Source organism: Nycticebus coucang, chromosome 9, assembly GCF_027406575.1.
Source record: "Nycticebus coucang isolate mNycCou1 chromosome 9, mNycCou1.pri, whole genome shotgun sequence".
Classification (NCBI taxonomy): Eukaryota; Metazoa; Chordata; class Mammalia; order Primates; family Lorisidae; genus Nycticebus; species Nycticebus coucang.
In genome coordinates, this window is record NC_069788.1 from 133,831,549 (window position 1) to 133,975,727 (window position 144,179).

The following is a 144,179-nucleotide window of genomic DNA, read 5'->3' on the forward strand; positions in this document are numbered from 1 at the left end:
CATTAGTGATAATTATTTTTCTTTTTTCTTTCTTTCTTTTTTTTTTTTTTTTTTGCAGTTTTTGGCCAGGGCTGGGTTTGAACCCATCACCTCTGGCAAATGGCGCCGGCGCCCTACTCCTTTGAGCCACAGGCGCCGCTTTTTCAATGTACTAACTTAAATTTGGACTTAGAAAAGAAAAAGAATAATGTACCTGCATATGATTTGTGTCAATGAATTTTTTTTTTAGATGCACGATCATCAGTAATGTCAATGAATTTTAAACATATTGCAAAATTAAAAATGAATTATAAAGGGTGGCGCTTGTGGCTCAGTGGGTAGGGTGCCAGCCACATATACCGAGGGTGGCAGGTTTGAACCCGGCCCCGGCCAAACTGCAACAAAAAACAGCGGGGCGTTGTGGCAGGCGCCTGTAGCCCCAGCTACTTGAGAGGTTAAGTCAAGAGAATCGCCTAAGCCCAGGAGTTGGAGGTTGCTGTGAGCTGTGACACCACTGCACTCTACCGAGGGTGATAAAGTGAGACTCTTGTCTCTAATAAAAACAAAAAAATAAGATTGAAAATAATAATAATAAATAAATGAATAGGGCGGCGCCTGTGGCTCAAAGGGGTGGGACACTGGCCCCATGTGCCAAAGGTGGCGGGTTTAAACCCAGTCCCGGCCAAAAACTGCAAGAAAAAAAATAAATAAAATACATGAATTATAAATATGTTAAAGATATGCTATCCTGAGCAATGTAGAAAAACCCTATCTCTAAACAAAAAATTCAAACATTAGCCAAGCATAGTGGCCTGGCCTATAGTCCTAGGTACTTGGGAATTTGAGAGGGGAGGATCCCTTGAGCCCAGTAGGTCCCACTTGGGCAATAAAGTGAAACTGTCTCAATAAATAAATGAGTTGAAGATACTAATTTAAAACTGAATCATAAACACTGTTAACCATTTCATTTTATTCATTTATTTATTTATTTATGTGGGGCCGGTGCCCTGCTCCTTTGAGCCACAGGTATTGTCCCAACCATTTCAAGGTTATATAATTCTGAAGCCAAAGTAAGTTTAGAAGGAGAAACAAAAATGTCAACTCTTAGGGTTGATGTAAAAACTGCTTTGAAACTGATGGCTCATCAGCAACTCTTAGGCTTAAGCGATTCTCTTGCCTCAGCCTCCCAAGTAGCTGGGGCTATAGGCACCAGCCACAACACCCAGTTATTTTTTTGTTGCAGTTGTTTAGCTGGCCTGGGCTGTATTCGAACCCGCCACCCTCTGTGTTTGTGGCTGGTGCCGTAACCACTGTGTTATAGGTGCCAAGCCATTTTTCATCTTTTCTTTTTGAGGCAGGGTCTTGTTCTGTCACCCAAGCTGATGTGCAGTGTGTGACATCATAGTTTACTGTAGCCCTAAACTCTCGAGCTCAAGGGATAATCCTCCCATCTTAGCCTCCCTAGTAACTGGCATGAGCCACTGCTCCCAGCTCAATTTTTTATTAAAAGAACACTGGCTGGTTGCAGTGGCTCACACCTATAATCTCAGCACACTGGGAGGCTGAGGCAGGTAGATTGCTAGAGCTCAGGAGTTGGAGACCAGCCTGAGCAAGAGTGAGACCCCTATCTTAAATAAAAAAGAAAAAAAAAAAGAACACTGAAAAATCAATGTCCTTGGTCAGTTACACCAATATGAAATCATACAATTATTGATCTACAAGATGAGGTTCTTAGACCTTCCCCTCCCTTGCACATGCAGGGCTGGCAGAGGCAAGGCTGCCACTTGCAGCCTCATGCCCATAGCACAGAGTGACTAGTAGAGACATGCCCGGACCAAACCAGTCTGCAGAGAAAACAGAGAGGGCCTGAGCGAGCACATGTCCTGCAGAGTCGACTCTGTGACATAGAGCAGTCTGTTTCCTGATACTGGGTTCATCACATGAAGAAGTTACATTATTATTATTTTTTGTGTGTGTGTGTGTAGAGACAAGAGTCTTACTTTGTCACCCTCAGTAGAGTATCGTGGTGTCACACAGCTCACGGCAACCTCCAACTCCTTGGGCTTAGGCAATTCTCTTCTTGCCTCAGCCTCCCGAGTAGCTGAGACTACAGATGTCTGCCACAACAACCAGCTATTTTTTTGTTGCAGTTTGGTTGGGGCCGGGTTTGAACCTGCCACTCTCGGTATATGGGGCCAGTGCCCTACCCACTGAGCCACAGGTGCTGCCGGAAGAAGCTACATTTTAATTACTTATTTTTTTGAGAGAGAGTCTCACTATGTTGCCCTCAGTAGAGTGCTGTAATTTCTTATTTTTAAAATTTTTTTTAGAAACAAAATCTCACTTTGTCACCCTCAGTAGAGTGCTATGGCGTCACAGCTCATTGCAACCTTGGGCTCTTGGGCTTAAGCGATTCTCTTGCCTCAGCCTTCCGAGTAGCTGGGACTACAGATGCCCGCCACAATGTCTGGCTATTTTTTTTTGTTGTTGCAGTTTGGCCAGGGCCAGGTTTGAACCCACCACCCTCGGTAAATAGGGCCGGCACCCTACCCACTGAGGTACAGGCGCCGCCTTTTAAAAATTTTTTTTGAGACAGGGTCTCACTCTATCACCCTGTGTAGAGTACTCTGGCATCATAGCTCACAGCAACCTCAAACTCTTGGGCTCAAGCAATCCTTTTGCCTCAGCCACTCTAGTAGCTGGGACTACAGGTGCCAGTCATAACGTCCAGCTTGTTTTTCTATTTTCGGTAGAGATGGGGCTCACACTTGCTTGTGCTGGTCTTGAACTCCCGAGTTTAAGGGATCCACCCTCCTGGGCATCCCAGAGTGTTGGGATTACAGGCGTGAGCCACCAGATCGGGCCCTACATTTTAACCTTAAGGTAAAGACCTTAAAATCATCACAAAGCTGAAAAAGAGAGCTTGGCAGGAGAAGCATGCTTTCTAGATGAAGGGATCTTTTTAAGGGATCTGGTTATTGTGAAATACAATATAATATGTAATGAAGAAATGTAATAATGTACAAATAAACTGTTAGAAAAAAGAGAAGGAATTTTGCAAGGCAGGTGTTTCAAATGGGCAGTGAGCCCAAATCCAACAAAACAGTATGTTCCTCTCAGGCAAATATGTCAACATTTACTGTACACAGTGTGACAGTTTAGGAATCGGCTCTGGGAGCCATAGACCTCTGAGTTTGAGCCATAGAGAGTTGAGGGGATGACGTCCTCTCATTTATGGTTACTGCTGACTTCATAAGGAATTATTAAAGCCTCCAAGGTCAAAAAATGATCTTTTCTCCTGCTCAGAGGTTTTTTTTTTTTTTTTACCAGACCACAGCTGACCAGTCTGGTCCAAATTACACTTTAGTCAGCCCTAACCATTTAGTTAACCATTGCCTAACCAGTGTTTGGCATTGGAGAATCTAGGTCAGTCTGACCAAATGGAATTAGTACCTTAGTAACTATGTGGTTTATTTAACGAGAAAGTACTATTACAATACAACAACTTGAGTGCATTATCTGAGTGACCCAACACATTGCTTTGTCTTGGCCCCCCCATTTTTTTTTTTTTTAGAGACAGTTTCATTTTATTGCCCTCAGTAGAGTGCTGTGATGTCACAGCTCACAGCAACCTCCAACTCGTGGGCTTAGGCGATTCTTTTGCCTCAGCCTCCTGAGTAGCTGGGACTACGGGCGCTTGCCACAATGCTTATTTTTTTATTGCAGTTTGGCCCGGGCCGGGTTTGAACCTGCCACCCTCAGTATATGGGGCTGGCGCCCTACCCACTGAGCCACAGGCGCTGCCCCTTTTTTATTTTATTTTTTTGGAGACAGAGTCCCACTATGTTGCCATTGGTAGAGTACCATAGCGTCACAGTTCACAGCAACCTCAAACTCCTGGGCTTAAGCGATTTTCTTGCTTCAGCCTCCCAAGTAGCTGGGACTACACTGGCCCCCAATTTTTGATTCACTAAATCTGAGGTGGGTCCTGGGAATATGTATTTCCATCAAGTTCCGAGATGACACTGATGGTGTGGGTACTTGTGCTATTTCCCTTAACGTGATTTCCTAACATTTTCTTTTTGTTGTTTGAAAAATATGAGATAAAACCTAATTAATGACACTGAAATTTATTACTGTAAGATCAGGTGCTACACTCATTTGGTGAATATTGTTTGCTTTAGATTTTATATTCTTCCTGATTCAGATATAGTCTAATCTTAGATTTAATGTGGACTTAAAAAAATACTGTATGTAATAGTATCAGTCCTAGTATGAACTACATGGCAATTTCATAAATCTATAAATCTCAGAAATGCATTTACTATGCCCGTCAATTTATGTAAGCGGATAAAGGAAAGGTGATACACATATATCCACACCATGGGATACATCTCATCCAGGAAAGGGAATGAAATAATGTCATTTGCAGCAACATGTAGGGGACTGGAGACCATTATCTGAACTGAAGTATTAATATTTCAGGAATGAAAAACCAAACACCTTATGTTCTCAATAAGTAGGTGCTAACAAATGGGTACAAACGTGTGCCCACATAGATGGGCACAAGTGATATCAAGGACATAAGAAACCAAGGAAAGGGGGAGGGTAAGAGTGGGTGTGTGATTAAAAAAACAATTTCCCACAGCTCAGTGTCTGTAGCACAGTGGTTACGGCGCCAGCCACTTACACTGAGGGTGGCGGGATCGAACCCGGCCCAGGCCAGCTAAACAACAATGACAACTGCAACAAAAAATAGCTGGGCGTTGTGGAGGGCCCCTGTGGCTCAAAGGAGTAGGGTGCCAGCCCCATATGCCGGAGGTGGCGGGTTCAAACCCAGCCCCGGCAAAAAACAAAAAACAAACAAACAAAAATAGCCCGGTATTGGGGCAGGCGCCTGTAGCCCTGGCTACTTGGGAGGCTGAGGCAAGAGAATCACTTAAGCCCAGAGTTTGTGGTTGCTGTGAGCTAGGATGCTAGAGCACTCTACCCAGTGTGACAAAGTGAGACTCTGTGTCAAAAACAAAACAAAAACAACTTACCTGTTGGGTCCAGTGAACACTATTCTGATCATGGGCTTGTGAAAAGCTGACTTAAGTATTATGCAAGATATCTATGCAAGAAAAACACCTGTATCCTCTTTTTTTTTTTTGAGGCAGAGTCTCACTTTATCACCCTTGGTAGAGTGCAGCTTACAGCAACCTCCAACTCCTGGGCTTAGGTGATTCTCTTGCTTCAGCCTCCTGAGTAGCTGGGACTGCAGGTGCCTGCCACAACCCCTGGCTACTTTTTGTTGCAGTTTGGCCGGGGCTGGGTTTGAACCTGCCACCCTCGGTATATGGGGCCCGTGCCCTACCCACTGAGCCACAGGCGCTGCCCCACCTATTTCTTCTTAATTAATATATTCTTTTTTTTTTTTTTTTTGAGACAGAGTCTCAAGCTGTCAGCCTGGGTAGAGTGTGTGACGTCACAGCTCACAACCTTGAACTCTTGGGCTTAAACGTTTCTCTTGCTTCAGCCTTCCAAGTAGCTGGGACTACAGGCACCCACCACAACACCTGGCTATTTTTTTGTTACTGTTGTTGTTGCAGTTGTCATTGTTGTTTTAGCTGGCCTGGGCCGGGTTCGAACCCACCAGCCTCGGTGTATGTGGCCAGTGCCCTACCCACTGAGATACGGGCGCTGCCCAATTAATATTTTCAAATAAAAAAAGAAATGTACTTACTGCCTCATTGTCCAATTCCTTTTCCCTCCCTTAACTCATTACAATCTGACTGTTGCCCCTACCACATATGCTATTGAATTTGCTCTCCTCATTGAGGTAAACAAAACCTGAGTCTTCCACCAGTGTTTGACATCATCATCTCCTGGAAACTGTCCTCCCCGTCAGTCTGTGTTGTACAGCCTTTTTCACTGGCTCCTTATCTTCTACCTCCTCTCCTGTTTCCCCTGGGCAGACATCATTCATAGCACTCCTAGTAACACAATTTAAATAAATCTTAAGATAGCCCTTCAGGAAAGCACTTTTTTTTTTTTTTTTTTGGTGACAGCGTCTCATTCTGTTACCCGGGCTAGAGTCCCCTGGCATCAGCCTAGCTCATGGCAATCTCAAACTCCTGGGCTCAAGTGATCCTCCTGCCTCAGCCTCCTAAGTAGCTGAGACTATAGGTTCCCACCACAACACCTGCCTAATTTTTCTATTTTAGTAGAGACAGGGTCTTGCTTTTGTTCAGGCTGGTCTGAACTCCTGAGCTCAAGCAATCCTCCCTCGGCCTTTCAGAATGCTATGATTATCAGTGTGAGCCATCACACCCCACCTATATATTTTTCTTGATTTATTTTAATGTATAACAGTTTTTAAGTTAAAAATTAACACAGGGCGGCGTCTGTGCCTCAAGGAGTAGGGCGCTAGCCCCATATAGCGGAGGGTGGCGAGTTCAAACCTGGCCCCGGCCAAAACTTCAAAAAAAAGAAATTAACACAATAGCACTAATAATAAGTAGGTGCTTATTATAAACCATAAACATAATAGTTACAAAATGTTCAGCATAGGGCTTTCTAACCTTTTAGTAGAAGCTGCTGGGGATACTTATAGGCAAGGAACCAATGGAAGTAAATACTCCAATGAGATAAGGAGAGAGCATAATAAAATCAAATTATTTGCATAGACAATTTTAGGGGTCTTGTTCTACTTAAAATCCCAAGGAAATTTCTGAGACATGAGAGAATTTTAAATCTAACTGGATTAGAACAGAGAATACCTTCTTGATAATAAAGCAACAACTGTTTTCTTTGGATCTGAGGTATAAAAAAATTGCTTTATGTTTAAACTTAGTATATGATAGCTCCTTAAATCTCTGGAGGAAAAGGAAACGGAAATGATGTCAAGGACGAGGACAGGATATGGTCTGATTTATTCATTTCTGGTTGGCTCTCTACCTGAACGTAGTCACATGCAATTACAAAAAGATACACAAGGCTCTTCAGGGTAGCACTGTAATGGCAAAAAATTGGCAGCAATCTGAAAGTTCATTAATAAAGTAGTGGTTAATTAAATGGTGATAGATTATGTAATTGTAATGTAACAGTATAAAATAATAAGGCAGAATCATTCAGTCATTCATAGAAGAAATATTTTTCAAGTACCTACTAATTTTAGGTGCGGAGAATAAAGTAGAGAACATGATGTGCACAGTCCTGGGAATAAATGATATCAGGACAATTGGCAATAAAGAAAAAATAGTGCTGTATTTTATACCATACACAAAAGATAAAATCCAGATGGCGTAACTATGTGCAAATTAAAAAGACAAGTGAAAAATTTTAAATTTTTATCTTTTTTTAGAGACAGAGTCTCACTTTATTGCCCTCAGTAGAGTGCTGTGGCATCACAGCTCACAGCAACCTCCAACTCCTGGGCTTAAGCAATTCTCTTGCCTCAGCTTCCTGGGTAGCTTAGGACTATAGGCACCTGCCAGAAAGCCTGGCTATTTTTTTGTTGCAGTTTGGCCAGGGCCAGGTTCGAACCTACAACCTTTGGTATATGGGGCCAGCACCCTACCCAGTGAGCCATAGGCACCACCCAAGACAGTTCAACTTTTATAAATAACTAGAAGAAAATATGAGGAAATATCTTTATGACTGCGAAGTAGGGAAGGGTCTGATAAATAAAACTTAAAAAGCATAAGTCTTAATGCAAAAGATTAATAAATCTATAAAATAGAATAAAGCATTCATTACTGAAAAAAGATATGACGAGCTAAAAAACAAGAAAGAGAGAAGATATTTGCAATTTATGTGGATAAGGAATGAAGAACTGCAAATCAACTGAAAGCAAAGATAATCCAGCCTTGGCAATATAGTGAGACCCCATCTCTTAAAAAAAAAAAAAGCATTATCTGGGCGTGATGGTGTGCACCAATAGTCCTAACTACTGGGCAGGCTGAGGAAGAAGGATCAGTTCAGCACAGGAGTCTCTAAAACAAACAAAACAAAACATGACAATAGACAATCCAATAATTAGAAAAATGGGCAAAATACATGAACAGGAAACTCAAAAGGCTAAAGAAGGAAAAGTGTCCTACTGCATTAGGGAATAGAGAAACACAAATAAGAACAATGAGATACCACCTTATATTTGTACGATTGTCAAAAACTAAAAAGCATAAAAATGAGATGTGTTGGCAACAACGTGAAGCGAAAAGTGCTGTTATTGGGAGTGTAAGTCAGTACAATTGCTTTGGAGAGCAATTTGGTTGTATCAACAAAAATTATAAATGTGTATAACCCACAACTCAATAATGCTTTTTCTTTTTTTGAGACAATCTCACTATGTCATCCTCAGTAGAGTGCTGATGTGTCACAGCTCACAGCAACCTCAAACTCTTGGGCTTACGTGATTCTCTTGCCTCAGCCTCCCAAGTAGCTGGAACTACAGGCACCCATCATAACACCAGGCTATTTTTTGTTGCAGTTGTCATTGTTGTTTAGCTGGCCTGGGCCGGGTTCGAACTCGCCACCCTTGGTGTATATGGCTGATGCTTTAACCACTGTGCTATGGGTGCTGAGCCAACTCAATAATTCTATTTTGGTTATGTACCCCAGAGAAACTCTTGCATTGGTCTACTTGTATAAAGGTGTTCATAGATTTTTTTTTAGTTCTTAAAACTAAAATCAGCAATTGTTAGTATGTTTATAAAGTTGTGCAACCATCACCACAATCTAATTCTACAACTTATTTTTTTATTTTTTTGCAGTTTTTGGCTGGGGCTGGGTTTGAACCTGCCAGCTCTGGCATATGGGCCAGTGCCCTACTCCTTTGAGCCACAGGCGCCGCCCAACTTATTTATTTATTTATTTTTGAGACAGAGTCTCAAGCTGTTGCCTTGGATAGAGTGTTGTGGTGTCACAGCTCACAGCAACCTCAAACTCTTAGGCTTAAGCGATTCTCTTGCTTCAGCCTCCCAAGTAGCTGGGACTGCAGGCGCCCGCCACAATGCCTGGCTATTTTTTGGTTGCAGTTGTCATTGTTGCTTAGCAGGCCTAGGCCAGTTCAAACCCACCACCCTAGGTGTATTTGGCCTGTGCCCTGCTGACTGAGCTATGGGCATGGCAATAATTCTACAACATTTTTATCACCCCCAAAAGAAAACTCTATACCCATTAACAGTTATTCCCCATTCCCCCCTCCCTCCCAGTTTCTGGCATAACTGATCTATTTTTTGCTTTTATAGATTTGCCTTTTATGAACATTTCATATAAATGGATTTAAACAGTATGTGGTCTTTGGTATCTGGCTTCATTCACTTAGCATATTTTCAAAGTTCATCCATTTTGTAGGACATACCAGTATTTCATTCATTTTTATGTTTGAATTATTTTTCATTGTATGAATATCATACATTTTGGTTTATCCATTGATCATTTGATGAACATTTGGATTTTTTTTCACTTTTGGACTATCATGAATAATGCTACTACAAAAATTCATGTACCAGTTTTTGTTTGGATACGTGTTTCCTCCCTTCCTACCTCCCTCCCGCCTCCTTCTCTCCCTCCTTTCTTTCTTACTTTTTCTTTCTTTTTTTTTTTTTTTTTTTGAGACCGAGCCTCAAGCTGTCCCACTGGGTGGAGTGCTGTAGCATCACAGCTCACAGCAACCTCCAACTCTTGGGCTCAAGTGATTCTTCTGCCTTCGTCTCCCAAGTAGCTGGGATCACAGGCTCCTGCCACAACCATTTTTTGGTTGCAGCCGTCATTGTTGTTTGGTGGGCCCAGGCTGGATTCAAACCTGCCAGCTCAGGTGTATATGGCCGGTACCTTAGCTGCTTGAGCCACAGGCACTGAGCCGCTTTCTTTTTTTTTATTTTTTATTTTTATTTTTGTAGAGACAGAGTCTCACTGTACCGCCCTCAGTAGAGTGCCATGACGTCACACAGCTCACAGCAACCTCTAACTCTTGGGCTTAAGCGATTCTCCTGCCTTAGCCTCCCAAGCAGCTGGGACTACAGGCGCCCGCCACAACGCCCGGCTATTTTTCTGTTGCAGTTTGGCCGGGGCTGGGTTTGAACCCACCACCCTCGGCATATGGGGCCGGCGCCCTACTCACTGAGCCACAGGCGCCGCCTGAGCCTTTTTCTTTTTTTGAGACACAGTCTCACTTTCTTGCCCCAGGCTAGAGTGTATCATAGCTGACAGTAACCTCAAATTCTTGGGCTCAAGTGATCCTACCATAGCCTCCGGAGTAGTTTGGCCTGCAGGTGCCCATTATGACGCCTGACTAGCTTTTCTACTTTTAGTAGAGATGGGGTCTTCCTCTTGCTCAGGCTGGTCGCCAACTCCTGAGCTCATTCAGTTCACCTGCCTCAGCCACCCAGAGTGCTAGGATTACAGGTGTGAGCCACTGCACCCAGCCTGGATACATGTTTTCAATTCTTTGGGGTAAAAACTTAGGAGTGGAACTGTGGGGTCATATGACTATGCTGACATACGAGCACCCCAAACTGCTTTCCAACCTGATCTCACCATTGTACAGTCTCACCAGCAAAGTATGGGGATCCCAATTTCTATGCATCCTGGCCAATAATTACATATTTCAACTTATGTAAATATATAAACACAGGGTGGGGGCTAAAGGGAGAGAAAAAAAGAGAGAATGAATATATATACTCCAAATTAGTAACAGTGGTATTGTTAGGAGGCGAATCCGATTATTATAGTGGGCAAAAGGAGACTTTTTGTCCCCAAGTATACGACGCATCGTTATTAACTACAGTCATCATGATTTACAATAGCTCTCTTGAACTTTTTCATATGAAATTTTCTAATCTGTGACCAACATCTGTGTAAGCCCCTATTCCCCAGCCTCTGGGAACCACCATTCTACTCTGCTTGTACAAGTTCAACTTTTTTAGATTCTTTTTTTTTTTTTTCTTTTGAGACAGAGCCTCAAGCTGTCGCCCTGGTAGAGTGCTGTGGCATCACAGTAGCTGGGACTACAGGTGCCCGCCACAATGCCCAGCTATTTTTTAATATTTTAATTTTTTAAAGTGCCATTCAACAGCACATTTTCTTTATCCATTCATTCACTGATGGACAAATAGGGTGATTCCATATCTTGGCTACTGAGAATAGTGCGGCAGTGAACATGTGGGTACACGTACCTCTTCAATGTGGTGGTTTCAAGTCCTTAGAATATATACCCAGGGGTGGCGCCTGTGGCTCAGCGGGTAGGGTGCCAGCCCCATATACTGAGGGTGGCAGGTTCAAACCCGGCCCCGGCCAAACTGCAACAAAATAGCCGGGTGTCGTGGTGGGCGCCTGTAGTCCCCGCTACTTGGGAGGCTGAGACAAGAGAATCGCCTAAGCCCAAGAGTTTGAGATTGTTGTGAGCTGTGACTCCATGGCACTCTACCCAGGGCCACATAGTGAGAGTGTCTCAAAAAAACAAAACAACAAAAAAACTCCCCAGCAATTTGTATCTGTATGTATCTTGTGTAATTTTTCATTTCTGTGAAATATTTTCTCTATATATTATTAAAAAGCAACTGACATTCAAAATTAACCTGTTTTCTAGCAGAACTTCTTGGAAAATGAATAAAACATGCCTTTCTGCAATAAGTACTGTTACATTCTAGAAATGTTCTAATAAAAAAAGGTAGTGACTTTTTTCTTTTGGTAGAGACAGAGTCTCACTATGTCACCCTTGGTAGAGTGCTGTGGCGTCACAGCTCACAGTCTCACTATGTCACCTGGGTAGAGTGTTGTGGCATCACAGCTCACAGCAACCTCAAACTCTTGGGTTTAAGTGATTCTCTTACCTCAGCCTCCTGAGTAGCTGGAACTACAGATGCCCGCCACAACACCCAGCTATTTTTTGGTTGCAGTTGTCATTGTTGTTTAGTAGGCCCAGGCTGGGTTCGAACTCACCACCCTTGGTGTATTTGGCTGGTTCCCTGCTGACTAAGCTACGGGCACTGTCCAAAAGGTAGTGAATTTTTGTTATGCCTATTTTTTTTTTTTTTTTTGAGACAGAATCTCACTTTGTCATCGTGGTAGAGTGCCATAGCAACATAGCTCACAGCAACCTCAGACTCTTGGGCTCAAGTGATTCTCTTGCCTCAGCCTCCCAAGTAGCTGGGACTGTAAGGCGCCCACCACAACGCCCTGCTCTTTTTTTTAGAGACGGGGTCTCACTCTTGCTCAGACTATGTTATGCTTAATTTTAAAAAAACTTTATGAACTCAGGCTCATATGACCCTGAGGCTGGAGGACCACTTCAGGACAGGAGTTTGAGACCAGCCTAGACAGCATAGTGAGACCCTGTGTATACAAATAAAACAAACACAAATTTTGAATTATGAATTACTAATATACTTTGTTCTTCACAATTTTAAAATGTCTTGAATTTACTACAAGGATCTTACTTTATAAAATATAAAATGATTCTGGCTCGGCACCTGTGGCTCAAGCGGCTAAGGCGCCAGCCACATACACCTGAGCTGGCAGATTCGAATCCAGCCTGGGCCCGCCAAACAACAATGACGGCTACAACCAAAAAATAGCCTGGCATTGTGGCGGGCGCCTGTAGTCCCAGCTACTTGGGAGGCGGAGGCAGGAGACTCGCCTGAGCCCAGGAGTTGGAGGTTGCAGTGAGCTGTGATTCCACAGCACTCTACCCAGGATGACAGCCTCAAGCTCGAAAAAAAAAAAAAATGTGTGTGTATATATATATATATATATAAAAAATGATTCTTTAAGGTTCATTAAAGCTTGTAATGAAGTAGTTTTACACTCTTATACAGCATTCTCCAGGATTTTTTTTTTTTGTTAATTAAATTAATTAATTAATTAATTATTTTGCAGTTTTTTTGGCTGGGGTCAGGTTTGAACCCGCCACTTCCACAGGCACCGCCCTGTTTTGTTTTGAGACAAAGTCTCACTCTATTGCCCAGGCTAGCCTTGGTGTCAGCCTAACACACAGCAACCTCAAAACTCCTGGGTTCAAGCAATCCTCCTGCCTCAGCCTCCCAAGTACCTGGGACTATAGGCACCCACCACTACACCTGGCTATTTTTAGGGATGGGGTCTCACTCTGGTCAGAGCTGGTCTCCAACTCGTGAGCTCTGGTGATCTGCCCACCTTGGCCTCCCAGAGTGCTGGGATTACAGGAGTGAGCCATCCCGCTGGTCTTCAGAGGTTTTCTTCTTTCTTCTTCATATCCATCTCTGTAGCTAGCAAGATTTGTTGAATGAATTTTAGAATTACTGAGGTTGTCTAACCTTCCTGTCCCCCCGTCCTCCCTTTTTTTAAACAAAGAATTATCTGTTTAGGGCTATTTCAAATGCTCACAACTATTTGGATAGTAGGTTAATTTAGATAACACCTAGCAGTCATTTAAACCTTGTGATTCAAACAAGCTATGACTCCAAGACTTGCAATGTTATGACCTTTCTGAAGCAATTACCTCATTGCTTCTCTTTGGTGAGTAATTTTCTTAGAGGGATGTATCCAAACTGTTTACAGACAAGAAAAGACAGGAAGGTTGCTTTGAGGACAAGACGTGCTCTCTCAACTCTATTTATTCCCTCAGTGAAAGTGGGTTAAACTTCCTTTTATTAAATTTTGGAATCCTAATAAAAACAACAGAAATATTCTGTTTCCTCCTGCACACTTGGTCTAATAGAGTTTATTAAATTTTAATGTTGAGGAGAACACCAAGTCCTGCCTTTCCATTCTGTATGTGGGGAGCTCGTATGTTAGGAAGTGGAGCTAGGGCCTCATTGTAGTCAAAGACAAAAAGTTAAAATAAACACCTTTGTCCTCTGACTTCATCCGTAACATAGGCCTCAATATACTTCTTTAATTCAGCATATCTATTTTGTAACTGTACTTAGTGAAGAAAAAAGACACAGAATGGGAACATGAAAGTTTAATATCGTTTGGCACCAGCATCTTCATGCAGAATTCATACATAAAAATTTTCACTAGAATGAACAAAAGAAATCTGTAATGAGGTAAAGTCAGGGTTTGGGAAAAGCCACTATGTACAAACTTGGAATCTGAAGCCAACTTTATGACCTCCAAGGGCAACATATGGTGTAATGTGTAATAATGTGGAACAGCTTAAAGTCCCCCAAACACAGAAGTCTCCAATCTTTACTTGTAACTTATGAAGCCATCTCATGGAAAAACACACGTGTTTTCCATCTCATTCATACACGTGGAATGGCTATCTTTACAGATCTGTCATGGCTAGTAAATTGTTTATGGGCTAAGTAGAAGGCAGATTTAACACAGTGTGGCCATCATGCCCTTTTTTTTATAGTAAAGAGGCAACCAACCTTTCTGCATAACCAAGTGCCTTTCTGCATAATATTGAATCCAAATAAAATAGGTGGTCATGGGTGTATTGTGGATAATTTCACATATACAGAACATATTTGTGGTTTGTCTGTGATTCTGCCAGCAAACATCCTTTCTACCCCCATGCTACAATCTTCATGCCTCTAGCACCTGGGATTAGCCAGATGCATGGTGTATTCCCATCTCAATCCGCAGAGGAAATTTCACGGTCTCTGAAGTACAGTGGGATAAAAAATAAGTTCAAGAACGCTCTTCTGTGGTGAGCAGGTATATGCAAACCTATCCCCAAAGGCCAAGGGAGCTGAGAGGCGAAAGAAAGAGGTTGACAAATCCAGTTTTTCAGAAGGAGAATATTTAACAGAGACTTAAGACCAGGAACAATGTCTCAGGCAGCTGCAAGATGGTGGATCCCAGCATCCGCCCTTCAGAAAGTACCCTTTATACAGCAAGCTTTCCGGGTACAGACATACACAGTTGGTCATGTGGCAGATTTCCATGCCGCTAGGGAGGTTAGAGAAGCATCTTTATGAGGTGTCATCTACACTACAAGCATTGTTTGAAGACCATGCTGCATAACACCTCAGCAAGCAGGAGTTACACACCAGTTATTAGGCTGGTTTCACTTTAAGGTGGCATCACTCTTGGCAGGCAACAGGCTATTTTCCTACAAACATCAACTTTATTCCCAGATCGTGTCAGAGTCAGAGTCAGTCTCTTGGAAGCTAGTCCTCCTTTGTGGAGCTCACTGTCAACATCTGGTCTGTTAAAATATTAGCTGGTCTGTGGACTCTTCCTTACCCTCATGACGTGATTCCTCACGGTCCTTAAATTTCTGGGTATGTCATTTGTGATACAACCTTCTTGTGAGGGTTTGAAAGATGGGGGGTGGGGGGTGTAATTTCACATTCAGTGTTCTCCTAACTCCCTGGGGATTCTTCTTCTAAGTAACTGCAATTTAAACAGCTATGACACCGTGTCGCCAAACCCAGGGCCTCTTTTTTTTTTTTTTTTATAAAAATCCAGGATCAATATATAAAATTGCCCTATTTATCCTCTTAATAAGCAAACAAGACTTAAAATACACAATTCTCTTCCTTTATTGCAGATTTAAAAAAACAAAAAACATACAGTGTAATTAAATCATCAAACAATAGTTTTATTTCCCATGAGCTAAGTGAACAATAAATAATGCTGCCCTTTGGTAAAGAAAGGTAACAAACACCTGCTGCTTACTGGACATTTCAAGAAGCTTTTCAGCTTGATACCCTCCTACTCCCTTTCATGAACTTTGATGCTCCCGACAAACTGCCCATTTGTTTGCCAAAAGTGTCTAAATTCCATTTCCATGCTTTTGGTTTATCCTATTTCTTCCTCCTAAAATTTATCCTCTGCCCCACCATCGTTCTCTTACCCCACCGAAGTCTTATTTCATTTAAAACTGTTCAACAGGGTGGTGCCTGTGGCTCAGTGAGTAGGGCGCCGGCCTCATATACCAAGGGTGGTGGGTTCGAACCCTGCCCTGACCAAACTGCAACAAAAAATAGCCGGGCGTTGTGGCAGGCACCTGTAGTCCCAGCTACTCGGGAGGCTGAGGCAAGAGAATCGCCTAAGCCCGAGAGCTGGAGGTTGCTCTGAGCTGTGACACCACAGCACTCTACCGAGGGTGACCAAGTAAGACTGTCTCTAAAAAAAAAAAAAAAAAAATAGAACTGTTCAACAAGGAAATAGAGTGCCTCATAAAGTTACAGTTGACTTGGCTGAGTATTTAAGTAGTTAGGAAGATTCCACATGATTATTTGCTAGTATTATTTTAGAAGAGATTTATGAATTGGGTAAGAAATTGCCATATATGAGCTCTAAGATCCCAGATATTATTTTTAGAAAAGGTTGGGCGGCGCCTGTGGCTCAGTGAGTAGGGTGCTGGCCCCATATGCCGAGGGTGGCGGGTTCAAACCCAGCCCCAGCCAAACTGCAACAAAAAAATAGCCGGGCGTTGTGGCGGGCGCCTGTAGTCCCAGCTACTCGGGAGGCTGAGGCAAGAGAATCGCGTAAGCCCAAGAGAGGTTGCTGTGAGCCATGTAACGCCACGGCACTCTACCGAGGGCGGTACAGTGAAATTCTGTCTCTACAAAAAAAAAAAAAGAAAAGGTAGAAAATATTTTAGATGTAAATGCCATCTCTGGGTTTATAATCAGTTAATGATATTTATAAATCAGTTTATATGTTATTTGAAACATTCATACCCTGTGTTCATAAATAACTTAAATAAGATTTTGAGAATATACTGCCAAGAAAACAATTTTTTTTGAATTCCCATTTGTAAAACTATTTGAAACATTTTGCAGCAAAAATTGTTGCAGAATTATTACTATTTCTTTCCTTTTGCTATTTTAACATTGTTGTCACAGCATTTCAGTCAGAAACCAGCAAAACATCACTGTCCATTGAAATGAGTTTGGTGAATTTCCCCCCTTATATCAACCCAGATAAAAGAGAGGAAAATCTCTTTAAATCGTAGGGGAGTCCGTTTTTTGTCACCAACCCCAGTTGAGTCCCATACATTTGGGCCTGGAGATCTTTGGAAACCAGGGCAGCATTTTAACTTTGCTTACGCCAGAATAATAATGCATGATATTTAAGCCCTGGATATATGTTATCTAAATTTTAATTATAAATAGATCACTTCAAATTTTAAATGAAGTAGCCATTTATATGAAATATTAAAAGGCAACTATACAAAATAGTCTCAAGAATGCATTTATGGGCTCGGCACCTGTGGCTCAAGTGGCTAAGGCGCCAGCCGTATACACTGGAGCTGATGGGTTCGAATCCAGCCTGGGCCCGCCAAACAACGATGACAGCTGCAACCAAAAAAAATAGCCGGGCATTGTGGTGGGTGCCTATAGTCCCAGCTACTTGGGAGGTGGAGGCAGGAGAATCGCTTGAGCCCAGGAATTGGAGGTTCCTGTGAGCTGTGATGCCACAGGACTCTACCCAGGGTGACAGCTTGAGGCGCTGTCTCAAAAAAAAAAAGAAAAGAATGCATTTATATAGTTCATTACTAGAAACTTAAAAATCATAACCCTATATTTACAGAATATTTTCATATTTGATTTTAATTCTAAACAAGGTAATATCTTAAAACTACTTTGAGGGCGGTGCCTATGGCTCAAAGGAGTAGGGTCTGGGCCCCATATGCCAGAGGTGGCAGGTTCAAACCCAGCCCCAGTCAAAAACTGCAAAAAACAACCCCCCCAAAAAAAAAAATTTGAATAAAAATCACATTATGTATATATATATATATTTTTTTGAGACAGCATCTCACTTTGTCACCCTCGTTAGAGTGTGTCACAGCTCACAGAAACCTCGAACTCTTGGGCTCTAGTGATTCTCTTGCCTCAGCTTCCCCAGTAGCTGGGACAACAGGCGCCTGCCACAACACCCAGCTATTTTTATTTATATTTATTTATTTATTTTGGGACAGAAAAAGATTCTGTCTTAGAGACAGAATCTCACTTTATTGCCCTTGGTAGAGTGCCATAGCGTCACACAGCTCACAGCAACCTGCCAGCCCTGGTGTATGTGGCTGGCACCTTAGCCACTTGAGCTACAGGCGCCAAACCATCTCAAAACTTTTGTAGTGACCTACATATAATAATAGCATGTTTTTGTTTTTTTTTTTGTACAGAGTCTCACTTTGTCGCTCTCGGTAGAGTGCAGTGGTATCACAGCTCACAGCAACCTCTAACTCCTGGGCTTAGGCAATTCTCTTCTCTCAGCACCTGAAGTAGCTGGGACTACAGGTGACCATCACAACGCCCAGCTATTTTTTTTTTGTTGTTGTTGCAGTTCAGCCCGGGCTGGGTTTGAACCCACCACCCTTGGTATATGGGGCCCGCGCCCTACCCACTTGAGCCACAGGCGCCGCCCAATAATAGCACATTGTTGACTGGTCACGGGTTAGCGCATGTTTGCACTTGCATTAGCTATTGCCATTTTTGAAACACAAGGAAAAGGCTCAGCGCCTGTGGCTCAGTGGCTAGTTTGCCGGCCACATACACTGGAGCTGACGGGTTCGAATCCAGCCTGGGTCCGCCAAACAACGACTACAACCAAAAAATAGCTAGTGGTGGGTGCCTGTAGTCCCAGCTCCTCGGGAGGCTGAGGTAAGAGAACTGTTTGAGCCCAGGAGTTTGAGGTTGCTGTGAGCTGTGATGCCACAGCACTCTACCCAGGGTGACAGCTTGAGACTGTTTAAAAAATAAACAACAACAAAAACACAGGGTAATGTATGATATTGTAAAAGCTTTTTTTTTTGAGACAGAGTCTCACTTTGTTGCCCTCAATAGAGTACCATGGTGTCATAGCTCATAGCAACCTCAAACTCTTGGGCTCAAGTGATACTCTTGCCTCAATTTTTCTATTTTTTAGTAGAGATGGGGTCTCACTTTTGCTGAGATTGTTCTCAAACTTGTGAGCTCAAGCAATCCACCTGCCTTGGCCTCCCACAGTGCTAGGCTTACAGGCAGGAGCCACGACGCCCAGACACTAGTATTGCAAAATTTCAACCACTGACCATGACAGTGAAGAATTTTTCAATGAATTATACGCAGATGCTTTATCTGATTGTGTGGTTTTGAAATATATTTTGTAATGATCTGGAAAATAACAGTCTATTGGAAAACAGTTACGAATGTGATATTAGGCCACCAAAACAGCAAAAAAGAAATGTAGTGGAAAAAAAAAAAAAAAGAAATGTAATGAAATCTGATAGTGAAAATTATTTTGTTTTTGTTTTTTTTACAGAGTTTCACTTTGTCGCCCTTGGTAGAGTGCTGTAGCATCACAGCCCACGGAAACCTCCAGCTCTTGGGCTTAGGGGATTCTCTTGCCTCAGCCTCCCGAGTAGCTGGGACCACAGGCGCCCGCCACAATGCCTAGCTACTTTTTTGTTGCAATTTGGCTGGGGCCGGGTTTGAACCCGCCACCCTCGGTATATGGGGCCCGGCACCCTACTCACTGAGCCACAGGCACTGCCCAAGGGGATAGGTTTTAGATATTGGTGGAAAATGCACCAGGACTAAAAATGATGAAAGGAAAAGGGAAAATGGCCTCTTAGGGGTTCTCTGGAGCAATGACAAACATCTGGTTTCCATATTTACAGACAAGAGACCTTTCATGTTCATTAAGAATTTTTAGGATGAACAGTCAGCAGAGTAGTTATTAAAGAACATTTCATTCTGCTCCTAGGTAACTGCTATCAGATGTAGAAGTCCATATTTGGAGGACAAAGGTGGTAGGAGAAGGACGAATTAGGAAAAGGCAGCAAAAGTTGAGGTTTAAAAATTGTTTATTTCCTCAGACATTTTACCAGGTTGATTTTTTTTCTTTTTAACTTATGTATGTATACTTTGAGAGGTAATGGAAGAACATGACTCAAATTTGACCAAATATCCACCATAGTAACATCCACTATGTTCAATTACTTTTGTTGTTACTCCTTCCCTTTTGCAAAAAAAATCAGCAACAAAATCCCCTTCCAAAAAATCTAATGCAACTACATGCTTAACTTTAAAAACCGGGCCTTAATGATACCTAAACATGTTGGTTTATTATATCTAGAATAAACTTTCTGTTAACAAGAATAAAATTGTTTTGGCAATAAAAAGTCTTTGTCATAAAAAACTGTGATTATGGGCAGTGCCTGTGGTTTAGTGGGTAGGGAGCCTGCCCCATATATCAAGGGTGGTGGGTTCCAACCCAGCCCCAGCCAAACTACAACAAAAAAATAGCCGGGCGTTGTGGCAGGCGCCTGTGGTCCCAGCTACTCAGGAGGCTGAGGCAAGAGAATAGCCTAAGCCCAGGAGTTAGGGGTTGCTGTGAGCTGTGACGCCATGGCACTCTGAGGGCAATAAAGTGAGACTCTGTCTCTAAAAAAACAAAACAAAACTGTGATTATATATTAAAAATAAAAACATTTTAGTATTTACTCATTTTATTGAATGTTTTGTAAAAATTTGCCTTTACGGGGCTAGCAGAGAGGATGAGGGAAAGAATTGCCTTTAAATTCTATTCATTTCACTGAACAATTTTTTTTTTTGAGACAAGTCTTATTATGTTGCTCTTGGTAGAGTGCTGTGGAGTCACAGCTCACAGCAACCTGAAACTCTTGGGCTTAAGTGATTCTCTTGCCTCAGCCTCCGAAGTAGGTGGGACTACAGGCACCTGCCATAATGCCTGGCTAATCACTGAATAATTTTTTTTATATTGTCTTGATCTCCATATGTTTTTAATCTGCTTGGTTGAAAAAGTACTTGTTTCTAGTCTTATTAATTCCTGACATTCATGGAATGGCAGTAAACCATCTATGATGTTCTTAATCCCAGATTTTACTGAAACATTTTTTAGCTGTAATTTCTTTTTTTTCTTTTTTTGTGTGGTTTTTTTTTTGGCCGGGGCTGGGTTTGAACCCTTCACCTCCGGCATATGGGACCGGCGCCCTACTCCTTGAGCTACAGGCGCCGCCCTAGCTGTAATTTCTTAAAAAAGAAATATTATGAAACCTTTCCCTAAAAGCACAATATTAGAGGTAATCATAAGTGGAGCCAAAAGTCAATTTGAAACTTAAAAAATTTCTTCAGTGTCCTCTATTGCCAAAAAGGATTTTGTCTTTGAACAATGTGGTTGAGGGGAAAAGTCTGCTAGAATGAAAATCCTAGACTTTTTTTTTTTTTTTTTTTTTTTACAACAGAGAAAGGATTTATTCCACAATGTGCTAAGCGGGAGATAGGAGCAATCTCTCAAATCCACCTTCCTGGGAATTGGGGGGACAAGTTTTTATTTATTTGTCTTTTGAAACACAGTCTTACTATGTTGCCCTTGGTAGAGTGCCATGGTGTCACAGCAACCTCAAATTCTTGGGCTTAAGTGATTCTCTTTGCCTCAGCCTCCCAAGTAGCTGGGACTACAGGCGCCTGCCACAATACCTGGCTATTTTTTGGTTGCAGTTGTCATTGTTTAGCAGACCTGGGCTGAGCTCGAATCCAGCAGCTTCAGTGTATATGGTTGGCGCCCTACTCACCGAGATACTGGCACTGAGCCAAGGGAGGACAGGTTGTTTTTTTGAAACAGAATCTCACTCTGGAGTCCTGACTAGAGTGCAGTGACATTATATCTCACAGCAACCTCAAGTTCTTGGGTTTAAATAATTCTCTTGCCTCAGTTTTTCTATTTTTATAGTAGAGACAGGGTCTCCCTCTTGCTCAGGCTCGTTTGAACTGAACTCAGGCAACCCACCCACCTCAGCCTCGCAGAGTGCTAGGATAACAGATGTAAGCCACTGTGCCTACAGGGGGATAGGGTTTTTAAAGACAGTTTGATGGGCAGAGGGTTAGGCAATCAGGGTCTGCCTGATCAAAATCTCCATCATCCAGATTCAAGATTATTTTTTGTTGAGAAAAACAAATGAATGAACAAACAAAATCTCCACTAGATAAAACAGATAATTGCCTGGAAGGCAAACAAAACAAAACTCTCTGTAATCTTGAATTTGGCTTTTATTTTAAAATATATTTAGCATAGAACTGTCATAGGTCAGAAAATAACAAAATACAAAGAAATGGAATATTTTCAAATACCTTTTAAGCTAGACAAAAATTAATGGGATAGCACAGACTCAAATTCTGGGCAACTGTCCCTAAAATTTTCAGTAAATACACATTTTGAAAGAAAAGCCTGTTTCACATTTTCCAATGTACCGATATGTTCCTAAATGGTTTCCTTTTAACTAATAGGTAAAGGTAAATTTAGTTTTTTTATTTAAAATTATCAGATTCAGTTTGTTAAAGATTACCATGCCCCTAAATTTTCAATCAGAATTATAAAAATATGAGCTCAAATAATTACACTGTCCAAAATAGAAACATCTTAAGTGATACTTCTGGATAATTGTATAGATATTGCACTAAAATCAATAATTCCATACTTGATGTTCATTTGTATGGAAAGTTAATTTTCTTCTTTATGAAAAACTTTCTACAAATAAACTTGATGTTACCCTAATTACAATCACATTTCAAAATATAAAGAAATAAGAATAGTTTAATACTATACCCAAATGTGAAAATAATAAAAAGTTAAAAAAAATAGGATTTAAAATACTGATACTAATTTTAGAATTTATAATTTACCGTAAATAGCTAATGGATATTAAAAGTTAACAGTGCTAAATCCAATCCTTCGCAAATAATTTAGAAAATGCTTTGTTTACATAAGAAGCAAGTGCATTGTCCCAGCTATAAATTTCAACTATGTTCCCACTCACTGTAAATATCTACCCGCAGTATAAACAATCCAGACAATGTAAAAAACATATACCTTGTTCCTGTAACTTACAATGCACAGAAAAATACCTATAAAACAGGGAAATGTTTATCCATTTCACTTTCTAACTTATTGGAAAGTTTTAGCTCATTCTACATTTCTTTCAAATAAAAGCTAAAGAGTTAAAGGTGGTTTAACTCTATACCTATTAACATAACATATAATTTTTAAATAGTTGCCTGATTATATGTAACTTAAAGTTAGCGACTTATTTTTATATCACAGTAAACATGGCATTTCTTAATTTAGCAACAGAAAGGCACAATCAGCAAGCAATAAAATTCAGTACCTGAATTATTAAACAGATGTCCAAAACAGCTGCAAATAAAGTACATTCAAAACAGTGTATAGAACTTAAAAAAAAAGTATCTCAAAACTAATTTTTCTGAAAATTTGGTCCATTGAAAATGCCTCTTATGTTCAATATCCTGGGTAATATGAAGGTTGATGGCAGTGTAAGAAGAGGCAGTAAATCAATGTGTGGGAGCATATGCATTCTGTTCTAGTATTATGCAACTCGATTAGGAAATGGCTTCCATAGCAAATAAACATTAAATATATTTGTTAATAATAACATACCTGTATTTAGTCCAAAGACACAGGCACAAGTGTTTGCATATTGATTTTATAATACACCCCCACAATTAAAAAAAACTTAGGTATATTATTGTATATATAACATATATTAGATATATAACTGCACGTTATGTACCTTCATATATATTATACATAACTTGAATCCCTAACAGCACAAAACTCTCAAAACATTACATGAACATTCTAAATGGATACTTATCATTTTCTCAGTATTGAAACAGCTCAGCTCACTTAAAACAATATCTGGGTGTGCAATGACAAAATGCACTGACTCTTATGAATTTACTTAATTATTTAAGTTAAATTCTTGTAAAAGCCTAACTCTGATCTGGCTTTTACCTAGAATATATTTTTTAAATATCAGTAACTGATACTTTCCTTTCTTTTCATAAACAGTATTTATCCATCAAGAGATACCGATAAAGAAAAATATGTAAGGAACCAAAAACGTGATGGAGAAACCAACCATTCCATAGGTAATATACCGGTAAGGAAGTTCAACTTCCATGTGCTGTCTTGCTTTTCGAATATCATCACACGGTATACTGAAGATTTTACAGGCTAAAGGAATGGTGATCTTTTTCATTATATCTCTGACTATTAGTATAAACACCATCCCTAAGAAGATCCGCAGTATGGCTTTTCCAAACAGAGTCATAGTAATAGGTGGCCAAGCTAAAGGTAATATGTCTAGAGAAGGATCCAGCATTAGACCCAGGTTGTAAGTAACATGAGATCCACATGCAATTCCAGCACCACTTCCTAGGATCTCAGCAGTGTCTCCTCGGGATGTGCTCCAGGTGTCCAGAGTAAAAGAAAAGATCCCCAAAGCTAAATGAAGCCCAATGATGATTAATGGAGCGTATTTGTGAGTTTGGTTGAAGTTGTCAATCAGGTCCACAAACGGATAGAAGACGGCTAAGATTAAAATGGTATATAGGAATCCAGCAATGATATCCTGGGAAAAGATAAAAGTATAGTTGTTTTATACTAAACATTTTTGGCATTTAAAACACGATGTATATTTTAAAATAACGTATATTTGACATTTCAGATATTCAATAGATCTAAAATTTTAAAAGCTGTCAAATTCTCAAAGGATACATACAAATGTATATCCAAATCCTGAACAATAATCTATGCTTAAATTGTAAAGTTTTGATTTCTGGGAAAAAGATTGTAATTATTGTTAAAGAAATGCTCTTGGGCAGTGCCTGTGGCTCAAAGGGGTAGGGCGCCGGCCCCATATGCTGGAGGTGGTGGGTTCAAACCCAGCCCCAGCCAAAAACTGCAAAAAAAAAAAAAAAAAAAGTTCTTCATTTTCATGCATTTAAATATGTAATTATTTTCACCATCAAGGAGGATACGAACCCTAACTTGTTTCCTTCTCTCATTCACTGAACCAACCCTTCCTGAGTATGTCTATGGTTGGCACTATTTTAGGGGTTGAGTATACATTGCTTAAAAAAGACAAGATTAGGGAGGTGTCTGTGGCTCAAAGGAGTAGGGCGCCGGCCCCATAAGCCAGAGGTGGCGGATTCAAACCCAGCCCCGGCCAAAAAATGCAAAAAAAAAAAGACAAGATTACTGCTGTCACAGAGCTCACATTTTAGTGGGGAAGACTGACAACAGCCATATAAGAAAGTGGAGAAATATTATAATTTCAGACAGTCATGAATGTCATGAAATAATTAAAATTAGACAATAGGATACTATGATGAAGGTCACTATTACTGTGATTATGTTTTTTGTTTGAGACAGTCTCACTATGTCACCCTTGGTAGAGTACTGTGGCGTCACAGTTCATAGCAACCCCTAACTCTGGGCTTAAGTGATCCTCTCAGCCTTGTGAGTAGCTGGGACTACAGGCGCCCACCACAATGCCCAGCTATTTTTTTGTTGCAGTTGCCATTGTTGTTTTAGCAGGCATGGACCAGGTACAAACCCGCCAGCCTTGGTGTATATTGCTGGTGCCCTAACCACTGAGCTACAGGCACTGAGCCTACTAGTGTGATTATGGAAACCTGTCTGAGGAGGTGACCTTCAAGTACAAATCTAGTTGTAAAAAGGAGCCAGTCTGATCTTCAGAGCCAGAGGAAAAGCAGTCCAGGTAAAGGCAATACCAATTGCAAGGGCCTTGAGGCAGAGAAGAACTTGGTGAGTCTAAGGAACTGAAAGAAATCCAGGGGGCCTCAAAGGGTCAGCAAAGGGAAGAGGGACATGATGTGAGGTCCAAGAGACAGGCAGAGGCCAAATCATGGAGAGTCCTTGTAGACTAGGTAAAGAGTTCAGATTTTATTTCAAAAGTGAAAGATATCAAAGTAGGAGCATAATATAATCTGATATTTGTAAAGAGCACTCTCATTGTTTTGTAGAGGTGGCTTACAGGGGAAAGTGTAGAGGACAGACCCCTGAAGACAGTAGCAGAAGCCTTGCACAGCGGCTCCCTCTGAACACGGTCCACAGTAACGTGAAGAGAAGGACACAGATGAATTAACATTTTTTCTTTTTCTTTTTGGCAACAGATCTCATTATGTCGCCCTCAGTAGAGTGCTATGGTGTCACAGCAACCTCCAATTCTTGGGCTTAAGCGATTCTCTTGCCTTAGCCTCCCAAGTAGCTGGGACTACAGGCGCCTACAACAACACCCAGCTATTTTTTGGTTGCAGTTGTCATTGTTGTTTAGCAGGCCTGGGCCGGGCTTGAACCCAGCGTTGGTGTATGTGGCCAGCGCCCTACCCACTGAGCAATGGGCACCGAGCCTGAATTAATATATTTTAAAACTTTAAATTGGGGGCGGTGCCTGTGGCTCAGTCGGTAAGGTGCCGGCCCCATATACCAAGGGCGGCGGGTTCAAACCCGGCCCCGGCCAAACTGTAACCAAAAAGTAGCTGGGCGTTGTGGCGGGCGCCTGAAGTCCCAGCTACTCTGGAGGCTGAGGCAAGAGAATCGCTTAAGCCCAGGAGTTGGAGGTTGCTGTGAGCTGTGTGAGGCCACGGCACTCTACCGAGGGCCATAAAGTGAGACCCTGTCTCTACAAAAAAAAAAAAAAAAAAAACAAAACAGAACTTTAAATTGGTGATGGATTGAATGTGAAAAAGAAGCAAAAGAGGTGTGATCAAAGATGCTCCTAGTTTGGGGCAAAAGTTAAAAGATGGTTTACTGAAGGAAATGATAAAGTTAATGAAAATAACTTTACTTTCTGAATTATCTCTGACAATATACAAAATGTTACCTAATTTCTGCCTTAAAACAAAACAGGACCAAGTGTGCTGGTTCACTTGGTAACTCTACCACTCTGGGAAACGGAGGGAGGTAGATCTCTTGAGCTCAGGAATTCAAGATAGCCTGAGCAAGAGGGAGACCCCATCTTTACTAAAAATAGAAAAATTAGCTCAGTGTTTTGGCATACACCTATAGTCCCAGGTACTAGGAGGCTGAGGAAGAAGGATGGGTTGAGCTCAGGAGTTTGAGGTTGCTGTGAGCTAGGCTGACACCAGAACACTCTAGCCTAGGGCAACAGAGACTCTGTCTTAAAAAAAAAAAAAAAAAAAAAAAAAAAAAAAAAAACCCTGGAGTCTATTCTCTATGACAAAATTTGTTTTTCTTTTTTTAGACAGAGCCTTATTCTATTGCCCCAGGCTAGAATGCTGTGGTGTCATAGCTCAGAGCAACCTCAAACTCTCGGGCTCAAGAGATTCTCTTGCCTCAGTTTCTCTTTTACTTTTTCTTTTTTTTTGAGACAGAGTCTCACTATGTCGCCCTCAGTATAGTACCATGGTGTCACAGCTCACAGCAACCTCCAACTTTTGGGCTTAAGCTATTCCCTTGCCTCAGCCTCCCAAGTAGCTGGGACTAAAGGCACCTGCCATAACGCCCAGCTATTTTTTTTTTTATTTTGCAGTTGTTTAGTTGGCCCAGGCTAGGTTCAAACCCGCCACTTTCCGTGTATGTGGCTGGCGCTGTAACCACTGTGCCACAGGCGCTGAGCCCAGTTTTTCTATTTTTAGTATAGATGGGATCTCATTCTTGCTCAGGCTGTTCTTGAACTTCTGAGCTCAGGTGATCCACTAGCCTCTACCTCCCAGAGGGCTGGGATTACTTTCCAGCAAGCTATGATGCCACCGGCACTCTACCAAGGGTAGAGTCTGTCTCAAAAACAAAAAACAGGCTGGGCTAGGTGGCTCATGCCTGTAATCCCTGCACTCTGGGAGAACCAGGCGGTGGATTACCTGAGCTCACAGGTTCGAGACCAGCCTGAGGAAGAGCAAGACCGCGTCTCTAAAAATAGCTGGGCATTGTGGTGAGCATCAGCGACTTGGGAGGCTGAGGCAAGTGGATCACTTGAGCCCAAGAGTTTGAGGTTGCTGAGAGCTATGATGCCGTGGCATTCTACCAAAGATACAAAGTGAGATCTGTTTTAAAAAAAAAAAAACGAATACTTTCATTTGGGCAGCGCCTGTGGCTCAGTGAGTAGGGCGCCGGCCCCATATACCGAAGGTGGCGGGTTCAAACCCAGCCCCGGCCAAACTGCAACAAAAAAATAGCCGGGTGTTGTGGCAGGCGCCTGTAGTCCCAGCTGCTCGGGAGGCTGAGGCAAGAGAATCACATAAGCCCAAGAGCTGGAGGTTGCTGTGAGCCGTGTGATACCACAGCACTCTACCGAGGGCAATAAAGTGAGACTCTGTCTCTACAAAAAAAAGAAAAAAACAAAAAACAAACAAACAAAAAAAAGATTCACTTATCCTATGTATTTACTTTCACAATTGTGTAATATTTTCCTGTGTGATTATATAATTTACTCATTTTCCCAGTGATGGTCATTTAGATTGTTTTCAGGTTTTGGATTAGTTAATTGCTTATAGTTGAACTTGAATGCTTAGTTGTTATTCTTTTTTTTTTGGAGACAAGAGTCTCACTATGTTGCCCTCAGTAGAGTGCTATTACATCATAGCTCACAGCAATCTCAAACTCTTGGGCTTAAGCGATTCTCTTGCCTCAGCCTCCCAAGTAGCTGGGACTACAGTTGCCTACCACAAGTCCTGGCTATCTTTTTGTGGCAGTTGTCATTGTTTAGCTGGCCCGGGCTGGGTTCGAGCCCACTAGCCTGGGTGTATGTGGCTAGTGCTATAACCACAGTGCTAGGAGCGCCAAGCCAATTTTCAAAGATAATTCTAGATGATTCTTATAGGACCAACCTGAGCCAGAGTGAGACCTCATCTCTCTTTTATTTTTTTTGCAGTTTTGGCTGGGGCCAGGCTTGAACCTGCCACCCCCAGCATATGGGACTGGCTCCCTAATCCTTGAGCCACAGGCGCTGCCTGAGACCTCATCTCTAAAAATAGCCAGGTGTTGTGGTAGGCACCTGTAGTCTCAGCTACTTGAGGGGCAAAGGCAAGCGAATCCCTTGACCCCAAGCGTTTGAGGTTGCTGTGCGCTATGATGCCACAGCCTTCTCTAACAAAGGTGACAAAGTGAGACTGTCTCAAAAAAAAATTAAATGTTTATAGAAATTTACATTCCATCAGCTGTTGGATGTAAAGTGGCAGTTCATTGATACTTAATTTGAAATTTCTTGATTACAAAATTAAGTATCTTTTCATGAGTTCATGAGCTATGCAATGTATATTTGTATCTTGTGAGCAATTGTTCTTTTGAATTTTTTTCTTTTTCTTTTCTTTTCTTTGGAAACAGACTGTCACTCTGTTGTCCAAGCACAAATGCCATGGCATCAATTTAGCTCACAGCAACCTCAAACTACAGGGTTCAAGTGATCCTCCTACCTCAGCCTCCTGAGTAACTGGGACTACAGGCACCCATCATAACGCCTGGCTACTTTTTCTAGTTTTAGTAGAAACGAGGGTTTCACTTTTACTTGGGATCTCTCAAACTCCAGAGCTAACGGGTCCTCCTGCCTCAGCCTCCCAGAGTTCTAAGATTATAGGCATAAGATACCATGCCAGGCCTGAATTTTCTTTTTCTTCATTTGGATTCCCCCCCCTAATTTACAGGACTTACTTATATATTCCACATACAAATCTTTTATCAATGTGTACTATAAACATTTTTCCCCAAGTTTGCGGCTTATCTTTTAACTTTCTTTATGACATTAAGTTCTAAATTTTTTTTCTAGGCATCTGGTTAGAGTTAAGTTCTAAAAATTTTTTTGTGAGGCAGTGTCTCACTATTTCACCCTTGGTAGAGTGCCACGGTGTCACAGCTTACAGCAACCTCCAATTCTGGGGCTTAAGTGATTTCTTGCCTCAGCCTCCCAAGTAGCTGGGACTACAGATGCCCACCACAACATCCTGCTATTTTTTTTGTTGTTGCAGTTGTCATTGTTGTTTAGCTGGCCTGGGCCAGGTTTGAACCCGCCAGCCTGAGTGTATGTGGCCAGTCGCCTACCCACTGAGTTACGGGCACCACCAAGTTCTAAATTTTAATAGTGATTTTGTGATTCTAATGTGCATCCGTGGTTCAAAACTACCACATTCACATTATTATATTACATAATACATATGTAGACAGTTACTACTCAAGGATAAAGACTATCTTATTTATACATATATTTCTAGCATATGGCGCATTCATAAGCAGGAAATAAATATTTGGCTACTCAAATTAAGATAAAGTAATTCTTTACCTTTATCACATTGACTATATAATCCTGCTAGACAAGAATTCTCTAAGAGAAAGAGATGATACCTAATTTCTTGATCCTGGCCTTAAGGGATTTTCAGGAATAGTACCTTCCCTCTCTCTTTTTTTTTTTTTTTTTTGAGACAGAGTCTCACTCTGTGCCCTGGGTAGAGTGCTGTGGCCTCCTGATGCACAGCAACTTTAAACGCTTGGGCTCCAGCGAGCCCTTTGCCTCAGTCTCCCGAGTAGCTGGGACTACAGGTGCCCACCACAAAGCCTGGATAGTTTTTTTATTTATAGTAGAGAACATCTCTCTTGCTCAGGCTGGTCTTGAACTCCTGAGTTCAAGTGATCTACCTGCCTCAGCCTCCCAGAGTGGTAGGATTACATGTGTGAGCCACCATGACTGGCCAGTAACTATCATGTTTGAACAGAATATTCAGGGTCACATTTATGGCAGAAGATATCAAATAACCATACATTCAATAAAGATTTGTTATTAGTAAGCCTGGAATTTTTTCCTTGTCATTTATCCTGATCAGAAAACAGACCTAGAGAGGCTAGTGATTTGCTTAAGATCGGAATTCAGATCTCCTGTCTCCTGGTGGGTTTTTGTTTTTGCTATATGCAGGTGCCCTAGTTTTAACTTTAATATGCCAGTGATGCCAAGAGGGCATCTGACCACAAAATGCATTGTTGTCATGTATTGCCTTTGACTACAAAAGCATTATTAAAAATGGCTTTTGAACTTTCTATATTCTTTAATTAAAAAACAAATTTAACACATGCTTACTGTAGAAAAACTAAAAAATACAGATAAACAATGACAAGCAATTTTACCCAGCAATAACCACTGTTAAAACGTTGGTGTTCACTGTTACATACTTTGCTTGATAACATGTTTGGTTTGTTGGTTTAATTTGATTTTTATTTATTGTTATAAAAATGAGTTTGAGAGGTATATACTTTATCTCAAAATACCCTTCTAAAATACTTTCTACACATACATATAAATATTTATACTTATATACATAAATATTTAGCGCAATTTTGGTACATATAATTACAACATCCAAATTTTACTAATATGGAAACAAAATAATTTGACAAGTTCTCAACTTAGTAACTTAAAATGGCTTATTTATTTAATTATTATTATTATTTTTTGCAGTTTTTGGCGGGGGCTGGGTTTGAACCCACCACCTCTAGTATATGGGGCTGGCGCCCTACTCCTTTGAGCCACAGGCGCCACCCTATTTATTTATTTTTTGGGGGGCGGAGACAGAGTCTCACTATGTCACCTTTGGTAGAGTGCCATGGTGTCACAGCTCACAACAACCTCAAACTCTTGGGCTTCAGCAATTCTTTTGCCTCAGCCTCCCAAGTAGCCGGGACTACAGGCATCCGCCAGAACACCTGGCTAGTTTTGGTTGCAGTTGTCATTGTTGTTTAGCTGGCCTGGGCTGGGTTTGAATCCGCCAGCTTTGGTGTATGTGGCTGGAGCTGTAATCACTGTGCTACAGGCACTGAGCCTGGCTTATTAGTTATTTTAAGAAACTAAATTTTGAGAGCTGGGATTGATAATAAATGAAGAAAATGGGTAATCTTTTTTATTTATTTGGAGATAAAAAAACCAACTTAGGAAATTAGACAGATGTTAAAAATAAGCTAACCTGTTGCTCTTTGTATTGATACAATCACAGTAAAGCCTTTGGCAAATACTGAATGAAATAGTCATTAAGAATTATAGGCCAGGTGTGGTGGCTCACTCCTGTAATCCCAGCGCTCTGGGAGGCTGAGGCAGGTGGATTGCCTGAGCTCACAGGTTTGAGACCAGCCAGAGCAAGAGCAAGACCCTGTCTCTTAAGGAAAAAGAAAAATAGCTGGGCATTGTGGTGGGCACTTGTAGTCCCAGCTACTCGCTTCAGCTCAAGAGTTTGAGGCTGCTGCAAGCTATGATGCCATGGCACTCTACCAAGGACAACATAATGAGACTGTCTCAAAAAAAAAAAAAAAAAAAAAAAAAGAAAAAAAAATATATATATACACACACACAGAGATGTATATATATGATACTTATTCTGATCATAAAATGAGCAAAGATTAGTCTGAAAGGACTATATGAAAATCCGTAATTTGTATTAAATATAGATGATTATAAAGCTAAACATAAATGATTTATTTATTAAAATCACGTTTGGAAATTTACTAATGAAGGGGCAAGTATTGGAGGCAAGACATTTAAGGAAGAGAAATCAATATTTTCACAGCTGTGAAATAAGATAATGAGATAGTATGCGTAGAAAATTCTGAAAATGTTAATTTGTTGTTAAGGACATGAAATAATGGACATAACCTATTAGAAATTTTAGGATTCCATAAATTAGTTCGTATTTCTCTACCCTTTTTTCTGATCCTTTACTGACTTGATAATACATAATACATCCATAGATGCATTCAGAGATACCACCTCAGAAGCTGAGGATAAAATACCGTTACTCTTCTCAAGGGACTTACATGTCATCTAGTGAGGGTAGGAGACAAGGAAAAAGCAACTGTAATTTAGCATACGCGGGAGAAGGGTTGCCTCATCAGTCCTGAGAAAGGAAAGATGGGGAGGTAATGAGGCTTTCAAGGGCTAAGAACATGTATGTATAGTGAGTCTCTTTTTTATTTTGCAGTTTTTGGCCGGGGCTGGGTTTGAACCCGCCATCTCCGGCATACGGGGCTGGCACCCTACTCCGTTGAGCCACAGGTGCCGCCCGTATAGTGAGTCTTGAAGAACAAATCAGATGGTGAAGGCAAAGACAGGAAGAAGGGCATTCCAGACAGAGGTTATAGTGTCTTTAAAGTTTATGGAGGTAAGAAACACCCTTTGCAGTTTGGTAAGCATAAGTAATTCAGTATGGCATCATATTTGTGTTTTGGAAAGTCTACTAAACAGGAGATTGAATACTGAATGAGGCAGTGTCAAACCAGATGCAGGGCTACTACATAAGAAGCTATTCCAATAATCTGGTCAAGATAAGAAGCAATGTAGAAGCTTGGCGTCTGTAGCTCAGCAGCCAGGGCGGCAGCCACATACACCGAGGCTGGCAGGTTCAAGCCGGGCCAGCGCCTGCCAAACAATGACAACTACAACAAAAAAAAATAGTTGGACGTTGTGGTGGGCACCTGTAGTCCCAGCTACTTGGGAGGCTGAGGCAAGAGAATCTCTTGAGCCCAAGAGTTTGAGGTTGCTGTGAGCTGTGATGCTACGGCACTCTACCGAGGGCAAAATAGTGAGACTCTGTCTCAAAAAAAAAAAAAAAAAAAAAAAAAAAAAAAAAAAAGAAGCAATATAGAGTTTAACATGTCAATAACAATGCCATCAAAATAGTTTAAATTCACGTAGTGACAAGTCATTAGGTCTTCAATGATACTTAAGAGCTTTCCTTGGTTTCTGCACTCACATTGCTGGTTTTGACTCAATGACAGGAGAGGAATAGTAGAGATTGTAAAGGAAAATAAAGCTGAGACTGGAAGGAGGAAGAAGTGTTACCCTGAGTATATGATGCTGGTGATTGTGGCTGCTGGCAACTGTCTCTGTGAAAACATGATTATTACATTAACACTTCATAAAGTATCATGTTGATATTTTTGCCAAACGAAGACTTACAGTAACTTTTTCTCATTTAGGTGGCACATAAACTTGTAGATGATTGAAAATTACAAATTCGCCTATGTCGTAAACAATAAAGAATTAAGAACACAATGTTTTCCTTACCAGAATGGAGTGCATTCCCATGTAAATTCTACTTAGGCAAACTAGAGAACACCAGCAGGGAATAAGAATCAGTCCATATAAAAGAGGATACTAAAGGGGGGAAAAATAAAATCAGTTAAACAAATAAGATATCAATGAGCAAATAAAAACTAAATCACTCTACTATAAACTCTGTGAAAACAAGAACTATGCATTTTTATTCCCCATTATATTCCCAGCCCCTAACTCTGAGCATGGCACACAGCAGACATTCAAGAAATACTTTTGTACAAATAAACGAACGAAATCTCATGTCCCTATGCTCTTTATTGGGGGAATAGGCTGTCTCTGCATCTGTAGTGAAGGTTACTGGCGCTACAGAGGGAAGACGGGTGAGAGACCTACGAGACCTACAAGAGCCTCAGGAACCACACCTGGGTCTGGCCCTGTAACTGCTCTGACCTCTCTGGGGAGGAGGTTAGTTAACTCCCTCTTGCTTCTATCAGTGATGCCATTTGCAATTTGTGTTGACGTTCCCCCTCCTGTATTCAACATTCAACACCTTGTACTTAGCTCTCCACTTTGATCCCATCTGCATCTCCCTCCTTAGAGGAGGAGGTGGCTTTAAATGCTTTGAGATTGCAGGGAAGCAGGTAAGGAAAGAAGGGTGTGGTCGTATGTCTGATGGGAGGGAGGGCACATTTGGGACAGTTTGTGCCTGATGACTTCAAGTTTCTCAATGAAACTGAAGCCAAAGCGGTTGGAGAAGTGGGGTTGAAAGAAGGGAGTTAGGCACTTAAGTAAGATGATAAAAATAGTAGTAAATATTTAGTACACAGGTTTTTTTTTTTTTTTTTTTTTTTTTTGTAGAGACAGAGTCTCACTTTATGGCCCTCGGCAGAGTGCCGTGGCCTCACACAGCTCACAGCAACCTCCAACTCCTGGGCTTAAGCGATTCTCCTGCCTCAGCCTCCCGAGTAGCTGGGACTACAGGCGCCCGCCACAACGCCCGGCTATTTTTTGGTTGCAGTTTGGCCGGGGCCGGGTTTGAACCCGCCACCCTCGGTATATGGGGCCGGCGCCCTACCGACTGAGCCACAGGCGCCGCCCATAGTACACAGGTTTTTGTGTTTTTTTTTTTTAAGAGACAGAGTTCACTACTCTGTTGCCCAGGCTGGGATCAGTGGCTCTCACAGGTGTGATAATAGCACACTGCAGCCTTGAACTCCTGGGCTCAAGCCACCTCCTGCCTCAGCTTCCTGAGTGGCTGGGCCTACAGGCAGAGTCTGTTTTGATTTGACTTCTTAAACTTTATTTATTTATTTATTTTTTTTTTTTTGTAGAGACAGAGTCTCACTTTATCGCCCTTGGTAGAGTGTCATGGCATCACAGCTCACAACAACCTACAGCTCTTAGGCTTAGGCGATTCTCTTGCCTTAGCCTTGGGGCCAGGTTTGAACCTGCCACCCTTGGTATATGGGGCCAGCACCCTACTCACTGAGCCACAGGCGCTGCCCACTTAAACTTTATTTTTATTTATTTTTTTTGTTGTTGTTGCAATTTGGCTGGCGCCCTACCCACTGAGCCGCAGGCACCGCCCAACTTCTTTAAACTTTAAATACCCTTGATAGTCACGGCTTCACACTCTTGGGTCCTCTTTCACCATTTATTTTTTTTCTCTTGTTTCTCACATAAGAGCATATCTTTCTCTTCTTGTTCTTATACATTACTATAGAGAAGGATTCTGTCTGTAGTAGTTATTGACAGTCATACCCTTTCTGACTTGTAAACCCAGGCATGCGGAAGACCTACCCACTTCCCTGGGTCTAAGAGCCACGTATCCAGCTCCAACACATGTCCACCTTGGGGTCTCTGTGGAGCTAAACCCACTATACCTCAATTAAGCATATCAGCTTATTGCCCAAACTTGCTTCTCCTCTCATATTCTCTATTTCATTTGGAAGCATCATAAACCACGAAGTCCAAATAAGAAGCATGGATTATCCTTGAGTCTTTCCTTATCCCTTATATTCAACCAATAACCAAGTCTAATTTTTATCTGCTAAATAGTCCTTGACCTGTCATCTCTTCCCCCTCCCTATTTATGCTGCTCTTGCTTACACCCTCATAGTTTCTGTTCTAGGTTCTACCTCCTTTTTTTTTTTTTTTTTTCTTAAGGCAGTCTCAAACTGTCACCCTGGGTAGAGTGCCATGGCATTACAGCTCACAGCAACCTCAAACTCTTGGGCTCAAGCGATTTTCTTGCCTTAGCCTCCCAAGTAGCTGGGATGACAGGTGCCTGCCACAAAGCCTGGCTATTTTTTGGTTGTAGTTGTCATTATTGTTTGGTAGGCCTGGGCTGGATTTGAACCTGCCAGCTCCGGTGTATGTGGCTAGTGCCCTCGCCTCTGGGCTACAGGCACTGAGCCAGCTCTACCTATTTCTCCACCCACTTTTCTTTTCTTTATTATTTTTTTAGAGACAGAGTCTCACTTTATCACCCTTGGTAGAGTGTTGTGGCGTCACAGCTCACAGCAACCTCCAACTCCTGGGCTTGGGCGATTCTTTTACCTTAGCCTCCTGAGTAGCTGGAACCACAGGCTCCTGCCACAACGCCTGGCTATTTTTTTTTTTTTTTTTTGAGACAAGGTCTCTCTCTGGCTCAGACTGGTTTCGAAACTGTGAGCTCAGACAATCCACCGACCTCGGCCACCCAAGTGCTAGGATTACAGGCGTGAACCACCACACCTGGCTCTCTAGCCCCTTTTCCACAAGCATGAGGAACTTGGCTCAATGGGGCAGATAGACATGTAACCATATCACGAGGTAAGTGGTGTGATAGGATTATACTAAGCCTTCAGAAGGAGATAGGGAATAAGCGTTTAACTTCACTTAGGGATGCTAACAAGGCTTCCTAGATAAAGTAGGATTTAAGTACCTTGAAATATGAGTATGATTTCATCAGAGAAAAGGAGTAAGGACAGGGCAAAGAAGATGGGGAATGTTACAAAGAACAGCAATAGCATGAACAAAGGCTTGTGTGCAAGAAATTATAAGTACTCACATGAATTAATACACACCCACACAAGAGAAACATGCAATTCAATTCAAGTGGGGGGAGGGGAGGAAAGGGAAGTGGTGTGCTCCTATCTAATGGGCACAACGTCAGGGTATATGGCGCACATCCTAGATGCAGGACACAAGTAAACAGGGACTTTACCTAACAAATGCAAATACTGTAACCTAATAGTCTGTACTCTTGTATTAATCTGAAATGGTAAGGATTAAATTTTCTGGAAGAAATACTACATAGTAAGCACAAAAACATGCAAATTATATAACATCTAAGCATATATAAGTTATATGATAAAATCTGATTAGTATGGAGAAAATAAAGAGAATGGTGTCGAAAAACAGTAATGCTCATGAATATCTGCTGTGCTGCTCCTACATTTTCAGGTTGGCTTGCAGTAAGATCAGGGTCATGTGGCTAGTTTTGGCCAATGAGCTGGGGGAGAAGGTCACTTCTACCACTTCCGATTATTCCTTGAACTCTCTCTTTCCTGATGTATGTGAGCCTGAGAAACCACGTGTTGAGATGCATCACAAGACAGGCAAACTTTCATCAGCCTGTGTCCCTGAGGTTCTCATAGCAACAGAGCTGTTTGCTACCTTGCAATGGACAGCTACATGACATAAATGAGATACAAGCTTTGTTGTGTTAAGTCACTGAGAGTTGAGGGTTAGGTTATTATCAGAGCATAACCAAGCCCATCTTAATTAAAACAGAAACAGAAAGCGGGGTCAGGAGTTTCAAAGTGTAAGTGAGCAGGTCACAGTATTACCCAGAAGACCGTCTGTGCAGGGCTGAGGGCGAGGGTGGGGGTGGGTATCAGCCAGGAAGACGTCTGAGGGAGGAGTGCACCTCCAGCAGGGAACTCAGCCAGAGCAAAATCTCTAATGGCTTAGAGACAAGCTGGAGAGGTCAGGGAGGGAATGGGGAAGAAATCTGACTTCTATTGTGAATTAAATGGGGATCCAGTGCAGGGTTCTGAATAGAGCAGTGCATGACAGCTGCTAGTGGGAGGTTAAATTATAAGGGAGCCAGGGTGAGCACAGGGAGACCACTGGGAAGCTGCTGGTGAGAGATGACAGTGGCTTCTGTCTATGGCAGAAACCCAAGCCTTCTCAATTTTACTGTAGTCCAGGTGGGCAACACATTGAGACCCTTGGCTCTAAAAATAAATAAATAAATAAATAAATAACAAATAATATATAAGTAAGGGTCAGGCACAGTGGCTCACGCTTGGACTCCCAGCACTCTGGGAGGCCAAGGTGGATGTACTGCTTGAGTTCAGGAGTTCAAGACCAGCCTGAGCAAGAGTGAGACCCTGTCTGTAATAAAAAACAGAAAAATGAAAATAAGAGAATTGCTTGAACCCAGGAGTTTGAGGTTGTTGTGAGGTATGATGCCATGGGACTCTACCGAGGACAACAAAGTGAGACTCTGTCTCAGGGGAAAAAAATAAAAATAAAAAGAATATATATATATATATATGTGTGTGTGTGTGCGTATATATAAATTGTTCTGTTAATTTTTTTTTTTTTTCTTGGCAGTTTTTGGCCAGAGCTGGGTTTGAACCTACCACCTCTGGCATATGGGGTCAGCGCCCTACTCCTTTGAGCCATAGGCGCTGCCCCTATTTTGTTAATTTTTAAAGGCTGCTAATAGCCAGAAAGAGAGCCAAAGAAGTAAAAAACCAACAAAATCCAACAAAAAATCCTCTGAAGCCTTCCTCTTTTTTGTTTAGACCCCATAAAGAAGTAAAAACATACAGAATTACTGATGGGAGTTCATACACAATAGATTGAAGAAAAAAATCATTTATAGAATCTCAGAAGCAAACAGATTTATGTGGAATTATCCTTCGCCAAGAAATGACAGAATTCACTACAAATATATAAAATATATATAAACCACTCTTGCAATGAAAAAAAATATATATATAAACCACTCTTTTTAGTCATTGTTAGTTCTCCCTTTTTTTGTCTTTCTTCATGACTCCTTGGCGTGTCCCAAGACTTTTTTCTTCTTCTTTTTTTCTACAGTAGCCATTTATTTATTTTTATTTATTTATTTATTTTTTCCATATTTTATAAAAAAAAAATATATATATATATATTTTTTATTGTTGGGGATTCATTGAGGGTACAATAAGCCAGGTTACACTGATTGCAATTGTTAGGTAAAGTCCCTCTTGCAATCTTATTTATTTTTTTGAGACAGAGTCTCACTTTGTTGCCCTTGGTAGAGTGCCGTGGCATCACAGTTCACAGCAACCTCAAACTCTTGGGCTTATGTGATTCTTGCCTCAGCGTCCCAAGTAGCTGTAACTACAGGAGCCCGCTACAATGCTTGGCTATTTTTAGAGACGGGGTCTCTCTCTTGCTCAGGCTGGTCTTGAACTCGTGAGCTCAGGTGATCCACCCACTTCGCTCTCCCAAAGTGCTGGAAATATAGGCGTGAGCCACTGTGTCCAGCCTAACCTTTTATTTTTAATACATATTATGCCATGAATTCATAGGGAAATGGTTCCAGCAGCTTGGGGGGGGGGTACTTTTCCATTGAATGTGACAAAGCTTGCTATGCCATATACCTATATGCCATGAATTCACGGGGAATAGGTCCCAGCACCTTATGCTCCTGTTCCACTGGTTCTCTTGGTTCTCCTGTGTGCGATGCTGTACACTTGTTAGGCCATGAATTCATGGCAAATAGGTTCCAGGAGCTCAGGCTCCTTTCTTTTGGTCTTCACAAAGGTATTTCTCCGGGTGGAGCAGCCTGGCGCTTCAGTTGAACCCAGGTATCTTTCTCTTTGGTCTCCTTTTTCTGATCATTTCCCTTACCCATTTTAGGAAGCTATCTCGGCTCTTGTGGCTCTTAAAGTGCTTAATATGCTCTATACGAACATCAATCCTCTTGGCAAGAATCTTGCCCTTAACCTGTTTGTTTATAACAATGCCAAAAGCATGCTGGGTAACAAGGTAGACTCTTCTGGTTTTGCATGGTAACATCTGTGTGGCATGCCTTTCCCTTCATGTCTCCAATATCTCCTTTCTTACAGATTCACATGTATGTGGCTAAAGGACAACTCCATGTTTTCTAAAAGGCCTAGAGAACACGTACCGGGAGTCTCTCCTCTCTCCCTTTGTGTCTGTCATTTTGGTGAATTACTGGAATATGGCATCTCTGGCCCAAAGGCCCAGGGCTTATTTCTAAGGATATTTCATTTCTCAATCTACATTCACTCCCTGATGAACTCAACCAGTCTAAGCGATGTATATATAATCTGTATGCTCATGAATAAATCTGTCTCTAGTCTGGACCTCTCTTCTGAATCCCAGACTTGTGTGTTAACTGTCCACTGGACACACCCAGCTCATGGTTTAATAGGCAGCTCAAACTCCGTGTGCTCAAAACTGCACCCCTGACTTCTCTCCATAGCCCCATCCCACGAACTCTCCCAGCAGTCTTCTCCTTCCCAACAAATCGCTCCTCTAGTATTCCAGTCCTCAGGCCAAACATCTTGTTGCTATTCTTGGCTTGCTTTCTCACATCCACCATCTAATCCATTAACAACATGAGGTATATCTTCAAAATACAAAATATGCTAATCCCCATGGCAACTACCAAAATGGAAGTATCTTAAAAGCATACACAAAAGAAAAAAAGGGGCATCTAATAGTATGCTACAAATAAACCAATAAACACAAAATAAGATAATGGGTTTTGCTTGTTTGTTTTTTAGAGACCGGGATTTTGCTCTGTGGCCAGGGCAAGGCCAAGGCCACATAGCACAGTGACGCAATCACATCTCACTATAACCTTGAACTCCTGGGCCCAAGCCTCAGCTGGGACTATGGTTATGCACCACCACACCCAGCTAAATTTTTCATTTTCATTTTATTTATTTAGTTTTGAGACTAGGTCTCAAACTGTCACCCTGTGTAGAGTGCTGTGGTGTCACAGCTCACAGCAACCTCACACTCTTGGGCTTACATTATTCTCTTGCTTCAGCCTTCCAAGTAGCTGGGAGTACAGGTGACTAAAGGCTATTTTTGTTGTTGTTGCAGTTGTCACTGTTGTTGTAGCTGGCCCAAGCTGGGTTCGCAGCTGCCAGCTTTGGTGTATGTGGCTGGTGCCCTACGCACTGAACTATGGGCACCACCCTTTCATTTTCTTTTTTTCCCTTGAGACAGAGTCTTAAGCTGTCACCCTGGGTAGAGTGCGGTAGCATCATAGCTCACAGCAACCTCCAACTCTTGGGCTCAAGTGATCTTTTGTCTCAGTTCTTCTATTTTCAGTAGAGATGGGGTCTTGCTGTTTGCTCAGGCTGGTCTTGAACTCATAAGATCAAGCTATCCACCTGCCTTGGCCTCGCAGAGTGCTAGGATCACAGGTATGAGCCACCATGCCTGGCCCATTGAAAATTTTTTTTAGAAACAGGGTCCACTATGTTGCCCAGGCTAGTCTCAAATTCCTGGACTCTAGTAATCCTCCCGCCTCAGCCTCTCGAGTCACTGAAATTACAGGACTAAGCCAGTGTGCCTTGCTCCAGTAATGGAAAAATTGAGGAACAAAAGAAGTATAAAATACACAGCAAATAGCAAAATGGCATAGGTCATTCCTTATGAATGATTACTCTAAACAATTTTTTTTTTTTTTTCTGAGCCAGCATCTCACTCTGTTGCCCAGGCTAGAATGCTGTGGCTTCAGCCTATGTTACAGTAACCTCAAATTCCTGGGTTCAATCAATCCTCCTGCCTCAGCCTCCCACCACAACACCTGGGTAGTTTTTCTATTTTTAGTAAAGATGGAGTCTCGCTCTTCCTCTGGATGGTCTCAAACTCCTGAGCTCAATAGCTCGTCCCACCTTGGCCTCCCAGAGTGCTAGGATTACAGGCCTGAGTCGCCACACCAGGCCTAAACAAATGTTTAAAACTCTACCCAGGGCGACAGCTTGAGGCTCTGCCTGTGGCTCAAGGAGTAGGGCGCCAGTCCCATATGCCGGAGGTGGCGGGTTCAAACCCAGCCCGGCCAAAAAAAACACAAAAAATAAAATTAAAAAAAAAAAAAAGCAACAACTAATATTTTCTTCGAGGCACATCATACCATCTTACTTATTTTTTTGAGATAGAGCCTCATGTTGTCGCCCTGGGTAGAGTGCCACGCATCACAGCTCACAGCAACCTCCAATTCCTGGGCTTAAGTGATTCTCTTGCCTCAGCCTCCCAAGTAACTGGGACTACAGGCGCCCGCCACAAAGCCCGGCTATTTTTTGGTTGTTGTTGTCATTGTTGTTTGGTGGGCCCGGGCTGGATTTGAACCCTCTAGTTCTGGTGTATGTGGCTGGCGCCTTAGCCACGTGAGCTACAGTGGCTTGAGCTTACATCTTATAAGTAAGAACACTAGATAGTACGTCAGCACTGAGCTTCAGGGACATTTTAAACAGCGAAGTCACAAAGAAAAAGCACAAAAATGCAAAAAAAAAAAAGGGGGGGGGCACTAAACAGACTGTTTAAAGGATTGTTACAGTATGATAGCTAAAACAAGAAGGCAAATAAATCATTGCCCTGTTCACCCTCAGCCTGCCAGGCAATTCACATTTTCACCACCTTGTACTGCCCAGGAATGACTACAAAAATGTACCAAGCACTTACTTTGGAGTTACAAATAAATTTTAGCAGGTAGGTAAGTATGGAATACTGGAATATGGAATCCATGAATAATAAAGATTGACTACATGTAGAAATGTAACTACTCTTAAATAACCAACGAGTCAAAGAAAAAAATCATAAGGGAAATTAGAAAATATTTAGAGACAAATAAAAACAAAAACACAATATACCAAAAATTATAGAATATAGTATAAGTGGCACTAGGAGAAAAAAAATCATAGCAGCAGAGGCCTACTTTAAAAGGAAGAAATGTCTCGAAATGCTAACACCTCTACACCCTAAGGAAATAGAGAAAGAGGAGCAAACTAAATCCAAAGCTAGCAGCACCAGGGAAACGATGATTACAGTGGAGAACAGTGCAACAGGGGAGAGAAAAACAATGACGAGAAGCAAGAAAACCAAAAGTTGTTTCTTTGAAAAGATCAACTACATTGATGAACCTTTAGCCTGACTGACAAAATAAGAGAGAAGCTACAAGTAATGAAAATCAGATCTGAAAGTGAGATTACTATTGATCTCACAGACCTAAAAAGTCAAATCAGAGAACACTGAACAACTGTATGCCAACAACCTATCTGCATCTGATACAGGTTTAGTTTCACTTTTGAACCCTTAAATTACAAAGAATTAACTCAGCAACAGAACTCGCCACAAAAAATATAAATTATTTTGTTTTGGTTTGATTTTTAGAGACAGGGTCTCACTCTGCTGTCTAGGCTGGAGTGATCACAGCTTACTGAAGCCTCTAGCTCCTGGGCTTAAGTAATTCTACTGCCTCAACCTCCTGAGGAGTTGGGACTGCACAGGAGCACCACCAGGCCCAGCTAGTTTTTTCTATTTTTAGTAGAGATGGTATCTCTCTCTGTTGCCTAGGCTGGTCTCCAACTCCTGGCCTGAGCAATCCTCCTGAGTTGGCCTCCTAAAGTGCTAGGAGCCACTGTACCTGCCCTCAAAATGTATTTTCTATAACAAAGCACAATAAGGGAAGCACTATTTATTATCATCCTGCTTCATGTGATGTTACGTTAACAAAACAAGATCCACATTCCAATTCCCATTTCAGGGAAGGGATCTGTGAGGAAAGAAAGAAAGACTGCATGTTATAGCCTGTAACACAGCAGAGATGCAGGCAGGCCACAGCTTTCCAGATAACGAAGATGAACAAAAAATTCTTGACACTCTCTCCAGAAATCAGAGGAGAAACAAAAGAAACTTATTAAATACAGGCTTCCAAGCAGTTCCCAATTTGTTAATAATTCTCCTTTACCTACTAAAGTCTGGCTTTTTTTTTTGCTTGTTTTTTGCCTAGGTCTCTTGGGTAATCTAGATGATTCTGCTACAAGGCTCCAGAAAACTTGTACAGTGTCTAGTATGGACTCTGTGAACATTTTTTTTTTGGTTGCAGTTTGGCAGGGACCGGGTTTGAACCCGCCACCCTCGGTATATGGGGCCGGCGCCTTACCGACTGAGCCACAGGTGCCGCCCAAAAAAGCTCATTGTCTTTATTTATTTATTTATTTATTTTGTGGTTTTTGGCCGGGGCTGGGTTTGAACCCTCTACCTCTGGCATATGGGACCGGTGCCCTACTCCTTGAGCCACAGGCGCCGCCCTTCTGTGAACATTTTTTTTTAATCCCTATTCAAACCCCCAGCATTGGAAGCAAATCCAGTCTGGTAGGACAGCACTCAGCACTGGGAAAGTGGAGTGGAGGGCAGCTCATTAAGGAGGAGATTTTGAGAACACGAAAGGCGTAATAACGGCAAACTCAAATTCTGCCTTTTCCACATCAGTAAATTAATTCTTTTTTTTTTTGGCCGGGGCTGGGTTTGAACCCGCCACCTCCGGTATATGGGACTGGCTCCCTACTCCTTGAGCCACAGGCGCTGCCCAGTAAATTAATTCTTAAGAGCCTTGGTTTCTATGATTTAAAAGTGACAATCTTTTTACCTACAGCACTTTAACTGGCCTCCTACATGTTAGGAAGTGCCTGTGGTGGGCGCCTGTAGTCCCAGTTACTCAGGAGGCTGAGAAACGAGAATCGCTTATGCCCTAGTGCTTGAGGTTATTGTGAGCTATGACGCCAGGGCACTGTACTGAAGGTGACAAAGTGAGACTCTGTCTCAAAAAAGAAAAAAAACCTCATATCACACCTAATCTTTTCATTGCACCTCCTTGACTACAGGAAAATTATCTAAATTTTTCCTTCAGTTATTCTACCAAATGGTTTTATTGCTCTTGATATGCTTTCCTTAACTATTTATCATACACAATGAGGGTTATTTCATACACGGTGGCACTTTCCATTCACAGTCATTGACGTTAGAAAATAAGTCAATAGGGCAAGACATGATTGCAAGAGGGACTTTACCTAACAAATGCAACCAGTGTAACCTGGCTTATTGTACTCTCAATGAATCTCCAACAAAAAAAAAAAAAAAAAAAAAAAAAGAAAGAAAAGAAAGTCAATAAAATGACTTACAATTAAAGCAGTTACAAAAAATGTCAACAGAATTTAACATTTTCACAATAACAAATATGGAACAAAGGCAGGTATAGGATAGAACTATTTTGAATTCTAGGAATGGTTGGCACATACGTAAACAGTAGATGGCAACAATGACATGTTGCCAGTAGAATGAAAATTTGTACAACTTTCTGAAAGCGTTTTGTCAATATATAAAAGAACTTGTTCATATACACCAACCCAGCAATCCTTCTAAAATTCCATATTAAGGACAAAGAAATGTGGGTAAGAATTCATATTTTTTCATGTTTACACCATGCAATAACGAATAAATCAGTATTTACCAATTATATGCAATAGTTTAATAATACGGGTTTGGAGAGCTGCATTGCCTGCACGATCACCATTTAATACCTGTGTTTACTAGAATTCTAAAAATGTGGATAACAGAAACCAACTTAAATTATTTTAAGACAAAAAGGAGATGTATAAAAAGGATGTAGAACATCTCAGAAACGTCACATGGAACGAGGCTAAGCTTAAAGAAGAAATTGCAACTTTTTTTTTTTTTTTTTTGTCGAGGCAGAGTTCTACCCTATACCCTGAGCAGAGTGCAATGGTGTCGTAGGTCACGGCAACCTCTGACTCAGGCTGTAGGCATCCTGCTGCCTCATCCTCCGAAGCTGCTAGGATTACAGGTGCTCGCTGTGGCGCCCAGCTGGGTTTTTCCATTTTTTTTCATGAGTTGGGGTCTCACTCTCGCTCAGACAAGCCTCAAACTCCTGAGCTCAAGCAATCCTCCCTCCTCAGCCTCCCACAGTGCTGGGATTACAGGTGAGAGCCACTGCGCCCAGCTAGAAATTTCAACAATTTTTTTTTTTTTAAGAGACAGAGTGTCACTGGGTAGAATGCCATGCCTCGCAGCTCACAGCAACCTCCAACTAGGGCGCCAGCCCCATATACTGAGGGTGGCAGGTTCAAACCCGGCCCCGGCCAAACTGCAACAAAAAATAGCCAGGTGTTGTGATGGGCGCCTGTGGTCTAGGCTACTCCGTAGGCTGAGGCAAGAGAATCGCCTAAGCCCAAGAGCTGGAGGTTGCTGTGAGCTGTGATGCTACGGCACTCTACTGACGGCAACAAAGTTTGACTCTGACCCCCACTCCCCCCAAAAAAATGTTTTCTAGGAATTTTTTTTTTTTTTTTTTTGAGACAGAGTCTCACTCTGTCACCCTGGGTAGAGTACAGTAGCATAATAGCTCACAGCAATCTCAGACTCTTGGGCTCAAGTGATACCTCAGCCTCCCCAGTAGCTGTGACTAGCCACAATGCCCAGCTAATTTTTCTATTTTTAGTAGAGACAGGGTCTCAGTCTTGCTCAGGCTTGTCAGGAATTCCTGAGCTCAGGCAACTGTGTATCTCAGCCTCCCAGAGTGCTAGGATTATAGGTATGAACCACCATGCCCGCCCTAGGCATTTTTATTAATGGGAAAATTTATGACATAATATATTAATCAGGATTCTCCAGAGAAACAGAACCAATAGTATGTGTGTATATACATATAGGGAGAAAAATCTATTATATTTTAAGGAATTGGCTCATGCAATTACAGAGCCCAACAAGACCAAAATCTGCAGGGCAGGCCAGCAGGCTGAAAACCCAGGGATGACGCTGCAGCTCAAGTCTGAAGTCAGGCTGCTGGTGAGATTCCCTCCACACTGGAGAAGTTCAGTCTTTCTTTTCCTGAGCACCTTCAGTGAATTAGATAAAGCCTACGCACATTATGGAAGGTCATCTGCTTTACTCAAAGTCTACTGTTTTAAATGTTAATCTCACCTAAAAACTACCTTCTCATTACATACCATCTAGCAGTTAGGATTAAAACAATAAATTTAAAATACCATCACAGAAACATCTAGAATTGTGTTTGACTTAAAATCTCAATACTGTGGCCTGGCCAAGTTGACACATAAAATTAATCATCACACATAATATTATATTAAAATTTTAAAAAGATTAAAGTCCATATGTAATAGTCCCCAATTTTTTTTTTTTTTTTGAGACAGAGTCTTATTATGTCACCCGCGGTAGAGTGCTGTGACATCACAGCTCACAGCAACCTCAATCAAACTCTTGGGCTTAAGTGATTCTCTTGCCTCAGCCTCCCAAGTAGTTGGGACTACAGGCGCCCGCCACAACACCTGGCTATTTTTTTGTTGTAGTTCCCATTGTTGTTTAGCAGGCCCAGGCCAGGTTTGAACCCAGCAGCCCCGGTGTATGTGGCTGACGCTCTAGCCACTGAGCTACGGGTTCCAGGCCTGTCCCAATTATTTTTGAAATGTAAGGAAATACGAAAAAAAGTTAACACTAGCTATGTCCTATCATTTTTATCATCTTTTCCAAGCCTTCTACAAGTTTCAGTGCTCATCTCACTTGTCTACTCAGCAGACTTTAATAATCTTAACTATGTGTCTTTTCTGGAAATACCCTCTTTTCTACTTCCTCTTCTAGTTTCCCTGCATTGTATAATCTTTTTATGATGCTGCCCAATCTATCTACATCCCTCTCTTCTTTGGGATTTCAACATTCAAGATTAGGGCATTTGGGATTGAGTCTTTGGGATTATGTCCCAAACCTCTCCAGCTCTGCTGTTGGAGCACGAACGCAGCCACAAAGACAAACAAATGGATATGGCTGTGTTTCCACATGCTTTATGTATAGTGCTAAAATTTTGAATTTCATATAGAGATCCTGTGTCACAAAATATTCTTCTTTTGACTTTTTCCAACAATTTAAAAACTGTTCACACCTCATAGGTCATATAAAAGCAAGCAGCAGGCCCTTACATGCAGACCCCTAACCCAGGTTCCCATCATTTCTCCCTTTCGTGAGTGGGGATCTGCAGCCTTAAGGGAACCTGTGGCCTTCTGCCTGGTCTGAAAGTGGGGCCTTTTGACTGAATCCAAATTTTATGTAACAAATCTTTTTATGAAAAGGGAGATAGAAAAAAAGACAAAAATAAAAAAAGAAATAAAAAAAATAAACAAAAAAAAAGACAAAAATAAAAAAGAAATAAAAAAAAAAAGAAAAGGGAGATAGCAAAGAAATATGAAGCTTTTCTTGCCTCCTTTGGTACTTAGGCCATAGGTTCCCCACCCATAGAAGAATATTCTTAAAACACCAATCTGTTCTCTCTGAGGAAACAAACATATTTGTTTTATTGACACTGATATGTGTAAGATCTATCATATTTACTTATTGTAACTGACAGAATTATATTTGTTGGACAGAATGCCATTAGCTTGATTAAAGCTTTTTAGTCAACAAGAGAAAAAAATGTGAAATTATAACAGAAGAAATGTCTGTCATTCTCAGCTGACATGATTTTGTCTATATATAACATATGAGAATCTATATACAGATTATTAAATTAGTAGAGTTCAACAAGGTTAATGTTATAAGATCCATGTACAAAAATCACTTGCTTTTCTTTTCTTTCTTTCTTTTTTTTTTTTTTTTTGAGATAATCTCTCAAGCTATCACCCCAAGTAGAGTGCCACACATCACAGCTCACAGCAACCTCCAACTCCTGGGCTTAAGCGATTCTCTTGCTTCAGCCTCCCAAGTAGCTGGGACTACAGGCGCCCGCCACAACGCCCGGCTATTTTTTGGTTGTAGTTGTTATTGCTGTTTGGCAGGCACAGGCTGGATTTGCCAGCTCTGGTGTATGTGGCTGGCACCTTAGTTGCTTGAGCTACGGGTGCTGAGCCTATCAACTGCTTTTCTATATTCTAGTCATAAACTGTTACAACATTTGAATTTTAACAAGACATCATTTACAAAAGTAACAAAAATATAAAGTAACTAGAAATAAATCTAACATAATATATGTTTGACTTAAATGGAAAAAACTATAAAGCTTCATTGAAAGACAGTTGAGAAAACCTAAAAAAGTAGATTTACTGGCTTGGCACCTGTAGCACAGTGGTTACAGGGCCAGCCACATACACCAAGGCTGGTGGGTTCGAACCCGGCCCAGGCCACCTAAACAAATTATAACTGCAACAAAAAATAGCCAGGCGTTGTGGCAGGTGCCTATAGTCCCAGCTACTTGGGAGGCTGAGGCAAGAGAATCGCTTAAGCCCAAGAGTTTGAGGTTGCTGTGAGCTGTGACGCCACGGGCACTCTACCGAGGGGGACATAGTTAGATTCTATTTCAAAATAGAAAGTAGATTTACCATATTCATCGATAAGAAGATTTAGTATTATAAGGCTATCAATTCTCTTCAAATAAATTTATAAGTTTGTTGCAATTTCAATGAAGCCCAGGCAATTAAAGACCTGCTTTTAATATGTATATTGAAAGCAAAGAGCCAAAATTACCCAGACTAACTTCTAAGAACATGATATGGGGGCGGCACCTGTGGCTCAAGGAGTAGGCCGCTGGTCCCATATGCCGGAGGTGGCAGGTTCAAAACCTAGCCCCGGCCAAAAACCACAAAAAAAAAAAAAAAAAAAAAAAAAAGAACATGGTATGGAACTTGCATGATCAGATACCAGGACTTACTTCAAAGCAATGAAGACAATGACATTGATCAGGAGCTACTCAAACACACCAGTGAAGTTGAATAGAAAACCCAGCATCAGACATATATGTATACATAGTATATATGAACTTGAAATTTAACAGAAGTGCCATTACAGATCAGGATAAACTATTCAAAAATGACATGAGGTCAATTAATTATCTACACAAATTATATCAGATTCATAATTCACAACATATACAAAACCAACTGAAGGTGGATTAAGACTTAAACATACCAGGTGAGTGAACTGCTTGAGCTCAGGAGTTTGAGAAAAGCCTGAGCAAGAGCAAGACCCTGTTTTTAAAAAAAAGCTGGGCACTGGCTCAGCGCCTGTAGCTCAGAGGCTAGGGCACTAGCCACATACACTGGAGTTGGAGGGTTCGAATCCAGCCTGGACTTGAACAACAATGACAATTACAACCAAAAAATAGCTGGGCATTGTGGTGGGCACTTATCATACCAGCTACTTGGAAAGCTGAGGCAAGAGAATCGCTTACGCCCAAGAGTTTGAGGTTGCTGTGATCTGTGATGCAACCGCACTCTACCGAGAGTGACAGCTTGAGACTCTGTCTCAAAAGAAACAAACAAAAAAAAAGCTGGGCAATATGCTGGGCACCTTTAGTCTGAGCTACTTGGGAGGCTGAGGCAAGAGGATCACTTGAGCCCAAGAGTTTGAGGTTGCTGGGAGTAACCCAGGATAACAAAGTGAGACTCCGTCCCCCCAAAAAACAAACCAACTGGGTGGTGCCTGTGGCTCAGTGGGTAGGGCGCTGGCCCCAAATACCGAGGGTGGCAGGTTCAAACCTGGCCCTGGCCAAACTGCAACAAAAATAGCCAGGCGTTGTGGTGAACGCCTGTAGTCCCAGTTACTCAGGAGGCTGAGGCAAGAGAATTGCCTGAGCCCAGGAGTTGGAAGTTGCTCTGAGCTGTGATGCCACAGCACTCTACTGAGGGTGATAAAGTGAGACTCTGTCTCTAAAAAAAGAAAAGAAAAGAAAAGAAAACCCAAAAAACACTTAAATATGAAGCTGTAACAATACCTTTCAACAAAAATGATTTTCTTTTGGAACTAGGCAAACTAAATCTAAAGTACATGTTGAAAAATAAACAAGAGGGTGGCGCCTGTGGCTCAGTAGGCAGGGCGCCAGCCCCATATACTGAAGGTGGTGGATTCGAACCCAGCCACGTCCAAACTGCAACAATAAAAAATAGCTGAGCATTGTGGTGGGTGCCTGTAGTCCCAGCTCCTCGGGAGGCTGAGGCAAGGGAATCGCCTAAGCCCAGGAGTTGGAGGTTGCTGGGAGCTGTGTGACACCACGGCACTCTACCGAGGGTGATAAAGGGAGACTGTCTCTACAAAAAAAAAAAAAGAAAGAAAGAAAAATAAACAGGAATAGCAAGAATAATTCTGAGAAATACTATATAAAGTTATAATAAATATAAAAGTACAGAACTTACACATAAATATCAGACTTATCAATTCTAAATAAAAATACGGATTTAGATCCAAATACATTCTTATACTTACTATATGATAAAAGTGACAGTTCGAGTAAGGAAAAATAGATTATTTAATAAATGTACAATTGGGAAACAGTAAGTTGAATTCCTGCCTAAAAGAAGGAATGGTTCAGGGTGGTGCCTGTAGCTCAGTGGGTTGGGAGCCAGCCACATACACCAAGGCTGGTGGGTTTGAACCCGGCCCCAGCCAAAATGTAACAAAAAAATAGCTGGGCATTGTGGCAGGTGCCTGTAGTCCCAGCTACTCAGGAGGCTGAGGCAAGAGGATCGGCTAAGCCCAGGAGCTGAAGGTTGCTGTGAGCTGTGATGCCACAGCACTCTACTGAGGGCGATAAAGTGAGACTCTGTCTCTACAAAAAAAAAAAAAAAAAAAGGAAGAAACCATAAAGTACTAAAAAAAACCATAGTAGAGATAATTCTAAATATCACACAGAACCTAGAAACTATGAAAGAAAACACTGATACATAAAAATAAATAATTTCTCCTTGTCAGAAAACATCACAAAGTCAGAAGACAATGAACAATTTAGAAAAGTAAGGCAGAAGCGGTGGCACACGGCTGAAGTGCCAACCACTCGAGAGGCTGAGGCAGGAGGAATGCTAGAAGCCAGGAGCTTGAGGCTACAGAGCACTCTCCAGTTTGGGCACATCGTAAGAGCCTATCTCTAAAAAAACAAAACAAAACAAAAAACTCTTAAATAGACCCAATAAGTAGCTCAAGAAAAATGAAAACATATACCCAAGTAAAAACCTATACAGAAATATTCACAGCAGCATTAATCAAAATAACTAAAAAGTGAATCCAAATGTTATCAATTGGTGAAAGGATAAATAAAATACAGAGTGCTTATCCAGTGGAAAATTATTTGGCAATAAGAAGAAATGAAGTACCGGACATATTCTATAATATGAATGAACCTTAAAAACAGTGTAAGCGAAAAAAGTCCATTGCAACAGACTACATGCAGCTTCCATTTGTCTGAAATGTACAGAATATACGAATGCATGGAGACACCAAGTGGATTAGTGGTTATCTAAGGACTTAGCGAAAATGCAAAGTGACTATTATGGCTGTGGGTTCTTTCAGAGGGTGATGAAAATGTTCTAAAGTTGACTGTGGTGATGATTACACAATATAACAAAAGCACTGTATTGCATTTTTTAAAAGAGTAAATTGTACAACAGGTGAATTAGACACATCTCAAAAAGCCGTCATGTATTAGGAAACAAAAAAAAGAACAGTAAGTAGAGGTGAGAGGATTTCTGCTTCTGCCCATAAGGATTAATTGTTGTAAGAACAGCCTTTCTACTGTAAACAACCAAAAACTAGACAAATTATGTGAAACAGCTGTTTTCAGACATTGAACAATAAGCAGCACAGAACTGTGATTCATGAGAAAGAGAAAATAAATGAAACAAGCCCTGTGAGTGCACTAGCTTGCTGCTAGAGGCAGTTTCCAGGCTACAGCACAGGAAGGGGAAGCAAAGCAGAGCCCAGCAACCTCTATGAATTAAGGGGAGACAGACTGGTGTTCTCAGTGATCAAAGAGACTATAATTTGCAGGACAGAATGCTGGAGAGAGCAATCTGCACAGAGAATGAGCCCCAGAGATACGTAAAAGGAACTTGGCAAATGGTTGGCAAGGAACTCATCCACACACGGATGGTGAGAAAGACTGGGGGAAAAATGACTGGAAAGTAGCAAGACAAATAAAGCTCATGTTAAGTTTGGAATTACTTTCCCACCAGGTAGAGTAAAGAAGGAATCAGGTAGGGCAATTAGGTTATCACCTGGCCAGGTGTGGTGTTTCACTCTGGAAGGCCAAGACAGGAGGAGGATCCCTTGAACTCAGGAGTTCAAGACCAGCCTGAGCAAGAGTGAGACCCTCTCTCTACTAAAAATAGATGTCTCTACTAAAAGTAGAAGAATTAGCCAGGCACCTGTAGCCCCAGCTACCTGGGAGGCTGAGGCAGGAGGATCCCTTGACCCCAGGAGTCTGAGATTGCTGTGAGCTAGGCTGACACCACAGCACCATGGCCTGGGCAACACACACACACACAAAAAAAGAAAATGTTATTGAAGAAAATGGTTATCACACAGAGAGAAGGTTATCACCTAAGAAATGAGTCTAAATTAGCTCTAGAGTCATTATGCTGTACCCATCTTAACAAGACTACAAGGGTTATACTGGTAAGTAATTTAACTGCGCACTAGAAAAAAAGCTTTATATTTTTCTTTTGAGACAGAGCCTCAAGCTGTTGCCTTAGGTAGAGTGCCATGGCATCACAGCTCACAGCAACCTCCAACTCCTGGGCTCAAGCGATTCTCCTGCCTCTGCCTCCCAAGTAGCTGGGACTACAGGCGCTTGCCACAACACCTGGCTATTTTTTGGTTGCAGCTGTTATTGTTGTTTGGCAGGCCTGGGCTGGATTCGAACCCGCTAGCTCAGGTGTCTTAGCCACTTGAGCCACAGGGGCCGAGCCGCTTTATACTTTTTAAAGGACTACGACAAAATGTAAAAGCAAAGAAGCAGGAAAATATAATCCATAACCAGGAAAAAATATTAGAAACACACAAAGACAGGCTGGGGGGGGTGGTGGTGGTTCACGCCTGTAATCTTAGCACTCTGGGAAGCCGAGGTGGGTGGATAGCTTGTGCTCAAGAGTTCAAGACCAGCCTGAGCAAAAGTGAGACCCCCATCTCTACTAAAAATAGAAAAACTAACCAGTTTGATGAAAATATTTCAAATCGTATATAAAACCAGCACATTGTATCCCATGATTGCTTTAATGTACACAGCTATAATTTAATAAAAAAAAATTAAAAAAAAAATAGAAAAACTGGAGGCAAAAGGATCGCTTGAGCCTGAGTTGGAGGTTGCTGTGAACTGTGATGCCATGGCACTCTACACAGGGCAACAGCTTGAGACTCTGTCTTAAAAGAAAAAAAAAGAGAAACACACAAACATGAAACAGTGAAATTAGTAGATAAGAACCTTAAAACAGGCTTAATGCCTATAGCTCAGTGGCTAGGGTGCCGACCACATATACCAGGCCTGGTGGGTTCAAACCCAGCCCGGGCCTGTCAAACAACAATGACAACTACAACAAAAGAAATAGCCAGGCGTTGGGGTGCCAGCCACATACATCAGGGTTAGTAGGTTTGAACCTACCCCAGGCCTGCCAAACAACGACAACTACGACAACAACAACAACAAAAGCCGGGTGTTGTGGCGGGTGCCTGTATTCTCAGTTACTTGGGAGGCTGAGGCAAGAGAATAACTTAAGCCCACGAGTTTGAGGTTGCCATGGCTGTGACACCACAGCACTCAATGGAGGGCAACTTAGTGAGACTCCGTCTCAAAAAAAAAAAAAAAAAGCTTGAAAACTGGGGGCAGGACACTATTAATAGAGGGACTTCACCCAGCAAACCCAAGCAGTATAACCTGGCTCATTGTACCATCAATGATTCCTCAACAATAAAAATTTAAATAAAAATAAGCTTGAAAACTTACTCCAAGATATAAAGGAATATAGGAACATGATGGAACAAGGAATGGAAGATTTCATTTAAAAACCCAAATGGAGGGCGGTGTCTGTGGATCAGTGTGTAGGGCGCTGGGCCCATACACAGAGTGGGGAGTTCAAACCCGGCCCCAGCCAAACTGCAACAAAAAAATAGCCAGGCATCGTGGCAGGCGCCTGCAGTCCCAGCTACTTGGGAGGCTGAGGAAGGAGAATTGCCTAAGCCCAGGAGTTGGAGGTTGCTGTGAGCTGTGATGCGACAGCACTCTACTGAGGGTGATAAAGTGAGACTCTGTCACTACAAAAAAAAAAAAAATGGAACTTCTAGATACAAATTATATAGTATCTAAAATTATATCCTAGCCTTCTTGATGAAATTATCAGAAAATTAGACATTGTGGAAGACGAGATGAGTGAATATGAAGCCACAGCAAGCCATTTATTTATTTATTTTTGAGACACAGTCTCACTATGTCACCCTCTATGAGCAACACAGTATTTAAAGTGCTGAAAAGGCCAGGCACAGTGATTCATATCGGCATTCCTAGTGGTTTGGGAGGCCGAGGGAGGAGGATTACTTGAGGACAGGAGTTCAGGACTAGCCTGGGAAACACAGTAAGACCCCGGCTCTACAAAAATTTAAAAAATTTTAGTATGGCATGGGACTACACAAGCTTGTAGTCCCAAGTACTCAGGAGGCTGAGGTGGGAGGATCACTTGAGCCCAGGAGGTGGAGGTTATAATGAGTTATGATTAAACCACTGTACTCACTCTAACTTGGGCAACACAGCGAGACTCTGTTTCTTTTTTTTTTTTTTTTTGAGACTCTGTTTCAAAAAAAAAGAAGTACTGAAAGTAAAAGAAAACAGAACTACCAACCTAAAATTCTATATTTCACTAAAATATTTTTCTAAAATTAAGTCAAAATATTTTTCAAATAAAAAAGCTAAAAAAAAAAATCATTGCCAACAGTATACTAGAAAAACATGTGTGAAGAGGCTCTTTACAGAAGAAAAATTATACTAGCTCCAGAACGATGGTATTAGCACTTTGTATGTGGTATGTTAGACCATCATACAATAATAATGACAACATACTGTGAATTTCACAGCATATGTAGATGTAAGTCCATGACACAACAGTACAAAGGAGCAGAGAGGGAAAAGTGGAAACATAAACATAGGGTTCTTAGGCTACACTTGAAGTTGTACTTAAAGGGATGTATTATTATTTGACAGTGGACAACTAAAAAACAAACAAAAAAGAGATATAATTTAAAAAATATGTAGGTAAAATAACAAGAATCTAATTGAAAAATAAAGAAAACTTTGAATAGACAGTTCATAGAAAAGGAAATTTAAATGATCAATAAACTGGCCAGGCGCCGTGGCTCATGCCTGTAATCCTAGCACCATGGGAGGCTGTGGCAGGTGGACTGCTTAAGCTCAGGAATTCAAGACCAGCCTGAGCAAAAAGCAAGACCCCATCTCTACTAAAAATAAAAAAACTGAGGCAAGAGGATTGCTTGAGCCCAAGAGTTGGAGGTTGCTGTGAGCTATGATGTCACAGCACTCTACGCAGGGTGACAGCTTGAGACTGTCTAAAAAGGGGCAGCGCCTGTGGCTCAACGGAGTAGGGCACTGGCCCCATATGCCAGAGGTGGCGGGTTCAAACCCAACCCCGGCCAAAAACTGCAAAAAAAAAAAAGAAAAGAAAAGAGACCATCTAAAAAAAAAAAAAAGTGATCAATAAACCTATGTAAAGCTCTTCAAATTAATTGATAAATGCAAATTAAATACAATGTTATGATTATTTTGAGCAAAGACCAATAAATTTGTCATTATATTGCAATAGTGAGAATTCAAACACATATATTGTTTCATGCAGTAATGTGTTTGAAATGGATATAAGTTGCCACTGTGTCATTATACTAGCAAATGATTGGAAATATAAAGGTACTAAAATAGTTAACTTATTAAACTATGCTATATTAATATAGCATGCAAATGTGAAAGAATTAGACAGCTGTCCCTATTTAATACAGAATGTACAGTAGTATAGTGTCATTTTGCACCCAAATTGTCTGGGTTTGAATCCAGGCTCTGTCACATAGTAAGGTTGGACAATTAAGTTCACAAACTCATCCTAGAATAAGAGGTACAGCCCTCATTGCCGCATATCACTATAGTCACTGTAAAGAATTCCCCTTAGGAAGCTATGCACAGAAACCAGACACACTTAATTGTCTGACCTCATATTTGCTGAGTGATCTTGGACAAGTTCTTAAGCCTTCTCTGCCTCAGTTCCTTCTATAAACTAATGATACTACTCAGAGTTTTATGAGGATTGAAAGAGTTAAGTTATGTAAGCCATTTCTTAAAAATCACTGGAACAGAACAACAACAAAAAATCACTAGAACAGGCTCGGTGCCTGTAGCTCAGTGACTAGGTCACCAGCCACATACATGAGCTGGTGGGTTTGAACCAGCCAGGGCTTGCCAAACAACAATGACAACTACAACAAAAAAATAGGCGCTGTGATGGGCACCTATAGTCCTAGCTACTCGGGAGGCTGAGGCAAGAGAATCGCTTAAGCCCAAGAGTTTGAGGTCACTGTGAGCTGTGCCACCACGGCACTCTACCAAGGGTGACATAATGAGACTCTTTTAAAAAAAAAATCCCTAGAACATAATTAGTATTCATTATGTATTGGATAAAAGTAAATTCTTCGCAATGTGTTTCTTTTTTTTTTTGAGATAGAGTCTCACTTGGTTGCCCTGGGAAGAGTGCTGTAGCGTCACAGCTCACAGCAACCTCCAACTCTTGGGCTTAAGCTATTCTCTTGTCTCAGCCTCCCAAGTAGCTGGGACTATAGTCCCACTATTTTTAGAGACGGGGGTCTTGGTCTTGCTCAGGCTGGTCTCGAACCTGTGAGCTCAGGCAATCCACCCACCTCGGCCTTCCAGAGTGCTAGGATTACAGGTGTGAGCCACTGAGCCTGTCCTCTTTACAATATATTTCTAAGTCAAAAAACAAGATCCTAAAAAGCATAATATGTTATTACCACTTGTATGTCTATAAAAGTGAAGACTATCTCTGCAAAGCTAAACAAGAAAAGTAAAACAATGAACCCACTGGAAAAGAGATCTTAGATGCTGTGGGACAGAGAAAAAAGAGAAATATATTCCCCTCTTCATATTTTTATGTCAACTTTGAATTTTCTATGATGTATTCACCTATTCTAATAAACAAATAATTTTAAATAAATAGTAATAAACGCTTAAAAAAATCAGGAAAATGTGAATTTCTTTTTTTAATTTTCTTTTCTTTTTTTTGAGATAGAGTCTCATTATGTTTCTGTTGGTAGAATGCTGTGGCGTCATAGCTCACAGCAATTTCCAACTCTTGGGCTTATGCAATTCTCTTGCCTCAGCCTCCCAAGTAGCCGGGACTACAGGCACCCGCCACAATGCCCAGCTATTTTCTTGTTATAGTTGTCACTGTTGTTTAGCTGGCCCAGGTGGGGCTCAAACCTGCCAGCCTTGGTGCATGTGGTTGGCGCCATAACCAGCACCATAACCACTGTGCTACAGGCGCTGAGCACATTTTTTCCATTTTTTTTTTTTTATTTAATTGAGATAGTCTCTCACTTCGTGGCCCTTGGTACAGTGCCATGGCATCATAACTCACAGCAACCTCCAACTCTTGGGTTTAAGTGATTCTCTTGCCTCAGCCTCCCAACTAGCTGGGATTACAGGTGCCTGCCACAACGCTCGGCTTTTTTTTTTTTTGTAGAGATGAGGGTTTCACTCTGGCTTTGGGCTGATCTCCAACCTCTGAGCTTAGGGCAATCCACTCACCTCACCCTCCCAGAGTGCTAGGATTACAGGTTGAGCCACCACGCCAGGCCTGAATAATGTGAATTTCAAACTCAAGTGTCATGCCAGCTAAAAAAGTAGCAAACCAATTTAATATTTTAATAACCTACGTTTCTTCCCAGAGTTATCAGAATGATCAGTTTCTCTTGGATCCTGCAGCCTCCTCTGGTCTTTGTTATTTGTGACCTACTTTTGTAACTTACTTTTTTTTTTTTTGAGACAGAGTCTCACTATGTTGCCTTCGGTAGAGTGCCCTGGCATCAAAGCTCACAGCAACACCAAACTCTTAGGCTTAAGCCATTCTTTTGTCTCAGCCTCCCAAGTACCTGGGACTAAAGGCGCCCACCACAATGCCTGGCTAATTTTTGTTGTAGTTGTCATTGTTGTTTAGCTGGCCTTGGCTGGGTTCAAACCTGTCAGCCTTGGTGTATGCGGCTGGCACTGTAACCATTGTGCTATGGGCACCGAGCCTGTAACTTACTTCTTGCCTTTGTTTTTTTTTTTTTTTTGAGACAGTGTCACTTTGTTGCCAGCCCTAGGTAGAGTGCTGTGGTGTCACAGCTCATAGCAACCTCAAACTCTTGGGCTCTAGCAATTCTCTTGTCTCAGCCTCCTGAGTAGTCAGAACTATAGGTGTCAGCCACAATGCCTGGCTATTTTTAGAGACAGGATCTTGTTATGGGGCAGGCTGGTCTCAAACCTGTGAGCTCAGGCAATCCACTTGCCCTGGTCTCCCAGAGTGCTAGGATTACAGGCGTGAGGCACTGAGCCCGTGCTTCTTGCCCTTCCTCCTTTTATCTTTTCATGACCTCACAGATATCTTCTATTATCTACAATACAGTATTCTAATAGAACATCTTTTGTGCTTTTCACCCCCAAAGCTCTGTTTATCTGATTATTTTATTGGGTGATAAATCAGCATTTTACTTCAATCATCACCTTGTTTAAAACACAAATATTTGAGGCTGGGCCTGGTGGCTTACACCTGTAATCTTAGTATTCTGGGAGGCTGATGCAAGAGGACTGCTTGAACTCCAGAGTTTAAGACCAGCCTGAGCAAAAGCAAGACCCCTCTCTACCAAAACCAGAAAAGGTAGCTGGGCATTGTGGCAGGTACCTGTGGCCCTAGCTACTTGGGAGACTGAGGCAGGAGGACTGCTTGACCCCAGGAGTTTGACGTTGCTATGAGCTAGGTGCCAGTAAGACTCTATCTCAAAAAACGGTGGGGGTTAATCTTTGGGGAACTTTCTCTAGGAAAATCCAATACTCTTTACTTACCTAATGGATCATAATCTCTGGGAGTAAGATGCAGAAATTTGCATTTCAACTCCCCTCTCCCCCCCACCCCCCAAGAATTAATTTTCATATAATGTCCTTTTTTTTTTCTTTCACGACAGAGTCTCATTATGTCACCCTCAATAAAGTGCCATTGAGTCACAGCTCACAGCAACTGCAAACTCTTGGGCTTAAGCGATTCTATTGCCTTAGCCTCCTGAGTAGCTGGGACTACAGGTGCCCACCACAATGCTCAGTTATTTTTGGTTGCAGTTGTGACTGTTGTTTAGCAGGCCTGGGCCACGCTCGAAACCGCCAGCTTTGGTATATGTGGCTGGTACCCTACTCGCTGAGCTACAGGCACCGAGCCCATATACTGTCTTGTTAAGAATAAGTGAGGACTAATGGAACAGAAAGGGTTAATTAAAAGGCTCCATGTAGGTGGTGAATCTTGAGCAAATTTCACGTAGGGTAGGAACATTACATGCAAGGGAGGAGTGAAATAGTGATTCCAAGCCAAAGGGATGGTATTGGAGATAACAAAGTTTCGAGAGATGTTTTAAGCCAATAGAAGTAACCACACCTGCCCCGAGCAAGCAGCTGAGGCCCAGCAGATGAACTGGGCTGTTGGACTGCCAATCAAAACTGGTTATCTGAATTACCAAAATAAGCTTACATTGTAGTTTTTAAATGATCTAGTATTTAATTACCGGTTTAAATGATCGGTAATTTTGTAGGACTGCCAATCAAAACTGATATTAGAAAAACACCAGGCTTCCATTATTAAGTCTTCTCCCAGTTTCCAACATTGTTTTTCATTACCTACTCTGGAAATATAAGCCTGCCTCCAAAGCACAGCAATACTATTAATAATTGACAGATAAGAGGATTAAAACGACTTAAGCAAAGGAAGGTACTTGTGTTTTCAACACATAACAAAGATATTTTAAAAAAGTCTCAAGGTAAAAAAGCCATTTGGGGCTCGGTGCCTATAGCACAGTGGTTGGGGCGTCAGCCACATGCACTGAGGGTGGTGGGTTCGAACCTGGCCTGGGCCAGCTAAACAACAATGACAACTTCAACAAAAAATAGCCAGGCGTAGTGGTGGGTGCCTGTAGTCCCAGCTACTTGGGAGGCTGAGGAAAGAGAATCACTAAACCCAAGAGTTTGAGGTTGCTGTGAGCTGTGATGGCACGGCACTCTACCGAGAGTGACATAGCACCATTTGTGTTTTTATACTAGATTATTACAAACATTTATAAAGATAGAATTTTCATATAAGGGAGCCTTTCTTTCAAAACAGCTAACTGAAAAAATAAATATGCAAATTTAGAAGTTTGTTCAAAAATGTAAAATAAGAAATGTAAACCATTACAGGATTAACTCCAATGTAACTGGTCAGTTTGTGTATCAGTATAACGACAGTTTGAAACTAGGTGATTTCTAACATCCTGCCTAGTTCAAAGTCTTAAACTATAGGATAAACAAGTTCCTCAAACTTTGAATTAAATATACTAGATCATTTAAAAACTATAATGTAGGCGGCGCCTGTGACTCAGTGAATAGGGCGCTGGCCCCATATACCGAGGATGGCGGATTCAAACCCAGCCCCGGCCAAACTGCAGCAACAAAAAAATAGCCGGGCGTTGTGGCGGGCGCCTGTAGTCCCAGCTACTCAGGAGGCTGAGGCAAGAGAGCGTGTAAGCCCAAGAGTTAGAGGTTGCTGTGAGCCGTGTGACAGTGAGACTCTATCTCTACAAAAAAAAAAAACAAAAAAACTATAATGTAAGCTTATTTTGGTAATTCAAATAACCGTGAATACTAGATCATTTAAACCGGTAATTAAATACTAGATCATTTAAAAACTACAATGTAAGCTTATTTTGGTAATTCAGATAACCGTGAAATGTGAGAACACTGATAGCTACATCACATAAACAATCCAGCTATACTGCTCTCAGACTTCCTGTTTAGCATGTGTCCTGAATACAGAAAGAGCAAAAATAGAAACTTCTCTTACTGAGACTGTTAATATCATAGCATACAACATAGCTACTTGCTGAGGTGTTATAATAGGCCCTATTTTTATAGAATCCTAAAAGTCCCATGAAAATAAGAGAAACATCAGCTAGTGAGCAAATACCATGCCAAACACAGTTCACTGACAATCTTATATTATGAACTATTTAGATTAAACGAAAAATTTCAGATATTGATTTATTGTGCAAACAGGCAGCATTGCTTCACAAATAGGAAAAGACTTCCAGACGACTCTTCCCTCCTAATCCTGTCATTCTCACTATGCACATTACATATTTTCCATGTTATTTTAAGAGAGATGCACTACACAGAGGTATCTAGGGGGATAAAGTTTTATCTACACTGAAATCAAATGTGGGATAAGTAAGGTTATCAGAAAGCAGTTTTTGCATTAATGTGTATTTGTCGATCTAAGAAGATTTTGTTCAGTAAAGGGGGAAAATAGAGGATGTCTGCTTCCTTAGAATCGCCATAATCATGCACTTTATTCTTTTTTTCCTTACTGTCACTGAAGACGGAACACACTTTATTCTTAAATTAAGGGACTGATTTACAACATAAGCAAATCTTTTAACAATGTAAAAGACAAATAAAGCAATCCCAGAAATCTAAGAATAAACAGTTCTTCTATACAAAAGACATTTAGTTGGGTTTTTTTTTTTTGCCTTTTCTTGCAAATAAGACACAAGACCAATGCAGAAAGATAATTAGTTTTAAACCTAAGTAACATTTATGGATCATGGAGTACTCAAAATTGGAGGGCCAAAAGAAGTAGGCAAAATAAAAATAACTACCATCAAAAACTCTTTCCTGGCTAGGCACCTGTAGCTCAAGCAGCTAGGGCACCAGCCACATACAATGGAGCTGGTGGGTTCAAATCCAGCCGGGGCCTGCCAAACAATGACAATTTCAACTTAAAAAAATAGCTGGGTGTTGTGGTGGATGTCTGCAGTCCCAGCTACTTGGGAGGCTGAGGCAAGAGAATTGCTTAAGCTCAAGAGTTTGAGGTTGCTCTGAGCTGTGATATCACAGCACTCTACTGAGGGTGACAGCTTGAAGCTCTGTCTCAAAAAAACAAACAAAAAAAACTCTTTTTTGATGGTCAGGCTGACCCTGCTGTCCTATTTGCCACTTTCTTTTTTTTTTTTTTTTTTTGTAGAGACAGAGTCTCACTGTACTGCCCTGGGGTAGAGTGCCGTGCCGTCACACGGCTCACAGCAACCTCTAACTCTCGGGCTTACGCGATTCTCTTGCCTCAGCCTCCCGAGCAGCTGGGACCACAGGCACCCGACACAACGCCCGGCTATTTTTTTTTTGTTGCAGTTTGGCCGGGGCTGGGTTTGAACCCGCCACCCTCGGCATATGGGGCCGGCGCCCTACTCACTGAGCCACAGGCGCCACCCCTATTTGCCACTTTCATAAACCCACCAGTCTGATTAAGGACCCTATCTTTAAGAAAAACTTTTAAACCATGCATTTTTTAGAGTTATTGCAACAATAACACTGTTGTAGCCTAACAATTAATACTTGCAGATCAATGGTCCAGAAGATTATTAAGCCTTCTATCAGCAAAACAGCAACAACATCTCTTGAGACCATGCTCCATTAACTTCCATTAAGGGTAGATTTCAGCTGAAAATTCTTTACTTCACTATTTGGAACTAGCACGTTTGTTTTGAAATTATACTAAGGTTTTATAAACAGCCTCAGTGAATCTAATGACTTTACCTAATACCTATGTCTGAAATAGAGTAAGTTTTAGGGAAAACAAGATATGTTAACTATAAAACTGGGTCATAGTTTCCTAACAATTAGTTACAAGGAAAATACACTTCCACTGTGCATCACAAGAATTAAAGCAGTTTACTTATTTTTTAGAGACAGAGTCTCACTATATCACCCTCGGTAGAGTGCAGAGGCGTCACAGCTCACAGCAACCTCTAACTCTTGAGCGCAAGTGAGCCTCTTGCCTCAGCCTGCCCAGTAGCTGGGACTACAGGCGCCCACCACAACACCCAGCTATTTTTTTGTTGCAGTTTGGCCGGGGCGGGTTTGAATTACCCACTGAGCCCAGTAATTAAAGCAGTTTAAAAACTCAAAGCCCAAGGATAATGTATTACTCCATTAAAGGTGTTCCCTTTGGGTTCTAAGAAGGGCTCTGGTATCACAACAGAAATTATTCCAATCTCTAGGCTTCCCTTATTACTTAATTTTTTTAAACCCAGAAAGGCCTGTTTGAGGAAACTGACAGACGGTAGAAAGACAGATTTTGGAGGGGACTGGCCAAATTTAAAATAACTGTACAGAGCAAAGAGAACTCCAAGCTTTTAATTGCCCCAAGCTGAGCGGGGAAAGGGGAGGGATTCTTACCTGCCAGCGGCCATAGGTCAGGAGGACCATGGAAATGGGGATGGCGGTGCCGGACATGGCATGCGTGGAGGGCATGCTGTACTCGGAGTTGTAGAAGACCTCCAACTTCACCACGGGCGGCGAGGCGGGCCGGGGCCAGCGGATGATGTCCTTGGTGCACTGGCCCAGGTACATGACCAGCACCCAGATGACCACGAGCCTCCGGCCCACCAGGGGGTCCAGGTTCCAGATCCAGAAGGGGAAGAACATGATGTAAAAGAGTTCGTTGCCCAACTCCGTGCCGAAGCAGAACAGGTAGTAGAGCGGCCAGTTGCTCACGCAGGCCAGCTCGCCCTCCTCGCCCGTCAGCGAGTTGCGGCGCAGGGCGCCCGCGCGCAGTGGCGAGGCCGGGCCCAGCTGGGCGGCCAGCCCGTTTCGCACGCCGTTGGGGGCCCCGCCGCCGCCCGGCTTGGCGGGGCACTGATTGCGGTCGCTCTCGGGTGGCCGCGCGTCCCTGGGGGCCCTCGCCTGCCGCTCTCGCCGCCGGGGGTCTCCGGCTCGGGGCGCCTCCGCCTCCTCATCCTCCCTCAGGTCGGCGGAGCGGCTTGGCAGCGCTTCCACCCCGCACAGCCGCTGGAAACGGGCCACTTTCTGCGGCTCCTGCAGCCAGCCGGCCAGTCGGGCCAGGCGCTGCCTCAGCGACATGATAACGGGACCCGCAGGGAAGGCAGGCTGGCCCCCCGCGCAGCCCCGAACCGTCCCCGCGCGCCCGGTCAGCAGCAGCAGCAGCTGCGCCTCCCTCTAACCGCGGGAGTCTGACGGGTGACGGCGCCACAGGCCGCAGAGACCGCTGCGCGCCCCCGCCCCGCGCGCCCCTCCCTTGTCGCGCGCGCTCCGCCTCCTCCCACGGCCTCCACGCGCCCGCGCGCGCCGTGTCCCGCCCCCCGCCGCTCTTATAAGGGCCGCGCAGCGCTTCGCTGCCCTGGGCGCATCCGGCTGCTTCTCAGCGCGGAAGGCCGACAGGCTGTCGTACAAGGTTCTCTGGGATACCCGCCACCTGGCGGTGCTCGGCTGGCAGGCCGTAATGTGTTCCCCCTCCTCCATCTTCAGCATGGGTCTCTGCAGACTAGTGTTGCCGGATTCCCTCTGTGAAACATAGACTTGGAGAGGCCGCGATCTTGGTGCATGCTTTGGAGGGGCCAGTGACCCAGCAGCCGGACTTCCTGCTGGCACAGAATCAAATGGCTAATGATGAATGCAGGCGAAGTAACTATCAGGCGCAGGAATCGCTTGACACAAGTAATTAACAGCTAATTACAGAGCTGTAGTGGGCGACTGATGTCCGGAAAGCTATGTGTAAAGACTAGATGTAGACCCCAAGACAGGACCAGGAAATATAATCAGTAAAATTAACAACTGTGGTCTACAAAAGAAAATCCAATCACCTACAGCTTCAAAATATTGTCATTGGTCAGATGTTTTGACAAACGAGCGCAGATGTTCTTGCCTTAACGTGTAAAAATTCCTTGTAGGGAAGTCTGTCGCTAGAGAGTTTGCACAGAGGAAATGTGGTTCGTGGCTGAATGCCTTGTGTAGATTTTTGAGTTGTATGTATAGTGACTTAAACATAAAATGTCCTTGACTCACAACTTACAAACTCTTTCTTGAGGAAACAGTTTATAAAAGATCTCTCCTCTGTCTCTACAAAAAAAAAAAAAAAAGATCTCTGAACCCTAATTCCAGGAAGTTGTTTCAGGTAAGGAGGATGCCCATAATTAAAGAATTTGAATTACTTACAAGAAACAGGCTGGAAAGTTCCCATGCACTTAAGTCATTAGAAACATTTTTATTTCCCAGGGAAGGTTATTGTCCTCCTCCCTCTCCACTTGCTAAACTGTGGCCATAGAGAGGGGAATAAATCATCCACGCCCTCACAGTATAAAGAAGAGACAGAGGACCATCTCTAGAGTATAAAGCAGATGGCAAGTGTAAAATCAATAAATAAACAACACGCCCTGGAAAGGAGAAGGAACAAGTTTGGGAACAGCAAGAAAGGTGTTAAAAGATCATGTTTAGCTGGATTTTTTTTTTTTTTGGCCGGGGATGGGTTTGAACCTGCCACCTCTGGCATATGGGACAGGCACCCTACTCCTTGAGCCACAGGCACCACCCTAGATGGATTTTAATTAAAGAACAAGTTACGAATAGCTGAAGAAGTCCTCATAAGGGAAAGATAGAGGACAGGGGATAAGAACATGCAAAGATATTTTTGGTAAACAATAGCTCCTAGAACAGTGGTTCTCAACCTTCCTAATGTCATGGGCCCTTTAATACAGTTCACGACCCACAGGTTGAGAACCTAGGAACAGCAATTGGAAAAGGGAGGGTAGGAGGAGGTTGTACAGCCTTGAATGCCAAGCTAGGGATTTTATTTTATACTCAATGGGAGCCATGGAAATCTTTCATACATACACTAGGGAGCGATAACATCAGAACTGTGCTTTTTGAAAGATAATAGGGAAGGAAATCAAAGATGAATTGCCAGAGGTCAGAGACCGAAGGCTAGGTAAATAATTAGAAAATTATTGCAGTAATCAGGTGAGAGAGAATGAAGGCTTGAACTAGAACCAGGTTCTGGGAGTTGGAAGGAAGGAGATAGATTTGAATGAAATTTTGGAATTAGGAAAATAAAGTGTTTTCATTTGGATTCATAGGTCTGCAGGCAAATAGTAAGCCGTCCATCCCTGACTGGAACACGTTGTATGTCTTCTACTGAGGCACTAACAATCTAATGAGGGAGACAAAAACATGAGAAAAGGTGCAAGTATACTCTAAGAAGTATTCTTGCATTCGGGTGAGGCACAGTGGCTCCCACCTGCAATCCTAGCTCTTTAGGAGGCCAAAGTAGGAGGATCTCTTGAGCCCAGAATAGGAAACCAAACCAGGAAATACAGGAAGACGTTGTCTCTACCAGAAAAGGGGGAGGGATTATTCAGATTCATCCAAGAAATTTTCATTCTGGGGACTATTTAGTCCAAAGATGGAAGAGAGAAAGAAAAGTACATAAAATAAAGTAGAAGGTGATCTACTTTGTATCTTTATAGTCCAAAACTAAATCATGACTCTATTAACATTGGTGTATTTTGTCTGAATGCAATATTATTTTCTTTAACATTAGTGTGAGGAAAGATGATGGGAAGATAGGAATTTGGCCTATGACTGCACTAAAGAAGGAAAATAATGCAAGTTGACAAAACTCGAAAGGGCTGACACTGTCCTGCTGGTGTAATAAGTTTTTGTTAATGGTAAGGACAAGGTCATAGCTGTATAACAAAGAGTCATGGTGAAAACAATATTCTGCTGGTTTCTATTTACATTCGCTCTGACCTTTGTATAATAGAATGTCATAAAACTTAATAGGAATTTATACCAAAAGATTCAAATATAGAGTGTCCCCCAAAGTTGCCATATATAGGGAAAAATGGGTAATTGTAGCTAAATGTAACTCAGTTTACAAAATATTCATTATGAAATTTTACAAAGAGGTAGCCAACACATAGTAATTTTTGTAAATATTTTGTAAAATTTTCCCCTACGTATGGTGATTTGGGGGACATTCTATGGCAAGCATTTTTATCATACAGCATAAACATTTAAAAAAATACATTGCTGGCTGGATGCAGTGGCTCACACCTGTAATCCGAGCACTCTGGGAGGCTGAGGCTGGTGGATTGCTTGAGCTCACAAGTTCAAGACCAGCCTAAGCAAAAGTGAGACCTCATCTCTACTAAAAATGGAAAAACTAAAAAAAAAAAAATAGAAAAACTGAGGCCAGAAGATCGCTTGAGTCCAAGAGTTGGAGGTTGCTGCGACTCTGCCTAAAAAAAAATATATATATATATATATTTATATATATATATAACATATATATTTAACTGTCAAGTAAGAACATACTGCCTGGGATTCATATCTTATTTGCAAAACCAAATAAGAATATCTATCATAGGTTCAGTGCCTATAGCTCAGAGGCAAGGGCACCAGCCACATACACCAGAGCTGGTGGGTTCAAATCCAGCCTGGGCCTGCCAAACAATAATGACAACTACAACCAAAAAATAGCCAGGCTTTGTGGTGGGTGCCTGTAGTCCCAGCTACTTGGGACGCAGAGGCAAGAGAATTGCTTAGGCCTAAGAGTTTGGGTTGCTGTGAGCTATGATGCTACAGCACTCTACCGAGGTGACAGCTTGAGACTCTTATTTCCAAAAAAAAAAAAAAGAATATCTACTGGGTGGTGTCTGTGGCTCAGTCAGTAAGGCACCAGCCCCATATACTGAGGGTGGCAGGTTCAAACCCGGCACCAACCAAACTGCAACAACAACAAAATAGCCGGGCGTTGTGGCGGGTGCCTGTAATTCCAGCTACTCGGAGGCTGAGACAGGAGAATTGCTTAAGCCCAAGAGTTTGAGGTTGCTGTGAGCTGTGACGCCACAGCACTCTACTGAGGGGGACATAATAAAACCCTGTCTCAAAAAAAAAAGTCTATGTGAAAAAGATTTTAATATTACATACATTTAAACTGAAATACATAGAAGGACATAAGAAAACTATGAAGCATGGATTAAGATACAATTCTCATATCTATGGTAGATATTATTATTATTATTATTATTATTATTTTTTGTAGAGACAGAGTCTCACTTTATGGCCTCAGTAGAGTGCCAGGGCATCACACAGCTCACAGCAACCTCCAACTCCTGGGCTTAAGCAATTCTGTCTCAGCCTCCCGAGTAGCTGGAATTACAGGCGCCCGCCACAACGCCCGGTTGGTGCCGGGTTTGAATCTACCACCCTCAGTATATGGGGCTGGTGCCTTACTGACTGAGCCACAGACACCACCCGGTAGATATTCTTTTTTTTTCAGTAGCTGAAACTATAGGTGCCTGCCATAACGTCCGGCTATTTTTTTGTTGTAATTGTCATTGTTGTTTGGCAGGCCTGGGCTGGGTTTGAACCCACCAGCTCTGTGTATGTGGCTGGCACTGACATAGATATTCTATAAAGGTAATGTATTACTGCATTTCTAATGAACTTTCATAAAAGTAGTAAGGAAAACAAAATATGCAGTCTTAGCCTAGGATGTTGTACCTTTGACAAGTAATTTAAATTAAGCTTATATTTTAGCATATTGGATTGAAGTGAACTACTGATTCAACTACTTTTACAATGAGGTCAAAGAACTTTATGCGCCTCCTATCAGGCCTGTAATCCTGGCTCTCTGGGAGGCCACGGTAGATGGATTGCCTAACTAAGCTCAGGAGTTGGAGACCAGCCTGAGCAAAACTGAGACCCTGTTTCTGAAAATAACCTGGCGTTGTAGCAGGTGCCTGTACTCCCAGCTGCTTGGGAAGCTGAGGTAAGAGAATTGCTTGAACCCAAAAGTTTGAGGTTGCTGTGCGCTATGACACCATAGGACTCTACTGAGGGGGACATAGTGAGACTCTGTCTCAAAAAAACAAAAACAAACAAAAAAAACCTTGTATTTATGTTGTATCTTTTACTTTCTGTTTTTAAAAATAATTTTCTCCTTATTAAGGAACACATTTCCTAATTAGATGAATGCTTTTTCCCTGCCAGAAACATTACAGTCTATCCTTTCCACAATCATGTTCACTTACTCTAACCCTCCCCACTTTCATGATAGTTCTCCTTCCTTTCTCACCTATGTAAATACAAATAAGAAATAAGTCCTCCTGTATTTGTGAAATGTAATATTTACATTAATTTGTATTAATATAAAATATTTAAAAGATAAAGTTAATGTTTAAAGAAAATTATAATAATCATTTTAAACTGAATATTGTCATTTTTTTTTTTTTTGCAGTTTCTGGCCGGAGCTGGGTTTGAACCCACCACCTTTGGCATATGGGGCCGGCATTCTACTCCTTTGAGCCACAGGCGCTGCCCTGAATATTGTCATTTATTTTCTTTTGCCTACCTAGATCCAAACTTAATTTCTTGTTTGTTAAACTATGAAATGTATGTATTGCAATCTATTTACCATAAATTTTTACTAGAATATTTTTGACATGGTAATATCAGTACATAGAACGGTATAGGAATCAATAGTTGTTATGAATATGTTATTTTGAAAGATTAAGTATGTTTATTAAATTCTTTATATACACCTAAGGATTTTATCCTGCATCTTCTATTAATTTTATTATATTTCTCAAAAATATAATTTCCTCTTAATTCTCAAAAAGATATCTGTCATAGAACAAATGCAAACAAAATGAATGTTTTTTCTCACTTTTGTTTTCAGGGTATAACAGATGCCACAAGAATGTGTGATTTGTATAAGTAAAATTTTATCATTTATGAGTAATGAGTTCTCTATCCTTTCAACTTTCTATGCCCCAGCCTTTGAATCACCTTCTTCCAAGTAACATTCTAAGAGAAAAACCCTTCAGAGAGGCTTTTTGCGGTAGCACAGTGGTTACAGCACCAGCCACATACACCAAGGATGGTGAGTTCAAACCCAGCCCCGACCAGCTAAACAACAATGACAACTACAGTGACAAATAGCCAGGCATTGTGGTGGGCACCTGTAGTTCCAGCTCCTTGGGAGGCTGAGGCAAGAGAATCACTTAAGCCCAAGAGTTTAAGGTTGCTGTGAGCTGTGACACCACAACACTCTATATCTCAAGAAGAAGAAGAAGAAAAAAAAAGGTCTCCTTATCTACTTTTTTTCTACCCTATACAGGCTGAGATGACCATGGACTTCTTTCTATTTTTTTTTTTATTTTTTAGCATAGGTCCACCTACATTGTCCAGGCTGGTCTTGAACTCCTGGACTCAAGTGATCCTCACACCTTGGCTTCCCAAAGTGCTAGGGTTATCAGATGTGAGCTACTGTGCTTGCCCTTAAAAGACTCGTTTTTTGTTATTTTATTTATTTATTTATATTTTGAAACAGAGTCTCCGTTTGTTCCCCTCAGTAGAGTGCTTTGGCATCACAACTCACAGTAACCTCAAACCCTTGGGCTTAAGTGATTCTCTTGCCTGAGCCTCCTGAGTAACTGGGACTACAGGCTCCCACTACAATGCTTGGCTATTTTTAGAGATAAAGTCTCACACCTGTGAGCTCAGGCAATCCACACGCCTTGGTCTCCCAAAGCACTAGGATTACAGGCGTGAGCCATGGCCCTGCCTTTTATTTTTTTCAAATAACTAGATCAGGCATAACAAATTTGAAGACTTTTAAGATCAGCATTAGGAATCAACTCACAGAACTGTGAAAACTGGAAGGGGCTTCCTGATCTCAAGGCTGCGGTAAGCTGTAAGTGTTCCAGGGCACTCCAGCCTGGGTGATACAGCAAGGCCCTGCTTAAAAAAAAAAAAAAAAAAGGAAAGAAAAAGAGAAAAACAATGGCTCAGGGTGGTGCCTGTGGCTCAGTGGGTAGGGTGCTGGCCCCATATACCAAGGGTGGTGGGTTTGAACCTGGCCCCCGCCAAATTGCAACAACAACAAAAAATAACTGGGAATTGTGACGGGCTGTAGTCCCAGTTACTCAGAAGGCTAAGGCAAGAGAATCACTTAAGCCTAGGAGTTGGAGGTTGCTGTGAGCTGTGACGCCACAGCACTCTACAAAGGGCGATAAAGTGAAACTCTGTCTCTAAAAAAAAAAAAAAAAAATGGCTCGGCACCAGAGCACAGTGCTAATGGCACCAGCCACATACACCCAGGGTGGTGGGTTTGAACCCAGTCCAGGCCAGCTAAACAACGGCAACAAAAAAAAAAATAGCCAGGCATTTTGGCAGGTGCCTGTAGTCCCAGCTACTTGGGAGGCTGAGGCAAGAGAATGGCTTAAGCCCAAGAGTTTGAGGTTGTTGTCAGCTGTGACACCACAGTACTCTACCGAGGTCGACATAGTGAGACTCTGCCTCAAAAAAAGAAAAATACAAGGAATGGTATTCTAGGGAGTGGTTAAGGATGTATTTGAGGTCTCAGAAGTCATAGTTGAATCTATAGGAGACCTATAGTGGCTGCTTCAATTAGAAAAAATTATATGTTTAGCTTTTCAGTCCTTCATAATCACTTTCTACCTTAGCAGTTCAGCTTTATTTCCTATGGGAACAAGGACACAGCCTTGTCTTCCAATCAGGCTTCCCTTTTCATTCATAACCACGTTCTACTTCTCTCTGAAACACTGGCTTTCTGTCCTTCTATTTAACTATATCACATCCCATATTTAAGGTTTATATCTTTCATAAAGTACCTGAGAAAATGGACACCTAGCATTATCTTGCTAGAACTCTGTGGAAATGATTCCTATGGTAACCCCTGGGTTGGGCACCCACCTTCTGCTGGGCCAGAAAGTAGTTTCTCTAGGATGTTTGCACTTTGGGACAGGGAGAGAGATTGGGGATATCTCTCTCCAGTGGTTAAAGCTTTAAGTCTAAGCTCAATAACATCGTAGACATCTTTCCTGCTGTTAGACAAAGCTGGTCAGCAGCGAGAGAAAGTGAAACTACCATCCGAAAGCAATAGAAACAAGATTTGTGAAGACCCGTAACAAGGGTTGGGTCCCTTGTTCTGGCTGCTCCCAACACCCACCTCTGCAGCCCTGCCTTTCTCGATCCCTCCTTGGATTTCATGAGCCAATAATTACCCTCTGTATTTAGGTTCGAGTTGAGTTTCTGTTTTTTTTTTTTTTTTTAAAGAAAAACAAAGGGGCAGCACCTGTGGCTAAAAGGAGTAGGGCACCAGCCCCATATACGGGTGGGTTCAAACCTGGCCCCGGCCAAAAACTGCAAAAAAAACCCCCAAAAAACCCTTTAATCATAAGGTCAGATTAAATTCAATATTAACTCAAGTTTTTAAAAATCATTTGGAAAAGCCAACAGAGCACATTACAGAAAAGCCAGCATCTGCTGACATTCTTTGGTGGAAAAGTAAGTTGCATACTTAAATGAGCTGCCGAAATGATTATCAATTCCCAGGTTTTGTTTTTCAAAAATAGGTTTCAAGATAGCTCAAAGAAACGGTGCATACCCCTAACAATATAAAAATTTAATAATGAAATCTAAGTATATAGCAAAAGTCAAATATGATAATGCACATGAATAATTTATAAAATAATATTTTTGGTCCTAGAAAACTAAAATGAGGAGACCTCCCTGATGGTTAATATGCATGTGGGCTAAAGGCAAATAGAACAACTTAAAGATTTTCCCAGTTACTAAGCCACCAAAAAAAGAAAAAAAAAAAAGGAAAAGAAAAAAAAGCTTAGGAAGACTACTAACATGTAGTTAGTAGTTTTTTTTTCTCCTAGCTAATTCAGTTCTACTTGCATAAATCTGATTATCCATCAATACTTATATCTTAATAAATTAGAGTAATTTTTTTTCTACACAATTACCAACATTTTTTCCCTTTCACCTTTTCCCTAATTTTCTCTAGCATTGTTTTTCCTTTGGTTTGATTAGTTGACCTCAAAGGTTTGGAACCTAAAATGAGTATCAACTCCCATTGGAATAGCCTTTGGGAAATGCAATGCTAGAAAAGGCAAATTCTTAAGACAGGTGGCTTGACGAAGCGAGGCATCCATTTTCAGTGGAAAGGTGTTGCCATGTTAGTCCCTGGGCTAATGGCTGCTCTTAACTAGATCAGAGGACCCAGCATGATACTGGGGATCCATGTGCACAAACACCGACCCATTTAAGCTTTCAATAAATACAAAGCATCATTTTAAACTGTTTCAGTAGAATAAATAAAAAATATTGCATTTCTATTGGCCTGCTTTCCTCTTTAAGACAACAAAGACACAACTGTTAATTACTGGCTACATCAAGGTCTTTAGATGTCAGCACTTCCTGCTCTTCGGCCCTCAGCAGTTTTTTTGTTTGTTTTGTAGTGTCTAGACAGTCTCACTCTGTCACCCTTGGTAGAGTGCTGAGATGTCATAGTTCACAGTAACCTCAAGCTCCTGGGCTTGAGTAATCTTCTTGCCTCAGCCTCCCCAGTAGCTGGGACTACAGGTGCCCACCACAACAACCGGCTAGTTTTTCTATATTGAGTAGAGATGGGGTCTTGCTCTCACTCAGGCTGGTCTCAAACTTCTGAGCTCAAAGGATCCTCCAACTTGTGCTTCCCAGAATGCTAGGATTACACGTGATATGCTAGGATTACAGTGGCTAGGAGCCACTGCACCTCACCAGGCCTCAAGAGTTTTTTTCAGCAACAATGGTCTCCTTCATTCGCATTGCCACTGTCATGGGACCAACACCTCCAGGAACTGGAGTGATGTAACCAGTTTTGTTCCCGACTCCTTCAAAATCCACACCTCCAACCAACTTAGGTTTAGCGGTTATGAGCTCTTGAACTCTTATTTATCCCCACATCTATGACTGTTGCTCCTGCTGTGATTAGATTTGGAAGCCTGCAGCAGATGCTACCACATCTACAGAATTGTGTGTTTCCTTAGCTGCCCTTTGGGAACGTATGGGTAACATATCGTAACGGTGGCATCACCTCCTAGGATGTTCACATGCCCCATCTGTGTGTAGTAACATTGCAATAGGCATCCCAATTTTTTGACCTTCTAGCCACAGCTGCCTTCCCTAGGGTTGGAATATTGGAATGCCACAATCAATTATTTTCTACACACGTCGTGGGGTAGCTGGTAACGAATACTGGAACAAACTTATTCTCCCTACGTCAGTTACATGAAGGCATCAACATCCTTGTCTGGAGAAACAGCACTGCAGATTGCAGATCTGTCCCTCATCAGGGTGCTCTGTGAGAGGCAGCTGAACCTTATCATCACTATTTAGTTTGTTGATTAAATTCCACAATTCTGCCTCTGAAATGGAAGCTGATTTCACATTTCTCTCACTGTGGATTCCCACATCTGCAGCTGCTCTGGTTTTGTTGAGGACACAGGAGTGACTTGCAGGGTTCTCTCCGACCAGAATCACCTTCAGGTAGAGTTGTTTATTGTCAGAGGCCACCCACTCTTCCACCTCCTGCTGCACTTCCTGCTTGATCTCCTCGGCCAGTTTCCTTCCAGAAATGACAACAGCTTCCTTTGGAACAGCTGAGAGGATAGCTCTGTGCGGGGTCTCACTCTTGCTCAGGCTGTTCTCAAACTCCTGAGCTCCAGGAATCCACCTGCCTTGGCCTCCCACAGTGCTGGGATTACAGGCGTGAACCAGCAAACCTGGCCCTTGCTTCTCTCTCTTACCACTACCTTATATCCAGCTATTCTTACCCTATGTTCAGTTATTGTAAAGTGAAGTTCCCTGAATATTATTTCCTGCCCTTTTGTGCCCCGGTGTTTTGGCTCAGATTGTTTCTTGCTATCTTGAACTCACTTCCTCCCATATTTACCTCAGCTGGCTAAACCCTTCAAGATTGCCTTTTACATTAGACTGTGAATTAGTTGAAGACAGGAAGAGTATTCCTCATTTCTCTGTTCTTAAAACAGACATGTTTATTGAATAGCTGCATAAATAAATATAAATGAATGAATTTTAGAAACCCATTCCTACAGAATTTTCCTAGAAAAAAAATTTTTTTTGAGACAGAGTCTCACTGTGTCACCCTGGGTAGAGTGCCGTGGCATCAAAGCTCACAGCAAACTCAAACTCATGGGCTTAAGCAATTCTCTTGCCTCAGCCTCCCAAGTAGCTGGGACTACAGGTGCTCGGCACAACATCTGGCTATATTTTTGTTGGAATTTGGCCAGGGCCGGGTTTGGAACCCGCCACTCTTGGTGTATGGGGTGAGCACCCTACTCACTGAACCACAGGAGCCACCGGTTCAGCTATTATTTTGTTGTTGCAGTTGTCATTGTTGTTTTAGCTGGCCCAGGCTGGGTTCAAACCCTCTAGCCTTGGTGTATGTGGCCAGGGCCCTACCCACTGAGTAACGGGCACCACCCCTAGAAAAATATTGAAGCCAGACTCTGGACTTCAAGTGAGATCCTGTCTCTACAAAAAATAGAAAAATTCACTGGGCATGCTAAACTGCACTTGTAGTCCCAGCTACCTGGGAGGCTGAGGCAGGAGGATTGCTTGAACCTAGGAGTTTGAAGTTGCTGTGAGCTGTGATGGTGCCCTGTATCAAAAAAAAAAAAAAAAAATATATATATATATATACTGAAGCCAAAGGATTATTAAAATGTATATGAACCTGATTAGTTCCCTTTTCTGGTCCTTATAGAAATCTTTGAGGAAATCTGATGATCTTAGAGATGCCACAGGTTCTGGTCCAAACCAGTGCTTTCTATAACTATTTGGTAATGAATTCTTTACATTTTTTTCACTTAAATAGTCATTAGGAGGCAACAAGAACATGTCTTTCCCTTTTTAGATAGCCAGTTTTAATAATAAAGGTAACTCTTTTGGATTTATGCAACATGTGTTATCTGATGTGCCTTACAGATAGTAACTTAATTTAATCCTCGCAACAAGCATAAGATGAGTGTTATTTCTATCCTCATCCCACATTATGAAAAATTGAGGGGCAGAAACATTAAAGAAAATATTCAAGGCTGTGGAACTAGTTAAGTAATCGAGCCAGAACCAAAGGCACCTGAAACTCAAGTCCACACTCACATGCGAAGCTCACTATGTTATGTTGCATCCACAAACTCCTAAAACTACCTGTTCTCCTATGACCACCAATATTCAGAAAATTCCATCTTCTGCCTTTTGGCAGATGACCTTCAACTGACTTCCGTGTCCTGAATTTTCACATTATATTTAGTTGATCATTAAGATAAAATAAACATACATTACACAAAATGTTTCATGGAGGAAAAAGGAAGTAGAATCACTTTCCACTCATTTCCATGAAAAAAAAATTGTGCGTTTACCAAATACAAAGCATTAGGCTAAGGGCTGGAGAAGATATGCACAGGACCACAAGAAGCTCATGATTGGACAGCGCCTGTGGCTCAGTCGGTAAGGCACCGGCCCCATATACCGAGGGTGGCAGGTTCAAACCCAGCCCCGGCTGAACTGCAACCAAAAAATAGCTGGGCATTGTGGCGGGCGCCTGTAGTCCCAGCTACTCGGGAGACTGAGGCAAGAGAATCGCGTAAGCCCAGGAGTTGGAGGTTGCTGTGAGCTGTGTGAGGCCACGGCACTTTACCGAGGGCCATAAAGTGAGACTCTGTCTCTACAAAAAAAAAAGGAAGCTCATGATTTAGAAGGGGAGATTTTGGAATGTATACAAATTACTATAACAAAAATGCCCCTTGTATTATGGAATATTATATAACCATTAAAAATGAAATCCTGCCATTTGCAATAACACAGATGGACCTGGAGAACATTATGCTAAGTGAGCTAAGCTGAGCACATAAGGACAACCTCACGCATGCTCACTCTTATGTGGGAGCTAAATGTTAAACACCATTGATCTCCTGGAGACAGAGTGGAGATGAGAATGACGGTTACCAGAGGCAGGAAAGGGTATCAGGGCACTGACAGGGATAAGGTGGGGATGGCTAATAGATGCAAAAATATGGTTAGTTAGATAGAATGAACAATATTTGATAGCATGACAAAGCAACTATAATCAACCATTAGTTAGGACATACTTTAAAATAACTGAACAGTGGAATTGGAATGTTCCTAACACAAAGAAATGATAAATGCTTGAGGTGATGGATACCCCAGTTACCCCGATTTGGTTAGCTCATATTTTAGGCCTGTATCAAAACAACAGATACACCCTATAACTATATGCTGTTATGTACCCATAAAAAACTTTTAGACACTGCGTAAACACAGTATTAGAGGAATGATAGGAGAAGAGATTATTTCCCACAGAAGCAAGGGATAACATTTGTGTCCAATAGAAGTTCAGAGGGGGAAATTTTGAACAGAAAACATCTGAGGCGTAGAAAAAGAGAATGAGCGAGCTGAGTGGGAAAGCTGTCAGAATCTGAATGGAGTCATTTGTGCTAAATACTAACAGTGTTGAGGAAGGCCATGAAGAGAAGGGTTCTTGTGGATAAATGCCTGATAACAGAACCTGTCATGAAGGACTCTACAATAACTTCCCTCAACCTTGCATTACAGCCATAGCAATCACACAGAAAAAGTACTTCCATAAGGATATCTGCCCAGCAATTGCCTGTTCAACCTCAGACTGGCATCGCCTTTTTTATTGATCCTTGGAAGAGGGATAATTATCTAAAAACAATTTTGTGATCTTCCACAGTTTTTCTTTAAAAACCTTTTTCTAGGCTGGGTCTGGTGGCTCCTGCCTATAATCCTAGCACTCTGGGAAGCCGAGGCAGGTGGATCACTTGAGCTTAGGAGTTGGAGACCAGCCTAAGCAAGAGTGAGACCCTGTCTCTTAAAAAAAAAAAAAAAAAAGCTGGGTGTTGTGGTGGGCACTTGTAGTCACAGCTCCTTGGGTAACTGAGGCAAGAGGATCACTTGAGCCCATGAGTTTGAAGTTGTGAATTATGATGCCACAGCACTCTACCAAGGGTGACAAAGTGAGACTGTCTAAATAAATAAATAAAACCTTTGTCTTTCTTTACCTCCCTGAATATGCTCATAGTTTACTACAGCTTATTGCATTTCAATGCCCTATTCCCAAATAAATATTGTTTTCTTTTAGAGGGCCTCTCTCCATTTGACAATGATGAGACTGGAAAAAGTTATGTAGGTTTTAAAAACAACTGAAAGAGTTCATGGAAGGAAGAAGAGATGAGGTTAAACCTCCTTGTGGGAAGACCAAAAAGTCATGCTGAATGCTAATGAAGCTATACTTTATTCATAGGTAACAGAAAACCTAAAAAGTGGGGAAGAGGGGAAGAATGCTGCGATTGGAGTAGTAATCTTTTTTTGTTTTTTGGAGACAGAGTCTCACTTTGTTGCCCAGGCTAGAGTGGCATGGCATCAGCCTAGCTCACAGCAACCTCAAACTCTTGGGCTCAAATGATCTTTCCTGTCTCAGCCTCCCGAGTAGCTGGGACTACAGGTGCCTGCTACAATATCCAGCTAATTTTTTTATTTTTAGTACAGACAGGGTCTCACTCTTGCTCAGGCTGGTCTCCAACTCCTGAGCTCAAGGGATCCTCCTGCCCCCACCTCTCAGATTGCTAGGATTACTAGGCCTGAGCCATCACACCTGGCATTGAGTAGTAATCTTTAGGAAGACTAATTTGCTAGCAATATGAAAAATTAAATAAAATGCGAGGCCGAGGAATCTAGGTAGTAATGGGCAAAGATAAGGTTAGTAAGAACCTGAACGAGAGAACTGGCAATGGACAGGAGGGGCAGAAGTAAGATAGTCCAAAAAAATCTCCTTTTAGAATGAAGTGATCTAAACTCAGTTTACGAAATTCTACATACATTGGGGCTCGGTGCCTGTAGCTAAGTGGTTAGGCCGCCAGCCACATGCACTGGGACTAGTAGGTCTGAACCTGTCCCAGGGCCTGCTAAACAATGACAACAACAACAAAATAGCTGGGTGTTGTGGTGAGTGCCTGTAGTTCCAGGTACTAGGGAGGCTGAGGCAAAAGAATCGCTTAAGCCCAAGAGTTTGAGGTTGCTGTGAGCTGTGAGTCCATAGCACTCTACTGAGGGTGACATAGTGAGATACAAAGACAGACTGTGTCAAACTAAAAACAAATCTAGAATGAGGTGCACTGGTTTATGCCTACAATCCCAGCACTTTGGGAGGCCAACGCAGAAAGTTGGCTTGAGGCCAGGAGTTTGACCATCCTGGCCAACATAGTGAGACTTCATATCTACAAAACATTTAAAAAAATAATTAGCTGAGTGTGGTGGCACATGCCTGTAGTCCTGGCTACTAAGGAGGCTGAGCCAAGAGGATCACTTGAGTTCAGGAGTTGGGGGTGACAGTGAGCTGTGATGTGAATAGCCACTGCACTCCAGCCTATGTGACAGAGTAACACCCTGTCTTAAAAAGAAAATCCAATGGGCTTATTAAAGTGGGGAGGAAGGATATTGCAATAGATTAAGGGAGTCTCTAGTCCTACTTCTTTGTGGGGATTGGTTCCAGGACTCCCCCACTGCCACAGAACCAGAAACCACAGTTGCTTAAGGTCCTGTTATAAAACTGATTACTTGCATGTAACCTGTGCACCTCCGCCTGTGTGCTTTAAATCATCTCTGCCTTACTTATAATACCTGACACAATGTAAATGCTATGGACATACTTACCTTAAACTGGTTTTTTAATGTGTATTATTTTTTATTGGTTTTCTCTCAAATATTTTTGATCCACAGTTAGTTGAATCTGAGCACAGGATACCCAAAGATACAAGAAGGACTGACTATATTGCAATCAAGAGAACCCTGTGACTATAAAACCAGCAAGCTCTCAAAAGCTAGGTTAAAAGGGTCTTTCTTTGGCTAGGCATGGTGGCTCATGCCTGCAATCCTAGCACTCTGGGAGGCTAAGGCAGGTGGATTGCTTGAGCTCAGGAGCTCTTAGTCTGAGCAGGAATGGGACCCCATCTCTAAAAATAGCTAGGTGTTTGTCGTGGGCACCTTTAGTCCCACCTACTTGTACTTGGGTGACTGAGACAGGAGGATTTCTTAAACCCAGGAGTTTGAGGTTGCTGTGAGCTATGACAGCACAGCACTCTACCCAGGACAACAGACTGAGATTGTCTCAAGAAAAAAAAAGAGGAGGTGGCTGGGCATGGTGGCTCACATCTGTAATCCTAGTACTCTGGCAGGTGGAGGCAGGAGGGTCACTGGAGCTCAGGAGTTTGAGACCAACCTGAGTAAGAGCAAGATCCCATCTCTACTAAAAATAGAAAAATTAGCCAGGCCTTTTGGCAAGTGCCTATAGTCTCAGCTAGTTGGGAGGCTGGGACAGGGGGATTGCTTGAACCCGGGAGTCTGAGGTTGCCGTGAGCTATGATAAGTGAGCTATGCAGTGAGCCACTGCACTCTAGCCTGGCACCATGAGCAAGACTCTGTCCAACAAAAGAAATTGTTGCCATATGCCGAAAGTGTTGCTGAAAAGTAGACTGCAAATGGAAGACCCTGGGCAAAGCAAATAAAAGATATGTTTCAAACCAGTAGTTTGAAAACTAGTTTTAATGTTACTAGTTCAGGATAACAAATGAAGCAGCCTTACATTTTCTCAATTTAAGGCTAGAAAAAAGCTATTTTAAGCATCAAGTAGAGTGACACACATTTTGGGTACTAAGTCCATAGATATACCCAGAAGTAGGCTACTACTTCAATGATGGGTCTGGATTGCTTTTTTCTCCTTCTTTTTCATATTGTTTTGGTTGGTAAACGCATTTATTTCAGGTGTAAACTATGAGTGCTCTAAATCTATACAATTTCTCCTTCCTATCCACAGTGACTGGAACAATCTCTTATCTTTATAATTCCTACTTTTTTCTTTCTTTTCACTTTAACTCTACCATAATTTCAGCCACTTTAGATTTTTAAAAATAGGTGTTTTGTAGTATATTTTCATCAAAAAATGTACTTAACCAAGAAGGAAATTAAATGAAATACACTGAGTTATTGAGAATACCACAGTATCAAATCACAGTATCAAAAGAATGATATTTTATAGTTTACATAGTACATTAACATAAAATTCAATATAGTATTTCATTTTGGTCCTTAAAATGTTTCTGAAATAAATTATCACAATTTTACAGTTGAGGCAACTTAGAAAGTGGAAGAGCTGGAATGAGAATTATTGATGTTGTTTTCCTGTTACTACATTATCCTATGTATTACATAATCAGAAAAATATACTATGTAGGGCTCGATGCCTGTAGCTCAGTGGCTAGGGCACCAGCCACATGCACTGGAGCTGGTGGGTTCAAACCTAGCCTGGGTCTGCTAAACGTCCACAACCACAACAGCAACAAAAAAAAGTAGCCAGGTGTTGTGGCGGGCGCCTGTAGTCCCAGCCGCTTGGAGGCTGAGGCAAGAGAATTGCTTTAGCGCAAGAGTTTGGGGTTGCTGAGAGCTCTGACTCCACGGGCCTCTACTGAGGGAGACATAGTAAGACTCTGTCTGAAAAAAACAAAAACAAAAAAAAAAAGAAAGAAAGAAAAGAAAAGAGAAAGAAAAATATGCTGTGTAGAAGTGTCAGAAGATCACAATATTCATAGAGAATAATAATGCAGGTAAAAGCCTTTGCCTTGACTATATCTGCCTTACGTGCATTCTTTAACTGGTCATTTCCGATATAATTCAGAAATCTCCATTAGCAAAGGAATAATGTTTTATGTTTATATATATATAAACAGATAAATTTCTCTTCCACAAAGAAATGACACTCCTGAACAGTTTGTAAGTGTATTAGTGAAAATAGATTGAAGGTGTGTTAGGGATATATACTATTATTTGATTTACTATTTTAATATTTGGGGAGCTCCAGAGTTGATATAGCTGAGTTTCTAAATATACCATTCCATAGAGTAACATTTAATTAGTCACTTTTGTGTTTACATTTTTGTGTAAACACTTTTGTGTTTATATATAAACAGATAAATTTCTCTTCCATGAAGAAATGACACTCCTGAACAGTTTGTAAGTGTATTAGTGGAAACAGATCGTATGTGTGTTAGGGATGCTTTTTTTTTTTTTTTTTTTTTTGTAGAGACAGAGTCTCACCCTATGGCCCTCGGTAGAGTGCCATGGCCTCACACAGCTCACAGCAACCTCCAACTCCTGGGCTTAATTAAGTGATTCTCTTGCCTCAGCCTCCCGAGTAGCTGGGACTACAGGCGCCCGCCACAACGCCCGGCTATTTTTTGGTTGCAGTTTGGCCGGGGCCGGGTTTGAACCCACCACCCTCGGTATATGGGGCCGGCGCCCCACCGACTGAGCCACAGGTGCCGCCCGTGTTAGGGATTCTTAACTAATAGAACTTAACTTCAGAACTATCACGAGCAAAGGGGATAAGTTTGTTTCTTTTTTTTTTTTTTTTTTGTAGAGACAGAGTCTCACTTTATGGGCCCTCGGTAGAGTGCCGTGGCCTCACACAGCTCACAGCAACCTCCAACTCCTGGGCTTAAGCGATTCTCTTGCCTCAGCCTCCCGAGTAGCTGGGAGTACAGGCGCCGGCCACAGCACCCAGCTATTTTTTGGTTGCAGTTCAGCCGAGGCCAGGTTTGAACTCACCACCCTCGGTATATGGGGCCGGCACCTTACCGACTGAGCCACAGGCGCCGCCCCATAAGTTTGTTTCTAAAAGGATCAAAACTTAGGAGATCTACACTGTGATTGGCCATTTAAAATTTATTTTCTGTCCATAAAAATATATGGAGTGGCAAATTATCAATATCCATCTGACCATAGATGTGTGAATGTAGGATTATAATTTTTAGGTGATTTGTGGACTCAATACAGTGGGAATCAAAAATTGAAAGGGACCAGCTGTGGAGGCTTTCACCTGTAATCCCAGCACTCTGTGAGACTGAGGAGGGAGGACTGCTTGAGCTCAGGGTTTGGAGACCAGCCTGAGCAAGAGAAAGACCCCATCTCTACAAAAAATAGAAAAATGAGCTGGGCATCATGGCAGGCACCTATAGTCCCAGCTACTCAGGAGGCTAAGGCAAGAGGATTGCTTAAGCCCAGGAGTTTGAGGTTGCTGTGAGCTAAGCTGAGACCATGGCATTCTAGCCTGGACAACAGAGTGAAACTTCATCTCAAAAAAGCAAAACCCACCACCACCACCACAAGAACAAAGAAACAAATTAAAACGATTTAATTAATTAATCCATAAAGACTGATAGCCAAATTTTACTGAAACAATGGGAACAGTTTTAAAATGTACAAGATATCACATTTCTTAAAGATGTGGAAAGAAGGCAGATACATGGATGGCAGCCAGAGAATTTTGTTTAGAGTGGAAATTTAAAACTGGAATTTAAAGTTGCCCAGCTAGCTCAGTAGGTAGAGCACAAAACTCTTAAATTCGCAGTTGTGAAGTACATAATACATAAAGAGATCATCTATAAGATACATAAATGAACATAATTGTGGGGGAATTTTCGAATCCGATAATCTATAGAGACCTTAGATTGTTGTATCTCTCGGGACATTTTTTATGAAGAAGAAAAAAGGTGATTAAAGAGGTATTATGAAAATAAAGAAAACAAAAAAATTAAAAATATTTAATTGCCACACTGAAGAATGAATAATATTTTTAATTGGTGTTGCACACAAGTGTGGTACATGTGTGATAAACACTCCATATTGAGTTGGTTAGATAAGTACTTTTAAGTTGAGAAATAGCACTCCAAGTCTGTAGTGTATTACTTTTATGCTTCTTTTGCCAGCAAATCTCAAAAGATATGCAGTCAAAGTGCCAACCGTTACTATGATATTTCTTTTTTTTGGCAGTTTTTGGCCGGGGCTGGGTTTGAACCCACCACCACCGGCATATGGGGCTGGTGCCCCACTCCTTTGAGCCACAGGCACTGCCCATATTCTTATCTATTATTGAAACAGTCTTAGAAAACAGTTCTTATGGAATTAACAAAAGAACAGTGGGCACGTGAAGACTTCCTATTATCCCTTTTGTTATATATGCAGTCACCCTCTAGCAAAAGTAAACCGTGATTTTTTTTTTTTTTTTCTGAGACAAAGCTTCAAAGCTGTTGCCCTGAGTAGAGTACTGTGGCATCACAGCCCACAGCAACCTCTACTCCTGGGCTCAAGCTATTCTCCTGTCTCTGCCTCCCAAGTAGCTGGGTTACAGGCGCTTGCCACAACACTTGGCTATTTTTTTTGTTTGGAGGGCTGGGGCTGGATTCCAACCCAATAGCTCAGGTGTATGTGGCTGGCGCCTTAGCCGCAAACCATAATTTTAATGATTTTCTAATACTGTTCCACATTTTTTTGAATATTAAACATCAAATGATCTTGCTGGCATATTTAAACATTAGAAATGCTGGAAATTATATACAAGATAAAACATTTTAGTCATGTGTCTGAATAGTGAGTTTTATTCCTAATGGATCAAAAGAAACACTTTTTTAGTCATGCTTATTCAGAGAACTTAACTTTTTTTTTTTATTTTTTATTTTTTTACATAAATTAACCCATTTATTAGTAACTTGTGTTGTCTGAAAAGGTTAGAGCTTCTATTGGTCTTTCAGTTCCTTCAGTCTTCTAATTGCAGACTTTACTGTAACAGCAGAAGTGGTGTTGTAGGTCCAGGCACCACCAGCTACTGTTTTCATGCAGGAACCACAGTGCCAGATCCCCACAGCTCGTCTCTTCATCTTGGTTTTGCCACAGAAGGAGCAAGTGTACTTGGCGTGCTGGCTGATTTCTATCTTCTTCACCATTTTCCCGAGGGAGGCACCATAGCGGGTCCCGTATTTACCGACGATCCCGACCTTCTTGGTGCGTTTAGCCATGTCTCCAACTTTTATTTTTTTTGAGACAGAGTCTCACTATGTAACCCTGGGTAGAGTGCTATGGTGTCACAGCTCAAAGCAACTTCAATCTCTTGGGCTTAAGCGATTCTCTTACTCAGCCTCCCAAGAACTACAGGCGCCTGCCACAACACCTGGCTATTTTTTTTTTTGTTGCAGTTGTCATTGTTGTTTAGCTGGCCTGGCCCCTGTTTGAACCCTCCAGCTTGGGTGCATGCGGCCAGCGCCCTACCCACTGAGCTATGGGCGCCGCCTCAAAGAGCTTAACTTTTATTGGAGTAAGACTATGTCACTATGCATATTAAAAATAAATTCAGCTATTAACTGAACCGCAAACATTTTCAAAGACTTGTCCATGAAACAGTGCTAAACGTACCAGCCTTATCTTAGTTTAACCTCAAACTAAAAAGGATTAGTTCACTTTAGCTGTCTCCAGTCAAGTATTTGGTTTCAGTAATTTAGGGCAAATGACAAAGAAAGGAATACATGGATTAAAGAAGGATTAAGAGTAGTGGAAAGAGCTGTTCCACATTTCAAAGGGGGATTTCAGCCTCCTTTATTCTTTCATGGTATAAGCTGCTTATTTTGTTTAACATGTTTTTTCAGTGACTTCTATTGATGGCACCTCTTTGACGATCTACTTTTATTTTCCTAGACTTTGTTGGTTTAGTTTCTTTTATAATTCCTTTTTCTTTCTTTTTTGACACAGAATCTTACTCTGCTGCCAAGGCTAGAGTGCCGTGGCATCAGGCCAGCTCATGGCAACCTGAAATTCCTGCGTCAAAGCGATACTCCTGTACCAGCCTCCCAAGTAGCTGGGACTAAAGGCACATGCCACAATGCCTGGCTAGTTTTTCTATTTTTAGTAGCGATGGGGTCTCGCTCTTGCTCAGTCAGGCTGGTCTTGAAGTCCTGAGCTCAAGGGTTCCTCCCACCTCCCCTGCTCAGAGATTACAGGTCTGCACAGCCCCAGCCTTTTCTTACTTTGCACCCCCACCTGGCTTTTGATGTATCCTTCATTCAGCCATTTACATGGGAATATTCAATTTAAAAAAAATAGAAATTTTAGCCAACAGCTTGAGGGCACTGGAGGAAAAAAATATAAGTGCCGTTCGTAACGTATTTTGCCACATAATATGAAAAACAATATTAATAATGGTTGGATACGTTCCAGACATTTCTTGTATAGTAGCAGTGACTCCGTAGTTACATTCATCGTGCCTGAGACCTATTACGAAAAGATTCCTTTGGCAAATGCCTCTGGTCCAATAAACCCTAAAATATCTCTCTTTGGCATGTGTGTATATGTATGTTTGTATTATGTATGTATGGGTGTATATATATATATCCTAGTCTATATATCACAGAAGCAGGAATATAGATGTGAAATAAGATAGCCCTTCACACAACAAAAGCACAGCCACTGGACGTCAGCCTACTGCTATAGAATATCATGTCTATCTAAATAGAATGCTTTTTTTTGAGACAGAGTTTCACTTTGTTGTCCTCAGTAGAGTGCTATAGCATCATAGCTCACAGCAACCTCAAACTCTTGGGCTCAAGCAATTCTCTCGCCTCAGCCTCCTTAATAGCTGGGACTATAGACCCCTGCCACAACACCTGACTATTGTTTTTTGTTTAGCAGGCCTGGGCTGTGTTCAAACCCAGAGCATGTGGCTGGCACTTTAACCAGTGAGCTATGGGCACCCCAATCTAAATAGAATGCTATGAAAAGCCTCATCTCCTAAAACCACCTGGAGGAATTTATTAGCAATGTCATTGGCACCATAATTCTTCCTGTACATCAGTTATTTTATTCCAGTGTCTATAAGGGCACATATGTTAAGTAATCATTAAAATGTTTATTTATAGGCCGGGTGTGGTGGCTCATGCCTGTAATTCTAGCACTCTGGGAGGCTGAGGAAGGAGCATTCCTTGAGCTCAGAAGTTCAACAACAGCCTGAGCAAGAGTGAGACCTTGTCACTACCAAAAATAGAAAAACTAGCCAAGCATTGTGGCATGGAATAGCTCCTGAGTAGCTGGGACTATAGTTGGTACCTATAGTCCCAGCTACTCAGGAGGCTGAGGTAAGAGGATCACTTGAGCCTAGAAATTTGAGGTTGCTGTGAGTTATAACACAACTGCACTCTAGCCTGGGGCAGCAGAGTGAGACTGTCTCAAAAATAAAGTCTATTTACAAGTTGATAAATCTTAGACATATATATATTCATGTATTTAACTAGATGGATGAACTTAGGTATTTCACAAGTGAAAACCCAGAGGATTTATCTATATATATAATTCCATCTATGCAAAAAACATGCATTAAGGCTGGACACAGTGGCACCCACCTGTATTTCCAACCACTTAAGAGGCCTAGAGGCTGAGGTGGGAAGATGGCTTGAACCCAGGAGTTTAAGGCTGTAGTGTGCTGTGATTGCACTTGTGAATGAATAGCCACACTCCAGCCTGGGCAACATAGCAAGACCCTGTCCCTAAAAAAAAAAAAAAAATCCACGAGCAGTCTTGGGAAGAAAAAAAAAGTCCATTAAAAAAAAAAAAACTAGAAGAAACTACTTAAAATTATCATGAAACAATAATTATAATAGTTGTTTCATATTTTTTCTTCATTTTATCTTCATGCCATTTTCAAATTATCTGCAATTTTTTTTACAATTTGTAAAAAATAAGACGTTATTTTTAGCTTATTCATAGAACTGTATGGTGATTTTTAGCATATAATGAGTATTCTAAGGGTTAGCAGTACAAGTGCAACAATATAATAAATAATTTATACCTAGCTATGTATTTCACTTTATTCCTTTTTTGGGGGGGGTGGTGGTGGAGGGTTATTCTTTTTGAAAAAAGAAGTTTACTTATAGCCTTCTCAAAATATGAACAAATTGTATTAAATCAAAATGTACCAATTTTAGGCTCTGCGTCCATAGCAAAGTGGTTATAGCACCAGCCACATACACCAAGGCTAGCAGATTTGAACCTGGCCTGGGCCAGCTAAACAACAATGACAACTGCAACAAAAAATATCCAGGCATTGTGGCAGGCACCTGTAGTCCCAGATACTTGGGAGGCTGAGTCAAGAGAATCATTTAAGCCCAAAAGTTGAAGGTTGCTATGAACTGTGATGCCACAGCACTCTACAAAAAAAAAAGAAAGTACCAATTTTAAAGGAGTGGTCTCTAAACTTTTTTTGTATCCTTTATTTATACATTTTATATGCAGATTATTTACACTGTACTAATCTATAATATACATTATGCAGTATATAAACTTTTTTTTCAGGCAGAGTCTCACTTTGTCACCCTTGGTAGAGTGCTGTGGCAGCATAGCTCGCATCAACCTCTAACTCTTGGGCTCAAGTGATTCTCTTGCGTCAGCCTCCCTAGTAGTTGGGACTACAGGTGCCCACCACAAAGCCTGGCTATTCTTTTTTTTGAGACAGATTCTCACTATGTTGCCCTCCGTAAAGTGCTGTAACGCCCCAGCTCACAGCAACCCCAAACTCTTGGACTTAGCGATTCTCTTGCCTCAGCCTCCATAGTAGCTGAGACTACAGGCACCCACCACAATGCCTGGCTATTTTTAGAGACGGGGTCTCCCTCTGGCTCAGGCTGGTCTCAAGCTCATGAGCTCAGGCAGTCCACCTACCTTGGCCTCCCAGGGTGCTAGGATACAGGGATGAGCCACGATGCCTGGCCCTTAGAAATTTTTATTTTATTTTATTTTATTTTATTTATTTATTTATTATTATTTTTTTTTTTTTGCAGTTTTTGGCCGGGGCTGGATTTGAACCTGCCACCTCCGGCATATGGGACCAGCGCCCTACTCCTTTGAGCCACAGGCGCCATTCCCGCCCTTAGACATTTTTAAAGATGAACTACAAACTTAAAGAGACATATATTTATCAGGTTTATCTTGTGTAGCCCTGAAGAACATACACCAGAGTTTTGGAGACCATTTCCTCAGAAAACAAAAAGGTGAGATAACTTGGAGGTTTTTTACTTACTTATTAGCTGCATTCCTTTATGTTATTATTATTATTATGTTTTGAGAAAGTCTCACTTTGTCACCCTGGGTAGAGTGCCCTGGCTTCATAGCTCACAGCAACCTTCAACTCTTGGGCCTAAGTGATTCTCTTGCTTTAGCCTCCTGAGTAGCTGAGACTACAGGTGCCCACCACAACATCCAGCTATTTTTAGAGATGAAATCTCACTGTGGCTCAGGCTGGTCGCCAACTCATGAACTCAGGCAATCCACCTGCTTTGGCCTCCCAGACTGCCAGGATTACAGGCATGAGCCACTGCGCCTGGCCCTTTACATTATTATTATTATTTTTAAAGATTTGAGAGTAAATAGCAGAAAGTGAGGACCAAATTTTTGCGTATCTTTCTGTTAGATATTGCATTCTCTCTTTTTTAAAAGATTGAGTTTATCCATTATTCGGGTTCAATATTTAGCATTCCCTGCTTAAAATTATGTTTTATAGAATTTTGTAGGAATGGCTGAAGGTATAGATGAAACCGCCCATGAACTAGAAGATGTGGGCATGACAAGGATAGACCATGTGTAAGACTAACTTCAACATGTGCTCCAGGGGACCAGCATTGTATACCACAAGCACTGCTGGTTTGAATTAAAAGAGGTTTTAACTGCTTCTCATAGCGTTCTAGGACATCTTCAGGAATAAGCACTTAGTTTAGGGAATTCAAGTGTAGCTCAGAATATAATTCTAATGTCTGTAGCCTCCATTTGGGCCAGTTATATAGATAAGGGGGATGAGAGTTAGTATTGAGCCACATACAGGGAGAAGAAAATTTAATATCTCAGATGAAAAGAAATATTGTTCAATCATCAAGAGAATATTAAGGAATAAAAGTTATCAAATATCACATTAATATTTACTAAACCAGTGTTAGGTCAATAGCCTAGTGTTTGTTTTTTAATAGAAATGGTATCTGGTGGGCAGCACCTGTGGCTCAAGGGGTAGGGCGCCAGCTCCATATACTGAGGGTGGCAGGTTCGATCCCGGCCCCAGTCAGCTAAAACAGCAGTGGCAACTGCAACAAAAATAGCCGGGCGTTGTGGCGGGCGCCTGTAGTCACAGCTACTCCGGAGCCTGAGGCAAGAGAATCGCGTAAGCCCAAGAGTTTGAGGTTGTTGTGAGCTGTGATGTCACAGCACTCTGACAGCTTGAGACTCTGTCTCAAATAAAAAAAAGAAAAAGAAAAGAAATGTTATCTGGCTATGTTGCCCAGGCTGCAGTGCAGTGGCTATTCACATAAACAATCATAGCACACTGCAGCCCAGAACTCTTGGCCTGAAGCGATCCTTCCACCTCAGCCTCCCAAATAGCTGGGACTACAGGCAGGTAGTCTCAATATCCTAAATAAAAAGGATCAGGGAAGTGATAAACAAAAACAAGCACATTTATTTTTCATTTATAGAGTTCTGAATCTCCATCTGCAATCAAGATTTGTTTCTACCCTTTACCCCCTTTTAGAGATTGGAAGTCGGAGGTAGGATTGAGAATCTTCTACTTGTTTTTTAAGACTTGGTTCAACCATTACTTTTTTTTTTTTTAATTTGAGACAGAGTCTCCCTAGTCACCCTCAGAAGAGTGCCATGGCATCACAGCCATAGCAACCTCAAACTCATGGGCTTAAGCGATTCTCTGGTCTCAGCCTCCCAAGTAGCTGGAACTACAGGTGCCCACCATAATGCCTGGCTATTTCTTGGTTGTAATTGTCATTGTTGTTTATCTGGCCCTGGCTGTGTTCAAACCCACTGAGCAATGGGTGTCGAGCCCTCAACCATTATTTCTAAGGTGAAACCTTTTTGTTGCTACCATGTCATGTCTTCCCTGCATTTCTTCACAGCACATTCTGCCTCTATTTTTAACATTATGATTAACTCAAATAAAATGTGCCTAGGTCTGAGTGTTTTTTGGATCCATGATAGTATAGGCAAAAAGAACTGTCTTTCCTTCTGATCTGAGGTTCATGGCTGAGGTTCCTATAACAATAGATTAATGAGAGAAAATGTAAATTTCTACGACACCAAGCCTTTAGAAGAAGGCTTAGCCGCTTGAGCCACAGGCACTGAGCCTTGAATAATATTTCAATTTGGATGAAATACTGGTTTATGACTAAATTCTAAACTTTTGTCTTCCCAAGAAATTTTAAAAGGAAGGCAATGTAGGTACTCAAACCAATTTGGAGGTGAGATTCCTGGGCATCAGAACCGGAGAATAAAAGTTGCAGGGCTTTTTGTTAGGCATAGGCAGACAACGTGACTTAATCTAGGAATGTCTGGTCACAGATACAACTGACATGTTAGTAAAAAAGCTGGATTTATGACACGGACCTGAAAGCTTAGAAGAGTGTTTTGGGAAGAGCTCCACTGTGTTTCTATTAGTGAAGGCTGAGTCAGAAACATAGAAACCTCTGTTTGAAAGAGAGAATTTAAGGGGTGGCACCTGTGGTTCAAAGGAGTAGGGCGCTGGCCCCATATGCTGGAGGTGGCAGGTTCAAACCCAGCCCTGGCCAAAAACTGCAAAAAAAAAAAGAGAGAGAGAGAGAGAATTTAATGCAACTGTGTGTATAGGTGATGGAACAGCCAAGGCTGAGAAGTTCCAAGTGCACAGTGAAGCAACTCTGAGTTAAGGCAGCAGGAAGCTGCCACCATCTGTAGTGGTGATGAAACAGTGGGAGGAGCATGTCGGGACTTCAGGTGCCTGCCACTATGGCCAGCTAGTTTTTCTATTTTTAGTAGAGATTGAGTCTTGCTCTTGCTCAGGCTGGTCTCAAACTCCTGAGCTCAATCGATCCACCTGCCTCAGCCTCCTAGAGTGCTAGGATTACAGGCATGGGCCACCGTGCCCGGCCCATACTCTATGAGTTACAGGGCAAGAAAGTTGAGGAAAGTGATTTCTTGTGAAAAAGAGCACATTAGGGAAAACCAAATTTTGCTAAAATTTCTCAAATTCATAGTCTTTTGTGAATTTTTTTTTTAAGAAACAACAGGAGATATGAAACTAGTAATAATGGTCAAGTTGACTTAAGACAAATGAGAAGACAGGATTTGAAAAATAGCATGCCCTAACCATGTCTGGATTTATATAGGGTTGCAAAAAAATATTAAATTCACTTTGTAGTAAATACTCACATATTTGCCATTGTTGCTACCTCACTAGTGTATGAACAAAAATCTCTGAAGAGCAGAATTATTTTCTCAGGAGAATTTACCATCCTAATTTTGAACACTTGGTTGCCTGAAGGTAGAGCATCATCACTGTGATATGGAAACTGCTGTCAGGACAGTGGGTGTCACCTGGGGAGCAGTTTCCTTCTATTGTGTGGTTATATCACACCATATGTGTTATCTACTGGCAGGGAGTTGTGCAATGTGGCAATATTAGCGAAGGGTAGATTTGCCAATGGTGAAACTCTTCATTAATTGCTCTCTTCTTTTTTTTTTTTGGCCGGGGCTGGGTTTGAACCCGTCACCTCCGGCATATGGGACCGGCGCCCTACTCCTTGAGCCACAGGTGCCGCCCTAATTGCTCTCTTCTAAGTAGACTATCTACAGACAGGAGACAAATTCTGTGACAATGGTGTTTAAAGTTTCCAGTCCTGGGTGGGTGCAGTGGCTCACGCCTATAATCCCAACACTCTGGGAGGCTGAGGCAGGTAGACTGCTTGAGCTCAGGAGAGTTTGAGAGCAGCCTGAGCAAGAGTGAGACCCCATCACTTCTAGAAATAGAACAATTAACTAGGCATTGTGGTGGGTACCTGTAGTCCCAGCTACTCAGGAGGCTGAAGTAGGATTATCACTTGAGCCCAGGAGTTTGAAGTTGCTGTGATCTATGATGCCCCAGCACTCTACTCAGAGTGACAGAGTGAGACTTCGTCTCAGAAAAAAAAAAAAAAAAGAAAAGAAAAGAAAAGTTTTCCTCTTCAGGGGAAGAGACAGAAAATAAAAACCTTGGACTTAGCTCGGGAGGCTGAGGCAAGAGAATCGCTTAAGCCCAGGAGTTGGAGGTTGCTGTGAGCTGTGTGATGCCATGGCACTCTACCCGAAGGGCATAAAGTGACACTCTGTCTCTACAAAAAAAAAAAAAAAAAAAAAAAAAAAAATTAAAAAAAAAAAAAAAACCTTGGACTTAGAAAAAAAAAATAAATAAATAAAATTGCACACACAGCAAAAAACAAAACAAAACAAAACAAAACAAAAAAACCTTGGACTTAGCCTCTCCTACCTGCTCCCCTTCCTTCTGTAAAGAAAACCTCTCTGGAGAGAGAGGAACAAAAAGCCCTTTGACCAACTTCTTCCTTAGCTAGGTGACTCGGTGATACTGGAAGTAAGTGAATGGGGAGTTTAAGGGAGTGGGAGGGATAAGTCAAACAGGGGAAGAAACAAGATCTGCTCAGCTGTTGTTGATGAGTTCACACTTAGAACGTCACCATAAAATTCAGAGCCTGAATTAAAGATCTCAGGAAGGCAAGGGTGCTGTCTTCAGCTTGCAGAATTTTAAAAATTAAGTTATTTGGCATTAAAAATTGAGAATGTCAGGCTGGGCATGGCTCACACCTGTAATCCTAGCAGTTGGGAACCCGAGGTGGGTGGATTGCCTGAGCTCACAGTTTTGAGACCAGCCTAAGCCAGAGTGAGACCTTGTCTCTAAGAAAAAAATAGCTGGGTGTAGTAGCAGGCACCTATAGTCCCAGCTACTTGGGAGGCCGAGGCAAGAGAATCGCTTGAGCCCAAGAGTTTAAGGTTGTTGTGAGCTGTGACACCACAGCACTCTAGCAAGGGTGACAAAGTGAGACTCTGTCTCAGAAAAAAAAAAAAATGAGAATTTCAGTCTGGGCACAGTTGCTCACACCTGTAATCCCAGCACTCTGGGAGGCCAAAGTAGGTGGATTCCCTGAGCTCAGGAGTTTGAGACCAGCCTGAGCAAGACTGAAATCCCACTGTCTACTAAAAACAGAAAAACTAGTGTGGCTTGGTGGTGCATACCTGTATGTAGTCCCAGCTACTGCGGAGGCTGAGACAAGAGGATTGCCCAAACCCAGCGGTTTGAGGTTGCTGCGAGCTGCAGTGATACCACAGAACTCTACCCAGGGTGACAGAGTGAGACTTGTCTCAAAAAAAAAAATTTTTTTTTTGAGAATTTAACATAAAAATCTAAGTTCTGTCTTCTTTCATAGATGGGGATGCTCTGGCCATGCAGGACCCTCATTTCTGCATTCGAGCCCTCTCTAGCTCCCCACATCCCAGGCTTACCTACAGACAAGTCATACTCTTTCTTTGCTTCTCTTCATCGTAGGCTGGCTTAGAACTTGGGCTAATTATTACCTTCATATTCTACTTTTTGTATTAGATCTTCTTGTTCTTTTTTTTTTTTTTTTTGAGGCAGAGTCTCACTTTGTCCCCTCTGGTAGAGGGCTGTGACAACTTCAGAATTCTGGGCTCAAGCGATTCTCTTGCCTCAGCCTCCCAAATAGCTGGGACTACAGGCACCTGCCACAATACCCAGCTATTTTTAGAGACCAGGTCTTGCTCTGGCTCAGGCTGGTCTGGAACCTGTGAGCTCAGGCAATCCACCTGCCTCAGCATTCCAGGGGGCTAGGATGACAAGCATGAACCATTGTGCTCGGCCTATAGATCTGCTTCTATAATGCTGAGGGTCCACTTGCTAAGTCACAAGTTGAATTAGTGAAAACATAGCTCAGAAACTCTAATGACTATCTGAATGACACATCATTTCAGATCCTTTTTCTTTTGTGGAGGTGAGGACTTGCTGTATTTCCCAGGCTGATCTTACTGGGCTCAAGTGATAATCCTGCCTCAGCCTCCTCAATAGCTGGGACCACAGGTGTATACCACCAGGCCTTGCTCATCATATCAGAGTCTTTATGGAAAAAAGAAAGCATGAACTTCATTGTGTGATTACCTGCACAAAGGCGTCTTTGGCTACAACTGAAAGATTTTGAGTTGGCTTGAAGTAAAAAATTAGACTGTAATACAAAAGCAGTAAAAAGTTCCAGAATAAAGGTCAACCAGCTGAGGTTAGGTTTCCATAATGTCAGCTTCCTTTGGGTCTTTCCCTTTTGAGGCACTTGTCCAGTTAAAACTTGTTTGCCTTGAACCCTTGCTGGAATATAAACTCCTAATAGCGGAGACTTTTTCGATCTCATATATTGCCATATTCCAAAGTGCATGGCACAGGGCCTCATTAATTCAATAAATAGATGAAAATGTGGCTTGGCACCTGTAGCTCAAGTGGCTAAGGCACCAGCCACATACACCAGAGCTGTCAGGTTGGAAGCCAGCCTGGGCCCGCCAAACAACAATGACAACTACAACCAAAAAATAGCTGGGTGTTGTGGCAGGCACCTGTAGTCTCAGCTACTTGGGAGGCTGAGGCAAGAGAATCGCTTAAGCCCAAGAGTTTGAGGTTGCTGTGAGCTGTGATGCCACAGCACTCTACCCAGGGTGACAGCTTGAAGTTCTGTCTAAAAAAAAAAAAAAAAAGAATGAACATAAAATATGGTCCTAGTAGCCAGGACAAAGAAAGAAGCAGCCAAGGGTTTTGGCCTGCAGCCTGTCCATAGTCTAAGATTATCCCGTCCCAGAAGGCAGTGAGAGTAAAACAAACAAACAAACCAAAACTGAGCTAAGAAAGTTGCTCTATTCCTAGTGTTAGTGTCTTGAGGAGCAAGGTACAGAGTCCATAATCACTGTCTGGCTTTCAGGACACACCTTTGCTCACTTGAAGGAATGTGGTTGTAGAGGAACTAGTTTTCAGACACTAGACGATAAAGAACAAAATATAACCCTTATCACTAGCAGTGAGGGCTTATGAGGTAGCAGAAGCCCATTGCTAGTTCTGGCAGATGAGATTAGAATAGGCCAAGCTTAACTCATAGGAAGTAAAGCTGATAAACTTACCTTTTCACTGTCAAGGTGGGTTCCCAAACACAGGGAAGGGGTAAGAGTGCCATGGCTGGGCTGTAATGAATCAGGCAGGTCACTGAATAGGAGTAACATAAGATTAGTTTTTTTGTTTTGTTTTGTTTTTTGAGAAAGATTCTCATTCTGTTGTCCAGTCTAGAGTGCGATGGCATCAGCCTAACTCACAGCAACCTCAAACTCCTGGGTTCATGAGATCCTCCTGCCTCAGCCTCCCAAGTAGCTGGGACTATAGGCACCTGCCACAACAACCAGCTAGTTTTTCTATTTTTACTAGAGATGGGGTCAGCTCTTGCTCAGGCTGGTGCTGAGCTCCTGAGCTCAAGCAATTCACACACCGTGGCCTCCCAGATTGCTAGGATTACAGGTGTGAGCCAACTGCCTGGCCAGTTATTTTGTTTTATGATGTGTGTTATTATATTCAGTGATATGGGAAAATGAAATTGAAATAATGAAATACCCAAGGGAATATGTGACCTATTGCAAAAATGTTTCAAAACCCTGAGACCTTGATGTACGTAATAGTGGAAAATTCCATAAAAGTCAAGTGGGACCCCCTTCCCTATGCATGCTTGAAGGGGACTATGCTGGATTTGAGTCACTGTGGGCTCCCTCTGGTAGCATACCAATCCTCAGCGATAACCTACTGTTGTCCAGAATCTCTTGTAAATCCCTGTGATGAAATCTTCCCTGAAGATAGTTTTTCAGCCTGCCAAACACAAATATTCAAAGAAGTAAAAAATGAATTCACCAAAAGATGCATGTCTAACAAGCCCACAGATGCATGGAATTCTGATTTAAGACAGAGGTATCCTGGTAGATCAGTAAGGAAAACACAAACCAGCCGAACAGTGGGAAAATTATACAATAGATATTTCAAAGATGGGGAGCACGGATGACCCATAAACATATGGAAAGATTCTCAAACTCATTAGTGATATTAGTGATAAGATAAACACAAGCTAAAACCAGGGAGAGGCTATTTTACACCTACCAGATTGCCAAAAACAATTTTTTTTTGAGATGGAGTCTCACTCAGTCGCCCTGGATTTGAATGCCATGGTGTCATAGCTCAAAGGCAACCTCAAACTTCTGGGCTCAAATGATCGTCCTGCCTCAGCCTCCCAAGTACCAGCGACTACAAGTACCCACTACGATGCCTGGCTGGGTTTTCTATTTTTAGTAGAGACAAGGGTCTTGCTCTGGCTCAGGTTGGTCTCAAACTCCTGAGCTCAACAATCCACATACCTTGGCCTCCCAGAGTGCTAGGATTACAGGTGTGAAACACTGTGTCTTTTTAAATCAGTTAATTTTTTTGTTTTTTTTTTGGGGGGACAGAGTCTCACTCTGTTACCCTTGGTAGAGTGCTGTGGCGTCACAAGTCACGGCAACCTCAAGCTCTTGGGCTTAGGCAATTCCCTTGCCTCAGCCTCACAAGTAGCTGGGACTACAGGTGCCTGCCACAATGCCCAGTTATTTTTTGTTGCAGTTTGGCCGGGACTGGGTTGGAACCCACCACCATCAGGATATGGGGCTGGCACCCTACTCACTGAGCCACAAGCACCGCCCATCAGTTAAATTTTTTTTTTGAGACAGAGTCTCACTTTATCACCTTTGGTAGAGCGCTGTGGTGTCATAGCTCACAGCAACCTCAAACTCCTGGGCTTAAGCTGTTCTCTTGTCTCAGCCTCCCAAGTAGCTGGGATGACAGGTGCCCACCACAATGCCTGGCTATTTTTAGAGACAAGGTCTCATTCTGGCTCAGGCTGGTCTGGAACCTGTGACCTCAGGCAATCCACCCACCTCTGCCTCCCAAGTGCTAGAATGGGTGCCACCACCCCTGGCCTCTTAAATTTGTTAATTTTTGATAAGGAATTGGAGCCAGAGAAATGCTCATACACTCCTGATGTGACCAAAAATTTGCTAATGACTTTGGATATCAATTTAGTATTATTTTGTAAGTTAAAAATGGCATTTCTAACGACCCAGTGATTTCACTCTAGGTATTTACCGTAGAGAAACTTTTACACAAACACCAGCAAGCATATGTGAGAATTTCTTGGCTGGACTATTCTTAATAGCAAAAGCTAGAAACATCACAGAAAGGTAAAACTAGTGTATTCAAAAGATGGAACACTATATAGCAGTGAAAATGGATAAACTATAGGCACAAATATAGATGAGAAGCTCAAACATGCTAAGTGGGGGGAAAGCTATCACAGAAAAATCAGAGTCTGGTGCCCTTAGGTCAAAGTCAAACAGAGGTGAAACTAAAAATAGAGCATAACACTTTGGAATGTATTAATAAGTTGCAAAAAAGTATTGCATTTTATAAGTTTAAGAGCTGATGTTTATCATTCTTTTTTTTTTTTTTTTTTTGGCCAGGACTGGGCTTGAACCTGCCACCTCTGGCATATGGGACTGGCGCCCTACCCCGTTGAGCCACAGGCACCACCCTGATGTTTATCATTCTTTACACTATATATACCTACTGTGTTTTAAGCTTGCATTTACACTGTATTTCACAGTGATAAAATATAATAGAAAGCATTTTAAAAGTTCTACATTCTGTGCTATTAGGTGCGATTCCCCTTGCTCCTGGTTGCTGCTTCACGTCATTGTGAGAGTCGTTCCCACACACGATTCACAATCAGATCCCTGCTCAGACACATCACAGCTTCCCACTAACCACAGTATGAAATGCAACTGCTCAGACTAACAGGAGATTCAAGGCCCTGCTAGTTTGACCCCGTGTGACCTCAACATCATATGCTGTAGCCTCCTTGATCCACTCACTAATGCCAAACCACACACTGTGAGTTTTCTCAGTTCTGGGCCTTTGCTTCTGCTTGCTTACTATTCATTAATTCCTTTTGTTGATTGATTTGTTTATATATATATATATTTTTTTTTAGATTAAACGATTAGGTTACAATGTTTGTGTTTGTTAGGTAAGGTCCCTGTTGTAATTGTCTCATCCCTAGGAGGTGTGTCATATACCCTTACATTGTGGCCATTAGATGGGAGCATAGCAATCCTCTCCCTCCACCCCTCTCCCCTCCCCCCCAACTTGAATTGAATTGAATTTTTCTCTTATGAGGGTATGTATTAGTTCATCTACTGCTTCATATTGGAATTGAGTACACTGGATACTTGCTTTTCCATTCTTGTGATACTTTACTAAGAAGAACGTATTTCAACTCCATCAAGGTTAATGTAAAAGATGCAAAGTCTCCACCTTTTAATAGCTGAATAGTATTCCATAGTATACATATACCACAGTTTGTTAATCCATTCCTGGGTCGATGGGCACTTTGGTTATTTCCACATCTTGGCAATTGTAAATTGAGCTGCGATAAACAATCTAGTACAAATTGTCCCTACAATAAAATGATTATTTTTATTTGGGGTAGATGCCTAGTAATGGGATTGCAGGATCAAGTGGAAGGACTATTTTGAGTTCTTTGAGGATTCTCTATACTTTTTCCAAAGAGGCTGTAATAGTTTGCAGTCTCACCAACAGTGTGAAAGTGTTCCCTTTTCTCCACATCCACTACTTGTTAGTTTCAATTCTAAAAATTGTATTTCTTATCACCATCAAGCTACCCACCAGTAACAGCTGTTTTACATTTCAAAAATCTGATAAGCTATATTAAAATTTTTTTTTTTTTTTTTGTAGAGACAGAGTCTTACTTTATGGCCCTTGGTAGAGTGCCATGGCATCACATAGCTCACAGCAACCTCCAACTCCTGGGCTTAAGCAATTCTCTTGCCTCAGCCTCCCGAGTAGCTGGGACTACAGGCGCCCGCCACAATGCCCAGCTATTTTTTGGTTGCAGTTCAGCCGGGGCTGGGTTTGAACCCGCCACCCTTGGTATATGGGGCCGGCGCCTTACCGACTGAGCCACAGGCGCCTCCCTAGCTATATTAAAATTTTAAAATAAGTCATATACATGTTATATTTATTGTTACATAATACATTTTATTTCACTAAATTATATTTTATTTATCATTATTAACGTAATTTTATTTAAGTGCTACAATGACAACTACAACAAAAAAATAGCTGGGCGTTGTGGTGGGCACCTGTATTCCCAGCTTCTTGGGAGGCAGAGGCAAGAGAATTGCTTAAGCCCAAGAGTTTGAGCTGTGAGCTGTGATGCCATGGCACTCTACAAAGTGCAACATAGTGAGACTCTGTCTCAAAAAAAAAATGCTAGTTTTAAATTTTAATAAGTTATATTTTTATGTGTTTTTGTGTTTGTTTTTTGAGACTGAGTCTGGCTCTGATGCCCCAACTGGAGCGTCATGGCATCATCCTCATAGCTCACGGCAACCTCAAACTCCTGATGAACAGGAATGTCCAGATGTGGACGACCTGAAACTTGCAACATATAAGAGAAATAATTGCATCATAAATTCTTAAGCAATGAAAATCTTTTGCAAATGTGTCTGGTTCTGGGAGGTGAGCTAAAGTAACAGCTGTGAACTAAGAGGAGGATCTCAGTCCAATGTAGCTACACAAGTGCCTTTGAGATTAAGTAACATCTGCAATGAACACCACACATTGCTCAGGACAAATCTCTTCATCTTTTAGTTTTATTACTATTATGAAAATGTCAGATAGTACAGACTAGCAATACTGAAAGCAAAATAATAATAGAGTTTTGCAGCATTGATTGATCCTTTGATGAATTCAAACAGAAAGAAATCAGAAGAGTATTTTACTGATAAGTAATTCCATCTACTATCAAGTAGGCAGAAAGAGCTCACTCAGGAATGGGAATTTCTATGCCAAATACTATTTTTATCCACATCCACCACTCTTCCGCAGTTGAGCAAACTAAAATATGTTGTTATTTAATTTTAGAGACTTTGAGAAGTCATCTAAAGTAGACTTTACAAACATATTAAAAACAGTGGTATGCTTCCTTTAATCAAAATCCTTTATGGCAGCCCAACACATAAAACTAATAAAGTAGTGCTTTTCTAGAAGGATATGGGACATTCTTCTTTACTTAACAAATGGAGAAAATCGGTAAGCTATGTGATGAGGCTTCTAATGGGAAGGATGACTCGCAGCTGAAAGAATTTGCCCTGGACTGCTTTGACAGAATGCTTTGTCATAACAGAGGACAGCTTTACAATTTAGAAAAAGAATAGTGGAAATCATGTTTCGTATTTTCCCAGAAAAAAATTATTCCTAATAGAAACATGTTCAAGTATGATTAATATCTTCTGTGTATAAGTATCATACAAGCTGGTGCTTGCAAATAGTCTCAGGATCTCAACTTTGAAAGATTCACAGAAAACATTATTATACTTTAAAATGTATTGTTCTGGTAGGGTGGAGGAGTTTGCATTGGACCACCCTTCCCACAGACAATTTTTAAATTAATACCTACTTGAAGGCATTGGAGAGAGACCAAAAGCTGCTACAAACTAGAAAGAAATCAGCCTTTAAAAGGAGAGTAAGGCACTAGAATATACCTGCAATTTCTTTTCTTTCTCTCTCTCTCTTTCTTTTCTTTTCTTTCTTTCTTTTTTTCCTTTTTGCATCCATGGGACTCTAGATGAACATACCTGCAATTTTTATGGCTTTTCTGTTGTAAGCACTCCTCCAGCCACGTGGAGTGGAGCAACTAGAACTCAAGCAGGAAAGCTCTTGGGCTGTCGGAGTGGCTGAGAAGTAAAGGGAAAGATCCTGGAATGAAGAGAGATCAGAGAGGGAAAGGCAAATTGTGCATAAGGTAGATTCTCCCCAAGCCTTTGACCGTTATTCTGAAGATTCTGAAGGAGACTCTGCGCCAGCTAAAAGGAGCAGGCTGAAGAAGATGTGAGCAGAGATTACTGTTGCTGCTAACCCACGAGGGAGACAGTTTGGAATTTGGATCCAGCTAAGTTAACTGCCTGGTAGAGCAGTGCTCAGAATCTCCAGAGTCTCTACAATGTCACATCCATATTTGGCAAAAAGACCATTCAAAAAGACATTTTCAGACAAAGTCTGAGAAACTACGTCCCCTGCAGACTTGAAGGACTGTAATACAGGGTGGAAATTTGGATCTTCTCAAAGAAAAGAAGATGCCAGAGAAGGTAAAATGTGTGCGCACACACGTGTGTATGTGTGCGTGTACACACACACGTATAAAGATTTTTATTTGAAAAAAAATACATGTTTATTTTATCACCCAGGAGTGCAATGGCCTGATTACAGCTCACTGTAACCTCAAACTTCTGGCTTTCAGCAATTCTCCTGCGTCAGCCTCCTGAGTAGCTGGGACTATAGGTGCACACCAGCATGCCCAGCTAATTTCATATTATTTTTTGTAGAGACAGGTCTTATATGTTGCTCGGGCTAGCTGGGTGTGGTGGTAGGTGCCGGTAGTCCCAGATACTTGGAAGGCTGAGGCAAGAGGATCACTTGAGCCCAGGAGTTTGAGGTTGCTGCGAACTAGGCTGCCACTTCACTCTAGCCAGGGCAACAGAGTGAGACTCTGTCTCAAAAAAAAAAAAAAAAAAAATTGTAACTATGTGAGATGATGAATATGCTAATTAGCTTGATTGTAGTAGTCATTTAACAATGTGTGCATATATCAAAACATCATGCTGTACATAATAAATACATTAAATTTTATTTTGTTACTCTTACCTAAGTAAAGCTGGAGAAGAGAAAGAAAATAAGATGAGGCTGGGGCGGCGCCTGTGGCTCAGTCGGTAAGGCGCCGGCCCCATATACCGAGGGTGGCGGGTTCAAACCCAGCCCCAGCCAAACTGCAACCAAAAAATAGCTGGGCGTTGTGGCAGGCGCCTGTAGTCCCAGCTACTTGGGAGGCTGAGGCAAGAGAATCGCTTAAGCCCAGGAGTTGGAGGTTGCTGTGAGCTGTGCAAGGCCACGGCACTCTACCGAGGGCCATAAAGTGAGACTCTGTCTCTACAAAAAAAAAAAAAAAAAGAAAATAAGATGAGGCTGGGCGTGGTGCTCACACCTGTAATTCTAGCACTTGGGAGGCCGAGGCAGCTGAATTGCTTGAACTCACAGGTTTGAGATCAGCCTGAGCCAAAGCAAGACCTCATCTTGGAAAAATAGCCGGGCATTGTGGCGGGCGCCTGTGGTACCAGCTACTTGGGAGGTTGAGGCAAGAGAATCACTTAAGCCCAAGAGTTTGAGGTTGCTATGAGCTGTGACGCCATGGGACTCTACTTGTACACTGCTGATAGGAATATAAATTAGTATAGCCACTATGTAAAATGGCATGGAGGCTCCTAAAAACATTAAAAATAGAACCATCAGAGGATCCAGCAATCCCACTGCTGGACATATAGCCTATTACAGTGCTATTCATAATAGCCAAGATATGGAATCAACTCAAGTGTCCATCAGCAGACAAATGGATAAAGAAAATGTGGTATATCAAAATGTGGACTATTCCTCAGCTATGAAAAATAATGAAGCCCTGTCATTTGCAGCAGCCTGGATAGAACTGGAGAATAATAGATTGTCATAGTTCTCATTCAACTTCAAACCCTTTCACATTTGTCAAAAATCTCCTTTCAAGAGGTTCTGATGAATCAAATAGCCTATTAGTTTAATCTCCAAAGAAGTCTCTCCCCAGATATGAACTGGTTTGCTTTCAGGGACTGGTGGCAACTGTCTCTCTGGGACCTCCTTTCACTATCATCCTGGTACTTATCTCACATCTCTCGTTCCTGTGTTTAATGTAATTTTCATTTTTGGTTATATTTCCATTCCCCCCCTCCCGTTGCCAAGGTAACAGAGAGATTTTATTTAGGAAGAACAAAGAGAAAGTTTAGAGCACTTCCAGAGAGTTGGAAGTGGGTCCCTCTCAGGAAGGAGCAGAGGCAAGAGAGAGACAGAGACGTGACGGTCTGCAGCAGAATATTCTGTTCGAAATTGCCTGTGAGTCTTTCATTGGCCTCTCTGTGCCTCCAAGCGGTATTGTCCTGTCCTATTGGTCATTGATTGTCTCCTTGTGTTGGTCACTGGTTACCTAGTTAACTTCATTTCCAAATTCTTTTTTTTTTTTTTTTAATTTTTTTATTAAATCATAACTGTATACAATGATATGATTATGGGGCATCATACACTCACTTCATAAACCATTTGACACATTTTTATCACAGTGGTTAACATAGCCTTTCCGGCATTATCTCAGTTACTGTGCCAAAACATTTACATTCTACATTTACCAAGTTTCGCAAATACCCCTGTAATATGCACCACAGGTGTGATCCCACCGATATGGGCCCCTTAGAGTTCCTGGTTCAGCAGACCAGGTTTTCTTCCCACCCCCTCAAACCCTCTTTCTTGGTGTCCCTTCTCATACCCCCTGAGAAGATATGGTCATGAAATCTTGAGGGGAAAATGGACACTGAGTGCTCTTAACTACCTCCTACTGTCAAAATGGGGTGTTGGGGGCAGCACCTGTGGCTCAGTGAGTACAGTGCCGGCCCCATATACCAAGGGTGGCAGTTCCAACCTGGCCCCGTCCAAACTGCAACAAAAAAATAGCCGGACGTTGTGGCGGATGCCTATAGTCCCAACTACTTGGTAGGCTGAGGCAAGAGAATCGCCTAAGCCCAGGAGTTGGAGGTTGCTGTGAGCTGTGATGCCACGGAACTCTACTGAGGGCGATAAAGTGAAACTGTCTCAAAAACAAACAAACAAACAAAAACAGGGGGCGTTGGCCTACCTATCAGGGGCCCTCCTCAGGTTTCCTACTTTAAAGGGATTTGAGGGTTCAGAAGTTTCTGGCTGCTTATTTGAAAGGTTCCATCAGTATTTGCTGGAATCCCTGCATCACCATCATCTTAATGTGGAGCTGCTGGAATCTAGAAGACACAAACTTAACAATGAGGTTGAACGGGCAGGGGCCAAACAGTAACAAAAGGATGATCATAATTGTAGGCCCAATGAAAGAATATAGAAAAGTTCTTTTAAATCAGGTGTTCTCAAGGCAGGTGCATTTAAAGGTTTGTTTCAAGGTTTGGAAGGCTTTTTCTTGTTCCCTATCCCATGTAACTCTTTCCCCAACTCTCCCTGTTAAAACATCATATAAGGGCTTAAGAAACTTCCCATACAGAGGAATCAACATCCACCAGTACCCTGTCATTCCTAAGAACTTCCTGAGTTGTTTTTTGTAAAGGGGCTAGTGAGGGAACAAATTATCTTGACTCTAATATGTGAGAACCTTCTCTTAATTTAGGGGAAACAATAAAGACCAGGTAACTTCAGGTTTGCCCAAATGAGCCTTCTCCTTTGACACCTTAAATCTTTCCTCCTTAAGGAAATTTAACAGCTTTCTGGTGTCCTCAAAAGAAGATTTACATGAAGGGCTACCGATTGGTAAATCATCTACACACTAAGAGCCAAGTTCAGCTCTCTGAGAAGTTTACTCAGAGCATTTCCCAAAGTTCCAGGACTGTCTTGGAATTCCTTGGGGGTGGGGTGGGGGGTATGGTTCACATCAATGGGTGGAATGCTTAGTGTCCTAACCACAAAGTGACTGAGAAGTTACAGTCCTGTGAATGTACTGCCCGTTGGTGCCAACAGCTATGCAAGAGGAGGACAGTAGCTGCCAAAGGCTTTCAAAACTGAAGAAGCTGTTCCTGTGTCCAGTAATGTGCCACGCTTAGCGTCAATGTCCACGGTGACCCATGGCCCTCTTGTTTGAAGAGCCTGGGCCCTGTCAATCTGAAGGTGGGTGTTCCTTCACCGTCTTCGCCTGAGCTGTTTTCTCGGGATCTGATGTCCTGGGGCGCCACAGTGGCAGCAGGTGGGGCAGGGTAAGACCCAACCTCCTCTGCCATCCATATTAGGCCCCATCTGGTGACACTCTGTCCTCAGGTGGCCGGGTTTTCCACAGTGGAAACATGACTCGTCAGACTCCACACCACTGCCCAGGGATAGCCGTCTTCTACTGGACCATGACATGGGATGACCAGCAAGAACAGCTCCTAACACTTTGACCTTTTGGCGTTCTTTACTTTCCTCCTTCAGGTCATGGTTGTTGAACACTGAGGTGGCCAAGTTCACCAGCTCTTTTGAGTCACTTTGAGGTCCCAGGGTCTTATGCTGGAGTTTCTTGGGATCCCACGTGAGAATGTGGAGAATATGTAGGTTTCCTCTGAGGGTCTTTTTACTGGGGCTTCTGCGCCAAGGAAAGGCTGAAGGTTTTCTTCCCAGGTTTCACAGCACCAGAAAAGATCTCAGGGGTCAGAGATCTCGGTTCCCTGAACCCAGCTGACCTGGTTCAATTACTCAGCTGAGCTAGAAAGTTCAACTGGGCACGGCGGTTATCCAAAGCGAAAGTGAGTGGAAACTGAAAATAAAACTAGGATGGCACAGGCAGTGCGGACAGAGAGCAACAGTCACCTACACAAGTTTCAGGGTGACAGAGACTTGATTTAGGAAGAAAAAAGAGAAAGTTTAGAGCACGTCCCAAGAGAGTTGGAAGTGGGTCCCTCTCATGAAGGAGCAGAGGTGAGAGAGAGACTAGTATTTCTATTTTGGAGGAGCACATTCTCCAGTACCTACCTAAGAAAGATGTAAAGAAGTTTTGTCTTATTTCATTTGTTTGTGTTTTTTTTTTGCAGTTTTTTTGGCCAGGGGCTGGGTTTGAACCTGCCACCTCTGGTATACGGGGCCGGCGCCCTACCCCTTTGAGCCACAGGTGCCACCCATTTTGTTTGTCTTTTGAGTCTTTGCATGTCCGAAGTCTTCCTATTCCCCATCTTGTACTTGAGTTGTGAGAAATAGGATCTAGAATAAGGAACCCTCCCAAGGACAGTAAGATTGGGAATAGAAGAAATGAGTGCAGATATGTTGTTACTTATAATTGGGAGCTAACAGATGGGCGCACACAAGCACAAAGAGCTGTAAAGGACCCTGGAAACCGAGAGTGGGGTGGGGATGAGGAATAAAATCTTACCTATCAGTACAATGAATGTTGTTCTGGTGATGGGCAGCTAAAAGCTCTGACTTAAGCATTATACAAGGTATCCATGAAAAAAAATTTGTATCCCTGTAAAATTTTAAAATAAAGGAAAAAAAGAAATGAATGTGGAGATGAAAAATGTGTGGTAAAGCTAACGACTGAAAATTCAGGAGTGGATTCTGGTTTGGGTTTTTTTTTTTTTTTTGAGACAGAGTCTTCCTGTGCCATCCTTGGTAGAGTGCTGTGGCATCACAGCTCACAGCAACCTCTAATTCTTGGGCTTAAGCAATTCTCTGGCCTCAGCCTCCCAAGTAGTTGGGACTACAGGCGCCCATCACAACGCCCGGCTATATTTTTTTTTGGTACTTGTCATTGTTGTTTACCACGCCTGGGCCGGGTTTGAACCCACTAGCCCAGGTGTATGTGGTTGGCGCCCTAACCACTGAACTACAGGCACGGAGCTAGGAGTGGATTCTGGAAGACTTCCCAAATACACTTACCTGGAATGCAGTGTTGAAACATGCAGAAAGTGGTGTCTTTCGTCTGTAATCCTAGCATTTTGGGGGGCAGAGGCCAGAAGTCTGAGACCACCCTGAGGAAGACAGAGAAGTTTTGTCTCTACAAAAAACAAGAAAATTAGTCAGGCACAGTGGAGCACGCCTGTAGTCCCAGCTACTTGGGAGACTGAGGCAGGAGGCTGCCTTGAGCCCAGGAGGTCGAGGTCGCAGTGAGCTATGATAACACCATGTCACTCCAGCAGGAGCGACAGAGTGAGAGACCCTATCTCAATTTTAGAAAGCAAAGAAAAGAAAGAAAGAAACAGGAGAAATGGAGATACCTTAAAATGGCAGGCTTACGTTCCCACCTTCCATCTGTAGATCCAGTGCTCAAGAGAGGTTTCAGTCAGTTGTGGAAAATAAGGGATACTCTATTTTTGTATATCTGCGTTTGTAGCATTGTTCAAACTTGACCCCTCCTAGGTACATTTCCGGCTGCTGTTAACTCTCCTCCTTCAGTAGCTGTTTCCATCTTGTGGCAAAATCTGAAGGAAACTTAAAAAAAAAAAAAGTGTAAAGCAATGTTTTTCAAACTTTTTTTTTTTAAATCTCACAGTACACTCAAACCTATAGTTAAACTTCCGTAGCACACTTAAATTATGTTGATCAAAAAAAAAAAAAAAAGAGTAAAAAAAAGAAAAAGGAATATACTTACCGTGCCTTGAACTTCTTTTGGTAATAACTTAACCATCAGGTGTATCCAGATTAAGTAGAATGATTTTGAAGTATTTCTCTTTTTCTATTGTCTATAAGATTTGGCATGATCTTTTTTAAAAATTATCTTTTATTTTTGTTTATAAATATTAGTTGTCTCTTCTTTGATACTTTGGGAAAAAAATAATAAGATGAGGTTAATCAATGACTCCATACTGAACCTCAGAGTCAAAGCAGTCTATAATAGACATACTCTTATTTGACAATGTGAATGTTACTTTCTTTGCATTACTATTATTATTATTGCTTAATACTTTGTTGCAGCATTTGTCTGATTTCTTTTCTGAATGCATTTGATTTCATTCATTCTTTGCGAGGTTTTTGTTTCTGTTTCCTACCTTAAACATTGTTATTGTTGTTACATTTTAAGCCTTTTTAATTTTGTGAAGGCAAAAAGTGGAAGCCTAGTGCACACATGTATATGTGAAAATAAAAAAATTAAAAAGTAAAATAACTTAATCAATTATTTTTAAAAATTTCACAGCACATCTAAGATCCTCTCATAGCACACGAGTGTTCTAAGGTATAGAATAAAGAGTTTCTAAGCTGGCTGGGCATGATGGCTGCACCTGTAGTCCCAGCACGTTGGGAGGCCAACACAGGTGGATTGTTCGCTGTCAGGAGTTCCAGACCAGTCTGAGCAAGAGCAAGACCCCGTCGCTACTAAAAATCAAAAAACTAGAAGGGCATTGTGGAAGTTGCTTGTAGTCTTAGCTACTTGGGAGACTAAGACAGGAGGATTGCTTGGGCCTAGGAGTTTGAGGTTGCTGTGAGCTAGGATGCCTCGACACTCTATCCAGCGCAGAGAGTGAAACTCTGTCTCAAAAAAAGAAAAAAGAGTTTCTAAGCAATGGGTGATGAGGGAGAATAGAAGTAAGAGACAGGCTGACAAACGGAAGGTCAGTAAAGGGATCACGTAGTTCTACTGAACAGAGTTTGTCACCGAGAGGCTGGCTCTGGCTCTGCGCAGAATGTCCACTATTTTTCAAAGAGCAACATGAGGATATAATAACTTTTATGCTACTTGTTTTCTCCCTAATGGAAGCTTCATTTTCCCTGGGTCTTCTTCAAACTCTCCTCCTGTCTGGAAACCTGGTAGCAGAAATAATGGAAGAGCTATCCCTGCCGCCTGTGTCTGAGCACTGTAGCTATTGAGAAGAAATACCCCTAACTTCACTGAGCTTCGATGTCCAGATTTCAGATCTGGTAAAGTGCTAATGACAAGCCTACTGAAGAGAAATCCGGGACAGTCCGAACCTGACCCTAATCTGTTCCCCAGTTCCTACCCTTCCATCTCTTCAGTACTTTTGGATATTTGCTAGTTGTCTTTGATTTCTACTGTTTAACTTCAGTGCGTGTAAGTGTTATTTTGCTTGTATGTATCCTAATTAAGAGTAACTAGAATTTTTAATCGTAGGATTCATGTCTGGGAAAATTCTCCATTATTATTTCTCTCTTCCATTCTCTCTCCATCTCCTCTAGAAGTTTTTACTAGAGGCATTCTGGTTTTTATATTCCTTAAATTTTCTTTCACATAGTATTCTTTTTCCTTTTTGCACTACCTTCTGGTTTTTTTTTAAATCACATCTCTCATTCTCTCTCTGTTCTTTTCTATAATGTTCTTTCCAGCCCCCTCCTCAGAGTCCCTACTGTTTCCTAAATACACTTTCATATCGTTGGTCTCCTTCAGTGTCTGGTCTTTTGTTACATTTATGGTTGGCTCTGTTGACTTTTGTTGACTTTTGAATTTTCTGCTTCCTTTCTTGTTTTTGACTGAGTTCATCCTCCGAGTTATTTGTTGTGGGAATTCTATGTGTTCTATTTATGAAAGGTCCTTATGGAATCGTTTCTAATTTGGCTCTGCTAAGGCCCCACGGGTTTGTTTCTCTGGTTCTATCTGAATTTTTGTTTTATTTATTTATTTTTGAGATAGTCTGACTCTGTTGCCCAAGCTAGAGTGCCATGGCATCAGCCTAGCTCACAGCAACCTCAAACTCCTGGGCTCAAGTGATCCTCCTGCCTCAGCCTCCTGAGTAGCTGGGACGCCAAGCGCCTGCCATAACACCCGGCTAGCCCATTGCTCAGGCTGGTCTTGAACTCCTGAGCTCAAGGCATCCTATGCTTCCCAGAGTGTTAGGATTATAGGCATGAGCCACAGCCTAAAGGAGCTTTGTATATAGGAAGAACATGCTATAAACGGGGACTTCTGGCAAGCCTGAAAATATGCATAATATGAAGATATTGGGACAATATGGGCCAGATTTTTGACTTGAGTTTTCTTCACCTTGAAGGCCACATTTGTACTCATGCACTTGTAGCAGAGGCTTTGGGTTTTGATTTGTCTTGGTGACTTCTTCACCATTTGTGCCCAGCCTGTTGGCCGGTTTCCATGTATATCTACGTAGACCAGTGCTGGACTTTTCTCTGTACCTCTAACAGGCCAAGCAGCCTTTTCCAGCTGCTCACTTAAGGCAGAGAACACAATTAGAGTTCAACCCTCTGCAGGAGACTGCAATTATGGTGTCAAGTCCTTTTTTCTTCAAAGGCTTTTAAGTCGTAGCCCCTAAGCCTTTTTTATTCACTTCTGATCCTTCGGGGCCATTTAACTTTCATAATCACTGTTCTGACACTGAGTTTCTCTTCATTTATTGCCACCTGGAAAGAGAAGAACCAGGAAGACTATCTGTAGCTGATAAATAAGAGGGTTTGAAAATTAAAAGACAAAAACGATGCAATTTCCTTGTACTTGTGATATACATTTGTCCTACTATTTATGATTTAACTTCAAATAGCTAAATGTTCTACTAATTTGTAAGATTTATCTAAGTTTGTGTAGACTTCTTTTTTCAAGTTAAAGTTATCATTTTCTGTCTGGTTTCAGAGAACCACAAAACTTCCACGTTGGAAGAGTGGGTGCTCGAGGGGAAGCAGGGTAAAGTGCATAGGATAGGGTTATAGGTTCAGGCAGATGGATTTGAGTTCATTTGCTGGCTGCAGGAATAACTGGCTGTTTCACCTTGGGTGATTTACTTAATCTCTCAAGACTTCACTTCTCCATTAACAAAGTGGATACACTAAAACCCATCTAATATAGTTGTAGAGAGGATTAGAAGTGATCACAGTAGTAACTTACCAGCGAGTAGTAAATTGAGTATTATAATGTACTCAACCCCCAGACAGGTGCTTTACTGTATTATCTCTTAATGTATGTGAGATCCTTAGTCCAATGCCTGACACACAATAAATGTCCAACAAATGTAGCTATTAGTCTCATGTAAATTTCATCCTAGCCAGAACTGATCTCCCAGCACACCTTTCACCCCACCCCACCCCTATCATTAGTCTACAAGCCTTTACTTGAATAGGATTTGGACTAGGAATGGTGGCCCAAGCACCTGTAATTCCAGCTACCTGGGAGGCTGATGCAGAAGGATAACTTGAGGACGGGATTTTAAGACCAGACTAAGCAACACAAGGAGGACCATATATCTACAAAAAATAGAAATACTTGGCAGATGTGGTAAGGTGCACCTGTAGTCCCAGCTACTCAGGAGGCTGAGATAGGGGGATCGCTTGAGCCCAGGAGTTTGAGGTTGCTGTGAGCTATGATGATGCCACTGTACTTTAGCTTAGACAACAGATGGAGATCCTATCTCCACAAACAAACAAATAGAAACAAAAATAAAAATTAAAAATACACTGAGAATGGCAGCTGATATCTGTAAACCTAGCACTTTGGGAGGCCAGGGCAGGAAGATCATTTGAAGCCAGGAGCTCAACATCAGCCTAAGACAAAAAAAGAAGACACCGGTCTCTAAAAAATAAAAATAAAAAATTACCTGGGAGTGGTGTCTTGTACCTCCCAGCTACTTGGGAAGGTGAAGCAGGAAGATTGCTTGAGTGTGGAAGTTGGAGGTTACAGTGAGCTGTGGTGTGACATGAGACCTGTCTGTCAAGCCAGACCACAGCTCACTGCAAGCTGGGCAATAGAGCTAGACCTTGTGTCACAGAAATAAATAAATGATAGATAGAACTCAAGCTTTAGAGTCAGACTCTGTGGATTCAAATTTGCCATTTTCTAGCTGCCTGGCCTTGGGCAAATAAATTCAGTTTCCTCTTTTTTCTCTTTTTTCTTTTTGTATAGAGCTGGAGTCTTGCTTTGTTGCTCAGACTGGTCTAGAACTCCTGGCCTCAAGTGGTCTTCCTGCCTTGACCTCCCAAAGTACTGGGATTACAGGCCTGAGCCACTGCACCCAGACCCAGTTTCCTTATCTTCACTTGATCGTAGCCAAAAGGTGAGAAACATGCCCAGTTTCCTTATAGTTAAACTGAGGATAATAATACTTCCTTCTAGGATTTTCTTTTCTTTTTTTTTTTTTTTTGAGCCAGAGTCTCAAGCTGTTGCCCTGAGTAGAGTACTATGGTGTCACAACTCACAATCACCTCAAACTCTTGGGCATAAGTGATTCTCTTGCCTCAGCCTCCCAAGTAGCTGGGACTACAAGTATCTGCCGCAATGCTTGGCTATTTTTTGTTGTTGTTGTTGTAGCAATTTTCACTGTTGGTTTTTTAGCTGGCCCAGGCTGGGTTTGAACCAACCCGCCTCGGTGTATGTGGCCAGTGCCCTAGCCACTGAGCTATGGGCACCGCCCTTCTTTTCTAGGATGATTTTGGAGGATACAATCAGTTAATTCATGTAAACTATTTAGAATAGTAATTGGTACATTGTAAATCTTCAATAAATTATGGCCTTTCTTTTTTTTTCTTTTAACTCTTCTAACACTTTAATTTTTTAAGAAAAAGTGGGAACCAAATTTTACAGTGAACAAGCATTCCAGGATGGAGGCTACTGCAAATTGAGTCAGAACAGGACAAGCCTAAGTGAATAGGGCTGCCTGAAACATTTCACATCTGGCTATGTCCTATTTCCATGGGCTATGCTTTTCTTGAGCTGTTGGAAGGCTATTACTTTCACTATTACTAGAAATTTAACTACCTCCTCCAACAGCTCATTTTATTTTGGGAGTGTTCTAGCATGAATAACTCGTCAATTCGAGCTAAAATCTGCCTTTCTGTGGTATCTATTAGTTGGCTGTATTTTTTTTTTTTCAATTTGAAAGCAGTTACTGTTTATTAACTGACCAGATTACAAAAACAATCAGGGCAGATACCTTAGTTCATTCTTCTAATAAGCCTATTGATTTTATCTTCCCTGTTACCAGCATCTCCACCTTGTACAAAGTGGGTTGTTTTTTTCTTCATCCCCCCGCTCCCGTGGAGATAACTTAAAGGGCACAAGAAGTTATTTGCTTCTTTGAAGCGTTTTCCAACAGTATAGATCTCATGAATCAGATCCTGCATGCAGATGATGCCATATTTACCAAGAGACTGTGCAATCAAACTGTTATCAGTCAACGCAATTCATTTCTTATTGATTTTGCCATAACCACACTTGTAGATTAGCTCATTTACTGACTTCAGATTTGGGTACCCCCATGCAATATATGGTTCTACAGTCCTCAGCATGTTAATGGAAGCCTTGTTGAGCTTAACAAAAGTGCCACTGAAGATCTGGTGAAGGCGAAGAAGCTGCAACACTTTTCGGACCTTTGGACTCACACCATCGATACCTCTGATCCTGATGACAAATGCCAATTTGGGTTCTGCAGGTACATAGAAGTTGCCAGCTTTTCTTGCCATCCTAGCCATCCGAATCTCAGTTCTGTACATCTGCCTATATTCTTTATGATAATGCTTAGCTTTTTCATAGATAAGCTTCCTCCTTGCCTTTCGAAGCATCTTTTGGGCACACTTCTTTGTCAGACGCTTGATTTTCAGCTCTGCGAAATTCTTTTGCTTTTTTTTTAAGGGTTTCTGGCACAGCAGGAATCTTCTTTTTCTTCTCTTTAACAGCCGCCATGGTTCCAGCCGGAAAAAGAGGCAGTTGGCTCTATTTTTGCCTTCTGTAGTGCCATGGGGAGAAATCTGTTTCTTCAAGTATTTTTCATAGGCATGATTTTGAGTCCTCTCACCATCCTAACAACCTCCTAAGAGCAGGTCTTAGATGCCCACCCTCCTACAGTGGGAACACTACCACCCAGGTAGTGTCTGATCAGTTGGAGGACTGTCACACTCTAAATATCACGTATCTGGTCAACCTTTCATACACTTAGCTTTCACCATGGACAACCAAACTCGTTCCTAACTGGCACAATATTTACATCTGTTACATCTCAATTCTCTTGGCCAGGCTGAGGCCTGGGGAGTTTACAATTAATTGATCACAACAAGTAACAGATCATTCCTTCAAAAAAGAGGATATATTGGCGGGGTGCCCGTAGCACAGTGGTTATGGCACCAGCCACGTACACTGAGGCTGGTGGGTTTGAGCCCAGCCCGGACCTGCTATACAACGACACCTGCAACAAAAAATAGCCAGGCATTGTGGTGGGCGCCCGTAGTCCCAGCTACTTGGGAGGCTGAGGCAAGAGAATCACTTAAGCCCAAGAGTTTGAGGTTGCTGTGAGCTGTGATGCCATAGCCCTCTACTGAGGGTGACATAGTGAGACTCTGTCTCCAAAAAAAAAAAAAAAAAAAAATTATGCAAACAGTTGTTAGTAATGTTATCCAAAAGTGCCAATTAAACTGATGTATCTTGGAGGTGAGGTAAATATCCAATATATCCTTTTTTTTTGAGACAGAGTCTTACTACATCACCCTAGTAGAGTGCTGTGGCATCACAGCTCACAGCAACCTCAAACTCTTGGGCTTAAGTGATTCTCTTGCCTCAGCCTCCCAAGTAGCTGGGACCACAGGTGCCTGCCACAATGCCCAGCTATATTTTGGTTGCAGTTGTCATTGTTGTTTAGCAGGCCCTGGCTGGGCTCAAACCTACCAGCCTTGGTGTATGTCGCTGGAGCCCTTATTCACTGAGCTACAGGCACTGAGCCTGTTTGTGTAAATTTTATTTAAAATTACTCCTCTTGTGGTGCCCATAGCTCAGTGGGTAGGCACTGGCCACACACACCCAGGCTGGTGGGTTCAAACCCGGCCTGGGCCTGCCAAACAACAATGACAACTACAACCAAAAAAATAGCTGGGCATTGTGGTGGGCACCTGTAGTTCCAGCTACTTGGGAGGCTGAGGCCAGAGAATCACTTAAGCCCAAGAGTTTGAGTTTGAGGTTGCTGTGAATTGTGATGCCACGGCACTCTATCCAGGGTGACAGCTTGAGACTCTGTCTCAAAAAACAAACAAACAACTTTCTTATCACCAGAACAGTCACTCTCCAAAATTATTTATTTATTAATATTTTAAGTAATAAGGTGCTTCACTTACTTTTCCTTTCATTTGGCAGGCCTGGGCTGGATTCGAACCCACCAGCTCCTTTGTATGTGGCTGGTGTCCTAGCCTCTGAGCAGGCGTGGTGATAAGAAAGTTAAGGAACATTGAAAAGAGGAGACTTTTTTTGATGCTTGGTGCCTGTAGCTCAAGCGGCTAAGGCACCAGCCACATACAACAGAGCTGGCAGGTTCGAATCCAGCTGGGCCCTGCCAAACAACAACAACTACAAACAGAAAATAGCCAGGCATTGTGGCGGGCGCCTGTAGTCCAACTACTTGGGAGGCAGAGGCAAGAGAATTGCTTAAGCCCAGGAGTTGGAGGTTGCTGTGAGCTGTGATTCCATTGCACTCTATTCAGGGTGACAGCTTGGGGCTCTGTCTCCAAAAAAAGAAAAGAGGAGATTTTTATAATCACAGGAACTGTATTAAAGGGCTGCGGCATTAGGAAGGTTGAGAACCACTGCACTAGAGTGAGGGTTAGCGTGGCCACAAACTTCCTTTGAACTCTTAGTTTTAAATTCTTACCCCTCCTTTATTTACTCAAGCTATGAAAAGAAGCATCCTCACCCTAGTTTTTCCTTTTTTATTCACCCATAAGATGAAGGAACTCAATCAATAAAGGAGATGAAGGCAAGAAGGACTGAGACAGGAATAGTAAGGGTCTAATTGTAATGCTCCTCTGTAGATGACCCCAGAGTACCCAGCATGGACTTGCACAGCTTTGCACATGTGAATCCCAGCAGCTGGAGTTCACACCTTGGAGCTTTAAAGCCAAAGTTGGAACATAACGACTTCAGGGGCACAGCCCGGACTCCACTTTGGGATTCACAGAAACTTCATTGGAAAAATCAAGAAAAACTCAGAGGATCACCCAGGGAGTTCTGATTGGGCCAATCTTGCCTCCTTGAAACTGTTCCTCCCAGCCAGGCACGGTGGCACAGGCCTATAATACCAGCACTCTGGGAGGCCAAGGCAGGTAGATTACTGGAGTCCAGGAGTTGGAGACTAGCCTGAGCAAGAGTGAGAACCCAAGCTCCACTAAAAGTCGAAAAACTAGTTGGGTGTTGAGAGTGCAAAACGTAACGACTCGCCCAAATAGAACACCCAAACAGAACATCCTGCCCAGGAAGAAATGAATGTGCCAGTCCCTACAGCCCCAAACTTTTACATTCCCATCTACCTTAACGCACATGCTGACTTCTTTTTCGAACTCAGCTCACTCGCACCTGAGTGGAATAAAGGCCACGTTGCCCACACAGAATCTGGACTCCAATTTCCTTCGGTTCACCTCTCAGAATATTTTCTTATTTTTGGTCCTTAATCTCTCATGTGTCATGGCAAGCACCTGTGGTTCCTGTAGTCCCAGCTACTCAGGAGGCTGAGGTAAGAGGATCCCCCGAGCCCAAGACATTGAAGTTGCTGTGTGCTATGATGACACCACAGCACTCTACCCAGGGCAACAGAGTAAGACTCTGCCTCAAAAAAAATAAAAAGATTTTTAAATTTCAGATTAATAAAAGCGTACATACAGTTGTATTTCATTGTTTGCATTTCTTAGGTAGCATCCAAGTTGTAGCTGGCCATATACCCCTACATTGTGCAGTTAGGTAGGAACTTACTGAGTCCCCTCCCTCATTCCCCCACCCCCACTTGAATTTAATTGTATTTTTCTCTCATGTGGGCCTATCGTTGTTCATCTGCTAGTTTCAAATTAGTAATGACTACATAGGGCGCTTACGTTTCCATTCTTGAGATACTTTACGAAAGAGAATGTTCAACTCCATCCAGGTAAATACAAAAAATGTAAAAATCTCCATCTTTCAAAAATAATGTATTTTTTAATTAGCTGGACACAGTAGTGTGTACCTGTAGCCAGCTACTAAGGAGGCTCAGATGGGAGCACTGTTGAGCCCAGGAGTTCCAGACTGCAGTAAGCTATGATTGCATAACTGCACTCCAGCTTGGGCAACAAAACAAGACCCTGTCTTTAAAAAACAAAAATGAGGGCGGCGCCTGTGGCTCAGTCGGTAAGGCGCCGGCCCCATATACCGAGGGTGGCGGGTTCAAGCCCGGCCCCGGCCAAACTGCAACCAAAAAATAGCCAGGCATTGTGGCGGGTGCCTGTAGTCCCAGTTACTTGGGAGCCTGAGGCAAGAGAATTGCTTAAGCCCAGGAGTTGGAGGTTGCTGTGAGCTGTGTGAGGCCATGGCACTCTACTGAGGGCCATAAAGTGAGACTCTGTCTCTACAAAAAAAACAAAACAAAAAAACAATGTCTACACATCAGGATGGTGCATAAGAAGAATGGTCTGAGTTACTGTGTGTAAAATCTTAGCTCATAGTGGACGCTGAACAAATGGGAGCTTTCTGTCCTCTTCAGGATTCTTCTAAATATTAGAAGCAGCCATGTCTTCTAGAGAAGGGCAGGGCAATTCCCTAGGACTTCTTAGCAAGACTGAACTTGAAAGAGAACAAAGAACAATGTGGAACTTACTGACAGGCTTTGTTTATTTAATCATCTTTTATTTGCTTGAGGAGATAGCAAATTAAACTCCTTATTCTCGTATGTATCTATGTAGAAATTTTACTTGAATTCCTTTCTCCCCTTCTGAACTCAAGCCTATGTACACCCTGAGGCAGAAGCTCACCCAGGAGCTGATAACCACAGACGAGAACCAGCATTAACTGGCTTGTCAACTGTCTCTGCCACCCTGCATGAACTTTGGCTAATTATATCATTTACATTGTGGTTTTACAATTTCTCCACCCTTGACAGTTCTAAAACAACGAAGTATGAAAATGGGAGAGAGAACAGAATTCTAAGTACCCAGATTCTTTAAAAGCCAACCAAGAAGCTTGGAAACACCTCCACTCAGAGGCCACTAGCTACAATTTCATCATTATCTCTAAACATTGTTGAGGGGGATAGTCAGAGCCCCACTCATAGTCTCCACAGCCACTGTCAAAAAACTTGATCAGAGTTTTTTTTTTTTTTATTAAAACATAACTGTGTACATGATATGATAATGGGGCATTATACACTAGCTTCATATACCGTTTGACACATTTCATGTCTTAGCACAATAACTCGGAGAATGCCAGGAAGGCTGTGTTGACCAGTGTGATGAAAATTGATCAGAGTTTTACTGAAGGGAAGGAAGGTGGCTAGGAGCAGACTTGTTCCCTGGCCCAAATAAGTTCTGTGGATGCCAAATATTAACCAATATCCTGCTGAACATAGGGACGAAGGTCCTGGTCACATGGGTCACTAGAGCCTTGTTAGTATAAGTGTCAGAAACTTTTTCTTTTCTTTTCCATCTTCTCCGCTTCACTCCCCTCTTTTTTCCTAGACAGAATGCTTGGCATCACAACTCTCAGCAACCTCAAACTCTTGGGCTTAAGTAATTCCCTTGCCTCAGCCTCCCAAGTAGCTGGGACTACAGGCACCCGCCACAATGCCTGACTTTTTTTTTTGTTGCAGTTGTCATTGTTGCTGTTTTAGCTAGCCCAGGCTGGATTTGAACCCGCCAGCCTCATTGTATGTGGCCAGCACCCTATCCACTGAGCTACGGGCACCGCCCTATCTTCTTCTTCTTTTTAAGACGGAGTCTCATTCTGTTGCCCTGGGTAGAGTGCCATGACATCATAGCTCACAGCAACCTCAAACTCCTGGGTTCAAGTGATCCTCCTGCCTCACCTTTCAGAGTAGCTGGGACTACAGGCACCCACCACCACACCTAGCAAGTTTTTGTATTTTTAGTAGAGATGGGTTCTCACTTTGTTCACTTTGTTCTCAAAGTCCTGAACTCAAGGGATTCTCTCATCTCAGCCTCCCAGAGTGTTAGGATTACAGGTGTGAGCCACCACACCTGGACCCGAAACTTTTTCTATCAGTGCACTGACCTATATTTAGGAAACAAACAAGCATTTATTAAAAAGCACATCTTTTTTTTTTTTTTTTTTGCAGTTTTTGGCCAGGGCTGGGTTCGAACCCGCCACCTCTGGCATATGGGGCTGGTGCCCTACTCCTTTGAGCCACAGGCACTGCCACCCCCCCCCCAAAAAAAGCACCTCTTTTTAAAACGTATTTTTTTGGTGGCTCACATGTGTATTCCTACCACTCTGGGGAGGCTGACAGTTAGATTGCCTGAATTTATGAGTTCAACACCAGCCTGAGCCAGAATGAGATCCCATCTCTAAAAAAAAGACCACTGTACACAGTTATGATTTAATAAAAAATAAAATAAAATTCAAGTGATCTGATAAAAAAATTAAAAAAAAAATAGCCCAGCTCTGGCAGGCACCTGTAGTCCCAGCTACTTGGGAGGCTGGGGCAAGGGGATCACTTGAGCACTAGAGTTTGAGGTTGCTGTGAGCTATGATGCTGTGGCACTCTACCAAGGGTGACAAAGTGAGACTCTGTCATAAAATAAAATAAAGTATTTTTTTCTTTTTTAAAATTTCTCCAGTATTTATTTCAAAACAAATACATGGATAAAAATCATCAAGAAGAAAAGTCAGTATAAACACATTAAAAATGGAAAGAAGGAAATATAAGAATTTTAGCAATTAAAGCATATTTTTTCTAACCAACAGAAATGAAAAATATTTAATTCTTCTGTTTGGTAAATTACTGAAGTATTTCTTCCACTAGATGTCACTGTTGTACTTGAAAAGTGGTCTTTCACTAAAGTTCTTTAGCCCCAGGATGGCATGTTTCATTCTTTCCTCTAACAGAAGACACCACCAGATTATCCAGACTGATTTTATTCCAAGATAATTTCCTTCAAAGGGAAATCAAGATGGAATTTGTTGTGCAGAATTGAGGATTTGGGCAGTGCAGTGGCTCACACCTGTAACCCTAAAACTCTTGGAGGCCAAGGTGGGAGGATTCCTTGAGCTCAGAAGTTGGAGACCAGCCTGAACAAGAATGAGACACCCCCTACACACTGTCTGTACAAATAATAATAATAAAAAAAGATTAGGCGCCCTAGTCCCAGCTACTCTGGGATCACTTGAACCCCAGGAGTTTGAGGTGGTTACTGTGAGCTAGGATGATATCACTGCACTCTATGCTGGGCAACAGAAAGAGACTTGGTTTCTAAAAAAAAAAAAGAAAGAAAGAAAGAAAAAGGAGGATTCAGCAAGATCTAGAAGCATCCAGAGCCTCCTCAAGAATGGCAAATTTGTAAAAAGCAGCCCCATAAAAAAACTTTTAATTTTCCTGTAAACCTGTTTATTTGAGTTTTGTTTTGTTTTGGTTTTTGTTTTTGAGACAGAGTCTCACTCTGTAGCCCTCAGTAGAGTGCTGTAGCGTCACAACCCACAGCAACCTCAAACTCTTCAGCTTTAAGGGATTCTCTTGCCTCAGCCTCCCAAGTAGCTGGGACTATAGGCACCCAGCACAATGCCCGGCTGTTTTGTTATTGTTGTTGTTGTAGTTGTCATTGTTGTTTAGTAGGCCCAGGGCTGGGCTCAAACCAGCCAGCCCAGGTATATGTGGCCGGAGCCCTAACCACAAAGCTACTGTGCTGAGCCCATTTGAGCTTCTTTTGATGAGCTCTTTCACTCTTTGTGACCTGTGTTCTGTTTTTATTTCAGAACCAGCTTTGTTCTGAGGATAGAAGGCAGTTAGTCTCCAATTTCCTTTCTCTCTTTCACATATCAGGCCTTTTTGTGATCCAATTCTTCAAAACAGAAAGTATAATAATGTTTCAATTTAAAAATTATAATACTCAAGACATTTCTCTATACAAGGAATTACAAAGATAAATAAGAACTTTTTGTGTTCAATTTTCCCCCGTCATATTTATTAACAGAATAGGAAAAAGAAATCTCTCCAGAAAATTGTTTGTGAGCTTTTGAATGTTTCCCTATGCCTGAAGTTACATGGAAATATGACAGATGGGAGCACAGTGGGAATTTTGCAGTGTCTGCCAGATACAACACTTGCTTCACAGAGAGTAGATACAGTATTTTACTGCAGAGTCAATAGGCTATTAATACTTACCAACCAACCAACAAATAAACATAAAACAAGCAAAAGATGTTAGTCACAGTTCTGATATATGGTTAACTTACTATGTTGATCATCAAAACTCTTCTGACAAGATGATTTTAAAATTCTCAAATGTTTGGAAATTGAGCAAAATAGTTCCCAAAACAAATGAAAGAAGAACAAGAAGAAAACATAGGAGAAATTTAAAACGATTTTGACTAGATAAAATTTGTGAAATACTTAGAAAATATAGTTTTAAGTGCAACATAATAATTTTAAAGTTCAATCTTGGTGGGTGTGGTGGCTCATGCCTGTAATCCTAGCATTCTTTATTTTATTTTTTTATTATTAAATCATAGCTGTGTACATTAATGCAATCATGGGGCACCATACACTGGTTTCATAGATCATTTGACATATTTTCATCACACTGGTTGACATAGCCTTCCTGGCATTTTCTTAGTTATTGTGCCAAGACATTTATATTCTACATTTACTAAGTTTCACATGCACCCTTGTAAGATACACCGTAGGTGTAATCCCACCAATCACCCTCCCTCTGCCCATCCTCCCCCTTCCCTCCACTCCCTCTCCCCCTTCCCCCTATTCTTAGGTTATAACTGGGTTATAGCTTTCATATGAAAATTAGTTTCATAGTAGGGCTGAGTACATTGGATACTTTTTCTTCCATTCTTGAGAAACTTTACTAAGAAGAATATGTTCCAGCTCTATCCATGCAAACATGAAAGAGGTAAAGTCTCCATCTTTCTTTAAGGCTGCATAATATTCCATGGTGTACATATACCACAATTTAGTAATCCATTTGTGGATCAATGGACACTTGGGCTTTTCCCATGACTTAGCAATTATGAATTGAGCTGCAGTAAACATTCTGGTACAAATATCTTTGTTATAATGTAATTTTTGGTCTTCTGCATATATACCTAGTAGAGGAATTACAGGATTGAATGGCAGATCTATTTTTAGATCTCTAAGTGTTCTTCAAACATCTTTCCAAAAGGAATGTATTAATTTGCATTCCCACCAGCAGTGTAGAAGTGTTCCCTTTTCTCCACATCCACGCCAACATCTCTGGTCTTGGGATTATGTGATATGAGCTAATCTTACTAGAGTTAGATGATATCTCAAAGTAGTTTTGATTTGCCTTTCTTTGTTGATTAAGAGTGATGAGCATTTTTTCATGTCTGTAGGCCATGCACCTGTCTTCTTCAGAGAAGTTTCCCTTCAAGTCCCTTGCCCAGCCTGCGATGGGATCACTTGTTCTTTTCTTGCTTATACGTTTGTGTTCTCTGTGGATTCTGGTTATTAAACCTTTGTCGGAGACATAACTTGCAAATATCTTTTCCCATTCTGAGGGCTGTCTGCTTGCTTTACTTACTCTGTTTTTGGCTGTGCAGAAGCTTTTTAGTTTGATCAGGTCCCAGTGGTGTATTTTTGAACCAGATTCAATTGCCCAGGGGGGTCCTCCTCATAAAATACTTGCCCAGACCTGTAATCCTATCATTCTGTGAGGCCGAAGAGGATGAATTGCCTTAGCTCACGAGTTTGAGACCAGCCTGAACAAGAGCAAGACCCCAAATCTAAAAATAGCTGGATGTTGTGGTGGGCCCCTGTAGTCCCAACTGTTTGGGAGGCTGAGGCAAGAGGATCACTTGAGCCCAAGAGTTTGAGGTTGCTGTGAGCTATGAATCCTGGGCACTCTACTGAGGATGACAAAGCAAGACTCTGTCACCAAAAATAAAAGTGCGACCTGAACAACCTAGTGATCCAATCAGCTGGGCATGGTGGTGTGAGCCTGGGCTCCCAGCTATTAGGGAGGCTGAGGTGGGAGGGTCGATTGTGGACCAGGAACTTGAGGGTGCTGAGAGCTATGATGATGCCACTGCTCTCCAGCTTGGGGGACAGCATGAAATCCTCAAATAAATGAATACTTAGCTTAAAAGTCACTTATCCAATAGCCTATTTAAAAAGTAGCAAATTATACTCAAAAGGGGAAAAGAAAAAAATAAAGAGTGATGGAAAATGGATATACAATTGAAAAAATTAATGAAAAGTTAGTTATTTGGAAAGAATAACAAAATTAATAAACCCCTAGCACAACAAAAGGCAGGAAATATTGAGCTAAAGGGAGAAACAGAGGCAAACATTAACATAAGTAGAGAGAGTTTATTGGGCCAATGTTGGGGACTGCAGCCAGGAAGTCATAGGAAGTTACTCTAAATAGATGCTCTGGTTAGCAGTAATTACAGATAAGTTTTTAAAGAAAAAAAAAAAAAGACGAGAGTATTTTCTAAGTTGTTTACCAAGAATTTATATTGGTTTGTTAAAATAACATAAGCTACTGAAGTTCTCTGTGTCAAAAATTCCAGGAGCATGAAGATAGCGGGTCAGGGTCACACTTGTGCAACTTGTAGTATCATTTAAGACATTTATCAGCTAGTCTGGAAACTACTGGGTAGGAAAGAAAAAATAAATTACTTAAAACAATTACCAACAAGCATGGGTACAGGGGATATAACTGAAGTCTCATGCTCATGTCTTTCTGGGCCTGATACATTTTGCATACTTCACATTTCTCAGCTTGCTCTGAGTCACTTCTCTTTCTCAAAAGCAAAAATTATCTAATTGAAATAAAAAGTAGACATTGCTGTTGTCGATGTTAAATACAGATACTCAGAAAAAAACAATTAAGTTTAGAGTTTATGCAAGCACAAAGCTTAAGGACAGCCAGCCAGGAAGCACAGATTCCAAATAATAGATTTCAGTGTTACAAAGTGTAGAAGTTTGGAGTCACTTATATAGACAAGGTTTGGGGAAGCTTAACAGAACTTCAACATCTTTCTAAGCAAGGCTCAATGCATAGTGACAAAATGGTCTGATTGGGCTTGGCATCTGTAGGTCAGTGGTTACAGCACCAGCCACATACACCGGAGGTGGCGGATTGGAATCCAGCCCAGGATTGGATTCCAATCCAAACAATGGTAACTACAACCAAAAAATGGCTGGGCATTGTGGCAGGCACCTGTAGTCCCAGCCACTTGGAAGGCTGAGGCAAGAGAATCACTTAAGCCAAGAGTTTGAGGTTGCTGTGAGCTGTAATGCCACAGCACTCTACCCAGGGTGACATGGTGAGACTCTGTCTCAAAAAATTAAAATAAAATAAAAAAGGTCTGATTGGTCAATGAGTTGGTAAACGTATATTTAACTTTTCACGTTGAAGATGTAACAGTCATAAGGTCTTTTGCACCATCTAGTCTAAATTAGGTTCAGGACAAAGAAGAGGCAGTTAAATCACAACAAAGTTCAGTGATTCTAAGAGCAGGAGGTTTGGTCTTTGGTTTCTCCAAGTCATTTACAGAGTAAGAACAATAAGAAAGAGAGTTAATGTATAATCTTAGAAGTAACATCTCTCAAGACTTAAAAGTGTTCTTGGAGTTCCAACAGCTTTTAAATTTTATTTTCACACTATAGGCATTTAAAAGATAAGAAAATATTATGAATAACTTTGTCAATAAAATATGACACTTCAGATCAAAACAGGAACACTCACAGAGAAGTCTTTCTATAGAAATGTTTTCATTTTTCCTGGATAAATACTTTTTCCTTTTATTAAGTCATATATACATAGATCATGAATACATTTATGCTTTTGTGGGATACAATGTGTTTTTTTTTATACAATTTGGAATGGTTACATCAAACTAATTCAGCTTTCACCTCATTTACTTAATTATTGTGTTAAGACATTTATGTTCTATACTTGATAGATTTGACTTGTACCCTTGCAATATGCTCCCTGGGTGTGGTCCCACCATTTACTCTCCCTCTGTTGAACCTCTCCCCTCCCCTTCCATCACCCTCTACTTCTCTCCTTCATCCTGGGCTATAGTTGTGATCTTTTATAAGAAAGTGTGAGTAATTATAAATTGGTTTCATAAAAGTATTAAGTACATTGGATACTTTTTCTTCCACTCTTGAGATACTTCACTAAGAAGAATATTTTCCAGCTCCATCCATGTAAACATAAAAGAGGTAAAGTCTCCATCTTTTTTAATGCTGCATAGTATTCCATGGTATACATATACAATTTATTAATCCATTCATGGGTCGATGGGCACTTGGGCTTCTTCCATGACTTGGCAATTATGAATTGAGCTGCAATGAACAATTTGATGCAAATATCTTTGTTGCAAAGTGATTTTTGGTCTTTTGGATATATACCTAGTAGAGGAATGGCAGGATCAAACAGCAGGTCTACTTTTAGATCCCTGAGAGTTCTCCAAACTTCTTTACAAAAGGAACGTATTCCCACCAGCAGTGCAGCCTGGATAAATACCTAGGAGTCCAATGCCTGGATCATATAGTGCATGTTTAACTCTTTAAGACACATCCAAGCAGTGGTTGTATCATTATACATTCCCACCAAAAATGTGTGAGAGTTCCAGATGCTGTACATCTTCCCCAATGTATGGTTAGTCTTTTTATTTTATTTTTTTCAAACAGAGCTTGTTCTGTTGCCCAGGATAGAGTGCAGTGGCATCATCATAGCTTACTGTAACCTCCAATCTTTAGACTCAAGTGATCCTCCTGCCTCAGCACCCAAGCATCTGGGACCACAGGTGCATTCTGCCATGCCCTGTTACATTTTTAGAAATTTTTTTAGAGATAAGTTCTTGCTATGTTGTCCAGGCTGTTTTCAAACTCCTGGCCTCAAGTGATCCTCCCACCTTTGACCTCCCAAGGTGTTTGTTTGTTTGAGACAGAGTCTTACTCTGTTGCCCCAGACTTTTTGATTGGTTTTGTTTTGGTTTTTAGAGTGCCATGGCCTCAATATAGCTCATAGCAACCTCAAACTCTTCAGCTAAATCATACCTCCTGCCTCAGCCTCCCAAGTAGCTAAGACTATAGGTGTACACCACCACACCAGGCTAATTTTTTTTTATTTTTTGAGACAGTCTTACTATGTTGCCCTCAGTAGACTGTTGTGGCGTCACAGCTCACAGCAACCTCAAACTCTTGGGCATAAGCAATTCTCTTGCCTCAGCCTCCCCAGTAGCTGGGACTAAAGGGACCTGTCGCAATGCCCAGCTATTTTTTTTTTGCTGTAGTTGTCATTGTCATGTTGTTTGGCAGGCCTTGGACCAGGTTTGAACCTGCCAACCCCGGTGCATATGGCCAGTCTAAGCTATAGGAGCTGAGCTAAGCTAAGGAGCTGAGTGTAATTTTTCCTATTTTTAGTAGAGACAGAGTTTCACTATGCTCAGGCTGTTCTCAAACTGACATCAAGCAATCCTCCCTCCTGGCCTCCCTGAGTGCTAGGCTTACAGGCAGGAGCCATCATGCCTGGCCAAATAAGATACATTTTAAAAATTAATTTCACCTATTCCTCTTTAATGTTTTATTTATTTATTTATTTTTTATTTTAGACAAAGTCTCACTCAGTCACCATGGGGTAGAGTGCTGTGTTGTCACAGCTCACAGCATCCTCAAACTCTTGGGCTCAGGAGGTCCTCTTGCCTCAGCCTCTTGAGTAGCTGGGACTATAGGCATGTGCCACAACACCCAGCTAGTTTTTCTATTTTTAGTAGAGATGGGGTCTTTCTCTTGCTCAGGCTGGTCTCCATACCAGGCTCCTCCGGTGGTTTGTAAAAACAGAAATCCACAGAGTGGGGAGACCGATATTTTATTTTTTAGCAGTAGGGGTAAGGATAGGGATAGAGGTAGGGTTAGAATTAGGGTTAGGGTTGGGGCTGCAGGTTGAGAGGCTTTCAGTTAAGACAAAGAGAAAGAAAGAAAGCAGGAAGAGAGATTTAGTCCTCACTGAAGCACTATGAATTAATAATTTCTTTATCATTTCACTATAAAAAGATCATTTTTACAATGTTAATTAGAATAAGTTTGATCTCTGCCCTGGAAACCTCCTGATTAAATTCATGAGGATGTGAATAAATACTGCACAGGTATATTACAAACCTATTCGCCATATAAAAAGGATTGTGCTTGTTTATTCAGTGGAGAAATAGGCTCTGTTGCTTAAAAGGCTAATTATAACCCTTACATTTCCCATAAAATACTTGGCCCTTTGTTGGGTGCATCGTAGTTAAAGTGTTGCTGTAACTGCTTGCAGTTTAGAAATCCTTTATTTAACAGAAGGAAATGAGCTATATCACATTGCTTAGGTTACAGTCTTGGAGCTAAAAGTTAAATTAAAAAGCACCATAGAAAATGGACAATTAAAAAAGCTAATGACATAACTCTGGGGAAGATAAAGGAACAAACCAACATGGGGAAAGAGGTGGGTGTTACCACAGCTGGTGAGGGTAAGAATTGTCAGAGAAAGAACCAAACAGCAAGGAAAGAAGAATCAAGATGAACAAATTATTTGAGAAGGGCCTTTAAAATATGCTTTGCAAAGTTAAATAAGGTTATCAATTCAGAAAAAGAAATGTCCTCTAAACATAAACCCTCAGAAAAACCAAAAGAAAACAAAGCAAAACATAACTAACCTGGGTACTAGAAAGCTAACCAATGACCCCAAGGATTGGGCCTAGATAAATTATTAAAACCTATTTCACAAGAGCAAAGCAAATTGAGAATAAGAATACTACTGGGTCAAAGGGGAAAGTAGAGGAAAATTGTGAAAGTAAAAAGATTTCTTATGCAGGCGAAATCTAGACTCAATAACAATAATGTGCACATGTGATATTCCTGCCTTCATGTGCCAAACTCTCCACAAGACTGAAGTCTCTGCTTCTCAAAATAGCTGGCTCAACACAAGTATCTGTAACCACAGAGGAAAGATGATGAAAATGCTTATGGGTCAATGCTCTGATCCTCAAAAGGCAGTGCTGCCCTTATTCCCCTCTGTGTCCCCAGTCTTAAACTGTGTTAGTGGTAGCAGTTGAAAACTAGAGAGCCTCCCTCTGGGGAGTCCACGGTAATCTAACTCATGCACACAAGAACCCATGAAGCCATGGAGGACACAGAACATTCTCTGTAGTGTAATTGAAATGAAGGATTTCAGAGCTGGAATACACCTTAGAGGTCAGCTAATCTTCTAACCAATGATAAAACGCCTCCAAAAGAGATGTACCTCTCCTCTCTAAATGCTTCCTGTCAGTACTGCTTTCCTCTCGTAATTTTTTTTTTTTTATTTGTCTTCAAGTCTGGGTGACAGTGAGACATTTCACGTCCATGTTTCTGTGGCATTTTTCTTCTCCCTGTGTGCAGTCTGTAGTCCAGCTGGACCCCAAGGACACTAGGAAAGGACAACATGTATGATTTACCATCTCAAATGTCTGTGATTAGTGGAGATCTGCTTTACTATTCTGCTATGTTGGGAGGCATTTCTGAATGAGAAAATGTACATTCCACCCAGTCACCATACCTGGGAGAGTGGCTCCCCCGGCTGATGTTGTGCCTTCAGTTCTTCTATCTGTTTGTTCAGCAGAGTGACTTCAGCCTTTGCATGCAGTCTGGGGTTTGTTATTATTTTTTTTTTTTCTGGAAGCTTTTTTTTTCATTTTGCAAGGGATGTCAATAGACAAATGTTTATTCATCACTTACCTATCATATAACCACAGTTATGTTCAGTAGACATCATGTTACTGTATTTGGGAAACAGGGACCAGATTCTCTAATAACCTACGTGAAGAGAAAAATCTAAATGAACAGGTATCTGGGCTTTATTATATGTTTTGCAAGAACTGAAAAAACTGTAGCTGGTAGGCTTGATCTTTCTGCTGTAGCTGAACATCCTTCAGCCTGATGATGTCTTTGAGCTCTACCACCAACTGCTCTGCACAAGCCAGGTGTTTCAGAACTCTCTCATGTGTTCTGCTAAAGTTCATCCCAGTTTCCTGGGTTGATTCCTAGTTTTCAGATGAAAAAGTGGCCAATCCAGCAGGGAAAAGGTATCAGCTTCCAAACAGGAGTTTCCTTACTCCAACTTCATCCTTTGTTTTGCCTGACTCATATCCTATTAACTTAAGAATCTTTCAAACTTTGATCCAATCATCATCATCATCATCATCACAAACGTTATACTATCTTCAGTATTTCAGAAATGTTAAACATTTTATAAATGTTATCTCATTTAAAGTATTACCTTACTTGTACCAAAGTGAAAATTAAAGAGAAGTATACATCACATACCATTTAGAAAAGGAGGACAGGGTAGCACCTGTGACTCCAAAGAGTAGCGTTCCAGCCCCATACACCAGAGGTGGTGGGTTCACATCCAGCCCTGCCCAAAACATGCAATAAAAAAGAAAAGGAGCTCAAAACTTAAGTTAAGAGAATCATTGAAAGCCAATATGCCCACACAGACATCTGTCTTAGTAGAAGAATCCTCACAAAAGCTGTGCCAATTGGAAGTAGGTATTGGAACTGCCACAGAGAGTCCCTATTAGAGTGATGCAGTGTTCTGCTGCTCAGGGCAGGACCGGGAACCCTATTTTCTCACCCTAGGTGAACACAGAAAGCAGTATCATTACAGACCCCCTTCGCAAAACACAAATAGGCTCCCTCATTCAAAACCTGAAAGGTTGGATGCCTCAGGATCATTTTTTGCACATAGTCCTCTGGCTAATTGTGCCATACTTCCCTAACCCCCCCTGCCCACAGGATAGGAAAAGCAGCATTTAAACCCCCTACACTGAAAATTCAGGGGGCTTCCATATTGGATTCCCGCCTCCACTGCTGGAGGTTCTTTTCCCACTGGCTTATCACTCTTTCTAATAATCTTTCCCTGTCAATGAACTCTATCATGTTGGTTATCTGTGTGGTCTGTGGTTTCATTCTTCCAACTCAGAGACCAAAGACTAGGCATAGAGGGAAATTTTCACAATGAGGGCAATGCCTACTGAAGCTGTGAGAGCAACACCACTGCCAAGAGTCTCCACTAGGGTGATGCCCAGTGGAACCATGGTAGCAGGACTGCCACCAAGACCCCACAACCAAAGAGCTACCAGTGTTCAAGGTCAACTACGGAGAGCTAGGTCGACTCATTCCAGCCAAACCGTAGGCACAGGACTGCCCAAGTCCTTGGGCACCCATCCTGCACACCAGAGTGGACATAGAGTCAAAGGAGATTATTCTGGAGCCTTTAGACCAGTGGTTCTCAACCTTCCTAATTATTGCCTTGTTCCAAACGGGGCCGTGACCCATAGGTTGAGAATCACTGCTTTAGATCCAATGTCTGCTGTCTTAGGTTTCAGACTTGCTTGGCCTTGTCACCCCTTTGCTCTTGCCTATTGCTCCCTTTTAAATGGGATCATGTACCCTATGATTGGACCACCACTATATCTTGGAAGGATATAGCTGGTTTGGATTTTACAGGCTCACAGATAGGACTTTGTACTTTTAAACTGGTGCTGGAGGGACTTAATAGTTTGTAGCTATGAAAATGAAAAGAATTTACTTGTATGTCAGAAGGGGATAAGTTTTACAGGCCCAGGGGTGGAATGCGGTGGTTGGCATGTCCCCTCCAACACTCATATACAAACTTAATAGCCAATGTGGCAATATGACGGAACGGGGGTTTAAGAGGTTACCGAATCGTAAGTTCTGCCCTCAGTAATGGATAAATTCATTCATGGATTAACAGGTGAATGTCTTAATGGGTACCATGGGAGGGGAACAGGTGGCCCTATGAGAAGAGGAAGAGAGACCTGAGTCAGCACATTAGCACAGTCAGCCTCCTCACCCTATCATGCCCACAACCCTCTGGAGCAGCACAGAGAGCCCCCACCAACAAGAAGACCCTCACCAGCTACAGCCCATGACCTTGGATTTCTCAACCTGCACAACAAATGAATTCCCCTATTATTATTAATATATTTTTATTAAATCATAGCTGTGTACATTAATGCAATCATAGGGCACCATACACTGGTTTTATACACCATCTGACATATTTTCATCACACTGGTTGACATAGCCTTCCTGGCATTTTATTAGTTATTGTGTTAAGACATTTATATTCAACATTTAGTAAGTTTTACATGTACCCTTGTAAGATGCACCATAGGTGTAATCCCACCAATTACCCTCCCTCCACTCATCCTCCCCCCTCCCTCCCCTCCCTCTCCCCTTGCCCCATATTCTTAGGTGATAACTGGTTATAGCTTTCATATGAAAGACATAAATTAGTTTCATAGTAGGGCAGAGTACATTGGATACTTTTTCTTCCATTCTTGAGATACTTCACTAAGAAGAATATGTTCCAGCTCCATCCATGTAAACATGAAAGAGGTAAAGTCTCCATCTTTCTTTAAGTCTGCATAATATTCCATGGTGTACAAATACCACAATTTATTAATCCATTCGTGGTTCGATGGGCACTTGGACTTCTTCCATGACTTAGCAATTATGAATTGAGCTGCAATAAACATTCTGGTACAAATATTTGTTATAATGTGATTTTTTGGTCTTCTGGGTATATACCTAGTATATACACATTCTATGGAGTAAACATTACCCTGATACCAAAACCAGGAAAAGACCCAAACAAAAAGGAGAATTTCAGACCAATCTCACTCATGAATATAGATGCAAAAATTCTCAACAAAATCCTAGCCAATAGATTACAGCTTATCATCAAAAAAGTCATTCATCATGATCAAATAGGTTTCATCCCAGAGATGCAAGGCTGGTTTAACATATGCAAGTCCATAAACGTTATCCACCATATTAACAGAGGCAAAAATAAAGATCATATGATCCTCTCAATAGATGCAGAAAAAGCATTTGATAAAATCCAGCATCCTTTTCTAATTAGAACACTGAAGAGTATAGGCATAGGTGGCACATTTCTGAAACTGATTGAACAATAAAAATCCTCAAAGAAAGCATAGGAAAAACACTGGAAGATATTGGCCTGGGAAAAGACTGCATGAAGAAGACTGCCATGGCAATTGCAACAACAACAAAAATAAACAAATGGGACTTCATTAAACTGAAAAGCTTCTGTACAGCTAAGCAGACAACAACCAAAGCAAAGAGACAACCTACACAATGGGAAAGGATATTTGCATATTTTCAATCAGACAAAAGCTTGATAACTAGGATCTATAGAGAACTCAAATTAATCCACATGAAAAAAGCCAACAATCCTATATACCAATGGGCAATAGACATGAATAGAACCTTCTCTAAAGATGACAGACGAATGGCTAACAAACATAAGAAAAAATGTTCATCATCTCTATATATTAGATAAATGCAAAGCAAAACAACCCTGAGATATCATCTAACCCCAGTGAGAATGGCCCACATCACAAAATCTCAAAACTGCAGATGCTGGCGTGGATGTGGAGAGAAGGGAACACTTTTACACTGCTGGTGGGACTGCAAACTAGTACAACCTTTCTGGGAGGAAGTATGGAGAAACCTCAAAGCACTCAAGCTAGACGTCCCATTTGATCCTGCAATCCCATTACTGGGCATCTACCCAGAAGGGAAGAAATCCTTTTATCATAAGGACACTTGTACTAGACTGTTTCTTGCAGCTCAATTTACAATCGCCAAAATGTGGAAACAGCCTAAATGTCCACCAACCCAGGAATGGATTAACAAGCTGTTGTATATGTATACCATGGAATACTATTCAGCTATTAAAAAAAGTGGAGACTTTACATCCTTCGTATTAACCTGGATGGAAGTGAAAGACATTATTCTTAGTAAAGCATCACAAGAATGGAGAAGCATGAATCCTATGTACTCAATTGTGATATGAGGACAATTAATGACAATTAAGGTTGTGGGGTGGGGGAGGAAAAGCAGAAAGAGGGACAGAAGGAGGGGGGTGGGGCCTTGGTGTGTGTCACACTTTATGGGGGCAAGACATGATTGCAAGAGGGACTTTACCTAACAATTGCAAACAGTGTAACCTGTCTTATTGTACCCTCAATGAATCCCCAACAATTAAAAAAAAAAATACACTACTGGGACCTGATCAAACTAAAAAGCTTTTGCACAGCCAAGAACACAGTAAGTAAAGGAAGCAGTCAGCCCTCAGAGTGGGAGAAGATATTTTCAGGTTATGTCTCCAACAAAGGTTTAATAATCAGAATCCACTGAGAACTCAAACATATAAGCAAGAAAAGAACAAGTGATCCCATTGCAGGCTGGGCAAGGAACTTGAAGAGAAACTTCTCTGAAGAAGACAGGCGCACGGCTGTCTTCATATGAAAAAATGCTCATCATCCTTAATCATCAGAGAAATGCAAATCAAAACTACTTTGAGATATCATCTACCTGCAGTAAGATTAGCCCATATCACAAAATCCCAAGACCAGAGATGTTGGCGTGGATGTGGAGAAAAGGGAACACTTCTACACTGCTGGTAGGAATGCAAATTAATACATTCCTTTTGGAAAGATGTTTGGAGAACACTTAGAGATCTAAAAATAGATCTGCCATTCAATCCTATAATTCCTCTACTAGGTATATACCCAGAAGACCAAAAATCACATTATAACAAAGATATCTGTAGCGGAATGTTTATTGCAGCCCAATTCATAATTGCTAAGTCATGGAAAAAGCCCAAGTGCCCATCAATCCACGAATGGATTAATAAATTGTGGTATATGTGCACCATGGAATATTATGCAGCCTTAAAGGAAGATGGAGACTTTACCTCTTTCATGTTTACATGGGTGGAGCTGGAACATATTCTTTTTAGTAAAGTTTCTCAAGAATGGAAGAAAAAGTATCCAATGTACTCAGCCCTACTATGAAACTAATTTTCATATGAAAGCTATAACCCAGTTATAACCTAAGAATAGGGGGAAGGGGGAGAGGGAGTGGAGGGGGGGAGGATGGGCAGAGAGAGGGTGATTGGTGGGATTACACCTACGGTGTATCTTACAAGGGTGCATGTGAAACTTAGTAAATGTAGAATATAAATGTCTTGGCACAATAACTAAGAAAATGCCAGGAAGGCTATGTTAACCAGTGTGATGAAAATGTGTCAAACGGTCTATAAAACCAGTGTATGGTGCCCCATGATCACATTAATGTACACAGCTATGATTTAATAAAAAAAAGAAAAGAACAAGTTGTAATTTAGTTTCTTGCAAATGTTTTTGAGTGCTTTCAAGTTCCCGTGTCTTATTTTTCAGGTCGTTTTTACACTGGTCAAGTTCATTTTTATTAGTCATAAACTACTCTGGTACCTAAATATGTGAAACACTAAGAATTAAAACAGACTGATCTGGTTGTTAAGACATCTGGGTAACCCATAATATGCTATTAGAAGAATGAAACAAATTACTTCATGCAAAAGCTATAACAAGTGACCAGCTGTTTTATATGGCACCTGTCTTCTTTCTGTAAGTTTATTCTGAAGTGTGAGATTGGATAACAGGTCTGGTATAGGGATACCAATTCTTCAGTTTCCTTCCAACACTGTCTATGGATTTTAATACAAATGTATTAAAGTAAAAGAAGCATCAAAGGGTCCAGTCTGTTGCCTAACTTAGTTATCATTTTTACTTAATATCCTTTCTCTCCCAATATATGTATCCCTTCCTCTGATAATCAAGTCAACAAAAATGCCTTGGCACTCACTATTTTGTAGCTATACAACAAATCTGCATTATTCAGTTATGTTCTGAAAACATTGCATTCATTAGGCTTTTTCACTATCATTGATGAGAGTAAAATCATGATTCCAACTTACTTTTGGTATAAGGGTCAGCCAGAAAAAAATCTTAAAGAAGGAAACTGTATCAGGTCCTTCACATTCTAAAGTTTCTTATAGCGTTTGCTTTCCATGTAACATTGAATGCCGTTTTAAATGCTTACCCTACTTAGTTCCTCCTCAACATCACCAATTTTTTCAATCAGTTCCACAATCTATTTTTCTTGAGCAGTTAATTTTCCATTCATGGCTCTAAAATAAAGTTTAATGTAAGTTTAATAGTTATCTTATGTGTATCAAATTTGTAAAGCTAGATAGTCAGCAGAGTATTATAACTCAAAGTAGAGAGGGAGGGACTACAACTTAAGCTTTTGTAATCAGGGATATGGAATATAAATACTCCCCACAGAATGCTGGGAAGACCTGAGACTGGAAGGTATCAGGTATCACATTGGAAGGGGTGAGATAATGGGCTAAAAACTGGAGGCCTAAATTAAACTATGTGTACAGACTAATTATACCCCTGACCCTTGCACACATACCACTATCACACCACCACATAAACCTTCATGAAGGTTAATCAAGGGATTATTCTCTAGGGCAGTTTCTCTGCCTTAGCACAACTGATAACTTTAAACCAGATATTTCTTTGCTGTGGGGAAGTCCTGTGCATTTCAGTATGTTTAGTAACATCCCAGTCATGACAATCAGAAAATGTCTCTGGCATTGACATTATTCTTAGTAAAGCATCACAAGAATGGAGAAGCATGAATCCTATGTACTCAATTTTGATATGAGGATGATTAATGACAATTAAAGTTATGGGGGGGAAGAAAGAGGGATGGAGGGAGGGTGTGGGGCCTTGGTGTGTGTCACACTTTCTGGGGGCAAGACATGATTGCAAGAGGGACTTTATCTAACAATTGCAATCAGTGTAACCTGGCTTATTGTACCCTCAATGAATCCCCAACAATAAAAAAATAAATAAATAAAAAACAAGTCAAGGCACAGGAAAAAAAAAAAGGTGGAGACTTTACTTCTTTTATGTTTATGTGGATGGAGCTGGAACATATTCTTCTCAGTAAAGTATCTCAAGAATGGAAGAAAAAGTATACAAGGTACTCAGCTGTACTATCAAACCAATATATAAGCGAACACACTTCCATATGAAAGGTATAACCCGCCTACAGCCCAAGATGAAGGGGACAGAGTAGAGGGAGGGGTGGGGAGGGTGGAGGGTGGGTGGAGAGAGGGTAATTGGTGAGACCACACCCATGGTGCATGTTATAAAGGTACATGTCAAATCTACTAAGTTTAGGGTATAAATACCTAAACACAATAATCAAGAATGTGCAGTGAAGGCTATGTTTGAAAGTAATTCAAATTGTATGTAAAACCAGCACATTGTACCCCATAAATGCATTAATATACACAGCTATGATTTAATAAAAAATAAAAAAAAGATTGGCCACTTCCTCCTCAGACTCGGGATTATTGGGAAGCAAATCTCATATCATTTCATCCATTCACTTCAGCATATATCTCTTAGAGTTAAGAGCATTTAAGACCATTATCACATCTAAAATGTTTGACTTTGATTTCTTCATATCAAATGCCTAGTCAGTGTTCAATTTTACCGATTGTCTCATATGTGTGTTAAATTGGTTTTCTTGCACGAGGACTCATCACTAGATTTGGTCGTTAGGTCTTAAGTAGCTAACTAGATTATCATCCAAACTTTTTAGAGTGAAAGGGGCCATTCTTATTAATTCTCACAACACAACAAGGAGTGTCTCAAGCAAACTAGGACTTAACTCTTTCTAGTTTTAAGTTTCTTCCTCCTTCCCATTACAGGTGTGAGCAACCATGTACAGCTTCTAATTTCTTTACATGAAGAAATATATTCTAAGACCAGGCATGGTGGCTCTCACCTGTAATCCTAACACTCTGAGAGGCCATGGCAGTTGGATCACTTGAGCTCAGGACTTCAAGACCAGCCTGGGCAAGAGTGGAACCCCATTTTTACTAAAAATAGAAGAACTAGCCAGGTGTTGTGCCTGTAGTCCCAGCTACTCAGGAGGCTAAGGCAAGAGGATCTCTTGAGGCCAAGAGTTGGAAACCATGGCACTCTACCCAGGTTGACAGAGTGAGACACTGCTTCAAAAACCAAACAAAATAAAAGATGCAAATAAATAAAGTTTGTAAATGTAAATAAGTGCAAATTTTGTTGAGGATATCAACTGGGTGGAAGCTGATGAAAACAACAAACTGTCACTAGAAAATAGTTCAACATATAGCATATTTAGTTTAAATCACTAGATAAAAAGCCTTTCACAGGCAATTTAACAAATCCTATTTAACAATTACGTGTTTCTTGGCCAAGCAACGTGGCTCATGTCTGCAATCCTAGCACTCTGGGAGGCTGAGGTAGATGGACTGCCTGAACTCACAGGTTAAAGACCAGCCTGAGCCAGAGCAAGACCTCATCCAGAAAAATAGCCAGGTGTTGTAGGGGCCACCTGTAGTCCCAGCTACTTGGGAGGTTAAGGCAAGAGAATCACTTCAGACCAAGAGTTTGAGGTTGCTGTGAGCTATGATGCCACAGCACTCTACCAAGGACAAAAACAAAACACACACACACACACACACACAAAACTATTATTTGTTTCAGTTCTTTGTTTTCACATTTGTCAAAGTGAAGGGCCTGGCAGCGAATCCTAACCCTGTGATTGGGCAGAGAAGGGGGGGAAAACAGCTACTGTTTAAGAAGACCATTTTTTTTCCTCTAGTTCTAAATGAGTAATTGACCTTGGGTCTTCTGCAGAATGCCAGCACCTTATCTCAAAACTACTTATAACATAGCAACCACAGTTTTTTTTTTTTTTTTTTTTGCAGCCAGAAAAAATAGTTTTTAACAAACTCTGTAGTAACTCTTTAATTGCTGGAAAGAGAGGGTTTTGATTGCAACACTACAATGTTAACTAACTCCCACCCAGACATGTTAAGGGCAATAGGAGACATAGGGGATATAAGAGAGAGAGAAGCTAAAAAGGCTAGTTAGCAGGGTGAGGAGGGGGGCAGGGCAGAGTTGGTCTTTCACCAGGGGCTGAGAGATTCTCAGCGGCTGCCCCCTGGGTGAAAGTTGGCCCTGGTGCCCCAGCCACCACCAGGGAAAGCCCGCCCTCCTGAGTCTCACAGCTTCCTGCGTGGTCAGTTCCAGATAGAGCCAGCCAATCCTAAACCTCCTAAGTCACCTCAGTCCCTGCCCCGACCAACCTCCCAACTTGGTCCTGGTCCCCCACCGCCATGGGAAACTCAAAATGCATCGGGCCAAAGAGTATAAAACCCACCATCATTTCTACCTTGGGGTTGTCCCCTCTGAGCAGAGTCCTGCCAGAGGTACAGCCTAAGCATGCTTGAATGTCACTCCTTTGTTTTTTGCATGTGTGTCTGGTGATCTCTCAGTGGCCGAATTTGGTCTTAACATTGGGAGGGGGCACCCGGATCCCCCTCCTGAGACGTCACTGCATGGAGTGCTTCAGGAACCTGCCGGTGAATTGTGAGTCTTGGGTGAATGGAATGAATGGTTGGTGTCTGGTAACTGGTAACTGTTTTGTGGGACCTAGGTGGACGCGCTGCAGAAGGGTTTCGACGTGAGCCAGGAGAGACGTCTCTGGTTCACCTGTTTCAGGATTGCTCTGGTGGATTTTGCGTCCACAGAGCCTGGTTTCACAGAGTCGGGGAGGACGGCTCCATCTGGTCGTTTGGTTAAAGGCGCCTGAGTGAGTGAGTAATTAGTATCTGTGTTTGTGTGATTAATTAGTGTTTGTGTTTGTCCTGGATGGAATTAAGTGTTCATGTGTCACTTTAGTGATTATTTTCAGCTCTTTGTTGATACTTTGTTAAAGGATTGGTCGCGCCACCCCCCTCCGCACTCGACCCGGGTGGTGTGTGTGAGTGGGTAGCAGACCTCTATCTTCAGGGGACCTTGGGAGATTTCTCCCCTGTAGAAACTGGGTTATTAACTTTCTTTCTACTATGTATCTTGGACCCTCACCCGCGTGGGGCATTTTTGGCCTGGCAATCTTTGTGCTCTTTGTCTTTGTTATCTGTGTTGGGCTTGGTAGTGCTGCCCTTTCCGATTGGTCAGTCAGGGAGTGCCTGGCTTTAGCCTGCCTGTATTACCTTTTGGCAGTTTCGTTTGCATTTCTAACCCTGTCTAAAGAATTTTTTTTCCATAGATAGGTCTAATTCCTCTGCTCTTCCTTAAAAATCTCCTTTAATACCTCTCTGCTCTGTTTCCTTGACTAGCCATGGGCCAAACACAGACCACCCCCTTAACCCTCTTCCTCGCCCATTTCTGAGATGTCCAGGCCCAGGCCAGTGATTTAGGCCTAGTGACAAAAAGAGGCAAACTTGCCATTTTCTGCCACAATCAGTGGCCCACCTATGGTGTCGGGTGGCTGGAGGAGGGAACTTTTAATCTCCCCACCATATACCAAGTGAAAGACATAGTTTATGGGAAGCCAGGCCACTCTGACCAGGTGGCTTATATCACCACCTGGCAGGTTGTGGTGGAACAGCCCCCCTCTTGGCTGAAGCCCTTCTTCCCTCCAAGCCCCGCAGTCCTCACTCTGCAGGAGAAACCAGGGAAGCACCAAACCAAGCCTTCAGCCCCACTTTATCCAGTTCTCCCACAAGCCTCTGAGCCTCAGGAGGAAATGCTTCTGTTAAACCCTCCTCCATACCAAACCAGGGGGGTGGAGAGGCCGAGGCAGTAGGTGCCGGAGGGGGAAGGGAGGGACCTAACACAAGGGGAAGAACTCAAAGAGAAAGGGCCCAATGGACCGGCTCTGAGCCGGACCCGACAGTCCTTCCTCTTTGAGCCATTAGGGCCCCCTGATGTACAAGGAGGCCAAAATGGTATCTATTGGCCATTCTTGACGAGCAACCTTTATAACTGGAAAATGCAGACACCATCATTTTCGGAGAAGCCTAGTGGTTTAATCAATTTGTTAGATTCCACCCTATTCACACATTAACCCACGTGGGTCGATTGTAGTCAACGCCTCCAGATCCTCTTTACCACCGAGGAAAGGGAGAGGATTCTGGCAGAGGCTCAGAAGCTAGTCCCTGGGGCGGGTGAGACCCCTACCTTGAACCCTGCACATGTTGCTGAGGAATTCCCCTCATCACGTCCTGATTGGAATTATAACACCTCTGAAGGTAAGGGGAGGAAGGTTCTCAGGAAGGGGCTCCAGGCAGCGGCCGGAAGCCTACAAATTTGGCTAAAGTTAGTCAGATTAAGCAAGGTAAGGCACCTGGGGCATTCCTGAAACGCCTCTTAGAGGTGTACCGGATTTACACCCCCATAAACCCAGATGACCCCATTAACCGCTCTGCTGTAATCGTGTCCTTTGTTAATCAAGCAGCACCAGACATTCGTCGGAAGCTACAAGAATTAGAACACCCAGGGGATAAAACTGTCTCCGAACTTCTGGCAGTAGCAGAGAAGGTATACAACAACCGGGAGGAAGGGAGAGCCCCCCTTGGGAGGGACCAGTGTGCCTACTGCAAGAAAAAGGGGCACTAGAAAAATGAGTGCCCTGTGCGGTCAAGAAGGACACGACAGGGCCAGGCCCGAATCCTGGAACTAGGGGAACTGAGCGACTAGGGAAGATGGGGTTCAGAGCCCCTTCCCGAACCCAGGGTAACTCTACAAGTGGAGGGGAAACCCGTGGAATTCCTGGTGGCCACGAGCGCTCAGCATTCCATCCTCAAATGGCCTCTCGGAAGCCTACCTAACCGTAAGTCATGGGTCCACAGGGACTAGTCAATATTCATGGACTACTCAAAGGACAGTGGATTTAGGGAACAACCGAGTAACACACACCTTCATGGTCATTCCTGAGTGCCCCTACCCACTGTTGGGAAGACTTGTTAACCAAAATGGGAGCTCATATCTACTATCAACCTCAGTGAATATTGGAGAAATAACCCTGGTATAAGCCTGCTTCAGTATGTAGATAACCTCCTAGTGGCAGCAAACAGCCAGGATGAGTGCCATCAAGCCACCCGAAACCTCCTTCAGACCCTAGGGGAGTGGGGGTATCGAGCCTCAGCTAGGAAGGCTCAGACCTTTAAAACCTAAGTAACCTATCTCGGTTACATACTCAAGGGGGGATAGAAGTGGCTATCAGACTCTAGAAAAAAGCTATCTTAAAAATTCCTAGACCTGAAAACTGGAGAAAAATCAGAGAATTCCTAGGGTCAGCAGGGTTTTGCCAGCTGTGGATTCCAGGGTTTGCTGAAAAGACAAAGCCATCGTATGGGGCCACCCGAGGACAGAAGCCCTTAATTTGGACCGAGCCAGTGGCTCAAGCTTTTGAGACTATTCTGACCGAGCTTCTGACCGAGCCAGAGAGAGGGAGAGAGAGTCTTTGTAGGAGGAACCCGAGCTGCCGAAGTGTCCCTAAGGCACAGCAGTCTCCTCACAAGGGGAATGCCAAGCGGACTTCCTGCAAGCTGGAAGCAGAGCCAAGGGAGGAGCTGGAGGCGGAGCGGCAGCTGAAGCCGGTGCCGCCTTCTCCCAGGGCTTTGATAGGCGTTGTCCAGTGGCTCTGTAGAACCACAGGTGTGGACACTGCTTGTACCACTAGTACGGTGTGTGTCTCTCAGGCTCTCTTGCTCTTGCGTTAAGGAGAGTAATCACCGAGGTCATGGGTGTTTCTCATGCTTACTGATTGTTCCAGGCTTAGCTCTCACTTCACAATACTGTATGGTCTGCTGCAGAGTTGTTCAAAAGTGCCTTATCTTTTCGTGCCTGTAATCCTACTACTTGAGAGGCTGAGGCAAGTGGATTGCCTGAGCTCCCAGGTTCGAGACCAGCCTGAGCCAGAGTGAGACCTCATCTGGAAAAATAGTCAGGCGTTGTGGTGGGCACCTATAGTCCCAGCTACTGGGGAGACTGAGGCAAGAGAATTGCTTGAGCCCAACAGGTTAAAGTTGATGCGAACTATGATACCATGGCACTCTATCGAGGGGAACAAAGTGAAAGGCTGTCTCAAAAAAAAAAAAGTTTCTTATCTTTTATACTTTGAGGGCGACATAGTGACACTCTTTCAAAAAAAAAGCGAGAGAGAGAGAGAGAGAGAGAAAGAAAGAAAAAGAGGACAGGTTGGGCGTCCATACCTCAGTGTTTAGGGCACTGCCCACATACTCTGGGGCTGGTAAGTTTGAACACTGCCCATGCCTGCTAAACAAAACAAACAAACAAATAAACAAACAAAAAAATAACTAGGTGTTAAGGCAGGTGCCTGTAGTCCCAGTTACTAGGGAGGATGAGGCAAGTTCATCGCTTGAGTTTTGAGATTGCTGTGAACTATGATGCCAGGACACTCTACCAAGAGTGACAAAGTGAGACTCTGTCTCAATTTTTAAAAAATGAGGACAATTTAATATTAAATCTTTTTATCCTTTTTCATGGCAATGGAAGATGGTCTCTCTCTTGCCTCGGCTTGAGTGCAGTGGCATCCTCATAGCTCGCTGCAACCTCAAACTCCTGAGCTCAAGCAATCCACCTGCCTCAGCCTCTCAAGTAGTTGGAACTACATGCCGGTCTAATTATTTTATTTTATTTTTTTAAGTCTGGGTCCTGCTATGTTGCTCAGGCTGATCTCAAACTCCAGGGATTAAGAGATACTCCCTCTTCAGCCTTCCAAAGTGCTGCAATTATAAACATGAGCCACTGTGCCTGGCCAGTATTAAATCTTTGAGTATGAGATATAGCTAATTGTAAATGTTTATAGTTTTCACAAACTAAACCAGGGAGTTGCATATTGTCTTTCAGCATTTTGTTTTGAGTCTGCCTCAAGCTGTCGCCCATTGTAGAGTGCTGTAGCATAATAGCTCACAGCAACCTCCAACTCTTGGGTTCAAGCAATACTCTTCTTTCAAGTTTTCTGTTTTTAGCTGAGTTGGGGGGTCTTACTTTTGCTCAAGCTAGTTTCAAACTCGTGATCTCAAGCAATCTACCCACTTTGGCTGCCCATCACAATACCTGGCTATTTTTTTTTTTTTATTGTTGTTTAGCAGGCCCAGGCCGGGTTCAAACCCACCAGCCCTGGAGCATGTGGCTGGGTCCCTAAGCACTGAGCTATGGGCACCCAACTTGTGTTGAAATTTTTCAACTCCTGAACTGATATGTCAATATTTGTTGTTGTTTATTTATTTCAGAGACAGAGTTTCTGTCACCCTGGCTGGAGTGCTCAATCTCCTATCTCAACTTCCTGAGGCAAGTGGATTAGCTAGGACATCGAGCTCAGTATTTTTTTGTTTTGTCTTACTGAAGTATGAGGCCCCATGTTTTTGTGACAGTTGTCTCCACTAATCTCAATAATTGCAGGCCTGTTTTAATCTCCGTCACTTCAGCTCCTTAAAGATCT

At 41.9% G+C, this 144,179-nt stretch overlaps 2 protein-coding genes, 1 long non-coding RNA gene and 1 pseudogene across 4 annotated transcripts; 1 reads left to right on the plus strand and 3 right to left on the minus strand.

Moving 5' to 3' along the window:
* Nucleotides 1-21,881: 21,881 nt before the first annotated feature.
* On the minus strand, nucleotides 21,882-64,993 carry SGPP1 (sphingosine-1-phosphate phosphatase 1). 2 transcript variants are annotated; one of them, XM_053602575.1, is made up of 3 exons: nucleotides 64,107-64,991; nucleotides 33,728-33,817; nucleotides 21,882-24,280 (listed from the first exon to the last, which is right to left on the minus strand). In XM_053602575.1, the coding sequence occupies exons 1-3, from the start codon at nucleotides 64,788-64,790 to the stop codon at nucleotides 23,729-23,731; spliced, it is 1,326 nt and encodes a 441-aa protein (XP_053458550.1). In that variant the 5' UTR covers nucleotides 64,791-64,991; the 3' UTR covers nucleotides 21,882-23,728. The 2 variants fall into 2 exon arrangements, with proteins under 2 accessions (XP_053458550.1, XP_053458551.1); XM_053602576.1 differs by lacking the exon at nucleotides 33,728-33,817 and having other exon boundaries at nucleotides 64,107-64,993.
* Nucleotides 64,264-70,256, plus strand: LOC128594054 (uncharacterized). Its single transcript, XR_008382477.1, has 3 exons — nucleotides 64,264-64,400; nucleotides 69,343-69,498; nucleotides 69,967-70,256. It is a non-coding gene; the product is annotated as an uncharacterized LOC128594054 (long non-coding RNA).
* Nucleotides 70,257-73,919: 3,663 nt separating this feature from the next.
* Nucleotides 73,920-76,598, minus strand: LOC128594811 (bifunctional methylenetetrahydrofolate dehydrogenase/cyclohydrolase, mitochondrial-like; annotated as a pseudogene).
* Nucleotides 76,599-85,152: 8,554 nt separating this feature from the next.
* On the minus strand, nucleotides 85,153-85,493 carry LOC128594334 (60S ribosomal protein L37a-like). Its single transcript, XM_053603023.1, has one exon. It carries the CDS (start codon nucleotides 85,490-85,492, stop codon nucleotides 85,214-85,216), a length of 279 nt encoding a protein of 92 aa, XP_053458998.1. The 5' UTR covers nucleotide 85,493; the 3' UTR covers nucleotides 85,153-85,213.
* Between the last annotated feature and the right edge of the window lie 58,686 nt (nucleotides 85,494-144,179).

Coding starts and splice junctions, on each gene's coding strand:
- LOC128594334 (XM_053603023.1), bottom strand. CDS start 85,492: ATGGCTAAACGCACCAAGAAGGTCGGGATCGTCGGTAAATACGGGACC.
- SGPP1 (XM_053602575.1), bottom strand. CDS start 64,790: ATGTCGCTGAGGCAGCGCCTGGCCCGACTGGCCGGCTGGCTGCAGGAG. Junction 33,818..64,106: donor TGACCTATGGCCGCTGGCAG/GTAAGAATCCCT, acceptor TCCCCCCTTTAG/TATCCTCTTTTATATGGACT. Junction 24,281..33,727: donor TGGGAATGCACTCCATTCTG/GTAAGGAAAACA, acceptor ATCTTTTCCCAG/GATATCATTGCTGGATTCCT.